This window comes from Centroberyx gerrardi, chromosome 1, assembly GCF_048128805.1.
Source record: "Centroberyx gerrardi isolate f3 chromosome 1, fCenGer3.hap1.cur.20231027, whole genome shotgun sequence".
NCBI lineage: Eukaryota > Metazoa > Chordata > Actinopteri > Beryciformes > Berycidae > Centroberyx > Centroberyx gerrardi.
Window position 1 is genome coordinate 34,312,997 of NC_135997.1, and position 144,179 is coordinate 34,457,175.

Sequence of the window (144,179 nt, forward strand, 5' to 3'; positions counted from 1 at the left end):
GTGGTTCTCAACGTGGGGTCCGGGGACCACCAGGGGTCCTCCACGGGTCCCCAGCAAACGGATGAATTATTAAACTTGACCACTGTTTCATTTATAAAAAGTTAACACAATTAGAGAACATAGAAGAATGACTATTTTGATCATAGTTTCACTTGTTAGATATGACATTGCCAAATTTGACACTTTGAAATATTACATACTATAGCATTTCCAAAATTGTCATGAACAGAAATGTTTTGCATCTCTGCCCATCACAGGAAGACGGCATTTCATCAACAAATTATGTCTAAAATATAATAGAATAAATAAATGAGTTCATGAAATAGATTGTGGAACTTAATGATGAACCCTTGGTATTCCTGTGTGTAAACAGCTGCAAATATGATGTAATTAATAAATGAAACGGTTGTAGTTTTGCTGATTATTTGATAGGGATAATTCAAATACGATGATAAGGAAAATTTGCATTTTTTGAATATATTACAGGATGAAGCAATACTCCATTTTGCAGTGGAGTTTTAGCTGTTTAGTGTGTTTAGATGGCTGGGTCAACCGTTTTGGCAGCTTGAACCTTAGTTTGGAGAAATGTGACAAAACCAATTGAGAAAAAACTGTATGGCCTTTCCTGCCAAGACGTTAAACAAATTGAATTTATTAAGGCGTCGACTAAGATGAACAGCTACGTGCTTGAATGAATACCTCTGCTTTATCCTTCAGGTGAAATGTTTAAGCCGTCTTACTCATAGCAGTCAAAAGAGGCTAAGAAATTCCATTTGATCAGGTACAAAGCTGCCAGATGATGATTGGTCCGACTGAGACTATTTGTATTGTTAGATATGATTTTGTCCAGAATTCCATGAATATCTCTATTGTAGGTAGAGAGATAACAGTGAAACTATGATCCAAACAGTCATTCTTCTACATTCTCTAATTGTGTTCACTAACAATTTATCAATTTGCTGGGGACCCCCTGGAACCCCCTCAAGAACCCCTGGTGATCCCCAGACCCCATGTTGAGAACCACTGTGATATAAGACCCAGAAAATCTCATTTTGTGAAGAAAGTCAATGTTTTTATTTAACACTGCCTACATCAAAGGTGGTAAAAATTACCTTTACTGTATCGTTGGCCTAGTTTGTTGCCTCATGTGAACATCAACATCGTATCAAGGCATGCCTTTGACCTCCAGTTGCCAGGTTGTTATCCTCGAAAACAATTTTCCCCGTCGAAAATCATTTCAGCTGAGGTTTGTGTATATATAAACCTACCAGTTTTGCTCGAAAACAGTTTCCCCATCTAAAAATTGTAATTTTAAAAGGGAATAATTTCAGACATTTTCTTTGCCCTTTGGCATATAGCATAGTGTATTAAGTGAATCCTCCTTTTGAGCTGCACTACATTTATCTGGCATTAAAACGAAGCCATGTACAAGCACAACAATGTTGTAAACAGTTGACGTGTGGTGGGTTGCTCTTTTGGATGAGGACGCCATGCTGTCAGAAACATTAAGATGTACACATGCAACAAGCTTCTCCAGCGGCAATCATGAATTAGTCTGGCATGAATACAGATAAGCATGGATAGAGGGGATGGCAGTCCTCACTGATGTATTTTGATGCTTGTGTGTGTGTGTGTGTGTGTGTGTGAGAGAGAGAGAGAGAGAGAGTCTATAATATCAGCTCTCCAAATTAGGAATCCCTATAAGTCAATAAGTAGCTGTGCACTTTCTATTGGGCCCTTCACACTGGGAGTTTCTAGTTCAGTTCATGAATAGAAAACAGCTCATTTATGATGTGGCTCTTTCTTCTAAATGGTCCTCAAATCCGTGAACAACATTTCACTTTTCTCCCCAGTGAATAAGAAATCTATTTCTCTCCCTCTTCCGCTTTATCTCGGCCTCTCTGCTTCTTCATCTCCCTCTCTCTCACACACACTCTCGTTCTCTGATCTACAAGTTGAAATGGAGTGTGTGTGTGTGTGTGTGTGTGTGTGTTGCCCCCTCTCTCCTCCTGCAACAAAGTGGTCTGACAGGCCGTGTCACATGGTGGACAAGTGGCTGATGGGAGCTCGTCGGCAGACGATAAAGCTTGTCAATCTCCCAGGCAACACTGCTAGCCATCTGCCGCCTGATGTGCTGTCTGCACACACACACACAAACACAGACACACACACACACACACACACACATAACCTCCCTTAACCCCATACCACCCCAACTTGTTTTTCTTAGCCTCCAGGCTTCCTCACGCAAGACGAGGAGGTTTTGCGAAACTTGTCTCCCCAAACACATACAGCTCACACGCTGGACCCAACATGTCCTCCTCCAGCCTCCTTTCCCACACTTAACTGATCTCTCTAACCTGGCAACCAGAAACTCACAGGCCCTCTGGACAGAGAAGTATGCGGCCTGGGAGGCCCGGTGATTGAATTTCAGAAATGGAATAAGGCAAGGGGGGAGAAAAATTCCAAGTATTCTGTGGTGGTGTTTCTGTCAGTTGCTTCAACCAATTTGTCCAACAACTTCGAGGCATGATGGTTTCCTCCACCGAAAAGGAATCTGGGAATTTGCTGGAAAGAAACAGGAATGGTTTCTTTACTAATAAAATTGGGAAATAATTATAGGGTCACACCTGATATATCAATATTGGCTTTTTATTAAATATCAGAATGTCAGTTCCTCCCTCACTGCAGCTACGTAAAAACTGTAAAAACCGGCAATTTCAATTTTTTATTTATTCATCCAATTAATTCATTCTTCATGTAAAGGCAGTAAGTCAGTTTCCCTAACATTAAAGAGTAACTAAACCCCTATTTTTCACCTAATGGTGAAAAGTAGAATACTGAACTGGCCATCTGCTATTGGCTAGTCTTTGTGCCAGGTGATGTCACCACCTGTTGTACTCTATAGAAGGTGGCATCACCTGGCGCAAAGACCAGCCAATAGCAGATGACCAGTTCAGTACCCTACTTTTCACCAATAGGTGTCAGGCTTTACACAGATTTGGGTTTGGGGTTTAGTTCCTCTTTAAATTTGTGATGGGTCTTCCTGCCTTAAAGAGCTGCTAACCCTACAAGAATTTCATTAGTCTGGGTTTCAATGGAGAGTTTTAGTGTCCCATGATGGTCTAAATGCTGTTTCAGAGGCGTTTCCACCCTGAAAAGAATACAATTATGGGTGCAAACACTAAATAATTGTAATTTTTTGGCATGAAAATTGAAACATTTTAAAATATTGAATATCGATACAAAATATTCTCTTGGCAGCTTCACTACAACAAGACTAGGTAAAAACCTAGTATATGGCTGGACCGTGTATGGGTGTGCAACGTGCCACGGCCGACCAATGGTGTAACTTCATCACTCAGACAGTCAGTCAGTCAGTGACAGACATTCGCGTTTATAGGGCTGGCCCCGCTGTTGCGGTCCAGCCAAAAATGTCATGTCACTCACCTGAGAAGGACGCTGTTGCCGTCAGTGTAGCTGTAAGGCCACTGTTTGAATTCAAGCGGGAGAGACGCAATCAACCACAGTCTCGTGATGCTAGATCCAAGTCAGCCACTCAAATCGCATATTTAGATAGATAGATAGATAGATACTTTATTTGTCCCCGTGGGGAAATTGGTTTGCAGCAGAATCACAAGGCATTTAGTTTGCTTTTGAAATCCTGGTGGAGTTTGAGCCAACCATAGCTGCTCTGCTCCCCCTCCACCCCCTACAAGACTGCTATGCTTACTGCTGCGGCTGCCACTTGCCACCAAACCAAGAGAAAGCTGTCTCTAGCGGCTCTGTGCACAAGAACTAAATATTCTAAAAGCCTTCATTTAAAGCACGATCTTAAATGTTGAGCATGTAACTGTTCAATGTAAGCTCTTGTAGCCTAAATAAAAGTTAAAATGGAAAAATATAGGGCTACACATCAGGGGCAATAACGGCAATATCATATAGATGTATAGATTGTGTTTGTTTTGACTTACCGCGGTCCAGGTCAAGCCAGCCGGTAAAAACTACACTGTAGACTGTTAATATACAGAATAATAGTCCATACATCCATACTGATCTCCGTTCCAGCGCGTCCCGTCTCCTCTCTCCGCCGCTGTCCTCTCCACCGCGCCCACGGCCCTCATTGATCCTCCCGATCCAAGCCCCGGTCGCTCTGGTACCCATCGGTGCTGAAAACGCCGTTCGGCATCGGGACCCCCGCCGAAATCTCGGCCGGATCACCGGGAACAAATGGGCGCCCAGCTATCGGCACTGGCCGGAACCGTGGCCCCGGGAAACTCCGGGAAGCGTCGGCAGTAAGCCCTCGGCACGCCGAAACCTCCATGCTTGTCTGTGTCTCTCTCTCCGCCAACAGAACAGAGGGCTGTCAGGTGGACTGAGCTCGCGCATATGCATCGAAATAAACAGCGATATGATATAACTGTATAGATTCTACTTTAGCTTCAGTTAGCTTCAGTTAGCTTCAGCTTACATGCATGATATTGGTCAGCCTGCTTACTGTGTGGGAGAAATGGGCTCCCGATCTCAGCGGAGAAACAAGATGGCGGAGAAAACGAAACTTACATTTCTGGCTCTGTGATCCTATGATGTGCCACGTGCCACGGCCGACCAATGGTGTAACTTCATCACTCAGTCACTCAGTCACTCAGTCACTCAGTCAGTCAGTCACTCAGTCAGTCAGTCAGTCAGTCAGTCAGTCAGTCAGTCAGTCACTCAGTCAGTCAGTCACTCAGTCAGTCAGTCACTCAGTCACTCAGTCAGTCAGTCACTCAGTCAGTCAGTCACTCAGTCAGTCAGTCAGTCAGTCAGTCAGTGAGTGACAGACATTCGCGTTTATAGGGCTGGCCCCGCTGTTGTGGTCCAGCCAAAAATATCAGTATCGGTCAAACCCTAATGAACAAGCAGACGTAGCAAATGTAGAAAGCTTCTTTCTGCCACTTGTTTAAAAAGTAACTGAACCCCAAACCCAAATCTGTGTAAAGCCTGACACCTAATGGTGAAAAGTAGGGTACTGAACTGGTCATCTGCTATTGGCTGGTCTTTGGGCCAGGTGATGTCACCTTCTATAGAGTACAATAGATGGTGACATCACCTGGCACAAAGACCAGCCAATAGCAGATGGCCAGTTCAGTATCCTACTTTTGGGTTTGGGGTTTAGTTCCTCTTCTTGTCTCTCTCTGAGAAGTTGGCATGCAGCAGGTTCTAGATGTGGATGGTGGTATAAGGATGGAGAAGGTGAGGAGGATATATCCTGGCTTGGGTCGGCCACCAAAAGTTTTGAGAAATGGGCTTGTGACCTGACGGTTGAGTTCGCTTGAATCCCCCAGTCAAGGCTCGGAAAATTTGGATTGGGGAAGTGAAGAAATGAACGCTCTTCCCTCCCTCAATAACTACCATCGAAATGCCTTTAGGCGATGGAGCTGCCAGCAGAAGCAGACTCGGGGCTGCTCCCAGGCCTAAATATGTGTATCTGTACGAGCGTTGCTGAAAAAGAGCAGCTTGTCTCAGTCAACCTTCCCTGCATAAATAAAGGTTAAAAAACTATCAGCCTTCTGCTTTCTGTTTCACTCTCTTCGCCCCCTTCTCTCTCGCTCTCTTACCTTCCTTCCTCTCTCGCTCAAAGGTGGCGGCGCGCCCATTAACATTTAACTATACGCTGTTAACGACGCTGTTCACCTATACGCTGATCCTCTGCTGGTTTGCTGGTCGTACCGGCAACCAGCTGATGTGCGCGGCCATAGACAACTAGAGGAACAGAAAAGGTAGGCTCCACACACACAAGCATACACACACACGCACACGCGCACACACCTCCTGATGAGTCTGGTCTCCCTGTTCGCAGACACCCAAGGCCGTTTAATATTCACAGAAGAAACCAACAAGGCAACAAGGACAGCGGTGAGTGCTGGAGAAGAGACTGAGGAAGACAATGCGAGGTACAGTAAGAGAGGGAGAGAAGGACGGTGAGAGACGGAGACAAAAGGGAGGCAGAAACACAGGAACAAAAGCTCGATAGAGGGTGGGGGGGGACAAAAGTGTGTTTTCTTGTCCTGGCATCTCCCACTGACAGCTGACTGTAGAGGAGTTTTGCGTGAGAGTGGAACAGTTTCTTGGCTCTGAGGGTAAACTACCCAGTCAACCTCTCCAGGGAGTGTGCCATGGAGCAGAAAGAGCTTCTCCAATTAGAGACCCTCCTACCTTCCAATCAACACACACACACACACACACACACACACACACACACACACACTAACCCAACCCCCCTACCCTTACCTGCTTCCTCATCCTGCTCTCCAGTTAGCTATTCCTCTCCCCCGGGGCCTTTTCTCTCTCTCCCATGCAGAGTCATCACAGCAGATCTTAGAAAATTGGAGGAAACATTCCTCCAAACTGCCATTGTCAAGAAGGAAGAGCTCCTGCCAAAATGGGTCGAAACGACTTAACAATTTCAACTGCGAATATCGCGGTTCGAAATTGGGGAAAAGATAAGTGCTGTTTTGTCCGTGTCCTTGTTTGCGTGAACTCGAAGCGCGGCGGCTTTGCGTTCCATTTCCTTTTCTTAAGACTATATATATTTTCCGTCTCCATCCTAAAGAGGTTTAAATGAACGATTTCAAAACTTTTTTTCTCCCCTCACCTTCCATCCCGAGCAAATTACTGTAAGCAGCTGCGGGGAGTGAGAAAACTATTTCCGTCTGCGCTTCGGGCTCTTTAATAGGAGCCGATATCAGCCGTCTTGTCAGCCTTTTTGTCATACCATTGTTTTCTTTGTCGCTCGGAGTAATGCACATCAAAATAAAGCCCTCCGAGCGTCGTGTCATTACTCTGCTTGTCACGCGCTCGTCACAATCCGTTTTTGTTTCCCGATGTCGCTCATTTGTGCTATCCAGTCGCTCTACAGAATTGGACACTTCAATCCATTAGGTTGTTTACAAGTACAAAGTTTCTATGTACTTTACTGAAAGCGGAGCCATAAATTGAATATATTTGTCTCCTTCAAACGGGAGAGGTGGCTGACAAAATTGTCAACAAAATCATTGCGAAAGGAGATCTTATAAGCATACGAATCGATGTTGCTTATTGACTCTTCAAAGGGGAGGGGACCTTGTTGTGACTCGGGTCGCATGCGTGTGGTGATAACAAGGCAGGGGAGCTGTCTGCCCGAACCGCATCGTTTGGATAGGTAAATGCTTGCCGTGTGTGTGTGTGTGTGTGTGTGTGTGTGTGTGCATGGCTGCTTCCCGGTTTGTTTCCAAGCCACCTACTCTTCCGTAAACACAGTCTAGTCAGCATAGTTTAGCAAAACACCGGTGTCCAATTCCCTCTTCTGCAGGTTCGGGGTGGCCGTTACACCGTTACACATCCCCCACCCCCATCTCCACCCCCTAATCTTTGTCTCCCTTCTATTCTCTCTCTCTCCCCTCATCTCCTCATCTCCTCCTCCCTCTCCGGCTCTCTCCAGAGGGCCACTGGTGACAGCTGTAAAACCTTGTATCAAGGCGTTGACCTACGGTGTGCTGCCCTCCTCCTCGTCCCTCCCTCCATCCCTCCGTGATTCTCCTATCCTACACTTTGCTGAAGTGTAGCCCCCGCCACCCCCCCCCCCCCCCCCCCTCCATACCCCCCCTCCCACCACTCGGCTCCAGTGGCCCGCTCTGCCACTGCGACGTAGCTATCTGCAGCTGATGCTGCGGAGCTGATAACAGTCTCTTTTATCTGTCGCTTAGCAGCACAAAGGGACCTGGGCATTGATCAAATGCCAGCAGACTGATGGCTGCTCAACAGGCTGCTTTTTTACGCCCGCGACACTGCCTAGGGGACGGAGAGAGAGAGAGAGAGGGAGAGAGGGAGGGAGGGAAGGAGGGAGCGCGGGGAGGGCAGAGGAGAGAGCATTCAACTTTTGTTGAAAATGCAATGCCTAAATTGACAGTCTCATTTCATGGTAATATATAGGAAATTATGCAAAAACCCTGCTGGTTTTGTGAGCCCTCTGCAATCTGAGCCGTTAACGATGTTAGATCGGCCGGGCTGGCCCAACGGTTAGAAGTGATGCCAGTAGCACCAGCGCCAGTAGCAAGGTGGAAGTTTGTTGTGCCACCCCAGGAATGTGGCTTTTTGTCAACCAAAAGTGTGCCACGAGCCCAGCTGTTTTGTAACAACCAAACAGCAAACTGTGACCCCATTCGCATCCCTAATATTAAAGGGAAAGTTCAGCTCGGACGTTCAGCTCAGTCCACGAAGAAACAAACAATTTCTCTCCACATTGCACAGCAGTAAGAAGAAGTAATAGTACTGTTTGAAAGGACTTGTATGACATTTTCAGAGAAATGGTTTCATTCCCCATTGACTCGCGCAAGCATTGCTATATGCTAAGTGGAGGCTGGTGCCCATTTCTGAGAAATACACACATCATTATGAAATGTGTTTGTGTCCCATGATGGTATAGGTCCAATGGGATAGGGTTCTTAAACCCTGAACCCTCCGAATCTTTCTTTTTGAACAACTCCTTGAAGTGAGTGATTTGATTTACATTCGATAAAAGAGTTTAACTTCTCATCTCCATTCCAGAACCTTCCTGGAGAGTTCGTCAAAAACATCAGTTCTTTTTTACTAAACCTTAAAGGTAAAGTCCACCCTAAAACACTGTTGTTTTAGGTTGGTTTTAACACTGTTAAAAAAAAAACAGCAATTGGCGATGCCCCTTGCATTCCTGGGTCCATTTTGTTGTTTGGTGGTGTATTTTTCTTGTTTCCATGAATAAACGTAGACAACGTGATGTCACGGCTAGACATTTCCAGCAGCTACAATGGAGTTTAATAAGATAAAATGTTTCAGCAATCCAAAACATCAGCGGTAAATGTTATTTTGCACCATCGTTCAACAATCATACAGGGAGAAGAGGCAGAGAGACCAATTTCTCCACCCACAGTAGCCTCAATAGAACAGAATGCAATGCAGCCACAAGACATGCTGAGTTTTGAGTAAGGAGCGAGACTCGCTTTTTTTGACTGGAATAATCTCGCTCTCTTGCTGTTACTATCACTATCGTTTTCTCCACCTACATGGAAAACCCACAGCTGAATGCAAGTTCACGTCCATTCTCTGGGGGTTGTCGAAAGGCATTCTGGGAAATGAAGAAAGTCACTAACTGAAGTAGATGAGGCAGGTTGAGGGGAAAGTAGGTACAACAAAAAGGTAAAGTACAACACTTCATCACAAAGTAACTCCTGGAATGCATTGAACATCACAGGTTGATGATATATAACAGTGTAAGAGTATCCAAGGGTAGAATTTTCCTTTAAGTCTTGATACCTTGGTGTCTCATTGATAAATTACCCTTATCTTACCTAAAGTAGCCCCTTCCATGACTGTAAAGGTCATTCCAGAGAGTTTCTGCTGCATCTTCTAGTGAGTATTCTGTGAATACAATCTAAAAATTACATTTGGTACATCACTCCCTTTGGGATTTACATGGAGTTGTGGACTTCTGTGAAGCCACCAGACACTTTCTGCAAAGAACGCCAGAGATGTGGAAGATCCCCGCTCTAGTCTCAGCTAAGAATAGACATACACAATGACATTTTAATTTTGCGCTGCTAACAAACCCCGTCTCCCTTCCCTTCACTTTTGTGCTAACTGCCAAACCCTCACCATTGCTGCTTTCAACATTAAATAGAGGGGCGTAGAACTGCCCAAATTGAGTGTGTCATTACTCTTTGACACCATTCTGACAAGAACCACCTATGGAGTGTTATTGTCAGTGTTTGATTATGATGGAATTTCACCCTGCTTGCCTGTTTGTTGGTCTGTCTTTATGTGTCTGTGACTGAGTATGACTGAGTATGATTTGACTCCATCTTTGTCACTCAGCGCTCATTGCTGTGGTGTTTCTGCACTGCACTTCCCAGAGATCACCTGTCAATCAAACAGTGTGTCCAGTACTGTGACGTCTTGTTCCTTGGATTTTCTGTTGATGCAGTTTGAGTTTCTCTTTTCTTTGTCTGTTCAGCCATGGTGGCTATCACTGCTCATGCCAACTACCCAGTTCTTCTTCTGTTTATTCGAAACAAACCGGAAACATAAACCAAGTTTTCGGTCCAACCCACTACAAACTGGAGGCTAAAATGCCCTGTACCTCAACTACTGTCTTGCAGACCAGCTACAGTATATAACCAAATGGATTTATCCAAACCATCAGGACAACCCCTGGATAGAAATATAACTGACTGACTGTAAAGAAATCTCTATCACTGACTTACCATTTCTCAGCAAGACCATAAAACACCCTAACTGCTTCAACAACACTAATCACCACAACTCTGACAGCTTGGTGGAAAATTAATAAGATCACAAATTACACTTTGACACCTTGTACGTACACCCCAAACCGGTTCAACCTGCGGTTTCTGATCATTTATTTTTGACACATGGAAACAAGAAGGTATCACAGCACATCTTTGAAAATAACACCCTCGTTAACTTTCAAGATTTGGTCCAGAAGTATGGCATTGGGAAAACCCACTACTCACAATACCTACACTTAAAATGTGCAAAAACCAGTATAATTGACAAGTCTGTTCAATCACCACCACTGATGGAAAACCTTAAAGGACCAATATGTAATATATTTACTGTACTAAATCATAAAATGACCATGATATGTCATCAGAGATTAAGGAAACATGCTAAGTTGAAATACTGGCTTCTCAGACAACAATGCTACAGCCAGTATGTTCTCCTTTGAAATTTCCGTTCCGGAGCGGAACGTCTGTTTGTGTTTTGGCCTCTGTGATCCCGCCCACTGCCCATTTCGACACCCCGGGTTGCCAGATATGAAACAAATTGGCTCGCAAACACAGCGTACTGCAGCCATGGAAGCAAGCAAACGAACCGGATCAAGTGAGATGGATTCTACCCGACCTAAAAAGCCTCGTCCTCTTTCGAAAAAGCTCCATGACCAGAGCCGTGGTAAAATACGGGTAAATATTGGAGATGCATTTGAAAGATGGAGACTGTGAACATATCTTATCCAACATTTACTATTCTGATGCTATGAGCTGCAGCTAATGGAAAATGCTACCGCTAACAAACTTGACTAAACACAAATCAAGTAACATAATCGGAGTATGGAGTTGTATTAAATGTGGCGATTACGGCCGAGCAAGCTGGCAGAAGGCAGGACACATGAACCGGACACAGGACGTCGGAACCAGACGCCAAATGTGGACTAAACGACGCGATTACAACCTGCACACACACTGGATATGAGGAACACCATGGTCTGCTGACAAATCTAAGTCACTATGATAGTTTCATTCCCTTCTGTACCCCCACTCTCTGTCGGCAGCCATAGGCGGTTTTACCATAAGGCATAGGTAGGCAATTGCTTGGGGCCTCGTCTGCCAAAGGGCCTCGTGAATTTTTTTTTTTTTATGAATTCCACCTGTTCTAAATGAATGCGCGTTCATGAGAATTGTGAATTTGCATAATTGACGCCCCAATAATGCCATATAAGGTTAGGGGTCCGGCCCATATGTCGGGAAGCTTCATTCATAAAAATGACACGGAAGACTAAGGAGAAGTCTACCAGCTCTGAGACCGAAGTCCTACTATCAGAAATAAGTCAACCAAAGCATATAATATTTAATATAATTCAATAGTGGAATCAAAGGCCCTGCTAAAGCCAAGGAATGAGAGAAAATAACTTGTGCTGTTAATGCAGTGTTGTCTGTTGTGCATTCCCTTACGAAAATCAACTATAGGCCTAGTATTCCCATACTACATTTTAGATGAATACTAAATAAATATCCCAACAAATCTATAATTCCCTATAGGAATATTATAGTGATAAGAAGACGAAAATACCATGATGTGGTCACTATAAACTCATTAGTGAGTATCACAGACACTCTAAGTCCCTATCGGAGTATTATAGGAATATTATAGGACTGTAGTGATTTGTCGCTTGACATGAAATTAGATGCAAAAAGCAAGGAGATCCATGACTGCAACAGGAGGGCCAGGAGAAATTCTCCGTTACAAAGACAGATGAAAGAATAGGCCTATACCTGCCATAATTGGCGATGTGGCTGTCAGGTGTTCAGCAGAGGATGTTGCCCTGGACAGCGACTTGCAAGCTGCTGCAGCATGTGATGATGTAGGCTTATGCATGACTCTAATGGTAAGACCTAAAGCCACTTCTCTTTTTAAAATTTAGATTCACTTGCACTTACCCACATTAACGTTATCAACTGGAGTAAAATAGCCTAAATCAGATTCATCTCCCTCTATAATGTATTTGTCCCAATACAATCTAACCTTGCCTTTGTCTGACCTGAGTGTTTATCAAATAACCTGCCAATTATTAGTGTTTTTTGTTTTGTCTTTGTATTGAGCTCATTTATAGGCTACTATGTTTGGATATTTATGAGATTGCTATTTTTCCTGTAACCATAACCACTGTAGTTAATCTCAACATGATTATGCATTACAGTGTCATTTATATATTCAAACTAAAAATTTCTTCAAAGTGACAGAGATACAATCTATTAGTCAACAACAAAGTTTTTTTTTTGCTTTGGAGAACGGCAGGTTGATTGTACGTGACTCGTACGACAGGTCTGGACCACTCGTACATTCTGTTCGTACCTAAGAGAAAATTCTAAATTGGTGAATGCGGCAAGTTCTCTTAAATCGCTCTTACGAGTGATTTAAGAACGAATCTGTTTGTACGAGTGGTTCTTGCATGAGGCTCATTGTTCGTAATATCTCACTATGACATTTTTCATAGCACCTCGGCCCAGTTATCAATTCTCATATGTACAAGAGCCAATGTATTGTTCCGTAGTATAGTATCCCTTTCTGCTTCCCTCATCTTGTTCTCCACACCTAGCAGTCGCGGTGCTGTGCATCAGATGAAGAGCTCTGAGTGTGTGTGTGTGTGTGTGTGTGTGTGTGTGTGTGTGTGTGTGTGTGACTGAAGGTCATTTGAAGTTCTTCAGTTAGAACAGTTAGAATTCTCATTTAGGTCTGTCCTTTAGTTCTGTGGCTTTGTTAACTGAAAAGAGCTGCCTCCAAATAGTTTTTGTTCACTAGCTATGATTGCGTTAAGCAAAATGGAGAAGGGTCTCACACATTGGTCTTTGCCTGGGGCCTCCAAATCACTAAAACCGCCACAATTTTCTAGGCTAGGTTACATACCGTACCTTAGTAGCTGTACAGGAGCCTGACCGGAGAAAAGGATCGTTCAAGCCGAACGATCCGCGGGGCTCCCGGGAGCTCCGGGTGTCGCGCTCCCCTCCCTCTCCCTCTTAGCTCTTTTAGCCTCGTCTGTTATAGGCTTCTTGTTTTGTTTTGGTGCAGAAGTTTCAGCAGTCAGAGTCCTGTCTTCCATGTTACCACTATCTACCAGACTGATTAGCTTCACACTCTTCAATCTATGAAAATGGAAACTGCGTCTGTTTTCTTTCTGTTTTCACCTGGCAACCCGCGTGAGCTTCGAGTCTGGGGAGGAGGGGGCGGGGGGAGACAACTCTCTCCAATATTTTGAATTTGGACTGCAGTACCCACTTTAAACACTGGGTGTCATTGTTACATATATAGGGTGACCAGATTTTCAAACCCCCAAACCGGGACCCTTAAGTGTACCGCACGTTCATGCATGCGCACATGTATGCGCTTATGCACGCACCATAGGTGTTTTCATCAGGATGGGGGACAATTATTTCAGTGCTTAGCACACCTAGTGACTGCACCTTTCAACACCATGGACAGCGCCTCAGCAAACAAAAAATTATGTTTTGTCTCCAAAAATCCACCAGAACATAGTTTATTTGAAAACTGTATAATAACACTAGTAAACACAAAACACAAGGATTGCACTGGTGTAATATAACATATTTATTGATTGTCAGATAACCTTTCAAAACTGCCAGTTTCAGATCACTGTCACCGGCGTTTGCCCCGCTGAAGTAGGTCGCAACGGTGCTACTACTAGCTTGTAGCCACCGCTTATGTTTGGCCGTCTTAATATGATCTTTTATGTCGGCATTTCCACCGTGCGCGACCGAAAATGTACTCTTGCAGTGTGTGCAGAACGCAGCATGTTTCGTTACTTCACGAAGAAAAGAGTAAGCCTTCTGGAGGTCTTTAGAAAAGACCGACTTTCTCTTCGGCATGACAGCTAACCGTTAGCGTACTGACAGATTCTGTCAGACAGAGCCACAAGCGTCATAGGCTAGCACAACAGCCTTGACAACGACACATTGATTGATTGACACACATACAGACAAATCAGTGTTGAATTCAGACGCGTGGTGCATTGTTAATGTTTTTTGATTGGGTTAGGTAATAATGAGCGGGACAGAACATGATAAACGTCTATGTAAGCGCTGAAAACAAGTATAATACTATTATTATTATTTTAATTGTGGTGAAAACCGGGACAATTTGGTAGTGAATGTTGAAAACCGGGACATTTTAGTGTTTTACAGATATTTGTCGGGACTCGGGACACCCATCTTGAAACCGGGACAATCCCGGACAAACCGGGACAATCCCGGACAAACCGGGACGTCTGGTCACCGTATACATATAGGTCCTTTAACAAAATAAGACATTCTAAGAAACCTCTCTCAAAACTATGCAAACTATAGACTCGACCATCTCCCTCCCAATTCAGACATGGAAACATGACTTTACAATAAGTACCAATCCCGACTTCTAGACCCAAATCTGCAGGGACACTTTTTCCATGACCAACAATACAGACGCACAGCTGGCTTCACCATTAATACTGTCTGAATAATGAAGCAAAAAAGGGAAGAAGAAAAATCACTATCACAATCACTATTGTATTATATCAATCAGTGATAGAGTAGCAAAGCAGCCATTTACTGTATTTACATGAAAGTGTTGTAGATTATTCCTTCAATAGGCACAGTACACAATGGTTTATTATCAATATATATATATATATATATATATATATATCAATATATACAGTATATTGATGTACCAATTTGACTACAAACCCCATCAATTCACATAGACCGCATGTGCACAGGCGCACATACATATTCACACATGCACACGCAGCACTGGTGAGCGGCAACATGTGATGACATGCTTTTCTGGTGCAGCTAACCAAAACTCCCCTAATCCATATATTCTTCAACATTACATTAAAGCTCTATGTGATGAGTTTTTTGTGGTAAACGTTCACTTTTAATTGCTATTTGCTGTTTGCCTTTCCAAGCTAAGGAAGTGATGCGTTTTATGTAACATCCGTCCTGTGTTAGTAGACGCTAATGCTAACTGTGCCGCGTTAGCATCGTAGCTATATATAAGTGTGCTAGTTTTTCTGAGTGGTATTCTACAATGGCAGACACAGCGTTTTAGCTAGCATCTTTCAGTGTTGTGAGTGTTTCTGTCTACAAACAGTTTTATTCCAAACAGCCAACCAGAGAATTTGAATGGACAGTACGGTCTTTCCCATTCAAATCAACGCTCCTGGATGGTCGGAGAGGCGGCCATTTTTATGTGTACCGTTCGATGATATAAAACCTCGTTGGTACCGTTGGGCTAGCTTCCGTATAAACAGACTTGCAAGCAAGGACCAAGCAGTGGAAAACTGGCATCTTGCTCTATCTCCGTCGCTTTGCTATCAGCAGGGAGCAACTCAAGGATTTTTGGATCGATTGGGTTTAATCGCTCTATATCACTGTTGGTAAGTCGTCACATTTTATTAATTTAACGATAGTCTTGTAACATTACAAAGCTAACCCACTCACGCTGTGTGGCAGCCAGTGTGACACACTTTACAGCCTTAATGCCCAAACTTCTTTTTGTCACCATAGTAACTAACCATAGACGCCATTTTATGATGTACTAGCCAAAATACCATAGAAAACAGTGGAAAGACTGTTCTATCCATTCAAATTCTGCGCAGCCAATAGTGCCATGAGTGTTTACTGTGTTTGTTGTGTGACATCGTTAAAAGTGCGACGGCAGTAAAATCGACAGAGTGCAGCTGCGGATTCTGACCAGAGTAGCCGCTGACATGCCAAGCTATCACATAGAGCTTTACGATAGCGCTAATCTATGTGAGCTATCATTTTCCTGTCACGCTCTGATCTGTAATGTGAGTATTGACACACGCACACACATGCAGAGACACACACACTATCAATACAGCCATTACATTCTATGGCTTTGAAGTATAGCGTGCTTATGTCTGCACAGTCACAAGGCAGCTGTCGCGTCTCTCGCTTTTTCATGTCCATATGCCAGAATTTATGATGTGACGGCGATGATAACGCACACAATTGTGCCAGCACGCACATATACACACCAACACACACTGCGAGCGCATGCACACATCTACAGTACGTCGCTGCAGGAGCTCGTCTTCGACATGAATCAAAACTTGCCAATACATGTTTAAGCTAGAGCCGGTAGGTTGAGGATAGATAATAAATGTTCCCATTGATCCGGCATTGTCTTGACACTCTCTTTTTTACCCCGAATGCTCTCTCTTTCTTTCTCTCTCTTTCGTTTCCCCATCTATCCATCTGTCTTTCGATTTTCTTCTCTTTCTCTTTCCTCAAAAGTGACAATGGCCCTCGTTTGTCATGCCATCCGCTGACACTGCCTGTAAATCCAAGCTCTGAGAAGATTGTGAGGAACTTGTCTTGGCTGATTTATGGAACCGTCCTACCCATTGATGCAAGTGCAAAATCCAATGTGAAAGGTAACCCGGTGACATTTGTCAGAGTCGGTATGTGGGCTCTCTCGGCTGTTTGCAGAGCTCATCGCTTGCCTAACACTCGAGGGCTGAGCCTTTGTTTTGTCATCGCGTTGCCACCGGGAGTGAACTTACCATATTCTATCCAACACAGTGTTGAATCAAAGACAATATGTGGTGTGTGGCAGTGTTTCTCAGCGTGGGGTCTGGGGACCACCAGGGGTCCTTGAGGGGGTTCCAGGGGGTCCCCAGCAAGTTGATGAATTGTTAAACTTCAGCATTATTTAATTTACAAGAAGTTAACACAATTAGAGAATGTAGAAGAATGACTGTTTTGATCATAGTTTCTCTGTTATCTCTCTACCTACAATACAGATAGTCATGGAATTCTGGATAAAATTATATCTAACAATAAAATTATTCTCAGATTTGGGTCTGAGAGACAAAATCTAATCAAATGGGGGTCCGTGGCTCTAATGTGGACTTAATTAAGGGTCCTTATGAAAAAGGTTGAGAAGCATTGGTGTATACTAACAGGAAAACACTTCCACATCTGTGCATAAATAAATAGAATACAGCTGTGTGCTCTGATTGACATTCAGTCAGAGGGCTACAGTCCTGTTGCATCAACAGGACATAACAGCAGTTATGCTGCTTGTTTGTGGCAAACAAATAAAACAATAATCCAGTCTATAATCACTTGTCCACCTGTCCAGCTGAGCGTACATTCAGACTAGACATAAGGTCAAACTTATTTGTATAAGCGAGTTCAAATTGACAAATTTGGCCGCATTTCACAATCCCACTGGATTGCACACAAACCAAATAAGTGAAGAAGTTCAATCACCTCCCTCTAGCTTTTTCTCTCTCCCTTTATGCGTTACTTTTTTGAAAGGAAATGCAAAAATAACATAAGGAGATGTGTACCCACTTGCCTCCCTGAGTATGCAGCTATCAATGCTAATTCCGGAGTATTGCAGCCACTTCAGCCCTCTGCTGCTCCCATGCCACAAGTGGCTCTTACGGGCTTTTTCATAGAAATTCAAGGAGGGTTTTCTGGCTTTTTGGCACCACACAGGTGCAGAAACAAAGAGCAATTATTCCAACCTCTTCACAAAAAGCCACATTGAGATGTGGGTTGTAGAAACAGGCTGTGCAATTTTCTGCCCCCCTAAATAAAGAATGCATATCAAGCCATCAGAGGGTAGAGCTTTGGAGAAGCAGAAGTTTAGGTTCAGGCAATGCATAATTGCCGGATACAATGCTCTTGAGCATCCATTTGTGGAATATATAACTCTATTGCCACAATAAATGTCATTTTGGATTGTACATTCAGTTCCCATCAAAGATATGAGATGGAGAGCGCATTTCAGGGTCTAATTTAATCACGCAGTTGCTCAAAAAAGTATTCAGCTCACTGTACTTTTGGACTTTCTAAGTTGGACGCTTCAGACATGATCACAGTGCAGAATAAATAGTTCACTGAAGATGAGCACTCAAATCCATCTCATGAGAATTCAGACAAAAAATAAATCATCACCCTCTTAGCACTATATTATGTAAAGATACATAGACTGAGCAGAAAAGACAGAAGTAGAACAATTTGGAAAAGAAAACATTATTCAAAGCCCCGAACTTCATTGTAATAGAAGAAAGTCGGAGTAACATACAATATGAAAGGTTTTGAGAGCATCTTGCTTCCTTGATGTGATGTATTTCCTGTTGAAACAGGATATTGGAGAGGGACATAACACAGGGAGGAATCATTCAAAAGTGTAAACCAATAGGAGATCAGTTAGGGAGAGAAAGGCAATTTTATTTGATGGGAAGGGCGGAGGGGCGGAACTGCTCAAAAATCTGTGATGTTTTTATTGGTTGGAATTTTTATGTCGCCTCCTGGTACACGATGAAGTCACTGCTAAAGATTTTCCATTTTCCAGTAAGTAAAACTAATGAGATTTTGATATAAAAATGCAATAAAATAAATTTGTTGTCTTTTTTTTTTGGCATAAATTGTCAAAGGTGTATGATACAAGTTAGAATGAGCTAAAAAGGTGAAAGTCATTTTTCATTTCAGTGTGACTTTAAGCCCAAATGAAGCAAGTGGGAGAGATTTTTTTTATTATAGTTTTTTACGATTGCTAGCAACCTTTTATCAGTTCAGTAGTCACATTTTCATAACTCTTAACACAGTTAGCACAACATCGGTCTGTTGCGGGCCATACCGTTAACACATTTCTTGTTCCTTTGACACAAAATGCATTCACTGAACACATTTTAAAAACTCTTGAATTTCTTTTACACACAAGCTCAACCAAGACCAAAACTATGGATTTTTACTGCCAAATTTACAAATGCTTTCACACTGTATGTCAGAACAGATAACCTCATGTTCTAAACCTAACTTATAGGCTAAAGTTGAAGTGAACAGCAGTTCACATTGTACATTGAAACACAAATATATGTCCTATATTTTTTTTTTATTGCTAGTGAGAAACAGCTGATTGAAGTTATGCAAATAGACCCATCACAGCTGAACACTGCCAGGGGTGGATAAGGCACGCCAAAAGATACTTCCCAAGGTGCATAGCCAGAGAAAATATAAGGAGTGATGTGGACGAGAACATGTGGCCAAATGCAGAAGACCGGGTAGATTAGAAAAGGACTGTGTATTTTTCTTTTTTTTTCTTCTGTGCCTTTTTCTGTTTGTATATTTTATTTTTACACCACTGTAACCAGCAGCTATATTACAGATTTTTGTTGATCTCTTGCAGTAATTTCCTATTGCAAATAAAGCCTTTACTGCAGCAATTCTGTCACTTATTCCTTTTTCATATACTGTACATTCTATAAAGTAAAGATGAGTCATTCACTTTTGATATAGAATGTTTGCAAAACATTTACTACACTCAACAAAAGAAAAATGTAGAGTGACTTCAAAAGAAACTGCAGTGCGAAAAACAATTGACTATCAATATACTGTCTATTGTATAAGGGTAGAACTGACACATGTAAAGTAATGCATTTTCTGTAATACCATCTGCTGTTAGTATTTTGTATGTCATTGTGCTGTGATTGACTAAATGTTCCTGTTGGAAGAAAACATGTGCTAGTGTTTTGAAAGAATTATTTGATTTTGAGACATGTTTGCAGTGTTTTGGTAGAGTTAGTGTATTTTGACAAAGTATTCTTGCATTTTGAAAATTAGTGTTGGTGTGTGGGTTTAGTTTACAATATGTGATTTTGAGCATAAAATTAACTGTTTTGCCAACTGTGTGTTGTAGGTGAGTTGGTGTGTGAAGAGTTTAGAAAAAGTATTATAAGTATTGAAAAACGCTTGCTAGCGATCGTAAAAAACTGTAATTAGACTTCTTTTTTTAATTGTAGACCTCAAAAAAGGTCTGTGAACTTTTACTGCTAGTCGACTGCGAAAAACAAAAGGCCTCAAACACAACTGGGCTCACAGCTGTGCAGTCGACTATTTCTGTGTCAAAAAAAAACAAAAAACAGAATTCTTCTCTTTCTGGACTTGTTGACAGCGGGATAACAAAATGAAAAAAAAAGTAAAACAAAAAATGACAGTGACACTTGTGGCGCTGCGCCATTGTACCAGCTGAATAACTAATCTGCATCCGCCCGCTGATTTCAACAAAACTGCATTGTAAACAGCCCCCCAAATAGGGTTGTGTGTGTGTGTGGGTGTGTGTGTGTGTGTGTGTGTGTGTGGAGGGTGCGTCTTGCCTTTGCAATCAGTCCCCAGCAGCACGTGGAGAGCTGCTGTAATTAAGGAGCAGCGTCCCCGCCACGAATCCCAATCCGTGGAACAGGATTTTAATTCCCACTAATTGAGGCCAACGCGGGGGAGGGAGGGGCGGAGGGGGGGGGGGGGGGGTATCGCCGGCTCCTGCGGGGCGGACCGACCGCCGAGTTTTCGTGATTAGCCAAGGCGTAGCGCGGCGACGTAGTGGCCAGGAAACGGAGCCCTCGCCCCGGCACAGCGAGACAAAACACCTGCCCACCTGTTTCTTTTTTCTTTTTTTTTTTAACTCACACCCTACGAGCTCTCCAGCGGGAAACCGGAGAAGCAAACTTAGCTCCGGCTAAGGAGGGTGGTGTGGGAGGGAGGGGGGGGGGGGGGGGGGAGGAGGGAAGAGGAGGAGGAGGAGGAGGAGGAGGTTTGATTGATTCGCTTCATTTGGATTCGTATCTATCGCGGTTGTGATTGCCGGTGACAGCAGGTTCACCCGAGAGAAGGAGGGAGCGCAAAAGAAACAGAGAGAGAGAGAGAGGGGGGGGGGGCTATATTTAGTGAACACTCCAGGCTGCTACAAGTGTTATATCTAATAAGAGGAGCCATTTGTAAAATATGATTTATTTATTGTGTTGATATTAGAGGTGTGTGTGTGTGAGAGAGAGAGAGAGAGAGAGAGAGAGAGAGAGAGAGAGAGAGAGAGAGAGAGTGTATGTGCGCAGGCTTTTTTGTTGCTATACTCGTCATATTTTCTGACTGGAGCTCCCTCTGAGTTTACCATAAACAAACTGGCGAGGGTAAGGTAAGGTAAGCCGTCAAATCCGCTGACTCCGGCTCCAGGTGACAGTTGTTTTGTATCTGTAATGGCGCCGTTCGCTGTGTCGGCTGCATGCGATGCCTCCCTCGCTTTCATGTGTGCACTTCACCACAGGCGCCGGGTAAAAAGGCACCGAGGAAGTGGCTGTAAGGCACATTGTCATTGAAATCTGTCATCGACTCTTCTCTCTCTCTCTCACTCTGTCTCTGTCTGTCTCTCTCTCTCTCTCTCTCACTATATATATATATCTTTCCATTTCAGAGCCGATCCTGACAGCCGCAGACGCTTCAGCGGTCGAGATCTACTTGCTATTGTCACTGTTCTCTTAGGGAAAAAGTTGTGAGCTATCCCCCACGCAACTTCGCCCCCCACACACACACACATGAACACACGCATGCAAACACACACACCATCCACACAAGCTCATACACACGTATAAACTGTAGTAAATAGCTTCTGCTCCCGCCGTTTGAAACGTCACGAGACGCCTCCGTCATCGCTTGCTCGCGAGTCTTTACTGTACGCCAGACAGCGTACAGACGGCCTGTTTTGGCACATTTTTTCAGCGTTTTCTGAAGCCGAAGTACTGTAGGTTCTGTTGTTGTGAAGGAGTTGTAAGGCACATCAGCCCCAAAACTTAGTATACATTCACAGAGAGCGCTACAGTTATTTTGGCGATGTGGAACTCGAGTGCGGTACGACACAGCAGCGGCTCGACGTAGTCTGAGCTTGTCTTGGTTTTGAGGATGGCATTGTAGCCAGACTTGGGTCACACTTTATTTGTATAGTCCAGTGTTGATACTCAAATTCCTATCAAGTGACTATAATGTGTTACTAAAGTCTACTGAGTTTCAAGTGATACTCATAATTGTGTGAAAAGTAGTCTAGGGTTAGGTTTAATCTTAGTGCGTCGGGTTGAGGGTTTGGACATTGGTCGAGGGCATCCATCACATCCACAGTCCAAGTTGTTCGGGTTGAGTTTAGGCATGAAGATCTCTTTGGTTAAGGTTAGGGTATGCCATGTGGTCGAGGTTATCCATCAGGCATGTCTTCACCATTGCTAGGGTTGGGTTTAGGCATTGGAATTCAAGATTCAACTTATTGGTCTCCGTAGAGAAATCCGTCCTGGACCACAGAGAATGCTGCTGTCATTCCACACTACACTAAGCCACATATAGACTCACACAGGCACGTGTATCACATACATCACACTAGGCCTCAACAGCCACATTGCACATCACTCAAACAAATAAAAAATACACCTACACATCAGTGCAAAGTTACAATTACAATTTCCCATTTGGCAGACGTTTTTATCCAAAGCGACGTACACATGAGATTTTAATACAACACAAGCAAGGATCTAGTCAGGAGAGAACGAGAGTAAGTGCCATAAAGCTAAGTTCTAGTCCGACAGGACATAGGTGCTACGAGGCAGTGCATAGAGGGCATAGAGGCAGATACAGATTTTTTTTTTTTTTTTTTTAGTAATTACACAGTCCATCAGGTGAGAAGGTGTTCGCTAAAGAGCTGGGTCTTTAGCCTTTTCTTAAAGACTGAGAGGGACTCTGCGGATCGAATGGAGTTTGGTAACTCGTTCCACCACCAAGGAACCACAGAAGAAGAGTCTGGCTAGAGACTTAGGGCCGACCATGTGCGTTCTAGGTAGCGCAACATGATTTAGTGAGATAACGAAGCACAAGACTCAGACTGTTGCCACTTGCCTGTGTTGTTGAGTCGAGTTAAATAAATGGAGACACCCTCCGAAGATATATATCCGTTTCAGTCTTTGTTTTTGTATAGCCTACGTGAATGTTCTTAAGAGGGAGAGAAATGAGACTTTTCAGTTGCCTCTCCTCTGTTAGGATCTCGACCAGACCTTAGATCGGGCCCAAAAAAACAAGCCCGACCCTACCTGAGCCCGTGCACGTTCTGTCTGAGCCCGGCACGGGCCGTCCCATTGGCTGCATTTATGGGCTCGAGCCCGGTTTAAAACCGAAATTTTCTTAGTAAATTGGCTGTTTATAAGTAAATTAATTCCGAGTTGTTTGAATGACAAAAATCTGTTCAGAATTACGTGCGGGATCTTACTGAATAGCCTACTTCCTCTCGCAAAGGACTTGCAAAGCGAGTGTGGTGCCGTAGGCAGCGAAAACCCGACACATTTCAAATCATAACCTTTGATTGACTGGTGATAAAAACATAATTGACACAAGGAATTAACAATCAGACTTTGCAGATTACAGAGAAATTTGAATGACAGAAATCTGTTCAGAATTACGCACAGGATCCATGGTTATCAACCTGCCTGCGTGCGCACGGCGCCAGAGGAGAGGAGGAGACGCTGTGCCGCCGCTGACTGAGATGTGAATATGTATCGATCACAGTGATTGATACATAAGGTTTAAGGTTACAGTGTTATAATACCTATAACATTCTGATTATCACACCAAATAGCTTACTCCCCACCCCAATTATAAAAAATAAAAAAAAGACGTTAGGCTATATCTCTGACCACGAGACCGTTATGTAAACAAACGCACATGGCTCATGTGTTTTGCGTCATCGATCGTTTTTTGCAATCGGCGACTATAAAGCATTATCGGAATTCTCCGATCTCATATTTATACTGAATATCGGCCGATTCCGATTGCTGGCCGATCGATCGCGGCATCCCTAGATGAAAGTCTTGCCGAGGTGAAGCCAGACATGGAAGCTCTTTATAGGTTATATATGCTGTTCGGGACTAACAGTACATACCGCAGGAGGTCAAGCAGTGGGGAGCGTTGCTAGCCGGTGGTGCGATGTACACTTGTTCTGTATGAGGATGTCGGGAGCTAAAGCATGTGTCTGAGAATAATAGATCTTCTGTAATGTTTCTGCTGTTGTGTCCTTGTTTGAAGTACTAGCATGGCTTTGATTTATCGAGGTTTCTAACCTTGGCCAATTACCTACAAATTCACTCCCTAGCTGTTTTTCCACAACGAAGGAGAACACTTCACGCCCCCCCACCTCCACCCCCCTTTAGAACAACACTTTGTTGCTTGGCTTGCACAAAAATAGTAGTTAATAGGTAATAGTTGTGACCTTGTTTCTGTTCGTCTGATGATGTTTCCCCCTGATTATTTGTAATTCAGCTTCGCCCTCAACATGCTTGAGAGCCCTCTGTTTACTTAGGAAATCACCGGTGGTCCAAAAATCAAGCCTGGCTTGTTTTTGCCTATTCATCTTTTTATCCACAAGGGGCAAAAATGAAGGATAGCCTCAGAGATTCGGTTGGCATTCCGACCAAAAGTCTGAAAAATTGATAGGTTCGGAATTTACATATCTGTTGTGCAATTGTATTCCCTGTGGCCGGCGTGAACGTGCGGGTTCATCAATAAAATATGAATGTCTGTGCAACAAATGCTGCAACGGCGTCTATCAAAATGAAGTTTGGCAATGTGCGTAGAGCAGTGTGCAGCGGTGTTTAACTTGGTGACAGAGGTCAGGAAAGTCAATGCCTCTTTTTTTTTTGGATACGAGAAAATCAAGAGGAAGCCATTTGCATACATCTACAATCTGAAGTGTGAGAGCCTATGATTTATTTTGCTGTTGTTGTTCTTTGTTTATGTTGTTGTTTGTAATTTGCATTTAAAATGTGGTTTAAAATGGGGGGAGAGAGAAAGAGAGAGAGAGACAAAGAAAACCATTGTGGATTCTTTATTGGGTAAGCATTGCCCTCTGGTGGCCGGAATAGGAACAGCCGTAATTAATAACCGGTGTGTTTTCCTCAGCAGTGTTGCATCCCCCACACACACATTGCTCCTCCATCCCCACAGAGTGTGTGACAGCTTAAAGCCGGTGCAGTCAAACCCACTGACTTCCACACAGTCGGACACAGTAGACTCTATTGCTTCGAACTAAGGCAGCCTGACCTCTGTGTGTGCATGTCCATAGGCATTTCTGCACGCATACGCCTATTGCATGCATATATATGTGTGTGTAAGTGAGAGACGCAGCTAGCAGCACAGTAGACGACCCTGCTGTTAGTGCTACAATGTAAAATAAATTGACCGCACACAAAGCAGCGCCTCTCCGGGGAGGAGGAGGAGGAGGAGGAAGAGGAAGAGGGGTTGGGAAATGGATGGGCTTTCCGCCTTTGCGTTGATTAATTCACAGGTGTCATGGGGGAAGGTCCTTCGACTCTCAAAGCAACACATTTGGATAATGTAAGAGTCGAACTCGATATGTAGCACGGCGGCCTTGGGCAGCCGAGCAAAGAGAGGGAGGAAGGAGGAGAAAGAGAGAGAGAGAGAGAGAGAGAGAGGTGGGAAGGGGGGGGGGGATGCCAAGCAAATACCAACAAATGGCACGACAGATAAAAAGAAATAGAAACCATGACATGAACACACACGTACATACTGTACACACACACGACAACATGAGTGTGTGTGTGTGTGTGTGTGTGTGTGTGTGGGTGGCTGGGGTGTGTGGATGTGAGAAACAGCAGAAGACAGAATGAGAGCACAACTGGATCAGAAAAGAGAAAGGACGAGAGAGAGAGAGAGAGAGAAGACAGACAGACAGAGGGGGGAGACAGAGGGGGGAGACGAGGAGGGGGGGGGGGGCAGAATCCTTTTGCTGCTACTTTGAAGCCGTTTCCTCAAGGTCGAAGGGGTAACAGGCAGGCGGATCGGGCTACAGCTGGTGCCTACGGGGCCCCGGGATCCTAATCAATTCCTACATTTCAAGGGAAAATGATGAGATGCCGGCCGCTCAAAGGAAGATAGATGAGAGCGAGTCGCGGCAAACACACAGATCAATAATATTCATAGCCTCGAGGAGAAAATGCGATAAATAAAAGGTTTTTACTCGGCGGATCTGAGCGGGGATGCTCGGGGAAGCAGGTGGTATGTCCACCTTTAAGCTCCTGAGAGAAAGAGAGAGAGAGAGAGAGAAAGAGAGAGAGACAGTACAAGGAAAGAGAGAGAAGAAAGAAATCCGCCACTGTGCAGAGGAGGGAGGAGAATGCCTAATACAATGCCAAGAGTCAAACCCTACAAACTTCTCAGTTTGAAAGAGCATGCGGGGGTTAATAGGAAGGAAGGAAGGAAGGAAGGAAGGAAGGAAAGAAAGGAGGGAGGGAAAAGTGGGCCCTTACAAAAAAGTCACATGTGAAAACCCACATGTGAATTCAAAACACATGAGCACATCCTACGTGAACATGTGACATTACCCACTGACATTTTCACCTGCGAACTGTCTCTTTACATGTGAAATGAAGTTTTTACATGTGAAACAGGTGAAAATGTGAAAAAAAAGTTCACGTGGAAAAATATTCTTCATCTAGAAATGTAATTTTTTTTTTTACATCTGAAGTAAAAACGTATGTGATGTCAAAATGCAGAAAAAACTGTTCACATGTGAAAACCAACATATGTGCTTTGAATTCACATGTGGGTTTTCACATGTGACTTTTTCGGTAAGGGCGATGAAGGCAAGTCAAGTAAGCAGGATGGTAGACGATGGTCGTGGGATGCTGGGAGGCGGGGAGGGAGTGAAAAAGTGAAAGTGATGGGAGTGGAAAGGTGAATGGGGTGAGCTGAGGATGCTGTAAAAAAAAAAAAAAACAGATGGAGGGGAGGCTGGGAACGCATAAGGAGAGGCGAGCCGGGGAGGTTTAGTTAGCCGTGAGTGAGATATCCAGGGGTCTTTACCGGGCTCTTAACTCATACGGCGTGACAGAAACACAAAGGCTCGACTCGACGCCGAGCTGTCAAGCCGTCTTTTGAGCCGTTAATCACGGAGATCTGCGAGCCGCGGATCTCTTCGCGTTTCCGCGAGACGCCCGGCAGCAACAAACGAGCCCCGCGCTGCCGCTCCCACGCAAATCGCGCACCTCTAAAGCCCCACCAATGCCGTGATCCACCTGCAATCGCCCTGCAGCAAATACCAGGCGCACTCCCCCTATGCTAGACTGTCACTGTGTGTGTGTGTGTGTGTGTGTGAGAGAGAGAGAGGGAGAGAATGCCAAGAAAAGGGTAAGAGTGTGTGTGTCTTTTTGTATGTGTGGGCACGCGCTCGGTGAACTCTGCCTGATACAGAGGTGCTGATGGGAGAGGTGGCGTTGAAATATGACAGCTCTCACTTGTTCTGAAGCCTGCCCCCGGAGTAAGCCCTGCGAGAAATGGAGAGATCACTCTCACTTTCTCTCCCTGCACACACACACACAAACACACGCACACACACACACTAGGATAGAACTCTGTTAAGATGTGATTAGGCTGACTGTCAGTTGTGAGGGGTCCTATCAAGGTTCACTGCACACAAAGCGCACACAAATGACCGTCTTGGTCGGACTGCCAGACAAGACGGCTTGTGGAGGAATGTCGAGGCTGGAAATAACAGCCGACTCTTGACTTAGAGCTGGGCCGACAACAACCGGTGCTTTGCCAACTGGAAAAAAAAAAAAAAACGAAAAAAAAACACAAGATGGACCTTGAGACCGTGTTGAAAACGGGAAAAGAAATACCTGAATCGATCAGCCTTGGCTGGGAAAGCATTAGGAGAGACAGGCCTATTTTGGAGTTGACAGACCGGGGCATCTATTTGGGCTCGGTGTGCAAAATGTGCACCCTGTTTTCCAAAAAAAAGGGTGAACTGTCTGCCCATCTGGAACTGAAAGGGAGTACATGGAGAAATAGAAATTCTCACATCAGCTCAGCAGTGAACCTGCTGCCCCACTGAGAGGTAGCCGTCACATGCTGGGATATAGGAGCATGCATATGTATACACTCTCTCTTTCTCACACACACACACACACACACACACTTTAAATGCATAAAATCAATCATTAAAGGCACACACACAGACACAAATTTGCAGACACCTACACACATGCATGCATCCAGAAAAGCACACACGCGAGCATACATCCATGCACCCACACGCATCCAAATGAACCCTGCAGACGCACACCTCGACAGCCCGTCTGGCGCTTAACGAACATGTTTATATGTGCGCGTTCGCCACGCAAGCATATTTGTGTGTATGTGCGTGGGCCCCCAGCTTGTGGTGTCTGGCTCGCAGCACGCCGGTAAACAGCGTGCAGCAGAGATGATGTGGGGACTTCGGGCTCCATGATTCACGCAGACGGGTTGATTAAAGAGCAATCGCAGCCCCCGCAGTGCGAGGAAGGGTGGCATAATCACCGTAGGAAAAACACTGTGTGGTAGCATAAATCTCAGCATGCTTCGAGTTATGAAACTTTTGAGGGGGCAAAAAGTCATCAAATATCAAAAGTTGCCAGATAGACTGACGGTGTACGAGCAGACTCCTGCTAAGTGGCCAGATAGAAACTGGCCACTGAGTTTCTATCTGGATATCTAATCGCCGTGTAAAAAGAAAGTGAAAGACAGTTAAGAAAGCACAGATGATATACACTGTGAACAAAAAGGGTACTAGCTAGTACCAGAAAAGCTTAAATGCAAATGGTTCTGCATAGGAGCTTTGTGGTGCTGTAACAAACCTTTTAAGAACGTATGAAATGTTACAAACACAGCGTTCCAGGATGGTCGGAGCTAGCGGCGGCCATTTTTATGTGTACCACTGGGCTAGCTAGCTTCCATAAAAACCGACTTACGGTAAGTTGCTGTGGTGAGAGGTTTTACAGCAAGGACTTAAGGACTTTCTCTGTTGCCTTGCTGCCATGATATGCTAATATGCTAATGTTGACTAGAAGAGCTAGCGAGAGATAATGCTACGTTAGCCTCGTTGCTAACGTTAGCTTTCAGTTGAGTTTTGACAGTTTGCTAAGCACTCCTGCAACAGACACATGCAGTTCTCTTTACTCTCTCACTTTACGGCCTTAATGCCCAGACTTGCGTTGTCACCATAGCAATTAACCCTTAAAATTCCATAGTCGCCATATTTTATGCTGTACTAGCCAAAATTACAATGGCAAACAGTGGAAGGACCGTTTATCTCTTCAAGTTCTGTGGTTACAAATCAGCAGTACTAATAAAACTTCTTTTTGAAGAAATTTTGAGTCATTGCAGCTCTATATACAGCCTCTATCCCAGCCAAAGAACTCTTTTTCTGTGCGTAAATAGAGATGGACATGGTTTGAAGTGAGGACGCTCGAGGGTGCAGCAGAACATGAGGGATAATCTCAAATTTTCTCTCAAAAAAGGATGATCAATTTGGAAAGGATACACTCATACTCCCACAGATAAACCGCCACTGGTCAAGTGTTTGTATCTCGGTGTCTGTGAGTCAAGTGAATGCCTTCATTTTAAGCAAGCCGTTCGTTGCTGCTCTGTGAGTCAGTGTTATTACATTGTTCGGGATTGTGGCGGCTGATCGACACCGAGCTGACTCACGACTTATCTCCTCTCAAGTCCGCCGGCCCTGAAATTGTGCCCAAAGCTCCCCGCCGCATCAGAACTCCATTTTGACCAGACTTTTTGTGGATAACACACCTACACTATTCTCTCTCAACAAGCTGAGGCCTCTCGGTATCTAGTCTGCACCCACACTAACCCTCCAATCATCCTCTTCGCTCCCTCTTCACCTGACTCTCCTCTCCCCCAGCCTGCAGACACCGCCGTTCGTTATTCAGGTCAGCCGCTGTGATCGATTGGAAGAAAGAGGTAGAGAGAATGCTGGGGAGAAAAGAAAGAAAGAAAGACTCATAGGTGATCGCGTTGGATCACCGTAATGATACTAGAGGAGAGTTAAAAAAAACGACCACTGACAACGTGAGTAAATAAAATGTTTTACGTACACGGATAGGCATGTTTTCGTAACGTTAACATGTATGGAATGCACAGGAATAATGTGTCCTCACATGATACAGCACCAGTAAACATAACAAGCGGAGAGAGTGTGAAGGGTAAGTACGTAAGACAGTTGACCATTGACCACTAATGTCTTATAACATGGATCCAAGGGTGACTGGCACAATCCTATGGTACATCCAAACATGGAAATAACATGTCACAGATCCACTGTACACCTGACAAAATGTAAAATCATATATTACGAACCATAATAACTTAAATAAAGGCTTTTGAAACCAGTCGCCTTTAAATATACAACATATGCGAGCTAAAAAAAAAAAAAAAAGCTATTGTCCTTGTCCTGTTCTCTTGATGGCTTGTAGGTTCAGAGGTTGTCGAAAGAAAAACAGTCAACGAAAATGGCAAATTTATATTTACACCGAGCGACGCTCCATTATCCGCACTCTTTCCAGTTCTGATGTGATCGATGACGCCGCTTTGGCAGTTGAGCGCGGGCGCCCACGTCGCCTTCTTTTAGCAGAAAGGAACGGCGAGAGTCCATTCTCTCTTCCATTTTCTTTGCGAAAATGCATTAAGTCAAGTACTCCAGGAAGAAAACATAGAGCGTTAAACACAGTTCCGTGTGTTCAGAGTAATTGCCCCCCCAAATGGCCTCCGCGGAGGTGCACTGGCAGTGTCAATTCCGTCGGGAGCCCGCGGCCACAGACTCAGAGGTAACGGAGCTCTACGGCTTCTTGCTGGAGCAGGACTTGCAGCACTGCTGACCGTAGAACTTGTGGTTGCAGACGCCGTGCTGGGGAACCAGGTGGCACCAGCTGAAATGGTCCACACACTGCTCATCTGGAAAGGACACGCAGAGGACACGGCACGTTTTTAGAATCAATCGAATATAGGCAACGGCGAACACGTCGTCGCCCGCAAACAATGCAGCCCCCCTCTGGGCCAATCAGCAACAAATATGTCACCTTGTTTTGGCCTGTAATTGCAGTAGCTTCCCCCAGACTAATCAGTGCACTATTGAAAATGTCAGAACACATAAGTGAGACGCATCGGTCTCCGGTCTCGTCAGAATCCGATCAGTGGTGCTTGAGATGTTGCGTGAGACCGACAAATGCCCAGCTGGGAAAAAGTGGATTCCAGCTGTGAACTGACAACTGACAGAGTTTTCTTCTAACTTTCCACACCATGTTCATCTTTCCATGTTGGTCATGCAGTGCAGTGAAGGAAATATTACTCTTTTACTATGGTGTGTTTAAAATGGCTACAAAAGGTTTTCATAATAACAGCATTTCTGTAATTTCCTATCAATCAGTGCCATTTTTAGGTGGAATTTGCCAAAAACTAGGGGAGAACAGGGTAAGTTGAGCCAAAAGAGCCTTTTTTGTGTTATACTTCTCAAACTGAGAAATTAGCATGTACAGAAAATGTTTTAATTCCCAAGGATTCCCAACAACCTTGAATTTACATAGCGATTATTGTTTGAAATAAGTACCCATTTATTTTGCCGTAGTACCACAAAATATAATACGTGGTTCATCTTATCCTGATGTCCTCACACCAAATAGAATCTCTGTGATCTCACTCAGTGTTTTGCATGAGCTTGGAAATGAGAATTCGCAGTAGGAACAGGCACAGTTGGTTTGGAAACGCTATTGCACCCACTTAATGAATTGTGGCTTTTTCCCCCCTCCTAGGAATTTACCTCTCTGTGTTGGTCCAGCACCGGGGACCTGGCCTGGCATCGGGCCTGGGCGTTGTGCCGGTCCTGGACCGGGGCCAGGGGCTGGAGCCGGGCAGAAGTGGGTGTTGCACGCCCTGGAGGTGACGGGCCTCTGGTGGGGCAGGCAACCAGCTGCTGGGCGACCCTGCCGGAGACACTGGATGGACCGAGTCTGGACCCCTCCGCCACAGGACACCGAGCACTGAGACAGAGGCAAGGAGAGAAATGGTTGAGAGTAACAAAAACAAGGGCGGAAAGAGAGAGAGAAGTGAGAAGGGGGCACAGAGATATAAATAGGAGAGGGAGATCAAACGGGGAAGAACGGGGAGGGAGAGAAACCATTATAAAAGGAACCGTAGAGGGAAGGGGAGGGATGGAGGAAAAAGTCTAAGCTGAAACAAAGAGCAGATGAAGAAAACACACATCCCATACAGCATGTCCTCGCCCTGCAGCGAGCTGTCAGGAGATATCTTCTCCAGTGGAACACGCAAGGATCACAAGCGTTAGATCAAGGAGAAAAAAGACGCCATGCTATAAGAGGTTGCCCTTAAGACTTCTTACATAATAGATGATATAGAGCGTGCACATAGCCTACACCACTTGCCTCAATAGGCACTGTAACAGAGAGTCAAGCTTTTGGATAGCATCTGAGGCCCGTTCCACATCCCCAGCCGGTGTGGGCTAAGAACTTCCACCACCTGCACTGTGTGAGGACAGCTTGCCTCTCAGTTTGTTGGGATACTCTCAACATATATATATATATATTGTAGCACAGGAGACATTCATGCCCGCAATGTCTTGTGAGTGATGGTGTGGACATTGTGTTGCCTTGCTTATACCAAGCCCTCCCAGAGATAAGGGCCTGGTAAACAAAAATCAATAAAGTGAGGGAAGGCCAGGTGAGAAACCTAATGCAATTCAACTAAGACAGTCCTTTTCAGTGGATTATTAAAGTAGATTGCCAGTGTGTGTGAAGGACACTGGCATTAGTAGAAGGAGCAAAAGACTCCTTTTCTACTTCTTCCAGTACCTCCTGGCCTCATTTCCTACAATTTAATTCTACATTCACACACTGTGGGCATTCATGCTCAATTCCAAACTCAATTGCTGCTCAGATCTGAATTTTTGGGATGACTGTTTATATTTATTGTAGAATGTAACCCATACCAATATGAACCGACAGCAATGTTGACAATATCGCCTGCAACAATAACAAGACGTCACATCCGTTGACGTTTTGAACACATTTCGGTTACAGTCTGGGCCTTCAAGTTTTGACTGAATTGAGGCATCTCCCCAAATACCAATCAAGTTCGCTTTGTCAATTGTCTGAGGCAAATGACTTCAGATTTACTTTTTGTCATGGCAATTATAACAAATTCTTTTTTGAGCATTTAAATACAAGTTGCATGCCTCAGGATCTGATTTTGTACCATATATCCATGTGGTCCAGGTCAGGTTTGAAAAAATGCGACTCTATGAAGCTTTTCGCTGTTTACACTGATTGAAAAACAACAGATCTGTAAGACATGAGGGAAAAACTCAAATTTGGGACACTTTCAGCCAGAGTGTGCACACAGCCTAAAAGTCCCCCTGTGCGGACAGCTTTTGGACCGCAGCGTTGAAGCAGGAGGAGCCTACCTGTTGCCAGGGAGAGGAGTACCAGCCCAGGACCACGGCGCTGGAGGTGGTCCTGCCAGGGACAACCCGGGGGGGCTCCGGGCACGGACCTCGGCTGCAGGCCTGCTGGAGATCCACCGAGGGCTTGGCCATGTTCCTGCACCTCCGTATGGGGAACTCCACATACCTAGGATGGGGGAAGAGTGCTCAAAATGGCTATTCCTACAGAGCTTACAATTGAAACATTGAATTTAAATTGCTGCTATGGTGACTCCAAATATTTTATACTATTTATTTTGTACTTTTTTGTTTTTTTTACTTGAATCGAAAGTTTCTGTGGTTTTTCATGTGGTGAGTACATTTCAAGATTTTATAGCCCCTGAAAGTCTTTCAGAATTGAGTGTATGATTCAGAAGTATATGGGTATTGATCTGAAAATCTAGCTGTAATTCTTTTACCCCCTGAAGAACTGACTCTTTGGAGATAATGCAGTTTTCAGCCAGCGCAAGCAGAATGTTATAATGGTTGATTATGGCAAATCAAGATGAATATTTCAAAGTTGACAGGATTTCAAAGTTGGCAATTTGTCTAAATGTCAGCCTCTGCACTCCACACAGTGTTGTAGAGGCAATACAGTGTGATCTTAAGTGTTTCTGTGGATCTATTACAGTGTGAGGGATGTTTTGGTGTGGAGCTCCAGGTACGTACCCTCCCTGTGAGTCTCGCTCCCCACAGCGAAGCTCTCTCTTCTGGATGCCCGAGCCGCAAGACCTGGAGCACTGGGACAGAGTGGAAGGCAGGAGGGCCGATTTTAGAAAATAAACTGTGTGTGTGTGTGTGTGTAATGTGTGAGTGTGAGTGTGTGTGTGTATGTGTAATGGGGAGTGTTCCCATAGCAGCAGACACCACAAGGCCACATATTGCCATAGTGGGTTGCGCACTCCACAAAAGTACCTTTCTATGGCTCTTTTTCAATATCCAAACAGCAGTGTATTTTGAGAAGTAATTATCTTCACTTTGTTGTACGTCTCTGGCCTTGTACTGTGAATTTCCCCTGAACTTAACCCTCAGTCTGACCCATTCTATTCCATATTTAATGACTTGCTGTGTGTTAGAGTGCAATGCCCTCTCCCACTCAAACTACTGTACTTACCATAACTAAGAATAAAGCCGGGCTGGTAATAAAGGCGTCTTAGTCATCAAGAACAAAAACTGGAAAAGTCAGATGGAAACCTAATTTAAACTGCAATACAAAATCCATGCCTGTGCCAGGAAGGTGCAAAAATATGCAGGTATATCAAAAGGGAAACAGCGCATTACATTAGTACCAAAGAAGCCCGGGAAAGTCTGTTAAACTAGGTCGCCCTTACTTTTATTCTGTGGAAAGAAGAAATTAAAGCTGCAGTAAGTGAAATTTTCTAACCACTAGAGGGTGACAAAAACAGCAACACCTTTGTAAATAAACTCACAACACAACTCACAACAATCTCCGGAGGCCAGCCAAGGGCAAACTTGCAAAGCACCATGTATAAAGGCTAATAGCTAAGCTAACCGTACCTACGGAGAAGTCTCGCCGGTTGCCAGTCTCGCTTTGTCAGGCCTTTCTCCTGCGGACGTTTACGTGTGCCACAAGCAATGGCAAGTGAAGAGGCAGGTAGCAAGTTTACTAGTTTACCAAGTTTACCCCCTTGCTTCATCGAGTCCGCCACTATGTGAGCATTTTCAGGAATGGGAGGGGGAGAGCGCCGCTTTTAAACAGCAAGGGAGGTGCCAAGCTAGTTTTTAAAGAAATTGAACCAGGGACCAGGAGGAGCTTCGTCCAGGAGCAGAATTTGACAACACAGGTAGAAAAGGGGTGAAAACAGCAACACAGCTGGCTGCTGTGTGGATATTGGTTTATATCATTATGTCTCAGTGAAATCTACACATAGCACACGTTAGTTTCAGGTTTGGTTATAAGGTCTGATATCGCGTATTGCAGGTTTAAAGTACCCGGAAAGAGTCTTAGCTAACTGCCTCCTTTCATCTGTTGCTAGCTAACAAAGCTAAACAAAGTGGCAAAAGTGGCAAAAGCTAAACAATGGTAAATAATGTGGTTCCATCTTTTTTGACCCATTTAATTCTCTGTGTACCCAAAATGAAGAAATGATTCGAGATCACTGTTGGAGTTGTAAATACGCTGAAAGCTTGGCTTAAGTGGGCCTCTAGCTAAAATAATATGCTATGTGAAGGATATATGCTATATGAAACACCCTTCAAGAATGGTATTAGTGCTTACGGTGACAGAACCAAAGACAAAACTATATAGTTATTTGTACCAAACAGGATTTGAGAAGACAGTGATGATTAATAGGCGACCCGTCATTCTAAATATTTGTGCACATTCCTAAAAAAATAGATGAAACCTTCCTGAGAATACGGATTACATCAAATGTATGTAACACCTCTACCTTCTTAGGATGCTGATTAGCTTCGGGGTGAGCCAGCACATCTTGGAAATTGTAAGCAAATCCTTGATGGAGTGTAATGTCTCACAGCATAACATATTGGCATGGAAACCTTAGCTGTAATCCCAGGGGGAAACGGGCAAGGTTGCTGAGCGCAGCCGGTAAAATAATGTGGAAACCTCAAAATCAGCAGAGTGACCTGTATCCTGTCTGCACGAGGTGGAGAAGGCAACTCCGGATGTCAACAGCCCACTTTTACCACCTTCACTAAGTTAAGATGGTCTGTAGGTACGTTTTAAATCCTTTTAATGCTTATTTCTGACCAGAGAAGGCTCTTCCCGACCTGAAAATGCATTGCTCTTTCAGAACATTAAAGGAAAACCCCTCCCTCAGATGCTCTTACACTGTTATATATCATTAATCTGTGATTTCAGTGCATTCCAGGAGTTATTTTGTGATGAAGTGTTGTAATTTACTACTTTGGTGTTCCCATTTTCCCTCAACCTGCCTCGTCTACTTCTACCTCATATAGTGATTTCCTAGAATGCCTTTCAACAACCCCCAGAGAAGGGGCATGAACGTGTTGCATTCAGCTGTGGGTTTTGCATGTATGTGGCGAGAGTGGAGAGTGGACAAATTGGTCTCTCTGCCTTTTCTATGATAGATTTCTACCTGAATGATTGTTGAACGTCTCTTGGTGCAAAATGGCGGTTCTAGAAAGAAGCCCTCGCTCTTTGATTCTGAGGGACTGACCAAAACCTGACGTTTCACCAATTTTTTAACAGCGTTCAAGTGTTCCAGGGTGGGTTTTTCCTTTACCAAAATGATTCAATTTAAAATAACAATACTCTTCTACTGCAACTACGTATTCAGTTTCATGTAACTTCCTTCGTACCTCTCCCCAGGGGGTGGAAACCCACTGCAGCCTCTCGTTCTTGGGGCAGCGGCGCAGAACGCAGGTCTCCTGGGCTTTGGGTCTGTGGTGCTGCTTGCACATGCTGTCGGGCACCACCACCGCCTTGGCCCCGGGGTCAGTGCTGCGGCAGAACACGCTCCGCTTCCTCAGCCCGCGGCCGCACGTCTTGGAGCACTGCGGAGACAACGACACGGAGGGTGAGGGGCAAGTTGAAGAAGTCTTAGTTAAGAGATAGTAATAAACAGATTAGGAGCAAAAGTTCTTTACACAATATTTCAAAGACACAGATGACCGCGTCCTCAGGAGGTTCAGGAGGTTACCGATTCAATAAGCAAAGCTTTCATGATGACGAATAGATTAAATAATACATGCATGCCCATATAACTTGGCTTAATTTTTTCTCGCCGTTGCTTTAACCTTCAGCTTTCAGTGCATTTCAGCACTAGGCCAAATTAAATGCAGTTAAATCCTTGGCATGGGCACTGTCAACGTGTTTGTAATTCACCACATGGCGGACAAGAAAACAGCAGGTCACTGCTTCGATGATAGCCCATTATATCCTAACATTAAATACAATAAACCAATAACCAGGAGATGGGTTCGACCCCGACCCCATCACAGCGTCAGCAGCAGAGAGTGCCGGCGTAAACTCCGCATGAACCGGCGAGAAATGGACAACAGAGAGTGGCACGGCTCCGCTGGGACCGGCGGCCGCAGCTTTATGCGACCGCATCGCATTAATTTATTAGATGAAAGACACATACGCATCTGTGCACAGCGATTTACATGCACGCCCAGACACACACGTACGCACACGCCCCGTCCCAGTTGTCCTTTGGTGACTGGACGGTCCGATTGATCTTTCCGGAGAGGGGCGGCCTTGTCTCTGCCTGACTGCCTATTGAACTCGGAGCGGCGTCTGAGCATGCAAACACCGCTGTCCTAAAGAATGACAGCTGAATGCCAGGATTGTGTGGTTTGATTGTGAAAGCTGACACACCATCAGATCTGCTGCCAGGCCACTAATACTGTGTAGAGCAAAACGAGAAAATAAAAGTACTCGTCTGTTATTTTGAACTGTTTTATCTGTGTGAAGCACTGTGGTTATAGAGAGACTGGCCAAAAACTAAATAAATTCATAATCTGTTAATAGCCATGGGATTACATGGACAAAGCAAATCGTAATCTATTTAATTGAAAAAATCTGTCACATTCTTTCCGTCCTTCTTCCTATCTTTTATTGTTTTTTATAAGACAAATACATATTGTGAATACTGTTGTGAGGACAGACACGTCCATATCATTTTCCATGAGGTAATTCATTCAAGATGGATCAAAATATGCCAAACAGCTAATAGAGAAAGGCTGATCCCAGACCAGACAGTAGCTATTTATTCATGTGGATGGTCTTGTAGTTTAAATGAATTCATGCTTAGGCTTTTTTTTGTCGTTGACTGTTTAGACAGATGAGACAGAGGTAACAGAGAAAATATATCTATTGTGATTGCAAGTAAGTGACAGTTATGAGGATGTATTGAGTGTCTTTATGAGTGTGTTTTTGTTTCCATTTTGGACAAGTATGGATTTTTTGCATTTTTTTTTCTCCATATGACCAACAGAGGGCAGCAAAGTGTTTGTTTTTGCTTTAGGAGACATTAGTCTGCTTGCAAGGGAAACTGTGTGTGTGTGTGTGTGTGTGTGTGTGTGTGTGTGTGTGTGTGTGCGTGTGCGTGTGTGCGTGTGTGCGTGTGTGTGTGTGTGTCTGCTTGCATGCAGGTGGATGCTTGTGTCTGTGTGTCTGCGTCTGTAGCCATATCTATTCCAGGCACGTATCTCTCTGTCTGTCTACATGCAGATCTGCACACAAGCGTAGTGTGTAAGGGTTCAGGATGTTAATCTCTTGCCTCTCAATCCAGTCAGGACTATTAACTTTTTATTATTCATTTCCAACATGTTTGATTTTGACAACTCTGTTTGATTTTGACAAGTCAAGGACATGTGCTTCAGTAGGGCGAGCTGGTCAGTGGCTCAAATCTGAGCACAGAGAGCTGAGACCGAGCAAAGGAAAACAAAGGCAAAGGAAAATAATACAGGAAATGTGGAAAACAAAAAATGCTCAACCTCCATGTTTGTTTTGCTTCTGTGTTGTAGGAGCACAAGAGCTTGTGTTTTCATGAGATTCTGAAGGGCTGCATTACCCAAATGTGAAATTATGTAGTGTGTGTTCCCTAAATCCAGCTGGTCGTCAAGTGTGTGTTCCCTAAATCCAACTTGTTGTCAAGTGTGTTCCCTAAATCCAACTTGTTGTCAAGTGTGTGTTCCCTAAATCCAACTTGTTGTCAAGTGTGTGTTCCCTAAATCCCCAAAAAGCAATTAAAACAAGTCCAAAGAGAACCCAAACGATCCTTTCACCCACCTGCGACCAGGATCCGGTGCTCCACTCGGGCGGGCAGGCCTGGATGTGGCAGGGCTGGAGCTGGGCCGGGGAGATGACGGGGCAGAGGGAGTGCGCCACCACCTCTTCCCGTTGGTAGGTCACCTTCCTCAGGCAGCGCAGGGTCCTGGTCTGCTGGCCGCCTCCGCACGACCGGCTGCAGGGACCCCAGTCTGCCGTCGCCCAGCTGTGGAGGGAAACAGAGGTGGGGGAGAAGATTGTTGAGTTATGAGTTATTGAAAATGAAAAGCCTGTATCGGTGAGATTTAACATACACATACATACACTTGACCTGTGGAGGAGGGGTCATGCATGCATATGTTTGCGCACAAACACACACACACACACTGACACACACACATCATACGGAGTAGCTATACTTATGTGTGCCAGCCTCTGTCATCAGGATACCAACCACATGACTGAGATCCTAATCAGGACCGCCAACCACAGGTCCAAACTCTAATCTGCTGCACTTATTTTGGGCCCAAACACACACACACACACACACAATTTCACCCTACATTACCAATGAGTACTATCATACCAAACAGTCTTGTTAATTATTATTCAGTGGTTAAAGGAACCAACTTATTTTACTTGTTTTTCTTACAGTCTGGAAACTGGGATGCATGACACCACAGATCATACATTGATATTACAGTATACTAACAATATTTTGGCACTTGGGCATCACATGTATTGGTAGATTATATTTATTCTGTACACATGCACACATGGCTGCATGAGCTACAGATACTTTGGACACACAGGCAGAAACAGATGCATGCTCACATATGTGTGTTTACACATCTACACACACACATACAAACCCACAAACCCACTAAACATATGTTCCTACGGCATCCCAGTCCCATCCATCTCTAGCAGCACTATATGTATCTGAATCTAAACATGAAAACTATACTGGATATACAGTACAACTCTCCTTAACAGCTTTCCCAGGTCTCTACTACAGAATACACTATGTAGGGCCAACCGCAACATACAACATACAATAAGGGTATAGACAGATGTGACCTGGCCTAAAATCCCTGTCTGCTCCACCCTCCTCTTTCCATCTCTCTTTTTTTTTTTTTTTAACCTTTATTTAACCAGATAAGTCAATTGAGAACCAATTCTCATTTACAATGACGACCTGGCTCACCTCTTTTCCCCTCTCCTCCTTTCTCTCCATTCCTCTTTCTTCGCTACTCATTTCCACTACTCTTCTCACCTGTCTTCTCTTCTTTCATTCAGTCTTTTTTATCCTGTTTTTTTTTCTTCCCTCTCCCGTCCTCTCCTTTGGTATCTGTGAAATCATACTTCGCCACTGATGAAAGCCTGCTGCTGCTTCTAAAATAGCTTCTGTCTTGGCACTGGGGCCAAAGAGGGAGATTACAGCAAATGAGTGGTCTGACAACCACAGGCTTAGTAGAGGGAGATGGAGAGATGGGCAGATGGCTCGGTCCAGTTCTGAGACTACGTGGTAGCGCCCCGACCATTCCTCCATGCCTCCGACCTGCTTCGGGGGAAGAAAAAATGCTTTCATTCCCTTTCAAACCCAGCAGACAAATGAGGCAGCAGGGCTAAACTGCAATTTGGAAATGGGAAAGATGTGACCCATTGGGCCCGAAAAGCACCGGTTTGGATTGTTGGCTTTGGGTTTGTTTGCTTTTTTTTTTGCTTTTTTCCCTGGCATATAAATAACAATATATCATTGGGGGAAAGAGGCTGAAGTGCCACTCCGCTTCGCTGCAAACCACCGTTGGCCTAGCTGTAATTTCTATCTCTGAAATCTTTCAATAACTTGCAATTTTAAGGCATAAGTACGGTGGCCCAGGAGTGCATAACATAACGACTTTTGTGAAGCAAAGAAAAAATGATAACACTACAGCATTAAGCCACAACATGAAAAATTAAGCCACAACACAATGGAAGTGACAGGCGGACTTGTTTGCCTTCAAAATAAAAGTGTTACAAAATACAAAAGTTTAAATGTGCAAAATTATAGATTTAAACCAATTTATTTGTATCTAACCATACCCAATAAGCGAGAACTACTATTTGATGTCATAACAATCATGAAAAATACCATAATATGCTTTAACTACTACTGCATATGAAATACCTTAGATAAATATTATGGTATTTTTCATCATTATTATTATTATTATTATTATTATTATATGAAACATTAATCTGAGTTCTCACTTTTTGGGTTTGATGATTAAATGCAAATAAATTGGTATTAATCTATGAACTATTAATCTATGAGTTAATGCTGTTGTGCTGTGAGTTAATGCTGTCGTTGCGTTGTGCACTCCTGGCCCGCCGTAATAAGAGAGGAAAACTGCAGGGGAAATTCTGAGAGGCTCACCCATGCCTGTTTTATCCCTCCTCACTGTATGGCCACAGACGAGTTACCACCACTGAACAAATATTGATTCTTAACCTAATAACGACTTTGGTTGAAGGGAACCTTATATTAAGTTCTTCACAGTTCTTTCTTTGCAGAATTACATACCAAAATTGCCTCCTCTGCCAAATAGGTTTAAAAGAAAAACTCCTAACTACTACTCTTAATACAGCTATCATGGATTCTTTCAACCCGTTTTTTTTTTTACATTTTTACATTTGTGTGGATTAATTGGAGATTTTCCCTCTATACTCACTCAAAAAAAGTCCCTTCTATCTCACTCCTTAACTTTTATTCTATTTCTTTCACTAGCACTTCACTATAGGTAAATATGTTAAGGGCACTAAGACCTTGACCTTTGCAATCCTTATTTTTGGTACACTCATTTTGCACTCATTGTAAATTGCTCTGGATAAGAGTGTAATCTAATTGTAAGTGTAACTACAGCTAAATCTGGTTCGGTTCTCGTGGCACACATGCATCCTTTGTCTTGTGGGGGGTCTCTGTTTTTCTCCAGGATTTCCCTGGCACGGTACCATGCGTCTCACTCCCGATTTGTCTGCATATGCCCCTACAGGACGCGCCCAGGGAAACCCCGAACCTGCGGTAAGTGACTCTGCAGATGGTCTCTGCCAAGAGGAAGAGCAAAACGACTTCAAACAGGAGAGACGGGGAGCCAGACGGACGCGTAGAGGGGGAGAGGAGACAGAAGGCGGGGATGGGGGCTGTGGCATGGAGAAAGCAAGACAAGACACAAAAATCTGTAAGATATGAGCATGTCTTTTACCTGCTGCATGCTGGCAGATTGAATTGGCTTCTTATAATTCTCCCAGCATCCCCTGATCACAGTCCATAGTCAAGGAACAATCCATAGTCAAGCATCCCCAGTTTTCCCTGACACACTTACAGGTGCGGTCATCTAAATCAAACAGGCTGATTCTTAACCCCACCGTGCATTTTATGCAACTTCACCTGCACCCTTAGTATTTATTATAAGGCTTAGCGCCCCAGCGGGACGGGGACTGAAGGTCTACAGCAAAAAGGGGGAGATGAGAATGGGGGTGAGGGGGTGGGGGGGATTTTTTCTGGGATTTTTTTCGGCTGTGCACGGCTAGACTGGCGCGGCCCCCATGGGAATCCCGCGGTCTCTGCACAATAAAACATGGACAGGCCTGTCAGCGCCCGCGATACACGCCGCAGAGATAAGCAGGCACTTTTACATCCCCACCCCCCCCTCCTGTCAGACATGCACATAGCCACACACTCTCTCTCGCTCTCTCACACACACACACACACACACACACACACAGGCGTGCGCAGGCAAACGCACACACATCCCACCTTGTAGTTTTCTTTTCTCCGTCGGGCTTTTGACTGCGTGCCCATCTGCTCCCTCGGCTCGACTCGGTTTCTTTTAGCGACGGCCATAAATCGACACGTACGCACAAGCGGCTACTGTATTTCAAGATCCCTGGGTGTCAAAAACGGCTCTATTTTTCCTGAATGGGACAACCGCGCTGATGTTAGTCACCTGGGCTTTATATCATTTCCTCTCTCGCACACAAAAGGGGGGAAGGTCACGACAGCAGCGGGGCTGTTTAATACCTTTCGCCTAGATAAGAGAAATGGTATGCCCGAGATTAGGGGCAGGAAATGCCCTCTCGGGTGGTGGGAAACTTAGGGAGAAACAGAGGCTGTATGTTGGAGGTGTAACCGATAGCTGTCTGGCTTGTTCAACCCCTGACACAGGAGAAAGTTCAGTCTGGACTTGTTGTGGCATGGTGGCTGGCGGCGGACGCAATGACGGCATCATCAGCACGGGACGCGAGCGGCTTGCATTTCAATTTTTACCCTTGTATTTTATCAGAAAGATGCGTCGTGTGTATGTATATATGTGTGTGTATGTGTGTGTATATGTGTGTGTGTGTGTGTGATCCCTCTGAACCCTGGGCCCGGTTCCCTGCCTGTCCTTTTGAACAGTGCTGTAAATCAACCTAGCTGTAGTTCCCTCAGCCAAAGGCCCACATAGGAGAGGGGCCATTTATTTAGAGCTGTTTCAACTTGCTCCTCCACTGCACTTTAGCCTGGTTTCCTCCTCTGCATCCTAACAGCGGTCCGTGAATGCACAGACTCCTTTATACTCCAAGTAGGCTTGGGCCGATATTCGGTATTATCGATTTTCCACGATAGCGAATATCGCTTTTTTAATTCAAGTGGGTTCCCTTTTCCACAATCAGACGTTTTTTCTGGAAATAGCAGGAATTAGCAAATTATACCAAATGGCCGTTGTTTCCTCCAATACTAACCCCCCCCCCATAGCCTTATCTTGCTTTCTTTCTTATTCATTTTCTCTCTCTCTCAGTTTCTAAAGAGGAAAGTGCATCCCAGATTAATTTGGAACATCTCTCTAACCAATCTCTTTATCTTTTCTACCCTTACCTAACAAAAACAACCAACCAAATTAGAGAGATTTGGTCTCAGCCTTATGTCTGGGGTTAGATTGGGGGATAAGAATTTTCTTTGAATATTTGCGTTAATACCTTCTTAAAACAAGCCTACATAACATGAAATTATATAAGAGATCAAGACATAAATGAAGCAATCTGTGCACGTATTCAAAATGTATACACAAAATGTATATGAGGTTTGCTCCAGGCTGCAGTGATTTTTGTCCCTCCTAATCCAGGCAGTAGCTGGGTTTCCATCCAAGTATTTTTTTTGGCAGATTGTAATGTATTGAATTAGAAAAGCTGAATGGAAACAGCAAAAATTTGATAAAATTTCCTCAATATCACAAAGAACCTTGAAGTGGCAAATGTTCTTGTCGATAAAGAAATTATGCAATAAATAACGATGGAAACACATTTGTTGAATAAATTATGACGTAGACTTGGCATGATCGATCGTGCATTTGGCCAACATCAGCTGACACTAAAGAAAAATAACTTGCCCAAAACTAATCAATGACTATCCATTTTATTTATGTGTTTTCTGACATACAGGAATTCGGATTTATTCGTTTCAACCTTGCTGATGGAAAGGCATCTATTTTGCATTTTATTTTTTGTGACATCACAAACGTTTGCTTAATATTCACTCAACAGTTGGATAGAAACATAGCTAGAATGACATCGTGGTGCATGTAAACCAGACATCCGGGGTTTGAATCCGGCCCGGGACCTTTGTCGCATGTCATCCCCCTCTCTTTCCCAGGCTGTCCTGTGTCTCTCTACTGTGTACTGTCTAATAAAGGCAAAATGCCCAAAAAGTAATCTCTTAAAAAAAACAAGGACACCGCAATGCAGTAAGTAAAGACTCAAAATGCAAAAAGAGAAAGAGATCGGGAGAGCTTTCATGTATTTTCTCAAGAAGGACACCGCAGAGAAGAAGGGAGAGAGGGAGAGAAAAGGGAGGGATGAAGAAGAAGAAGAAAGGGGGCGGGGGGGGGGGGGGTCAAAGAGAGAGAGGGAGGAAGAGGCAGACTGAGCAGAGTGGTGGCTGCCCACAGCAAATGGACCACAGGCAACCTCCAGACTGCTCAACCACAATCTGTGTGAGTGTAATGAAAACAACGCCTTAAGTCGCCGAAAATTTGGCAACATAAAGGCCCATGCCACATACCCCACTTCCAACCACACACACACACACACACACACACACACACACATAGCACTTACTATGCGGGGCAGGGTTGTGTGTTGCAGAGGTGAGAGCCCAGCGCTGGTCTGGTCTGGGGATTGCACATGGTGGAGTTGACCTGAACCTTCTGGTCCTGCAGACAGATCGCCTTGGTCGAGATACGGCCTGAGAGAGAGAGAGAGAGAGAGAGAGAGAGAGAGAGAAAGAGAGAGAATTTATACATTTCATATTCTGCATTTGCTGACATCTTGAATGACTGTTGTCTGAAAATGTGGCAAATTATTACTTTCAATTTGATTCCTCTCTCTGCTCAAGAGAGAGGAAAAGTCATTCTTATCAGCTGTAAGGGCTTGTATGCCCTACTCCTTTTCTCCTGACTTCACCTCCCACACACACACACACACACACACACACACACACTCTCAGTCCTAAGAGGGGCTATGGAGCAGCGCATGAATAAAACAGAGAGAGAAAGTGAGGGAAGAGGGAAAGCCAGAGAGAGAAAGATGGAGATCTCTGTGTTAACTCAGTGTGTCTGTCTGCCTGCTGGCTGTTGTAGCCTCCCGGGACAGGGAGAATGGAGCTACAAGGACCACTGACACACACATACACACACACACACACACACACACACACACACACACACACACACACACTGCCATCCATTGACAAGTGAACAGGGGAGTGCAGCGAGTCTTTTGGGACCAACAGAGTCTGAACTTCTCAGTTGACAAAGGTGCTTTTCATTAGCCTTAACACACTTCCTGGCCCCCACGCTAGCAGAAAGACACATACACACCCTACACACACATACACACCCAGACAAATACAGACACACACAAAGATAAACATACACACAGACAAATACAGACACACACACAGACAGAACACACACAGACGCATAAACCATCTTTCTCTATCACACACATGTAAATGCATACACACACATATGCAAATGCCTGTGAGCATGCGCACACACATACACACACACACAATTCTACCTTTGTTTTCTCTCTCATTCATACACATTTACACACAGATGCACAAACTATATGTCTCTTATTTCCTTATTCACACACATACACAACTCTATTTTCTCTCTCTCTCCCTCTCTCTCTCTCTCTCTCTCTCTCACACACACACACACACATATACACACACACACACAGGCGGTCTCACCTCCAGCACAGGGCGCAGAGCAGTCGGAGCGCACCACACCCCAGCTGTATTCAGGTTTCCTCTCGGTGCGAGGCAGAGTGTACTCCCACACCACGCCCGGGTTCTTCCCCTGCAGGAGGATCTGTCAGGCGGCAGCAGAGACGGACAGAGAGACGGAGAGGTGTCACTCACTATATTTACACCTCATCTATTTTCTAACCTTTGATTTATCCGGGGAAAGTCGACTGAGCACACACGTTCTTTTCCAGCAACGTCCTGCTTTCACATTCACAACGGTATTCACATACACCCATTATACCCATTATACCCATTATACTGGGAGTTGCCCACTGCAACCACAGTCTTCTGCTGTCGGCCACTGAGCAGCTCCACTGGAACAGATGGGGGCTGGTTAAGTGCCTTGCTCAAGAGCACATCAGTGCTAGCTGATACATGTCTTAGGCCTGTTACCTACTGTACATAAGCGACACATGCATGAACACAAAGGGCAACGCAAAAGGCGTTTCTGACATTCTTACATAGCAAAATGTAATGAAACCTAGTCCTAAACGAGCAACTACCAATGTAGAAGTAATTTCCTGTGTAAACAAATGAAAATGGCAGCGTCTCAGTCAGAAGAGACTGGCTGATCTGGCAGCACCATCTTCTTTTCAACTTGTTCTTTTGGCAGCAGTGGAGAATGTATAAAAGCCAGCCTAGTGCTTTGCTCCCTCTTGTGGATAAATGCAGTATTATCTTCGACAGGGCTGTAGGAAGCTGCTAGACGTGCATGTACTATGTAAGCAGACAGCTTGCGTAAGTCAAGAACTTGCGTTAGAGTATGCATACCTTGAGTGGAGTATGTAATGGACGCTACAAATGACGCAGACCCTTCTGGACCAATCAGTGTCATTTTGAAAATGCCACAACGCAGCGGTGAGATGCATCATTCCCTAACGTTTCAATCACTTTCCCCACCCACATTTTCTCTGACCTCTAGGCTACCACCGCCCCTCTGCGCTGTGTTAATCGCACTCATTTACTCTCATTCCAAAAGAAAAGCAGTAAACATGTCTTCCCCTACAAATGACGCAAACCCCTCTGGACCAATCAATCAGTGCAATTTTGAAAATGCCACGACGCAGCGGTGAGATGCATCATTCCCTAGTGGCATCTGATACTGATGAACAACAACAACAACAACAACGTGTCTGCATGCATTATTCATACAGTATGACCTACCCTGCATGGCAGAGTGTATTTAAACTCGGAACTCATGCAGTCTGAGTCCAGTGGCCGGTCACTGTGTATGACAGCGCTCCACAGCCTGGGACTAAAGGTAACACCGGTGACCACTTGGCAGCCTAATTCAGCCATTCAGGGCCCATCAAGCTGCTAGACCTGCTACCCACTAAGCAGAACGCTCCAGAAACATCAAGGAGCGCTTTGTTCCCTCTCTAGCCCAAACTGGCCCAAACACACACTTTTATGGGGCCACTTTATTTGGCCAGTACAGTCTATGTATGAGGGACACTTTCCACTTTCTTTTGACAAGTTGCTGCCTTTACCGCATCGTCTAAACTGTGCTGGTGAGGACGCATATTCTGGGTTACCTTCTCTGAAAGGGAGATTTATTTGGACGTTCAAGTCAAGCGGGGACCAACCAACGGATGAATGAATGCAGACATACACATTAAGGCTACAGGAGAACCATCAGGCTATCATTAAAGTATCCCTATGAGGATTTGCTTCCATAGAGAGGAATGTTGCTTGGGCCGCAATCACATGTTCAGCTGGCAGTGTGTGATTTTAAACCATTTCAAAACACTGTGTTGGATCGCATTCAGCATAGCTAATATTCATTGTGTCCTCCCTTCCTTAGTTCTGTTAGAATGAATGAATGAATTGAATGAATTATAACTAAATGCAGCTCAGCTGTAGTTCTGGTTGGGTGGGTATTAGTCCTTATTTGACAAATTGTATCAGGTTCAGCCGTCTCCATCCATTCCAAGGCCTGACAGACATATCAGTCTATCAATATCTGCAATAATGAGCTTTGACAGGTGTATTTTCTTTGGGGTATATCCTAATGTACAAAGGAATCTACCATCCACCATCCAGCTCAGAGAGCCAGGCGTCTCCTGGGTTCGATCCACATTCAACAGTCCTGGGGCGCCTCCACCGACTGGACCAGTCACCCCGCGCCGCATGTTAACTGTTCCATGTGTACGGTCGGCTCAGTGCCAGACAGGAGGGGAAAGGAGGGCTGTTTATCTGGAGAACAAGCGGGGGGGGGGGGGGGGGGGGGGGGGGCATCTAATGTCAGACACAACACACACACACAAACACGCATGCCTGCATAGATACATGCAGACTTACAAGCTTGTCTGCTTATGACTGTTGTCATTCGAAACTGAGCAAAAGCATGAGTTTGTTCAGATTTAGGGTTTGCATGCTGAAACGTGTTGTGCCTATTCTTCTGCATCGATGAAAGAATAAAAAAAATGTGAAAAGAAGTGAGTCTAAGTGCAGACTCTTTTTCTCCTTTGACTGGTTTTGTTCACACCGACACTACCTCATTACAGGGTCCCTAGCCAAAGTTTCAGATCATAACACACCGTCTCCTAACACATCTCCTTCCTTTTCCAACACGCAGCCACAAATCATCACGCCCAAACTGCCAGCACCCAGCCAAGCCCTGACCGTACGCTAGTCTAAGCTAAGTGGACGTCTTCACTCGCTGCCTAATCAACAAAAAACAAATATACCTCGACATCAAAGGCAAACACCCACGCAGTCTTCATAGAGAGCTACCAAGCTTCCTTTACCAAAATGTCTTTGGCCATTAGCCACAAGCCAAACCTCAGTTTAACATGCCACCAGACACACTGTCCCCTCTAAACCTGAGGAAGTCTGGGCTAAAATGACCAAAATATCTTTGTAGCCTTGGTTTCCACCGAATCGCATAAACACCAACGACACTTCAACACCCACACTTCCTTTGCTGATGCTACCTATCGCAACCAACCAAAACCCACTGCCATGAACCGGTTTCCACCAGTAACCACACCGGGCCTTCATGCTTATACAAGCAAACTGACCCTTACCAACACTCATATTCCTTCGCCAAGTAACCAGTAGTGACGTGAACCAGCAGCTACAAAAGCGTAGCTCAGCATGACACATTTTTTGCAGTCCCTTTAATAAGAGGATCTACCCATCCTTGAAGCCTTGAAGTTTACTAAATAAATGACTTCCCTTTCCTTAGCCATCCATGCTGTATAACACGCCCAACCAACCACTGTGTAATATAGTCTGCCAGGAGAGACACACTGACTTTCAAACATTAATTTCAGACATATCCAAAGTGTCCTCTCCTCTTGAGCTGTTCTGTCTGGGACAATTGCACCCAATGCTCACACCCCCAACTGCAGTATCTGAAATCATAGACAGAACCCACTGGCTATTAGCTACAACACTCACGCAAGTCCACTAAAGCCACAACAACCAGTTCCCTATAGTCACTACATGAGCCTGACCTGGACTGACAACATAAAGCTACTGTGAATTAGTGGTAGAGCGCAAGAGTAAACTCATTTTCACTCAATAACAAGCATTCATATCTGACAAGGTTGCTATAACCCATATGAAACAAGAGGCACTCGAGCAGCCTAATGTGCCACCATAATAACCATGATATATTAAACATAACTAGTTATGCTAATGATGTCATTAATTAAGCTGATTCATGCGTTAATTAGCAAATATTTCACACACACTGATACCACCACATCATGCATTTCCATGTACCATAACAACAAATGCACGTCACATACTCCTCAGAATGTGTTTAGAGATTTGTTTAAAAAATATATTTATTTGTTCAGGTGATATTTTGAATGGCCAAAATATATCTTATATGTTCTCAACAGGAAGGATGAGTAGATTGTATTTATTTTGACCAAAATATATTTTGAATGAATGTCATCTACTTGTACAAATTTACATGTAAATTTTTGGCCATTTTATGTGTATTTTGAAATCTAATTCCTAAATATTCTGAAGTCTGTGTGAAATGTATTTTTACCTCCACCAAGGAGGTTATGTATCCGCCGCTGTTAGTTTGTGGTTTTGCTGTTGTTTTGTTGTTGTTGTTGTCTATATGTCAGCAGGATATAAAAATGTATGAACAGATTTCAATGAAATTTGGTGGACAGATAGGCCTTGGGCCAAGGAACAACTGATTCAATTTTGGTGGTGATCTGGATCTGGGATTTCTGCCAATAGACTATTTTTTAGCCGTAACTATGAAACTAACGGGGACAGAGACTTGATTCCTAATCCTAAGGGTATATTTGCAGGGTCAAGAAATCAATTTAACTTAACATTTAAGTGATGATGATGTCTTTGGGTGTGTTAGCAAGTGCGTTCTAGTTTGCATTATGGGAAGGCAGGATTGGAAGTTAGCTGCAAATGTCTATTGATTGTCTTAAGGTTCACAGAAAAATCATGTCTGTAGAAATAAATACGTCCTTCAGAAAAGTATCACAATGAGGTGTCTCTCTCTTAAGTTTAAGTTGTGCGACTGATGTCAGGGAGTCCACATTGTCCCACAGTGCAACATCATACCGCAGGGTGTATTGGTTTTCACTGCCCCGCCACCACACCACTCATCGAGTCAAGATGAGATGATGATGAATTACAATGTGGCAGACGCAGATATCAATCTCTCTCGTGGACCCGCAAACGCTTTGCCCTGCACTGGCATGACCTCGCCACGCCGCACCACAAGAATGTCAATTCAGTGGGAATAATCCCTCCTTGGTTTCCAGCGAGACCTCCAGAGGCAGCCATATGTTATGTCTGCTCCCTCCTCCTCCTCCTCCTCCTCTTGTTAGCTCGTTCTCTCACTCCTTCCCTCTCCCCCTAACAGCTGAGCAGCGGAGCAGATGTGAACACCTTGTCACAGTTTGTGCTCACACTCCTCAACATTTGTTTTCCTTTGAGCGTTTCAAGCTGAGTAAGGGTCTGGGAGTGATCGATGCGTAGCAACCCCCCTTCTCTTTCTTTTCTTTTTTCTGTGACAGCGCCAGCTCGGTAGAATGTGTGTAACGCACGAGGATGTGTGAAAAACTCGAAAACTCTATTTCCTTTTATTCCCCCCCCTCTCGCCGTCTCTCGGCTCTTTTCATTTGCTGGGGAACGTTTTAAGTCTCCGCCGCGCCCTGACCTTAACTTCTCACATCCATAGAGTTCAATTGCAGAATTCCTAATCTTTTAATCTCTCCCTCTCTATCAACCTCTCTCTTTCTCTCTCTCCTTTTTTTGTAATTACAGGACATACTTAGAGAGATTATGGCCGTGTCATCTGCAGATCAGCGGCATGCCACCACTGAGCGCTCTGCCGGACAGACGCGGGACTGGGACTCGCAGGCAAGCCTGGAGGAACGCTGTCAGTTTTTGCGAGCTCCCTAAATGAAGATTGTGATGCTCTTAAAGCGAATGAAAGATTGCATTGCAGGTAAAGACCAGTGATGCCCCAAGAACTCCAAGAATTTCTTAGAGAATTTCTGCTCTAAGAATTGCTAAGTCTGTCTGTGGGGCCGAGAGTTCTTGAGAAGTTGCTGAGAAATAATCCATAAAGGGAATGTAAACTGTGCTGATCGGATGGTGTCGTGAATGGGGAACAGATTATGTTACCCTGCAAATTCAGGCAGCGGGGTAAATCTTGGGTCGTACCTGCAAAGTAAGGTTCCACCTTCTTCTGGGAGAGAAAGAACATTAGGTTTGGATCACCAAGCTGCTCTTCTGCAAGCATTCCACTTGTAGGAGGAAACAACAATGGGCTTCTAAAATAGTAACACAAACACACAGACATTTCCTGACTGCCAAACAAGTGACCAGCGAAGCATTTTGGAAATATCACAATGGTATTTCTCCTGGATTTACAGGCCAATCATTCCTGCTTTAACTGCAGTTCAATTGTAGCCCAAGGGGCCGAGAGGAGACTCGCTTTTACATGACTATCGCTTCACCCGTGGTGGAGGGGAAAAAACCCAAACGTCTAGCCTTCACCTGGTTTCCACTTCTGTTTCCACAGCTAGGGTTCATAGTTCAAGTGAAAAGAAATGCTTTCGCTGACAAGGCTAAGAGGGAAGCACATCCCACACATCCCACCTTTCATGGGAGGAATGACTCGGCCACATGTCGAGCATTCGTTTGGCTGATACGCCTCTCCGGCATGGCGTTCTGCCGCTTCGGGACGGGTAAAGACTCGCTCTCGCCTCAAAGCTCTGGCTGCTCACACACCGCCGATTACAAACGTGCTGAGGTGTTCATCGGCTCGTAAATCACCTCCCGTACGCGGAACATCTCACTCCAACAACTCACTGGTTCCGTACTTTTCATCCCTGCCTTTGAAGGGCAGTTGATTTAGGGATTTTGCTCGCTCTATTAGCCTAGAATCACATGGCTGCCACACAGCACTTTTGAGTTCAGCGGCTGCAGGGGCCACATCCACGGCCTTGAATGTGTGTGTGTTTGTGCGGACAGACACGTGACTGTGTATTTAAGAAGCTGTATGCTATATAAACAAGGAGGCAGGCCTCTGCCATGTGAGTCCTTCACTCTGACCTGAATGGTGAAAGTGGCACAAAGGCCCATTTAGACTAATTGAGCAACATCGCTCTCTCTTTCTTCTCTCTCTCTCTGACTCACTCTCTCTCTCTGACTCACTCTCTCTCTCTCTCTGGCTTTCTCTCTCTTTGTCGCCTCCCCGTTTTGATGTCCAACACCGCTCTCCCTGTCTTTCTATTGATGTTTAAACTGTTGGCCTGGATTGAGATAAGTCCTTGATATGCAGAATTTTTTTTTCTTTTCTTTACATTCTTTTATTCTCTCTCTCTCTCTCTCTCTCTCTCAACGTCCAGAACGGGCTGTTTGAACCCATTACAACCTCTCGTTTATTGAGATGAAAGCCCCCCCAAGAGCTCCCTGCAGCCACAACATCCCTGATGCAACTGATCACCCTGCACAATTAATCCCCAGATAACAGTAGCATTAGAGTCAGCTACACCCACCCCCCCACCCCCCCTCCCCCACAAACCCTGCCTACCCCCACCCATTTTCTATCTGGGCCTCATGTCCAGAAAGAAAAAAAAAGGCGCGGCGGCTCTGCCAGGGCCCCTGTCACTGTCAATTGCCGTAAACGGACGTCACCCGGCAGCGGCGGCTTACTTCAAACACCAGCGTCTCATTAGTCGGTCCCGCAGCGTACAGGATCTCCGGCTTGTTGAAGGAGCGCTGGTACTCGAACACGGCCCCGCCGAAGTGGAACTTCCCCGGCCAGTCCACCGTCCAGTCCCCGGTCAGGTAGTACTTCCTCTTCAGGGAGCGGACGGCCAGGTAGCTGGTGGACACCTCCATCTCCTGGACCCGGACGCTGCGCGCCCCCGAAGGCACCGTCACCATGGAGTAATACTCTGGGAAAGGAAGGCAAGGGAAGCAAGGGAGAGAAGGTAATTTATCCTGATGTAAATGCAGTAGATATGTGTGTATTTCTGTTTGGCGCATTGCTTTGTGGACGCACACAGGCACCAATTGACATCAGGGTACGTTCTGTTCAGGGTACTCCCCATGTCCCAACACACACTCCAGCTACCCACACACACACATACACAAACTTTGAGATACACACATCAGCATCCCTGTTTTACCTCATCCTGCACTCTGCTTTATATCTGGTCTATGTGCGTTACAGGACGGGGATGAAGTGGGATGATGCATTATGAGGTGGCATGAGATGTGTGTGTCTGTGTGTGTGCGCGTGCGTGCGTGTGTAAAAAGAGATAGATCTTATTTCTGTGTCCATGTTTGTCTGCTTAAGTCTCTCTTTGTCTTGCAAAAACACTCGCCACATGCTGTATAATATGCACAGACACACACACACACGTATACATGAAGGCAAACACAAGCCTACCGTTAGCCCTGTGTTGGAGTGTGTACTGGCCCTTGAAGAACTTGCAGGTGGAGTTGTCTCCCTTACAGACTCCGCAGGCATCCAGAGTGGCTTTGGAACCCAGAACCTGGTCGCAGCCCACCGCCTACACACACACACACACACACACACACACACACAAACACACAAAGTGATGTTAACATGTTAGCAAGAACGATTGCTTCCTCTTGGAGCAAGTCTTCTCCATTCACTTACCAGTCTACCATGGTAAGTGGACTGGTAACTCTAACTAACTAGCATGTAGCATAACTGCTAGCATTCCTACCGAAACTAGCAGTGCACTCAAGCTAATTCCAAGACATGCTGTTCATTTAAAAAAGAATACTTTAGTTTAACCATTTTTTTCAATGCTAGTACTCTGTTGCAGATGTACAAATGCATAAGTGCATACAAATTTGATGAACATTAAAAACTCATGTTGAATCAGCTGCTGCTGAATGAGCATTAAAAATAGGCAACTTGTTAGCTTACCTGACACACATCTTTAAAGCTGTACTAGGCAAGATTTTAATGCAAAAATACACCTGTCTTATCAGCCTAAATCACAAAGTGGGGCTGCAACAGAGAAAAGCGTCCCATCCTGTAGATTCTCCCTATTTGCCTAAATGAAATTCTGGTGTCAGGTATGGTCACTGGCAAGAAATTTTCTCAGTGAACAGGAAGCGATGAATCTACACTTTGGAGCAAAATACGAAACTTTATCGAAATTTAGGTCTAAGGAGTATACAGTTAACACTACACTACAGATTTCTGGGTAATGAAGTCCTTCAAACGTTCAAAAATTCAACCAGTTACCTCCTGCTGCTGGGGAGTGAAAGTGCAAAGTTGCAGCTTTAATACTGATACACTGTCAACGCACAAACGCACACAAACGCACACAAACGCACACATCCTCCATCACAGCAGCCGCTGTACCTCACACACTCCTTCGATGCAGACGTCTCCTTTGTGGTCGGAGCAGGAGGTGCCGTCTTTGACCTTGCTGGACATGGCGAAGAAGAAGTCAAAGTCCTCCGCAATGCAGTACAGCTTACAGATGTCTTCGTCTGCACAGAGAACATGCAAATACAGAATGACATCATCAGTAAAGAAGCTTAGGTCAATTAAATTTTCAAATTTAAGCGGAATTTAATTTGAACTTCAATGCTCAAATAAGGTTTCTCTATGACCTGTATAGTTTAATTTATAGTAGTGAACCCTCGCTATTGCTACCTGTTACACTGATGTACGGCTCCTGCTCTGCTGAGAATGAATTGAAAAAGATAGAAAAGGTAACTCTGAATGCACCCAGGGGGATTTTTCTGGGGATACGGGTGTATTTTGTAGTTCAGATCAGTTATCACAGACAAGTCTCTGCAGCCGTCTTTGATTAAAATAAACGACGGTGAAGGTGACTTGGCCCAAGGTCCCAAAAGGCAGTTCAGAATCTGTTCCTCTCTACATCACCTCCCATTCATCAACAGCTTAAACAGGCCTGGGACGACGGCCAAGCACACCGCTCTCCTTCATTGCTCTCTCTCTCTCTCTCTCTCTCTCTCTCACTCTCTCTCCCTCCCTCCCTGACACAGGTAAAAGCCGGCCTGCGGGCTTCCTTTTTAAATCTATCCCCACTGTGTCAGAGGGTGCAGGTGGCTACATGTCTCCCATACACATTACACTGACAGTTTACCCAAAGCTCTCTTCGCGAGGGGCAGAGTGATAGTTTCCTGCAGCCTTTTTGGCCCTCATCGTCGCAGCAGTAAACACAGGTTGGCATTACTGAAACACTTCATAAAAGAGATTTGGTTGAGTGCAGCGGGGCGGAGAAAACAAGAGATCAAGACAAGAAAAAGCTTGTCTTGGCCAATCTGCAATTCAGTGTTTATTTAGTGGCATTGTGTCCTTTTAACACTGATACTTCTTTTATTTTGTGTTATGTACCAAGTAGAAATCTGTTAGTGGATGCCTGCGTGATCCTCTCAAATTATGGCACACTCTAGAGATAGAAAAGCTCTTCACTCACAAACATTTCTTTCAGATTTCTTGAACTTATGCGGCCAGACATTTAGCTCTAATCATCTAGATTTGTTTAGGGTGATGTGACTTGAGGTAAACTACCACACTGAGGCCCAATTAATGCCTCCCACAATCATTTTCAGAAGGGAAATCTTGTGTCAGTGTTCTTCTCAACAACTTTCTGGTCTAAGGCAAATGTGATCTTTGGTTTGAATCTGTCCCGGGACCTTTGTCGCATGTCATCCCCCTCTCTTTCCTGTCTATCTCTACTTTGATCTCTCTAGTAAAGGCACAAATGCAAATATGTAGCTGGCAGTTCCATTTTGGGCTTATTTGGTTTCCAGAAATCCGGAAGAAAGCTTTTTTTTTCCCATGGTGCTGTGGTCATCAAAAGGCAAATTTAAGTCAGTCAGTGAGACACTGAGACACTTGAAACACTTGTACAATATCACAACAAAATCCTTTTCTACAAATCATGTCTGTTGTTTGTTGGCCAGTATCTAATATCTTCGCTGAGAATGTTCACACAACTCATTGACTGAACAGAATCTGTACTTGTTCCATCTCTAATCCCGCAGAGCCGTGGCGTGTGAACCCAGTTGGCCACCTACCGTCCACTTTGGTGTAGGGCTTCCACTTGTAGTACCAGCCCCTGAAGGGTTTGCTGTTGTACTCGCCGCACTGCTGGGCCCGGAAGTCCACAGCACCGGGGGGGCACGGCCGAGTATTGCACAACTGGTTGAGACGGCTGGAGCCCGGGCAAAATTTACCGTTGTTTTGCGGCCTGGAGGGAACACAGGAGACGGGGAAGGAGGAAGAAGAGGAGGGAAAAGGAAGAGAGGTTTACAGATCTGAAATATTCTGCGTTTCTTTTATTACACAGCACTGTTGCCGATTCATCAAAAAGCCAGTTCAGGTCGCTTCACTCTTTTATACCTGTGTGCTATCAAACTACATCACGGTTTATAGCACCACACCAAGTAGCCTACTGTATTCTCCATGATTATTGATACATCTGATTTGATACATCTGGTGGATCCGGTGTTGCACAATTCAAATTTAACCCTAATTTAGTAAACTAAGATCATTGATTTAAACCTAAATTAAAGGGATTTAAACCAAGAATATAGTGATTGGTTAAAGGAAAAAAATACATTCTGAAGTTAGAAGAAATAGCAGTAAATATTTTAAAAAAATAGTCCCAGGCTACTGAAATTTGAATTAAAAATCTGTTATTTTTTTATCGTTTGATCTTCTATGACAGCTTAATTACACTAGCAAATTAGTGTCGCCTTTGCCAAAAGATGTCATGACTCAGCAGTGCTGATCTTGGGTCAGTGGCCAGCATCACTTGTCTCTCATTCTCAAAAAGGAACTCTGATCATAACTCGGACTCTGCAGTGTGTGTGTGTGTGTGTGTGTGTGTGTGTGTGTGCTGCGCATTGAGAAGTTAGCATGCCAAAAAAAGTCAAGACTTCTTCAATCACGCAGGAATAGGAGAGAACATAAACATTTAATGGAGCTTTAATACACTATCAAAATGATAGAACAATCACCACCGGTTATAAAATAAAAAGACAAGCTGCAGTCTTTACATTACAATTTCATGTCAGACTTCCCAGGCCTTCTAAACTCATGCCAGGCATTCCAACACAACCACCAGCAGAGAAAATTGACTTCAGCTATTTACGATGATCAGCACCAAACACACACACAGACCGTGGAACCATGCTGATCAAATATGTCCCATAAAAACAGCTCATTGAGTGTTATAATGAATAGCGTCGCCAAAAAACTTGCCTAAGAAGAATCTAAGAAGAAGAATAAGCCTAGGACACAAAGCAACCAGAGGTAAATTTATTTTTGATTTTTCTTCACCAATACAACACTATTAAACATATCTGCATGAAATGAAATCAAACAAAAGCAAAAATGCATGTTTCTTCAATGCATCTCCTTCAGTCCCTGCGATATATTCATCCCATCCATTCAGACCTGGACTCAATCAAACAGTGAATGGATGGTAAGAATCCATTCAAGGTGTGTGTATGTGTGTGTGTGTAAATCTGCTCTCTGCAGATCCTGCTTCCCTTGGCAAGGTGGGGAGATTTGGGCCCAGGTTTCCGTAGGCCTGATCCTATTAGGACTTAGCAGCAGACAAACACAGCACATATGGTAGACTGCTTACGGCGGGCCGGCAGGGGACCGCGCTGTACACTGTGGCTGCGGTCGAGGCCTTCTGATCTGGGGCTACACTAGAGGATGGGACAGTGGCATTGTGCTAGATTAGAATGGAGCTGAATGCAGTTTATGGTCATTTGTTATGGAGGCTGGGAGAAGAGGCTGTACCTATGTTTCACAACCTCTCCTCTCCTCTCCTCTCTCTATTTCATCCAGTACGGTGACCTCAACTGTAAATCTATTTCCAAAACAAGACAGAAACCAGATCTTGATAAGTTGACGTTTGTGTTTCCATTCATCTCTCCCTCTCTCCCCCCCTTTCTCTCTCCCCCCCCCTTAACTCCAGTGTCCCGGGGGCCAGGTAAATCCGCCCGGCGACAGAAGCCGAGGCTGAACTCCCGTATAGGTCAGAGGTCACGGCGTCTAGCCAAGTCGTCTTCTTCTCCTCCTTCGGTCACCTGTTCTCTCCCTCGGCCTCTCTTCCTCCCCAACCTCCCACCCTGCATTTGTCACACAAACACACACACAAATATAGTCTGAAGCCTCACCCCAATAAAGCACATTTACAAGCCAAACACCAAACAAGGGGGTTATCTGATCACCCCCACCCCGACCCCCTCCTCAATTTGAGTGTGTGACAAAATGTCCTCTGTACAAAACCAGGTCAAGATCATGAACCTAATCTCCCAGGTCTTGTTGGGGAGGGGGGATTAGGTTGACTGTGTTTGATCTGGCAGGTGGTCCACGAGGAATGGAGGAGCGAGGAGGCAGGAGGGGGAAGGGTGGAGGGTGGAAGGGGGAAGGGGGGGAGCGGGATTCATTTCCCATCTTGGAGCAACTCCTTGGCAAGGGTTTAATAGACTGATCCCATAGAACTTTTTTTACGAGACTGAACGAAAGATGCACGATTGCCTCGTAAAAAAAAGGCAGATTGTGTCCGGCATCGAATGTACGATTTTGAGGACCGCTCCTGCTGAGTGAATATTTCATAGCCGGGCGGAAAATAACACAAGATTTGATCAGACCTTAAATATGGTCTAAAATTAGAAATATGATTTGATATGATACACGTGACTTGTACACGTTATCTATACTGCAAATTTGGAGGGATTCAATATGTTTCGATGTGCAAGTATCTGTTTGATCTGCCTTTGGGATTTGAAGAAGCGGACGCCCCCAAACTGTTTGGGGGTCAGGATGACGGAAGGGACAAGCAGTCATATTCAGGCTAATCCATGTTGTTCTGTTCAGATTAGGAGCAGAGAGGCACTGCCAAAATAATCGCCTAGATTATTGGGGAGGACTCACGCACACACACACACACACACACACACACACACACACACACACACACACACACTCCTATTCTCACGAGTCAGGAACTACAAATGTGACTCAGGGGTAACTAATTCACTTCCAGAGCTGAGAGTAAGTAGATGTGTGTGTGTGTGTGTGTGTGTGTGTGGGTGATGGGTGTGTGTGTGTGTGTGGGTGGGGGGTTGAGGACAGTGGTGATGGAGGTGAGGAGATGCCAAAATACATAAAACAGCCATCACAAAATTCCACTACAAAAAGAAAAAAAGACTTTCTACAGAAATCAAAATTATGAATCATACCAATATAAGTCTGACTTCACACCGGCGCTCGGACCTCAAATTGACGTTTCACTGACTCCTCTGCCCTTTCTCACTTTGTGTTCTTGTGTCCTCCATGATGCGTTTAACGTAATATCTAACGTCCAGAGCACGATTCCAAAACAAAAGAACGCAAGGATGGAAGACGGATAAAGATCCCAGGAGTTTACTTGTCAGCCGAGGATGCATCGCATGATGACTTGACCGACGAGAACGAATGGGAAGCCAAAAGATTCACTGTGAGAACGATGCATCACATCCAAATCAAGTCCAAGTCAAGTTTATGTCATTAATGTCAAGTCTCAAGTCTAAATGTAGAACAGCAAGTCAAGTCAGAACAAATCAAGAGTCCAGTATCATAAAGAAAACTAAATATCTAGGACTTTTCAATGCAATATGGTTTTAATAGGATAAAAACTTGGTAAGAGCATCATGAGTTTGATTTCTATAATCAGTTTCAACTTCAATAAATTCAATCATTCCATACAAATTCAGAAAACAGAATTTAAATTCAGTCGTCTGCTGGAACAAATCTCATCACTTTCAATCTAAGTCATTTACACTAACGCAAGATCTCAAGTCAAGACTTTAGAAACCTTTTCAAGTCATCAAAGTACAAGTCAGAGTCAAGTCCCAAGTCACCAGAGCCCAAGTCAAGTCAAGTCTCAAGTCTTCTCTTCATGCGTCAAGTCAAGTCCAAGTCATGTGACATGTCATTCTCCACCAGGACACCTTGGATCTGATATTTAACCCTTTGTCATCCTTCCCTTCCCCTCTCCTTCCCACTGACCATCAACCCAGTTCCAGTGGCTGCTGGTACGGAGGCCTCTTTAGTGCCAGAGGATGATAAATGAACATGACAGCTAACCTGGATTAGAGGGCTCCGTGGCCCTTTATCGCCCGCTCGTCACGGTGTATAATGTGTATCATATGAGGGCTTCTCTGCCTCTGTCTCTGCCTTTGATCCCTCGCAGGGATTAAGAGAAGAGTCGGCCGCGACGGACAGGATGGTACCACATCAGCTGCTCAGTTGAGTAAGCAATAAAGGACGATTCAGTGGAATTTTGTAATAGTGAACCTCCAATATCTGAACAGACTCAATTATAGAACATATATAATGAGAAAAAGATGTAAAATTAAGCAATTAAGCCATACAACTTGGGATAAAAGTCCCATGTAGTTGTTCTTAGATGTTTGCCGCCCTAGTGACCTAGAAAATGGCATTAAGGCAGCAAATCAGTGCTTAATTAGCACAGATTCTAATAGTGAGAGAGATGAGGAGTGAATGATTAAAGATTGATGATCAAAGACTGATGATCTTTAGTCATCATTCAGTCTCCTCTCTAAACTGTTCCATTTTTAGCCTTGCAAGCCAGACAGAAGTGTGCCCAAATTTAGATATTCAATGGGATGGACAAGCATCTAACATCGCTTTCTGCAAATGAATGAGTTTATCATTCACCCACTGAAATCTGCCTGTCTTTCATACATTAATAGCTATATTTCTAGCCATGTCACGTATGCTATAGTGGTTCTGTGTAGATTTCGAGGGATTTGTTGATCAGATGAGGAACGCTGCATGGGCTTCAAATGTGCTCATTGGAAATATGGTAAGTCCATATGTAGGGGAAAAAGAAGATAATAATAATAAGAATAGAAATGATAAGAATAATCAAGGCTTTTTAGCTTTATACAGAGGAGAGTGCCTTTGGAGTGGATTTTTACTTCTTTTTTCCTCTGAGTATCTTATTTATTTGAACAACCACGGAGGCATCATTAATGACAATATGAGATTTAAAGATGGAATCAGCTCATGTTGATATTCAAGCCACATAGTTACTGCTCAGCTAAAAGACACCAGTAATTGAGACAGTATCCCCAATAACCTGCTGTATAGCATGAACATCAAGCCCACACTTAAACACCCAGAAACACACAAAGTTGTGTGCATACATTGAAGACATGGCCACAGAAACTAGCCTGCATTGGATATGACATGCCACTATGATCTAACTTGCTATGACTAATTCCTAAATGATGGCAATCATTAATAGTACAGTGTACAATACAAACCAATCAGCGAATCCTCCAGATTCTGGCAATGAAGTTTGAGATCTGTCCACCAATCAAAGTGGTGCAGTGGCCTTGGATGTTATCCATTAGTCATGATCCTGCTGGAAGGCTCTGTGTGTGTGTGTGGGTGTGGGTGCGCACACATGTATGTGTGTGTCTGTGTTGCATTGGAAACGCATTTGTCGAATATCTGTCCATCACAACCCAGACATTTCATATGGGCTGTTGTTCCCATGTACAAGGCGTGATTGTATGTCCATTAGTTGGTGTATTAGAATAGTTTTTTTGTCTTCACAAGGCATTAAACATGGACGATATTAGCTGAAGAGAAAGAACAAAATGCCTACTAAATGATACTAATCAATTCTTACAAGACTTTTTCTCCATTTTTCAGCTGATGGAAGGGTACCTCTAATTCATAATTTATGTTTTTGCAAATCTCAAAAGTATGCTTGAAATCCGCTTGACAGTTGGATAGAAACGTAACTAGTGTCATACAGAAGAACATGAGAGGCGCTGTCTAGGAATTTGTTTTGGGTTTTGTTGGCAATGGCTCCCAAAAGGGAAAATAAAAAAGATTGCTAATTGGATTCGCCATCCCCATCGTCCGTGTTCCTGTGTTACACTTCTGAGAACATTGCTATAAAAATGTTCTTCAAGGATAAGACACCCATCATTCCAAGCAACACAAACATGAATAATACTTTAAAACTACAAAATCTATTCAAAACTCACAGTGAAGTTTACACAATTTCAATCAGGAAGGCTACCTAAATCTACCCACATCTCTCTAGTTGCATTCATGCTTTCTCTTTACCCAGTTAGAGTTGGTGAACACTTTCCTTCTTTTTTCCAGAGAACCAATCAGAGTTAGCCGTCACTTCCCTCTCCTTTTCAGAGAGCCAATCGTCGTGACGGGAGTATAAACACGTCACCTACTATGCTATTGTGCTACTCACAGAACTATGCTGCATGCTGCTGTCATTCCAGTCGCTGTGCTTAGCTCCGCCCCTCCTCCACCCCATCACCACCAATGTCCAGGCTCCAGAGGAACTCCCCAGGGCGGCGGGGCTTCCTAATTCCTACGTCCATCCCGGATGTACTCCTAAATCCACGAATGGGAGGAGTTCCTCCATGGCGCTTACGCCAAAGTTTCCATCATGTTTCGCTTCTGAATAAAGTTCTCATTTGAGCATTCAACATAGTCTGTCCTGATTGAAATATACTGTATATAGTAGTAGTAGTAATATATGTAGGGGACACATGGGCCCAAAAACATCTAACAAATCTCACAATTGCTATGGGGAATAATAAGTAGGGATTGAGCCTGTACGTCTGTGACACAACATTAAACAGAGAAAATCGTCTCACGTGCGCGTAATAACACGCACACGGCACTTCACAGACAGATATGCGCGGTGGGATCTGTGTCTGTGGAGTTACGGAGAATAATGTCGGTGTGAGTGAGCTGCAGCAGAGGACGCTTTCCTGACCGTCTTGGCAGCTTGCAGAGAAAAGAACATACTATTAGGAGGTTTGGCTTGTCTGGAGCACCGGGAGAGATAGTCTGTCTGTCTGGACTGTCAGCCTGACTGATGAGAGCGCTGTGTGTGTGTGTGTGTGTGTGTGCGTGTGTGTGTGTGTGTGTACTGACAGCTACCTGGCAGACGCCGCTTTCAGGTGCTCAGAGAGGAAGGATTTTGGGGACATGCAGCCTTCAAGAATTGCTTTCTGGAACCAAACTGCAGCAGCACATTTTCAATGCAGAAGCGCCCAATATGACAACATGAATCACACAAAGCTGAAAAGGAGAGTGTGTGCCTCTTTAATATAGTCTGTCTATGAGTGTTTGACTGTGTAAATATATGCAATAGCATTATGAAAAGAGGTGAGGGTGAGGAATGAGAAGGTCAAGGCGTTTGGCCCATAGAAGACTTGGGTGTGTGTGTGTGTGTGTGTGTGTGTGTGTGTCTGTGTGTGTGTGTTTACCTTGGGCTAGTGCAGGAGCGCTCCCTGTACATGACCCCGCCCCCGCAGGTCCTGGAGCAGTCGGACCACTGGGACCAGCCCGACCACTGGCCATGGACCGCCCTGGGACCGTGCTCCCCGTATTTAACACACTGACCCCGCCGACACCACTGAAACACAGAGAGAGAGAAGAGAGAGAGGAAAAGAAAAAAAGAAATGTGAAAAATGGCGCTCATATCAGTACTGGAGCGCTGGTGGCTGGGCGTCTTGCCTGAGGTTCCTGGTTTGGACAACTGCCCAGCGCCACACCTGGACAACCAGGCTCTCTAGCTGGAGCCAAAATACACACACACACACACACACACACACACGCACACACACAGACACACACACTGAGCACCACACCTGGGCCTACCCATGCCAAACCCTGCACTCACACACATCACCACCTCTCTCCCTCTCTAAATATCATCTTTCGCTATGTAAAGAAGTACAGCAGCGCTGCGTCCGCATGGGACACTTCACAACGCACAAAATGCTTCCGCAGGTGTGTATGTGCGTGTGTGTGTGTGTGTGTGTGTGTGTACGTGTCTGCATGTGTGTGTGATTGTCAGCAAGGTTGGAAATAACAAATTACAATTACACTACAACACTACTGCAATTAAAATATGACATTACTGTAATTGAGAAGCTTTTTCATGTAATTGTACTTTTTTGAGTATTTTTTTTTTTTGAAATGAGTAATTTTACTTCAGCCTGTTTTGACTGAAGTTCTTTTGTTATGCTACATTTTAAATCACATTCATTACAGATTATAGATTTGTAAACTCTCCATAAGTATTGCATCAGAAACTGGACAGTTGTAAACTGGCCAACTGTGGAGTCATTCACAGTGAACGGTCAGTCAACTGAGAAGGGAAGACTAATCTGGCTTTACTTTTTTTACTATTTTGTAAAGTTTTGCATTTTTACATTTTTTCCAATGAAAAGAATCTAGTTTGAACTCTGTCCTCTCAGTCATTTAGAAGTGCATGGAAAAGATCACATCTAAAGTAACTCTGACTACATTTAAATGAGCTACTTTTACTTTTACTTAGATAGATTTACGTAGATTTTTACATCAATAACTTAGTAAAACTTCAGCAAATTCTCTCTGTGTTTTTCCTCTTGCCTCTTTTGTCTGTTGTGCTTGTTCATATACAGTCCACATTACGCATCATTGTGCGATGTCCACACATGTAAATATATGAGAAATATAAATGAGAAAGTTACACATTCAGCCTCCTTAGTTCATCAGTGAGGAAAGTGCCAGTCAACTCACTACTGGTGTTCTTCATAAGAATAAGCAGACCATTCCTCACCATGTCAGGACCACAGCTGGTGCCTTCAGCAGCCGGCATGAACTTGGTCTCACAGCGGTGCCCCGTGCGGTGGCACCACAGCGACTTGCAGATGTCCTGTGAAACAAATCAAACGCACATAACACACACATGAAGGATGATATATCTATCAGATACGGTGTTTCCTATAGTCATCAATCTTCTTATGATCCTGGACATTAACATCACATCAGAGCTGGTGTTAATTCCTATTCAGGTCAATATATTGAGAACGATGGAATACCTATGACTTAAACTGTAAAGCAGTGGTTCTCAAAGTGGGGTCCAGGCACCCCCAGGGGTCCTTGAAGGGGTTCCAGTGGGTCCTCAGTGAATTGAGGGATCGTTTAATTTCACTATCATTGACTTCAAAAGAAATTATCCCATTTAGAGAACATTAATAATGGCTATTCTAATCATAGGTTTCAATCTCACCACTATACCTGATCTATTGGCAAACGACACAGAATAGAAGTCCATATGATGATTTTACTGAGTCGACACAGTTGAAAATAAATGGACCCCAATGCGGTATCCACATATCCCCAGATGATCGAAATGAATTGATTCCCGTTCCCAAACTGAATCGATTCCCAGAGGTCGAAATCTCGCTTCATGCTAAGCTACGCGCCCCTTTGGGCCTCTCCGCCGCCCCCGTCGTTCCCCTCCCTCCCCCTCCTTTCATCAAAAAAGCTCTGACCCTCCAGCACCTGCCCCTTGCCGGGACCACCATCGCGCTGGTCAACAGCCCCCACCGCCACGATAACCGGCAATAAGCCGCTCCACAAAGCCCGGGTGTCAAATCGAATCACTGCGCTCCCTTATTGAAACGGGCTATAATTGTATGTGCCATTTGTCCCCAACAATACAGAGACGGAGTGAGCGAGTGCACGGGGAGAACAGGGGTTTGGGAGACGGGCGGCGGAGTCTGGCAACCCGCCCGATTGCATCTGGCAAGGGGAGAGAGAAACCAGGGAGGAGGGAGAGTGAGAGAGACAGAACCCAAGTGTGTGTGTGTGTGTTTGAATCTGTGTCCCCATGCTAATCTGCCACCCTGACACCATGCAGGTGGTTCACAGCCACACCGGCATTCCGCGAATCAGTCTACATGAGCCCATCGGGGACAAAACATAAGAAAAAAACGTGTGAAATGAACCCCCAAATCCACTGTTAATCAGCGTCTAGGTTCATTTCCCAACCACAGACTTGCATAGAAGCCTAAGAAACATAGATGTACTATTTGATCTACTGTCAGGGAAACATAGGAAGGATTAAGGGAGGTGGTGAATAGCCCAGGCTATGCCATGTGTACTAATCCGTCATATAGACTATTTCCCAGCAAGCACCACCTCTTAGAGGAGAGCCCAGGCTAATCTACACAGGATTAACATGTGAATGTGCGTCTAAATGAATGCACCTATAATAAAGGCTTATACGAAGACCATTTAGCTTAAAAGGAGGGGGTTCATTCACTAGTTGGAATGCTTTTAATGGAGGGTTAAATGTGGGGGTTCGGGGCAGAGAATAGGTCGTCCTACAAAGATCATGCAAATTAATCAAGTGCAGGTTTAGCACTGCCTCGTTAGTGCTGTAAAACACACTGGCCCCTATATGACAAGGGTCGTCCTTCTCATTAAAGCTGCATCCAGTGGGTTTTGGTTCAGGCAAGGGAACGTACAAACACAGACATGTGCAGAATGTTGGGGTCCATGTAAAACCAGAAGCAAAATGAAGGCAAAACACAGTGCTTTGTTTTTCTTTTCACTGCAGCTTCCTTTTTTTTTTTCTTGGGCCTGGGCAACTATCAAATGACCCCATTTAAACCCATTCATTAAAATGTCACTATGAAGCACACTGCAAAAACTGACAGACTTGTTAAGTTATTGTATCTTGTATCCAGACTTATCAAGCTTATTTTAAGATTTTGTTTTATTCAAATCATCGTACTGCACTGGCAGATCATTTTACCGGTTTCAACAAATTAAGACTTTTTTTTCAGGAGAATGTAACTTGTTTCAGGACATTTACTTGGTAAAAGTGAAATTGTCTTGGAGAAAGCTTCTTGTTTCATGATTTTCTTCATTGTTTTATGATGATTTCTTGAAAGAAGTGGCATGTATCAAGTGAAATCTATTGAAACCAGCAAGATTATCTGCCAGTGCAGTGAGAGAATTTGACTAAAACTATAAAATACAAAATAAGCTGGATATGATGGAAACAAGATCACTGGACAGCTTGTCATTTTTTGCAGTGTAAATAAAACAAGGACAAACGTGAATATCTCACCTTGACGAAATCCAGGTTGCAGAGTTTGGCCTTGGAGCCGAACTGCCACTTGCACTGGGTGTCTGCGTCGTACAGCTGTCCCGGAAGCTGCTCCGGGTACTTATACTGTCCGAGCTGCTTGGGCTCGTCCACCAAGCAGGACGCCTGGGCCGTCCTGGCAAACACAACAAGCTGCCCTTATCAGTCAGGGAGACAGCAACGACTGAAACACAAGTTTAACTGTGTGTGTGTGTGTGTGTGTGTGTGTGTGTGTGTGTGTGTATGCGAGACCAACCCGAGGAAGCGGCTGAGGTACTGTCGGCTGCAGGTCGACCAGGAGAAGACCCCGTTGTTTCCGGCCAGAGTGGGTGACATGATGTTCCCCTCCGTCTTACGGCAAGGGTTCCCCTCCCCGTCATGGATCATCCCGAAACTGGAGAAAAGAGATGGAGATAGAAGAGAAAAAAAAGGAGATCAAGACATGGTTACTAATTGAAAATCTAATTTAGTCCACATTAGGGCCACAGACCCCCATTTGATGAGATATTTTCTCTTGGACCCAAATCTGAGAATATTTTTATTGTTAGATATGATTTTGTCCAGAATTCCATGACTATCTGTATTGTAGGTAGAGAGATAACAGAGAAACTATGATCAAAACAGTCATTCTTCTACATTCTCTAATTGTGTTAACTTCTTGTAAATGAAATAATGGTGAAGTTTAACAATTCATCAGTTTGCTGGGGACCCCCTGGAACCCCCTCGAGGACCCCTGGTGGTCCCCGGACCCCACTTTGAGAACCACTAGCATACAAGTAGTAGTAAGTAGTGTCAAACTGAGGTACGTTATATGAGGATAGGGGCTTTTAATGGAGAAAAAAACATGTATATAATGCTTTCCTGAAAATATAATTGATTTTTGTTGACACTATCGCTTGTTTCCCTTATGATAATCACTGTCTGGAGCTCAGCGTTTACCCACATTTGTATTTTACACTACATCACTGGACTGGATTACTATAGATCTCGATCATAAAAATAGATCTTTGTACAGGTTGTGGTGCATTGATTCCTCACAAAATCTAACTCTTGGTCTAAAAAGAGAACTAGCTTGCTGCTGCTAAAATCCCCTGCCCTCCCCTTTTCAAGACCGTGTCATGTGTTTAGCGATTACATCTTTCTCAATTTGTCAGTGATTAACAGTTTTTGGCCTGCAAGCAATTTTGAGTCTGCATTTTTCTGGGCATGCTTCCTATGCGGTTGGCTAAAGTCATTAAGATATTGCAGATTACGGATACTCTGACATGTTAGCAGCTGGGCGAATTAAGGAAAACAGGTTGTTCCCAGTTTGTGTTGAGAGCCTGCCAGGCAGACCGAAAAGCGTTACCGCAACATGAAAAATCTACAAATATCAAAAATGAACGGCCACCTATCTCAATGGAAACGTGTAAACACAAACACAGCGCCGTCTGGCCCATGGCGGTTTCCATTATTCTCTCATAAACTGTCACGGAGAGGATGAAGTAGTGCTCTAACGTAATGCTATTATTCCACAGTGTATTTGTTTCTTTAAATCAGTCCACATTTATTTCATTTGATATAGATTCATTATGCCCACACACAGCTCTAAGCCTATAAAATACAACTTGGAGGAATAAGGAGACTGGTGCAGCACAACAATGAAATGAAAAGTCCAACACTTTGTTTCATCTCTCATCAAGTCTATGGGCTATGGATCTATGGATGATTTATGAGAAGTGCTGCAGTACAGTTGGTGAAATAATACCAATGTACTGCAATTGCTGCTATTGTCAAGTTTGACAGGGAAAGCAGCTTTACTACTGTGCAGAGATGTGACCAAGTCAACTTTGCTCGAGTCCCAAGTCAGTCTCAATTCTTGAGGTACAAGTCTTAAGTCAAGTTCCAAGTCTAAACGTAGAACAGCAAGTCAAGTCAGAACAAATCAAGAGTCCAGTATCAATTTAGTATCTTAAAGAAAACCGAACATCTAGGACTTTTAAGAGCATCATGAGTTTGATTTCTATAATCAGTTTCAACTTCAATAAATTCAATCATTCCATACAAATTCAGAAAACAGAATTTAAATTCAGTCGTCTGCTGGAACAAATCTCATCACTTTCAATCTAAGTCATCTACACAAGCACAAGATCTCAAGTCAAGACTTTAGAAACCTTTTCAAGTCATCAAAGTACAAGTCAGAGTCAAGTCCCAAGTCACCAGAACCCAAGTCAAGTCAAGTCAAGTCTCACGTCTTCTCTTCATGCATCAAGTCAAGTCTCAAGCAATTCAACTACTGCAATCCCCGTCATGAAGCGGCCTGTCAAGTGTGAGTTGTTACACGCTTGTCCTGATACAGTTTTTGCGTGTAACATACTTGTGTCCAGACTCATGGGCGATGGTGAAAGCCAGTCCGAGTCCTGTGTCCTCGTTGATGGTGCAACTCCTGTACTTACTGCACATGCCGCTGATGGGGGCAAAGCCTGCACAGAGACAGAGAAGTGAGGTCAAGTAGAGGTAATGAGGTACAGAGAATAGGCTCTTAAACATGGCTGCTGTACTTCCGCAGGGCTAGCTCGGTTCTCACCATTGTGTTCACCGTTCACCGTTCTCATTCACCAGAAATGTTAAAAAGCCAACTTTCTGTCGCCCATAACTCTGTCTGTGATCACTTATTGTGTGTTTCAACATAATGTATAACACAATACAGGTGTTGTCACTGACATATCTTTCTGTTTCTGTTGTCGGACGACTGCAACACTATAAAAAAGTGATTTATCGAGGGTCACAAAATGGTAAGAGCCCAGAAATTAGCATTAGCATTTTGTGACCCTCGATCACAGTTACTTGCGCTGTTGTCTGACAACAGACACAGAAAGATATGTCAGTGTATTGTGTTACACATTATGTTGAAACACAGAATAACTTATCGCAGAGTTATGGGCCTATACGCTATACACGGGTATGCATTTCTGAAAATGTTAGCTAATCAGGACCAACTTCAGATGTGCAAAAGCCGCCCAGGGAGAGCGACTCAGGGTTATTACTGTAAATGCTGTATGTGATACTGTGTTACAAAGAGCATAATCACATCAAGGCCTCTCTCTCTCTCTGTATCTCTCCCTCTCTTTTTCTCCTCTCTCTCTCTCTCTTTCTCACTCTCTCTCTTCTGAGTCTGAGCACGTTCTTGTGTTTTGAAACCTCTGGAAGACTTGGCTGACGACAAATGCCTGTCACATGTGCATGTTCACACACACACACACACACACACACACACACACACGCGTGTACGCATGAGTGTGTGTCCATGTGTGCTTCAACTCTAAGAGGGGGGATTTCCCACCCGTCGCAATCTGCTACCTCAGAAGCCCCGGCCTACTTATTGCCGAGGTTGTTCCTAGACACTGATCTCCGGTCAGTTTAGTGCTCACGGTGGGGCTGATGGCATTAGCAGGGAGACAGCTGATCCTAAATGTGGGATTAGGAGCCTCCGCAGCCCGTTTTATCTGACAAGTGGATGAAAATGTCTGGTGGTCGCTGTCCTTCACATTTCTCATGCCAGCACTTTCCCCAGATGGGCCAAAGGAACAACAGCATCTACAGTGGATACATCAATATACTTTATATCTGATGACTGTGACCATGACAAAGGGAGTCGGCAGTTAAACATGTTAAACAACACTGACGAAATCTGGGTCAGAAATAACTGTGAACTCACTCACTGACATGGAAAACATTACCTAGGTAAACCAGGCCCTCCCTCCTTGCCCTCCTCCCTCATTACTAGGTCCATTACACCAAGGGTGGAAGTAAACAGTTACAATTACTCTCACTACCGCAATTGAGAAGCTTTTTCTTGTGATTGTACTTTTTGGAGTGTTTTTTTAAATCAGTAATTTTACTTTTACTTAAGTATGTTTTGACTTAAGTGTTGTACTTCATTTGCTATGCTACATTTTAAATCTCAGCCATTACAGAGTACAGATTTTGTAAACTCTCCATAAGCATTATATCAGAAACTGGACAGTTCCAGTCATTCACAGTGAACAGTCAGTCAGCTGAGAAGAGAAGAGTAATCTGGCTTTACTTTATTTTGTAAAGTTATTTGAAGTTTTTCCAAATAACAGAATATAGTTTGACGTCTGTCCTCTCGTCCTTTTACAATAGCATGGAAAAAAACCATATCTAATAATATTCTCTTTTGTAAAAAGTAGCTCGTTACCTTTTACTCTACGTACATTTTAACTGAGCTTAAATAGGTTTTTATACCAGTAATTTTACCTGTACTTAAGTAAAACTTTAGCAAAGTAGCAATACTTTTACTTATTTTGGTACTTTTTCCACCCCTGCACTACACTATATCTATCCGGAAGGCATATTACCTCAGACATGCATGGGGAAATGACAATGTGTAAATTAACAATTAAATTTGATTTGTGGTCAAATGGCAAATAATTGCCACTGTGCAGTAGGTATCCCTTCTGCTTGACTCAATCCAACTTCTTGCAACACCTACACATCTACTAGATCTACAAGTTGCTGTTGACAAAGTCTGATTTTCACCCACACCACCACTGTCACAACTGTTTACCTGCCTAAAAGTACAGTGTACACGCCATGTAAGGGTTCCAAGTTGTCCCCACTGCAGCCAGCTCCCAAATCTCACTATACCTCGGTGAGCATTTCTCATGAAACCCAATCGATCACACCGGAAGCTCGGTCGACGAAATGTCACACCACCCTCACCTGCCGCACCCCCGTTTGGCTGCACAGTAGGCAGCCTGGCATTTGGCTATTTGTCATTAGCCAAGCGCTGTCTTACCCAGCGTGTCACACGGCTCGTTCTTCCAGGAGCAGATGTCTAGTCCGGTGAGGAGAACGGCGTGGTCGTGCCGTTTGCCGCCCTTCCCCACCAGCCCCGACTGCCACTGACAGAAACTGTTGAGGGACTGGTCCGCATGGTGGTTAATGGTGAGGCCCAGCTGGGAGAGAGAGAGAGAGAGAGATCAGTCCGTCAGTGAACGAAAGAATCAATGAATGAAGGGACAAGTGAGCAAACAGGTGAGTGGATAAATGAATGAATGAATATATGGATGGCCTGTTGTAGAAGCATGTGTTGTAGCAACATCAGCCAATGCTAAATCTTTGTGGTGTAAAGTGGTGTAGGATCAGAGTCTGAATCCACTCACCGGGTCTTGCTCCAGGAGTAACAAGCTAACCACCACGATGTTGATGTCCGTGCCAATGGTGCCATCTTTGAAAAGACTGGATACCTGCAAAAGAGCAGAAAACAGTTTTTGGAAATTAGTCTATGTGTGCTGAATAGGGATGGGACGATATATCAAAATTCAATATATCCCGATACAAAAATGTGACAATACGTATCCTGGGGCAGAAAAAAGAATCGTGATATTAGCTCCATTTTATTCTGCTGTAGTAATCACAAATGAGACACTTGACCAACACAATTTCACAAGCTCTCCATCCAAATTCTATTATTTGCACATTTTAAATTGTTGTTTACATTCTAGCAAACCAATGGCATTGCTAGAAAGATTTGTGGCTCAGAAATAAACTTTTATTTATTACATCGTATCGTGGTTGTATCAAATTGTGAATCGTATCGTGAGATAAACATATCCTCCCGTCCCTAGTTCCGAATCTAATATTCTCTTCCCTTCCCTTCCCCTCTCCCAGCCGCACCATGTTCATGACGGTGAGGACGTAGGTGGTGACGTTGTCCCTGCCGTGCTTCTCCAGCATCTTCCTGTCCGCCACCACCAGGGTCTCCACGTTCAGCCCCCCCACCCTGTTGGAGTTGATGGGCGATCGCTTGACCCTTCCGGCCCCCTCCCCGCCGGGCGTCTCGAACTCGTCGGGCATGACGAAACGATCCTCGGCGGGAGGCTTGGGAGCGTCTACGGGGGGGGGAGAGAAAGAGGGAGGGAGAGAGAGAGAGAGAGAGCTTGGGAATGAGGGTCAAATGAATGGTCGGCCTTTTTCCTGGCCCGTGCCTGGTGATAAGAGTAGAGGCTGGGGCGCTGAAAGGCCAGGAAACTCACTCCCCACGCTGCTTCCTACCTCTCAACACTAGAAAGGGAAGATAACACTACAGTGGGTCTGCTTGAATAGCCTCAGCTGAGTGTAGGCCCACTACAACAGACACAGACACTGAGCATTTAACACAGAAATGGAACTTCATAGTGAACATGTGTGCATGTCAAGAGACTGCAGAGTTTTACTATCTGAAAGATAGTAAAAAAACAAACAAGACATTCATATTATTACACTAATAGTGTAATAGCAGTGCTATCAGTTTCGACCTTAGAAAAAGCATATCGGTCAAACCCAATACTATGTATATACAGTATAATAACAACATGTTGATCACAGAAATTAGTTTGTGTTGTCATAAAGCAGTGATGTTGATTGTAAGTTCAGTTCTTAAAGTGAAGAATGCATCGGCTAATGCAGTATAATGTACATAACAGGGATGTCAGTTTCGGTTAATTTTGCTTTCGATAGGCCGACACCCATTAACCGGTAACTAACCGGTTAATTTTTAAGAAAAAATGCAAAATTACGTGAAATACAAGAAAATGACGCTTTCCTTTTAGTCCGGCCCTCCATCATACTATAAAGCGAGGAATCTCTGTCTGTGAGTGAGTGAGTGAGTGTGTCCTTTGCATATCTCGAGAACCGTTTGTCCGATCGACTTCACACTTGGAGGGTGTATTGCTGGGGACCCAAGGACGTGCAGTGTCGGATTTGGTGCAATTTGGACACGCGACACGTTCAGTATTACTAAACTTTGAATAAACAAGCGGACAGCGCTCTGTGCAGCAGCGGGGCTCAAGCGGTACGGGCATGAGCGGTTCTCAAGAAAGCTGCAAGCAGCAATCGGCCTGTTCCGGACAGGCACGTTTTGAACGGGCACTGCAGTGCCCGTTCAAAACGTGCCATTCTGCATGTCAAAACGTGCCATTCTGCATGTCAAAACGTGCCGTTCTGCATGTCAAAACGTGCCGTTCTGCATGTCAAAACATGCCATTCTGCATGTCAAAACGTGCCATTCTGCATGTCCTTGGGTCCCCAGCAATACACCCGCCAAGTGTGAAGTAGATCGGACAAACGGTTCTCGAGATATGCGATTCCTTGCTTTAGTAGATGGATGAGCTTTGGCGCCGCATTTCGAAGCGCTGTCCATTTCTTTCAATCTGTAATTTGCATATAAATATCTGCACTTGTTATGCACGTAGCCCGTTTTAATATTAAGTGCTGACTCCGCCCACCCGGGCCAGTTTCGGCGTACACCGGTAGCAATTACAAGTGGACCCTATCCTACAGTCCCTGCTGTCAGCGGAGGGAGGGGGGCAGCGCTGTGTGTGGGAAGCGCTGTGATCATCAGACCTCTCTGGATGACAAGCAAGTAGAGAAAACCGGCATCAGCCGTATCAATTTATTGCCAAATGCTTTGGGATTCAACACATTAACATTGCTTCCCATGGTCAGAAAAAGTCGCCAGATTTGTCGCTAGTCGCTTTTGAGAAATAAAGTAGCCAGGGGGGTCTGAAAAGTCACTAAGTCTAGCGACAAAGTCGCCAAGTTGGCAACACTGGTGTATGCAAAGTAACCTATAGACCGACATGCGTAACCGGTCAAAAATATTTTCGGTGGTTAACCGATTAACAGTTAACCATTGACATCCCTAGTACATAATAATATATGCAGTATAAGGATAAGAAAGTTCCCTTACATACATTGCTTGCGGCGTCCACAGAAGTATTGCCTCTGCAGCTTCCCATGTTGGTAGTCATGGTGCTGCTGCTGGTGCTGCTGATGATGATCATCATGATGAAGGTACGGGTTGCCAGGTCTGGAAGAACTCTGGCTTGACGGGTTGCCAGATCCGCCGTGGACGATGTGTTCGGCTGAGCGTTTGTAGACTACATGCGGGTGGTGACCACCGGGGGCGCTGTAGTTGTGCTGGGCGGCCAGGTGCTGGGGCAGCGGGGTGATGAAGTACTCCTCCTCTGACACGCGAATCAGACCTGACTGGAGAGCAAAGATACAGCAGACATGAGCAAGGAGCACAGACTGCAGATTATTGATCAGACCTGACTGGGGAGCACAGACAGATCAGGAACAACAAGAGCAAATGTCTTTTTTTCTGAGACTGAGAAATAGGAAAGGCATGTTAATGAGTCTACTGTCCAAGGGATAGATTAAGATGAGAAGCAATGTAATCCTCAACCTGCAAAAATCCTCCCAGATAAATTAGCTGGCAGTAGGTAGAGTTGGGCAAATTCATTGGGGATCGGCAATGTACTGAATCCATCACCAGTGGAAATTCCCTTGCCGATTTTTGGTAAATTACATTTTATTTTAAAATGTAGCCTAGTGCAAGACACTCGTAGGAACATGAATAATGCTCAAATTGATGTATTCAGAACCTAAAAAAAGTCAACATTTCCAAGAACCTACTTGCTTTTGTCCCATTTGAGTGTGTTGTGCTGCTGCTTCCTATTGGGAATCAATGCACCGCCACCTAATACCGCTTCAGCACTTTTTCCATTAACTGCAAGGTCTTATACTAAAATTTATAAAAAATAAAATTTGTAAAAATGACCCTTGGGGGTGTGACCTCACTAACCGCTTCATCATCCTACTGCCCAATAATCTATCTGACATTTGTACTACAGCATTTTCTGCAGCATATTCTGTAGAACTAATTGGGCATTATTCTGTGTGTGTTCTGGCAGCTGAAAAGAAAAGCAAGATTCACATTTTTCCCAAACAAGAGACACTTGCCTAATGTCCTGCTATAGTTACCATGCTAGCCCTATGCTAACCCTAACCTATCACTAATTAAGCTAATTAATGCATTCATTAGCAAATATTTATATGTCAACATACAACATCTACATACAATACATACGTCTTCACAAAACACATGGGCGGTATTGATATGAACTCCATAACTCCATATAAGCATTATGGCGTTATCGTAGTTTGAAGTTTAGTTTTGAAGTTTCTTCTTGAGTTATTGTGTTCACAAGAATGTGTCTACAGACAGATAGACAGAGAGACAGAGAGAGAGACAGAGAGAGAGAGAGAGAGAGAGAGACAGACAGACAGAGGAGAGAGAGACAGACAGACAGACAGACAGAGGAGAGAGAGACAGACAGACAGACAGACAGACAGACAGACAGAGAAAGAGACAGACAGAGAGACAGAGAGAGAGAGAGACAGACAGACAGACAGACAGACAGACAGACAGACAGAGAAAGAGACAGACAGAGAGACAGAGAGAGAGAGAGACAGACAGACAGACAGACAGACAGACAGACAGAGAAAGAGACAGACAGAGAGACAGAGAGAGAGAGAGACAGACAGACAGACAGACAGACAGAGAAAGAGACAGACAGAGAGACAGAGAGAGAGAGAGAGAGACAGACAGACAGACAGACAGACAGACAGACAGACAGAGAAAGAGACAGACAGAGAGACAGAGAGAGAGAGAGACAGACAGACAGACAGACAGACAGACAGACAGAGAAAGAGACAGACAGAGAGACAGAGAGAGAGAGAGACAGACAGACAGACAGACAGACAGACAGACAGAGAAAGAGACAGACAGAGAGACAGAGAGAGAGACAGACAGACAGACAGACAGACAGACAGACAGACAGACAGAGAAAGAGACAGACAGAGGAGAGAGAGACAGACAGACAGACAGACAGACAGACAGACAGACAGACAGAGAAAGAGACAGACAGAGAGACAGAGAGAGAGACAGACAGACAGACATACAGACAGAGAAAGAGACAGACAGAGAGACAGAGAGAGAGACAGACAGACAGACAGACAGACAGACAGAGGAGAGAGAGACAGACAGACAGACAGAGAAAGAGACAGACAGAGAGACAGACAGACAGACAGAGGAGAGAGAGACAGACAGACAGACAGAGAAAGAGACAGACAGAGAGACAGAGAAAGAGACAGACAGACAGACAGACAGACAGACAGACAGACAGACAGAGAAAGAGACAGACAGAGGAGAGAGAGACAGACAGACAGACAGACAGACAGACAGACAGAGAAAGAGACAGACAGAGAAAGAGACAGACAGACAGACAGACAGACAGAGAAAGAGACAGACAGAGAAAGAGACAGACAGACAGACAGACAGACAGACAGACAGACAGACAGACAGACTCCACCCTGACAACATACATGTCCCACATACCATGTACCATGATGACAGGACATAAAACATCTGCAGCAGCGCACCATGCAGAAACATTAACCTTCTACTATGGCATTTGACGGCACAGATCTATCCAGCCTCCGCCAGCAGGCCTTGAGACGGCCACAGTGCTGCTGAGGCAGCTGCTCAGTCAGCCAGCGGTCCCTCCTACCTCACCAGAAGGTAACACAGAGTTCACCTCCAAACCCGCCCGGCTCAGCCCCACCTACACTTCCAACCCGAACCCTGTCGTAACACTAACAGATGTGCAGGAGTGTACAGCTGCTGAGGGGAGGCGATGCGGCGTTTTGTGGGGAGGCCAAATACCGTGAAATGACTGTTGTTTTTATGGCTGTCAGTCAGGGAGAGGAAAATTAATTATACCAAAGATTAAATTGTGCGTGTAATGAATGAATTAGTCAAATCCAGGTTAGGGACTCTTCCGCCGTCCATTATAACGTTGTGTTAATGTTTTGATTTCTAGTGTTAATGTAGGCCAAGTGTGCTGAAACAATTCAACTATGAATGAGGGTGTGAATCAGAGTTGGAACTCCATTGCTTTAAACCTCAAGCAGGACATGATACGCGTCTTTTCCTTTTCAATATCTCATTTCTGATGGGTTATATTATGCAGAAATGATTAAGTAAGATTCCTACTGTAAATTAATGGAAAGTCAAGCAGGGAAGAGGATTAGCTCAGCCAAACCTAAATGTTTTGGTACATCCTTTTCTCCCAGAAATGCAAAAAATGGCTCTAAAACCAGAAGTCAGAAGAAGAAAGCCCTTGCTTATTCACTACTTTATCTATTCCCATACTTTTCCCCCATACTTCCCATTCATACATTCTACTTAATGTGCTGAAACTGTCAGCTGCATATGTTTATATGACCCCAGTTGGCTATATTTTTGTTTCGATTCTATTTTATGTTTATATTCAGTTTTTTTTCCCCTGCTGTATTCTACAACTACTACCTATAATGATCCATGGGCATCATTAAAGTTGCACCTAATCTTATTTTCATTGGAACAGCAGACAAGCAGGTGAACAAACATATATGGACACATCCATTTCGCTAGACATTTCAACATCCAATTTGTCTTCACTGCAAACGGCAAACGTTGGGAAATCCGACTTTTGTTTGCAAGTTCCGATGAGTTTACGGTCGTTCTACTGAAAACACAGGAGGACATCCAGACCGTAACACCTCAGTCTTCTGGGTTCATGTTCGGAGTGGAGTGGCCTTAGCCGCCCTCTGAACTCACAGGCTGGACTACTGAACCTTAAACATTCCGTCTGGCCACGGAATGCCATCTAATTCACTCCACGACCCGCCGAATCTACACCAAATAGCTGTGCATTCAATCATACGCACACACAAACACACACGCACACATAGACATTCATCAAATTCATCCAAAACACACATATACACACGCATACACACTCAGACCCGATGACCCCTGGCCATTCTGTGTGTGTGTGTGTGTGTGTCATCTACTTCCCCAGCACCCTCCTACAATGTGTGTGTGTGTGTGTGTGTGTATGCGAGGACCCTGCCCCTGTTGAATCGACCCATTCCCCCCAGACTAGCAGGTGGCAAAGCAAACAGAGGCAGGACAATAGGGGAGCCATGGCGAGGCTCTTGTTGTCAAAACAGTGCCTGGATACATGGCAGGCTGCCACCATCAGCCAGTCAAACAGCCAGCCAGACGTACAAGCATCCATCCAGCCAGCCATCCAGCTGTTTGTTCATCCTTCCATCCATCCATCCATCCATCCATCCATTCATCCATGGTGGGATGAGAAGTCTTAAGGGAACGTTAATTGTCCGGCAACTAGGCTTGGGCCGATATTCAATATTATCGAATAACGCGATATTTGTGAATATCACGATATTTCCCGCAATATTGAATATCGCCCCTGTGTTGCTTAGACCACAATTGTGCAAGGTTTTAAACTTATAAACCTATAATGTACTAGTGGTAGGGCAGTAAAACAGAAATAATCATACTTGAAGTGAAAAATGTGTCTTTTTAATTCAAGTGGGCTCCCTTTTCCCCAATCAGCCCATTTTTCTGGAAATAGCAGGAATGAGCAAACTATACCAAAAGGCCAATGCTTGAATAGTAAGATAAAATTTCTAGGCTGATAATAATAATAATTATTATCATAGCCTAGAAATTTGAAAATAAAATACCCCCCCCAAAAAAACCTTGGCGATAATATCGTATATCGCGATATTTTGGCGGGACAGTATCGCGATATAACATTTTTGATATCGCCCAAGCCTACCTGCTTGATTATATCAGCTACATTTAATGGACAAAGTGGGGGTCAGTATGGCCTAGTGGCTACAGAGTTTGTCCCCCAACTGGAGAGCCAGGTTTCGATCCCCCATGCCTCCGTACCTGCCGCTGTATTCTTGAGCAAGATACTTCACCACTCACATCAAGTGCTTGAGTTAAGAGACTGAACGGGTCCTTGGCTTCCCAAAAGAGACTGGAATTCAAAACAGCACTGGGAGAGGTCAAAGGAGGCGTCTCCCGTCAACACACCGCTGTCGCCTCCTGTTTGCCCGTCTCTTCATCTGTCTTTCCGTCTGGCATCGAGCGACATATCGCCGGAACCTGAACCACAAAAGCGCCCGCCTCATCGAATATTCCTCTTTTAAAGAGGAAAAGCTTTTAATCTTTTATATATTATTAAACTTTTTCTCTCAAAGCGGGTCACAATAATTATCTTGCCGTGCTGGCAGATGATTTCACTTGTTTCGAGTTAACTTTTTTTCTTCTCTCAAGTAAATTCTGAGGACAATTACACTGACCTTGCTAAAAATAACATGGAAATTAACTTTTTAAACCTTAGAGGTAATATTAAATCGTGTTGAGATGGACTTTTTTGCAGTGTGTGTCCTCTAATTTGCAATCATATAAAGATCATAATTGGTGACTTACCCCCAAACCAACAACCAGCACATTCCCACAGTAAAATTCTGATAGCCAGCCCTGTGTCAAGTTAGTTCATTTACTTACAACTAACATCCTTTACGTCTCTCTCTCTCTCTCTCTCTCTCTCTCTCTTTCTCTCTCTCTCTCTCTCTCTCTCTTTCTCTCTCTGTCACGTGTAAACTCTTGTCAGCATGTATGTCTCAGTGAATCCTGAGGACAGAATAACTAGGAACACGATCAAACAGCATTAAGTGATTTCTTCAGATATGGTGTACAGCGCTGGGCCTGCATCCACAATGTGCTTCAGCTGGAGGGGAGTAGCGCTACTCACCTGGGTTCAATGTGATGTATTTCCTGTTGAAACAGGATATTGGGGCAGGACATAACGCCAGAGAGATCATTCAAAAGTGTAAATCAATGGGATATCAGTTAGGGAGAGAAAGGCAGTTTTATTTGATGGGAGGGGCGGGATTGTTCAAAAATCTGTGATGGTTTATTGGTTGGAATTTGTATGTACAAGATGAAAGTAATGAGATTTTGATATAAAAAAAGGTAGTGAGATTTTGGTCATTTTTGTGCCATAAAATAAATGATATGATAGTTAGAATGACCTAAAAATCACAGTACCGCCCACATTGCTTGATTGACAGGTGATCTCTGGGACGTGCAGTGCAGAAATGAGCGCTGAGCACCAAAGACGGAGACAATGTCCAAAAATCAAAGATCTTGCGGGTTACCACTTTAAAGTGAAGCTAAAATGCTATTCCCTGACTCGCATGTCATTTTTGAAGGGAGTTTGGCTGCCTGTCTAACTTTGATTACAACCCCTTAAAGAGGGCACTATAGTACTCATGAAAGGTGCCTGGGATAAAAGGGCACATGCATAAAAACTTGCTATATACGTGTAATGATGTGCAGTGTGAAAGGTAGATAGAGTTTCACAGAGAGTTTTAAAAGGCGCCCTCCTCAGAGACCACAGAAAAGCCAGCTGTCCCATTGATATGGCAGACCTCTAGTTAGCTCCTTGCATTAACACTTGTAAGACCTAGCTTGATTAAAGGCACGGACACTCTCTGCTAAACACCGGTTTACTTTCCTCCCACGTTTACATGCAGACGCACACACATTCTCTCCCTCTCACACGCAGCCAGACCATTTCTCTCTCTCTCTCATATACACACACAGTCAGATTACAGGTTGAGCCACGTCCAGTCAGCGATATTCCTATTTTCTACAAACACTAGCGTCAAAATACTCTCACAGAACTTTCCCTTTTCTTCGCGTAGAGCCACAACGGCAAACTTTTTGATGTGGCTACAAGCCTACAACGACTTCACTGCTCTCAACCAAGCGTGTCTGTCTCTTCGGCAAAGGAAACGATTTACGGGCGAGCGCAGGGAAAGGCGGCATCATTAGTTTGTCTCTGTATAAACCGTAGCCTCTTTTAAGGTTTCCTACCATGATATTATAAGGCAAATGAGTAAGTGCTTACATGCTGTTAAAGACTAGGGCCGAGCGGCGAGAAGCCCCAAGCCGATGATTACCGAGCTCTAAAGCACATCTGCGCTCCAGCTCAGCGGAGAGTCACGTGAACGCAGTGTGGGAAGAGGGGGAAAAAAAGAGAGAGAGACAGGAGCAGAGGCCTGTAGGCATCTGACTTCCTCAGAATGGGAAAGAAATGGGAAGAGAGGAGATGGTAATTTTGGATTTTGGATTAGAATAAAATGACAGTGCAGGACACAGTAGACCAGAGCCAACCAGCAATGACAGAGCACAACCTTGCTTCAGTTTTTCCACCCTCAACTTCAAATGACTGTTTTTTTTAACAGTATTTTACAGTGCACAATAATACTCATACAAGTATGGCAGGATAGGCCCTTTTCACAAACATGGCTGCCATACTTCCGCAGGGATAGCTCGATTCTCACCATTGCCGGCAATGTTAAAAAGCCAACTTTCTGTCACCCATAACTCTGTCTGTGATCACTTATTTTTGATTTATCGAGGGTCACAAAATGCTAACAGCACAGAAATTAGCGTTAGCCTTGGTTAGCCAGTTAGCATTTTGTGACCCTCGATCACAGTTACTTGCGCAGTCGTCTGACAACAGAAACAGAAAGATATGTCAGTGACAACACCTGTATTGTGTTATACATTATGTTGAAACACAAAATAAGTTATGGATGACAGAACGTTGGCTTTTTAACATTGCTGGCAATGGTGAGAAAAGATACCCTGCGGAAGTACAGCAGCCATGTTTGTGAAAAGGGACGATTGGTAAGAAAAAAAAGCCTGAAAAAAGGTTGAATGCTGGTCAACTCTTCTCTCTCACATGCCATTTACAACTACTCCATTAGTGATAGTTAGTGTCTAGATAATCCTCCTCATGTAATACTGATTAGGATCGCAGTGCTTCAATAGCCTGGGGTCTCGAAGTCTTTGTTTGGCCTCACTAATTGTCTTTGAACAACCTACTGACACCCTCTGAGCAAGTCTGGAGAACAAAGCAGAGGTGGGCACACACACACACACACACACACACACACACACACAAAGAGAGAAACTGATGGCGTTGGATGGTTCTTTTGTCAGCCAGAGCCTTTGGGCTTGGTACCACTCGTTATCCTGCGTAGTCACAGCGGGGAACAGGAGGACTACTCCCACACTAGCCCATACAAATGGAAATGTCTTCCTTCAATGTGCCGTTAATTGCACTCTAAGTGGGTTACAAGCGCATCCCTAACACTTTTATTGACTTGCACATACAATGCCAGTATGATGCAAAAGCTTTGGGAGCGTCGCGCAGATGAGCAGAGAGGTTCTAAACTCAAGTTTCCAGTCGGATCTGGGGTGTGTTGGTGGAGGTGACGGGGATGGGAAGTCAGCTATCTCTATCTGTCTGTCACGCCCTCCCTCCCCAGAGGAGCTGGATGAATGGGAGGGTGGAGGGTAGGAAATCATAAAAGATTCACGTTTGTTGGAAAAAAAAAAAAAACACTTTTCTATTCCAGTCATGATATAATGGCATATGCAAAACTAACTTACACTATTTCTCATTTTGTCCCAAAATTCCAGGACAGACAGTGCTTGAATAAAATCAGATATCAATGTATTTGCACATAATGCAAATGAATAATCACTTGCATGCATTCTGTATGTAATTAGATTTCTTAACATTTACTCGTTTTTCATTGTTTTTAAAACACTTCACAGCGTCAAACCTAGCTTGAAATGAACTGCTGCCCCGGCTAACAAAGAAAAAGTCTTCCTGTGGTTGTCAGATAATTGACAGGAAGCAGAGCGTAACATAATGCGCACAATGATGTAAAAACACTCAACTCCAGTACAAAATTTGACTAAAACCAAATGAAGGCTTCATGGTCACTGTGATGGATTATCTCACTCTGTGGAAGTCGTTTTTTATACTGTACAAGAACGACAGCAAAACAAGCCCTGATATCTCCAACTACGCTGACTGTGTGCAGACACCAGCGGGACGAGTGGAAAGAGGAGGGGAACCTAGACGACTGGCCCAAATTAAAAACAAAACACCACTATTACCCTTAAATAAACCATCGGTTACTATTCTTCCGCTCCGCAGTAGCAATTTTACTGTAAGCCAGGAGTGGTTTACTAAAGTGCCAGTGAATGTAGTGCAGCACTGACAATAGTAGGTCAGATAATGATGTATGGGCTCTGTTTGTAGAAGTTGCAGCAGCCACTTGAAGACTTCAACACCGGCCATTACTCTTGTGTGAGAAAGACCTTGCACAGACTACAAAGGACACACACACACACACACACACATACACAGACTCTCTGTTTCTGTCTCTCCCTTTCACACACACAACATCCCACACCCATGCTGAGAGCCTGACCCCCCTCTCCCGCTGGCATCTAACAGTGGGCACTACATCACTGTCAGTGTCCAGACCACCAGGGAACGGCTCCGGGCCACTCTCCTCTCGGAGCGCCAAGCGCCGCGCTCCTCTGTGGCCCGGCCCGGCGCTTGAGTTATGGCCAAGCCAGAGAGGCCCATTGTAGCGGGGAGACATTCCAATTTGTCGGCCTTTACAGCAAGCGGACAGGTACAAATGGCCCGAGCGCAGACTGGAAATCGGTCATTCAAGTGTCATTTTAACTCCCTGAGAGCATGGGAGGGGTGGGGGTGTGTGTGTGTGGGGGGATTTGGGCACACTGACACACATCACATGCCGTTTCCTTTCCCAGCCTTCCGGATGAGAAATCATATATTGTCTCAACTCCATGAGAATGTCTTATGGGATTGCGGCGTCCGCACATTTCAAAAACTTCACACAGAACGGTCGTGAAAATGTTCGCCTTACGGCCAAATATCCCAAACACATTATTTTCCAGATGCAGTTTACAGTTTCAACACCTCATATAGCTGTTTTGGAGAAAAAAAAACTTTTAAATCATCAATCAATTATTTCTGAGTTGTAAAAAAACAAACTGAGAACTGGCTATTCCAGACTATGCTTTTACTTTAACACCAGCGATCACTTCACAAGAGAAGATTTTTCATTTTTCACTTTTTCCAAAGAAGGGACAGACAGAAATCTTGTTTTGGAGCTGAACTCCTCATAAATTCTCAATGTTTACACGATGTTTTCTACAACCACAAGGCCTTCTAGAGGCTATACAGTGCATCCAATACCAACTCCGCAGCCCGGGAAAAGAGCGAATGTCTTTTTCACACCGTAGGAAGCCCTCTGATTGCCGCCTGGTCCAGACAGACAGAGGTGACAGGTTGTTCTCTTCCTCAGAAGAGGGTAACAACAGCTTCTTACAACGGTGTCTGATGGCTGCCATAACACGCGTCACAGTGTCAACGACTGCCATCAGACAGCAGGCTGGGTAAACACTGTCGCTCCGAGGTGCCTGAGAGCATGAAGGGGGCAGGGGGAGAGAAGAGGGGAGAGAGGGGAGGTGTGTATTCGCACTTTCTCTGGTGTTTTCCCTCTCACGCATGGGTGCACACAAACGCACACACATAAACATGCAAGCAGTGTTACCTGGAAGGTGCTGGGTCATTAGGTAGAGTCCCATTACACATCCAAACAGAGTCAATTTGCCTCCTGATTATTACGCCTTTGACAGAAAGCTATAAAACCTGTGGGAATGCAGTACTCTCAATAAAAGTGGCGGCATACTTAAAATGAAGCTGAACTGACCCGAAATCTAACCTCGAACATCACCAAATACAAATGTGTTTCATATTGGTTATATTGTTTACTGACACTCCACATTAGCGGGAGCGCATGAAGATTAAAGAGGCGTTTGCATGGAAATGTAAACAGAGGCAATCAACTGGAAAAGGGAAAGGAAAGGAAATGGAGACGTTTTCCCGCAAGGCAACAAAAAGACCCGATCAGGCACCGGTGGCAGGTGTGCAAAGAATTCGACTCGTTCGGCCAGCAAGTCTGCGCACTCCAATGCAGCCAATGCAGCGCTTGGTTTTCTCTGCAAACGTGGCCTTTTGTCTGGACGAACCTGCCAAATTGAATTTCCATTGCTGGCTTAACCCGCTCTGGAGGCACCTTACTCCTTCAAACAACAACAACACAGTTTCTCAGACATAAAAAATGCTCATCACTATCATCTCTCATAGTTCAAGCGTCATCGAGCCTGTACTTCCTCTATTCTTACTCATGATTGCGATGACACCATGCATTAAAAAGCCATCATCATCATTTTGCTTTGTGTATCGGCCTGTAGTGCTGAGGACTTGGAAAGTGCTGGAGCAAGAGGTAAACTGATCCCAAGAATTGCACCTAGTGGTCACTCAAATCCCAGAGAGGCCCAACCTGTCTCTGACCTGGCCTGGAGGGGCTTGGGAAAGGTCACAAATAAGTTCACGGTCAGCTTGGCCTCGACCCAGCACAGACAGCCAGACGGGGAGAATCCACCAATCAGAAGAGCTTCGTAACTGGATGATCACAAAAAAGAAATCCTCTTGTTCAGTGAGATGAGCCATGGAGTCATGAGTTAAGGTGTCATTCAGAGCAACCATACTAAGGAATGTCATGAAAGTTCCCACCAAATCACGACTGCCAGTCATACATCTGTCTCTGGTATACAGCAGCATGTCTTGGAAAACAAAATCAAAATTTGTAATATGGGCAACTGCAGTTTCCAAATAACAAAAGCATGCAGATTTTTCATCAGAGGGAAAGGTGTTTCAGATAGCTGGCTGCACAAGACATTTTGGAGCTATAAATCAAGCTGAACATCATAGCAAATCCATTAAATGCAACCATTAGCACCTTACACCCCTTCCCATATTTTGTATGTTTCAAGCGATGAATAAGAAATATGTACCTGTAGTGCAGCTAAAAAATATAAAATTTGCGATATCAGCAAAAAAAATCACAATATTCCCAATATTGTGCAACCTTAGATTACAGAAAATCCTGTGATGTATGAATAATTTTATTTTATTCAAAACAAATATATAATTTTGTTTGTTTGCTTATTTGTTTAGTCATTTAGTCATTCATTTAGAGAAAAACTGACAACACAGCATGGCCATTCTGATTACAGTCAGATGATATATGGTCTAACAAGTTGAATTTCCCTAGCAGGGAGCAGCCCAGGCTTGGTGGTGCAGGGGTTCAGATCTGGCCTCGTCACCCCAGAGAAAAGAATCCTCTCCTGGGGAGGGGGGCCGAGGGGACAGAGGGGCGCAGTAAATCACCTCTCCTCCCTGCATTCACACCAACGGCAGAGCAGCTCTGAACTTGCACTACACAGTGAGGACCTGCGAGAGACCGGCTTGACACCCCCAGCAGAGAGGATTGGGGTCAACCTCCGGACGAGGAAACCCCAAAAGAAGAAAGAAGAGCGAGAGAGGACCTCCTTCAGTCCTTACAAATCAGAGAGTATTACATCTGCAATGACGTCTTTTCAACTCTCAACTCTATCACGTGAAAACAGAAGCATTTTAAGGACGCACAGGGAGTAATTAAAAAACCAACAAATAACACCATGTTCAATTATTCAGGATTTACAGTAGAAAATCCCTCTCTGCCGGCCATCCATCCATCCGTCCTGCCCTGCCCTTAATACCGTCTCGCCCTCGTCTTGAATTAAACAGCTGAATCCCACTTCCATCTGCTTGCTCCAGGGACGGGGTGAACGTTTGACTGTAATTAAAAAAAAAACAACAACAACACAGAAGGCCTCGTTTGGACCAGCCGCTGGTGCTAACGCCTCTGGTGCTATTTACATGCGGGTTCAAGTCCTAAACCCCCCGTTTCCGACAGTTTCTTTTCACTTTTTTTTCCCTCCTTCCTGGTCCCCGTTGAAAGAAGACAATGACGCGAAGAGAGAGAGAGGGAGCTCTTACTTTGGACAGAAAGACGAGAGGGTAAGGAGTCTCTCTCTCTCTCTCCCTCTCTCTCTGTTTCTCCTCCAGAGCCCTTTGACAAAGACAGAGTCCATCTCTCCAAGTCTCTATAAAGAGACCATCCAGCCTCCCTGGGAGCTTCCACTCCAGACAATGAATTCACATTCTTCCTGCAAAACACTCTCTCTCCCTAACGCTATATGCGCCCTCTCTCCGGCCCAGCTCTCTTCCCATTCATTAATTCATCCTCTCTCCTTCTCTCTCTTGTGTCTTTTTTCCTGGACACCCCACCCCACCCCCCCGCCGCCCTCCCACTGCCAACCAATTTCTCCTTCTGTCTGTTGCTCTCTCTCTCTCTCTCTCTCTCTCTTCCGACATCCTTCCCTCTATCTGTCTTTCTACCCCCGCCGTTTCGTCTTTCTCTAACCCATCTATTTCTCCTTCTCTCGTCTTTCTGACATTCTTTACGTCTCTCTCTCGTTCTGTCGGTCTCCCAGGACTTCTCTTTCTCTCTCTCTCTCTCTCTCTCTCTCTCTCTCTCTCTCTCTCCACACCATAGGTCTATGGAGACTGCAGACTGTTGGGGATCAAGCAGGGATGAATGGCTCCTCATTTGTACTTAATCCAAAGCTTCTGGTCAGAGGACTAGATGAAAAGCAGGGGTTAACCGCCTCGTTGTTCCGAGCCGCACAGCAGTCTTTCACCAACCACACACACACATACACACACACCCATACACAGACTGACTGACGGACTAAGAGAAAGAGACAGAGAGAGGGGAGAAAGGCCCGGACCTCCCTTTCGGTGCACTTCTCATTCCGTCTTTTTATCCGTTAGCCTTTTATTGTTTTTAACAGCATCGCTTCCGTCATCCATCGTCCGCTTGACATCTAAAAAAACGTGAGTCCATTTAACGAGTGAATCTCCAACCAACGATGGCCCCGGGGTCGCTCTTGGGAGAAGAGGGGGGGGGGGGGGGGGGAAGAGGAGGCAAAAGCTGGGGAGGAGTAAAAAATAGATCAAAGCGTCTGCCTCGCAGTCCATTCAAATGCAATCGCGGCCCAATCACATTGTGTTCTCGCAGCGCTTTTAAGAGAACGGGTCAGTGGTGCTTTATTGTGAGTGGGAGCTAGCCTAATGAAAGGGACAATACAAAGATTAGCAGTGCCAGCCAGGCGGCTCAAACTTCACCCTGGCTTTAATTGCAGCGAACAAGAGGAGATGGAGAGGCAGGGCAAACAGAGGACAAAAGAGCAGGGCAAGCACGGAAGGAGGAGGTAGAAGGAGGTATGGAGGCCGGGCCGGGGCGGGTGATAAACGGGACGTATGGCTTTTATGGAGGTGTAGTGCGCTCCATCTGGCCTGGGGTGGTGTCGGATGTGTCGAAGAATGTGTGTTTGTTGGTGTGCAAAAGGGTCCGGGCACCCCATAAACCATAAATGCCAGCAGTGGATGTTGTAATTACAGAGTTCTCAAAGGTTGAGGACAAATATCTGTATCTCCAATGTAAGTAGCTACGGTGCAGTCCCAGGTAAAAAGTAGATAAGGTATTCCAAAAGTGACGCAAACACAGCCAGGGGGTCACACTGTTCAACAAAAGAGCACACTTCAGTCGAACTTTCGAACTTTCGCACACAATCCTGCATAGAAACTTGTGTATTCTCACTGTGGCTTCATACTGTTCGGTATTCTTGTTTATTTACACTCTGCTTCATGCGCATGGAGATTAAAGAGGTAACTGTAACCCAGGGAAACTGTACATAGTGGTGACCAAAGCTCAGAGAACAACAACAACAACAATGGTTGCGGTGAAAGAGTGACCAAGTTGGCTGAGGGAATCTGAGGATTTAGAAGATGTTCGATCGGTCATAATGGGACAGATCTCCTCTAACAAAGTCATCAAGTCGAGCTTGAGTTGACCACTTGATGTTAGCATGGAGATAGAAACAAAGGCAAAGAACCAGAAAAGGAAGTGGAGACGCTTTTCCACAAGGCAACACAACCAATCATGTGATATTTTAGACCGATAGCAGACAGTTACACACTGGCCCCTAGTGTGTAACTGTACTAGTTCAGCAAGCAAGCCTGATCACACTGTGGAGTCTGAAGCCAATGCAACGCTTAGGTGTTTTTCCGCAGACGTGTCCTCTTGGCCGTACAAAGCTGATGAAATTCGTTTCCACATCAAGTATACCAAGTCGTTTAATTTAGAGCCAGGACACATGACAAACACAAATAATACAGTCGACCAGTCTTCCTCAGGACTGTGCTGTCTGGTCAATACGCTGAGTGTGTTTGTCATGTGTGCTGGCTCTACAACAAACAGTTGTTGAACAGCATTATGGCCTTTCTTCATGTGCTTCACCAAAGGAGCTCTCCGCCTGTTATCCTTTCATTCAGTCTCTTTTCCCAGTCCTCCCACTGTTCAAAGAATTGCTTGACAAAGCGCTGGAAAGCGATGCTTACACTCATGGGCAATGATGTCATTTTAGAGTCCGTACATAATATGACCAGGAATTGACTTGTTCAGGCAAAGACGCATCAAAATAACTTACTTACGTTACTAGACAATTGACACTGTCTGGTGCAAGCATTCTCAGGATCTAAGAAAAACAGCATTGTTTTTAGTATTTTTGGGATTATCCAAAGGTTTTTGAGGTTTCATCAACCCAAGGGAGGTAGAATGTTCTCAACCCAGAGGAACTATGTAATAGTTCTAAATACTAGTATTTAAGGAGACGACCATGTAATCATCAAATTTTTTTCACATGACAACATCTTGCAGTGCCAACAAATCACAGTTTGAATTCACCAAACCCCAGGGAACCAAAGAGTTACTGGCGGAGACTTACCAGTCCAGCACACGTCGATATGGCCGCCGAGGAGGCCGACAAGTTCCGAATAAATCCCTGATACAGGCAGCTGTGAAAGCCTACGTCCTCCATCACAGTGGCGATGCCCTCAGACCCCAGCGACTGCACGGTGAACCCCGGGCCGACCACGGAGGACGGACGCAGGTCCAGGTGCATGTCCCGCCCAAAGGCCGAGAGCCGGTAGTGCAGGGACAGAGAGAGGGACCTCCTGCTGCGGTGGCCTTGTCCAGTCACATCGTGGGTCAGGTACCCCCCCTCAGCGTCCACCTCCACCGGCGTTACAAACACATAGTCTGGGGAGAGGAGGGACGGACAACCAGTCAAAGGAAGATGGATCCTGTTACACTGTTATACATCATCAGTCTGTGATGTTCAATGCATTCCAGGAACTATTTTGCGATGACGTATTGTAATCAACTTTTTCAGTGTACCCACTTTTCTTCAAACTGCCTTGTCTATGTCTACTTCAGTTAATGATTTCCTACATCTCCCAGAATGCCTTTCGACAAGCATGAACTTGTTTCTTTCAGATCTAGGTGCAGATGGAGAGAGCAATAACAATAGCAGAGCAGGAGAGGAGAGGAGAGGAAGAGCAGGAGAAGGACAGTTTACAGTTGAGAAAGTCAGAGTTACGCCCCTTAGGCCATGTTCACATTGTGGAGCGTTTTCTGCTTGAAATCCGCGCTCTGCCTTGCTCCAATTCTCCGCTCAAGTTGAGCTATTTTCAACTCTTCGAACGACCAACCGCAGCGGAAAAATCTGCGATCCGCCTCGCAACCAGCAGTGAGCGCGGAATCTGTGCCCTTCCATGGGAAATAATGGCGTTTTAGTGGAAAACACTCCGCAGTGTGAACATGGCCTTACTCAAAACAGAACATGTCTTGTGACTGCATTGCATTCTGGTCTATTTCCTGCTCCTGTGGGTGGAGAAATTGGTCTCTCTCCTCTTCTACGATGGATTTCTCCCTGTACGATTGTTGAACGTCTCTTGGTGCAAAATGGCGGCTCTAGAAAGAAGCCCTCGCTCTTTGATTCTGAGGGACTGACACCAAAGCCTGACGTTTACCGTTGATGTTTTAGATCGTTGACATATTTTCTGCAATAGAACTCCATTGTAGCTGCTGGAAATATCTGGACATGACATCACACCATCAAATGTACATCGCTAATAGCTGTTTTTTAACGGTGTTAAAGTGTTTTAGGGTGGATTTTTTCTTTAACACAGCGAATGGTATAACCTGACAAAACAATTATGTGGACTAGATGGATTCACATGTAGCCTTTCTGAAGCATAGGGGAAACAAAGACGTTGCCACCAACAGGCGCAGCTTGTGTACAGGTCAAAGGTTCATTGTTAATTTGTTGCTCAAAGCAGAGCAAGTCATATGGATCACAGATGGTCTTTAACATAAGTCATAACGTCAACATCATACTTGCATGCATGTCAGATATGGGTCAATGCTTCAGAACCAAAGGTTGTGAATATATGATGATGCAATTTCTTGCCCTTGTTACAGTGTTGCAGTCTAATAAAATGAAAACAGCGTTGATACAATAATTAATTCAATACATCAGAAAGAAGAGACGCCACGTAATAGGAACAGTACAAACTAGAAACAACTCCATAGCGTTTCCTTTTTTTTTTTTTCTGTTTCCTCTCCCCCTCGCAATTCAATATGTTTTGGCGTGAATGTTAGGTGATCAGTATTGCCAAAGCACCTAAATGCAATGTGTGTGTGTGTGTGTGTGTGTGTGTGCTGCACTACCTTGTTAGTAAAGCATCTTGCTTGTTGTACTATATATTCAGCACCCAGACCCTTCATTGCATGGTGACTATCAGTATTTCTATGTGTATGGGAGTAGTAGTTCTTCACAACATTTACAACTTTTCAACGTGGGGTCTGGGGACCACCAGAGGTCCTTGAGGGGGTTCCACGGGGTCCCCAGCAAATTGATGAATTGTTAAACTTCACCATTACTTCATTTACAAGAAGTTAACACAATTAGAGAATGTAGAAGAATGACTGTTTTGATCATAGTTTCACTGTTATCTCTCTACCTACAATACAGATAGTCATGGAATTCTGGACAAAATCTAACAATAAAAATATTCTCAGATTTGGGTCCGAGAGACAAAATCTCATCAAATGTGCTTCCGTGGCTCTAATGTGGACTAAATTAGGGGTTCTTGATATGAAAAAGGTTGAGAATCACTGTTCTATAGGATGAAGCAGCCAGAGGGGATCCTTCTGTGCGCACTGCTCTCATTGGATACAGATATGCGTCCATAGCCTATTACAGCAGTGTGTGCTCCAGTACAGGATAAAGACTCTGGTAGGGGTTCCCCAACTTTTTCACCTCATTAAAAATAGATAAACATTAGACCATGGAACCCCATTACAGAAGATTTTGAACCCCCTGTGAGAAGATTCCAGTTGTTAGATAGGAAGTGAAATTAAAGTGTTCCTCATTCTGCACTTTCAAGGGCACCTGGGCCCCACCTTGGGAACCCCTGCTCTATATCTCCTCTCTACGGCCATGGACTCGTACCAGCTGCAGGTAATGCTCATACATTTTTTAAAAAAAGACAAGCACTGGCCTTGAACGCCACTCACCGTGATTTAATCCGCGGGTGTTGCTGGAAGAATAGCTGGCCGAAACGGTGTGAGAGGAATGCGAGCAGTAAATATGCAGCGTCTGCAACAAAACAAAAAAAAGCACAAATAAATGGACAGGTAGCAACAGGTTGCAAGCACTGGAAGGAGTGGGAAACGAAAAAATGATGAATAGAGCTATACACTCTCAGAAAGGATGAGTCGTTTTAAACACTTGGGAAGACACATTTGTCTACTTTTCACCGCAATGTAGCCTATGCAAACAGCAATGCAAACATAGGTTGTTTGTAACAGCTGAAAAGTAACACATATGTTTTTCAGAAAGAAAACGACACATCTGTTTTAAGAGTGCATATACTTCTAATTAAATGCCACATGCCTTGATAATATTCCAGGACAAGAGGGTAGACAGCAGCTTGACTGACGTGCAGCCGACCAGCGGGATAGGTAAAGTCCATATCAGAAGAAAAAGGCAATCCATGATGATGGCATGCAGGCTTACACCTCCTCCGTTACCTCCAGAAACAGCGCACAAGTAGTAATAACCTGCGGCAGCGCATAATGCAATTTGCACGCATCGCTCATTTGTTCCGTTTCCACGTCTCCATTCAGGTGAAGTCGGCAGGTTGCAAGCTGCCGGCGGTGCGCACCGAGGCAAGGCGCACTCACGCGTCTGTGCAGAGCGGCAGGTTACACCGGCGCCGGGGATCACCGGGAGGAGCGCTGACTGAGCACTCCGCCCTGCTCGGTGCGAGTCGGGCTGCGGGATGAGGCACCAAGTCAGCGGCCGCCAGCCAATCAGCGCACTGCATCATTTACCACGCGCAGATAAACGAGAAGAAGAGGAGATTCTCCTCTCTTGGCAGCGGACAGACTGTTGCTGCCTTCAGGTGCCCCTCGTAAACTCCTATCTCCGAGTTTGGAAAAGTCGTGAATGTGACTTGCCGGTGCATTCACGTGCTCTTGCCAAAAAATATAACAAGCTGGTCACTGTAAAGAAAGGTTTTCGTGTGCAGTGGCAGAATGAAGAAAATTCATTTATTAAAAAAAAAAAGTTTAACAAACACCATAACAAGAGACATACAAAACCCATTATTTCCATAATGGTCATGCAATATGCACTTTGCATCCTTGACAGTAGCTCCCACCAAGAAGCCATTATGTCCAACAGTCAGAAACTACTATCACACCACAAATGTGCTCTACACTGACACTTTATGATCAAAGTAACAACTACTACCACTACAAAGTGCTTTACAAGATAGATGTAAATGAAAGCAATAAATAAATAATGTGAACAAGAAAAAACAGTGAATGCTGGGTGGGGTAGAGATACAGACCCTGGTTAGGCCATGGGGAGTGTTAGGAATAACACTATGCTACCAACCCAGTATACCAACATACTAACAAAACCAATATACCAGCAAAACATATTACAGTAATACAGCCCGTGGTACAAACAAGAGGGCAAATGCACAGGATAACTAAAACGACAATAAAACAAATACAGACCATAGTTCAAGTAAATGCAAGCATACAAATGTGTGTTTTGCATGCCACTTTCCATCCACCTTAAGTAATTTAAAGTAAAACGCACTAGCAGTTCAAAAAAAGCCGGACTAAAATGGAATTTATCACTATGCTGGGTCGTTTATATGCGCTCACCTCAAAATCTCCATATTTCGGACAGCACCTGAAGGCAACATTAGCGCTTTACTCAGCTCTTTCAACTGTAGCAGCGCTAAGTAGACCAGTCACAATAGAGGCACGTGATTTTAGTGCGAATGGTCACGCAATTAAATGTGGCGTGTTAAAGTAACAGGTTGCACACACTTGGGTGTAATCCTGATTGTTGTGAACAGGTGGTCCTTTCCATTCCTGTGGCTGGCCAACACCTGGATAGACTACTGGAATGCACAGACAGACAGACAGACAGGCAGACAGAGCACAACCCAAATGAAACATCACTATAATAATTCTATAATATTTCTATAGGTGCTGATAGTGTGTCTGTGGTACTTACTGTAATACTGAGGTTATAGTGACCGGATCACTTTTTATTGTATTTTTTCTAATCTTCTATATAGTATTACTGTAATAGTCCTATAATATTCCTACAGAGAGGTATAGGGAACCTTTGCTGTGATATTTTTTTTGTATCTTTCTAAAACGTATTATAGGATTGAATGTCCAGGGTGAACCCCATACATATACAGTATGTTGATCATATGATATTTATAAATGTAAGACTACAGCCCATTAAACTTTGAGATGAGATATTAAGTGAGATGAGATGAGTTGAGATGAGATGAATTTAGATTAGATTAGATAAATGAGATGAGATGATGTTGAGATGAGATTAGTTGAGATGAGATGAGATAACATGAGATGAGATGATGTTGAGTTGAGATGAGATGATGTTGATCTGAGATGAGATGATGTTAAACTGAGTTGAGTTGAGCTGAGCTGAGATTAGATGAGATGATGTTGAGTTGAGATGAGATGATGTTGAGTTGAGATGAGATGAGATGATGTTGAGATGAGATGATGTTGAGATGAGATGATGATGTTGAGTTGAGATGAGATGATGTTGAGATGAGATGAGATTACATGAGATGAGATGATGAGTTGAGATGAGATGATGTTAAACTGAGTTGAATTGAGTTGAGCTGAGCTGAGATTAGAAGAGATGATTTTGAGTTGAGATGCGATGAGATGAGATGATGTTGAGCTGAGATGAGATGATGTTGAGATGAGATGATGTTGAGATGAGATGAGATGATGTTGAGATGAGATGAGATGAGATGATGTTGAGATGAGATGAGATGATGTTGAGATGAGATGAGATGAGATGATGTTGAGATGAGATGAGATGATGTTGAGATGAGATGAGATGATGTTGAGATGAGATGATGTTGAGATGAGATGAGATGATGTTGAGCTGAGATGAGATGATGTTGAGATGAGATGAGATGATGTTGAGATGAGATGAGATGAGATGATGTTGAGATGAGATGAGATGATGTTGAGATGAGATGAGATGAGATGATGTTGAGATGAGATGAGATGATGTTGAGATGAGATGAGATGAGATGATGTTGAGATGAGATGAGATGAGATGATGTTGAGATGAGATGAGATGATGTTGAGATGAGATGAGATAACATGAGATTAGATGATGTTGAGTTGAGATGAGATGATGCTGATCTGAGATGAGATGATGTTAAACTCAGTTGAGTTGAGCTGAGCTGAGATTAGAAGAGATGATGTTGAGTTGAGATGAGACTTTAATGTTGCATGATCGCAGCAGCAGAATCAAAGTCAAAAATGAAACAAATCAAGAACAGACAGTGATAGATAGGAAAACACCAGAGAGTAGGATGAAGATAAATTAACTAAAGGTGATACAATAAATGAAGGTCAAGAGAACGAGCAAAGCATCTTGACTCCATGAATTTTATAGTCTACATAGATGTTTGTGGTTACCTGATTCATACCAGTATACAATCCAGTTTAAGGGCATATGTGCAGGGTGAAAGGCAACTGTGCAACTGTACTTATTTTGGTATTTTTTGGATGTTTAATTTTGATTCCTGTTATTAATAGAATGTTATGTTCCTGTTATGAATGAATGAAATCATGAAATGTCATTTAAATCCACAAACATTTGATCCACAGAGAAGGTCTATTCGATAACTCTGTAGAAACATAAAGCTGGCTGTAGTCATTTATTTTCCATTTGTGTATCACACTTACCAGTAGGTATTTCTTCTGTACACATAATTATTATATTTTATCACTCACAAAAACATAAAATCTTAAGCATCTCTGGACAAAATTAACCATGTCCACTTAAGGCAACTTAGCATTTTAATAGTACTTTACATCTCAGGCACAACACAACACTTTCCATGAAGTGAAGTCTGTGTTCCTCTGTGTATCCATTTTGGAAAACTCAGCATTTCATCAACCTGAAAGTTAGCAACTATCCTTTGCAAAGAATAATGAGTTGTTCAATATTGTGCTTTCAATCCTTTTTTCCAATGGAGGATGTCTTAATTTGGAATGAAACTCTTCAAGTAAATAATGGGACACCCGTTTGATGATTTTATAATGTTGACTAATTATACCATATGGTTGTCATTAAAATGTAAGTGCAATTGCGGTGGCTATGTACTCGGACTAAGTGTTACTGTAAGTGTCAGTGATTTGAGGTTGCTGGGAAATTTCCTGTACTGTACTTTGAAGGGTAATTTGCGCTGTCATCCGCACAGCGTGATACAGAGTTACTGAAGAGACACAACCGCAGTGTTTCCGCAGTATAGCAGCGAAGGTCCCCGAGTCGCCGAGTGAGACGCTCATGTTTGACACTCCGCTCGACTACCGGATCGCTCTCCTCTGGCCCACCTATTCGTTCCCATGTCTCGAGCCACACCGCAGTACACAACGCTGGGATTGGAAAGTGGAAAAAGTGCAGGCGGAGAGGCATTTTGCGGTTGCTGCCCTTTGTTTCTTTGCTACTTCTCCTGTTTTACCGCTCTGTTTCTTTCAGTCTCTCTGCCTCCCCCCTCTCTCTCTCCTTGTCTGACAATGTAGTTTGTATTGTTGGTGGTGGTTACAGATGTTTTGGCATCTGTGCAGCGCTGCACCCCAGTGCACCGCAGCTCGTTGCACCGTGCCACTGTGTCGACAGACGATGTGCTTATTTACAGCACGCTAAACCAACTGTCTAAAACCCTTAGCAGTGTCAATAGGTTCTCGCTCTCCCACTCTCTCTCTCTCACAATGTCTCCCCCCTGCACTGGGTCACCAGGGCCCGTCAGGCCAGTCTGTTGTTTGTTTCCAGAATGCATTACAACAGATCTGGTTGCAGCTGGAGATATAAGCAGTTGGGTTTTTTGGGCCGGGGATGGAAATAGATTCGAAGATTTGGAGACCGCACCAAGATGAGATCCATCCCATGAGCCTTGTGTCCCAGGAACACAAAGTCACGCACCTAAAGCGTACAGAATAGGACTCTTTGAACATGTGATGGCCTCTCATCTTGGAACCAATTGGTTGTATTACTGTTTTTCTCAGTCGCTTTGGTACATTTCTCAGATCAGAATTGAAATTCTCAAAACTACTTGTTCAACCTCCACATCATCTAGTCACTTGTGCACATCATAAAAGTAATTTCTCATTCTCTTGAACAAATTGCAAATGCTTTGGCACATTCATGCAAATGATTATGTACAGTTGTCTGCTGTTTCCTACATTATCAATTGCTTATGTCATGTTGATCAAAATGTATTATACTGGTTCTCTGTTGAATAGTCTTACCCCCCAAAACATCTAGGCATTAGTTCATTGCATAAGTCATTACATGCAAAATGGTTGAACCAATTGTCATAAGCTGTCAAGCATATTTTCTATACATTTCTATTAGACTTTTTTTGTAAATGTGTCCTGAATTGATGAATTGCTCTCAGGTGAATCTTGACTTTCACTAATGAAGGGGAATGTGTGAAGCGTTAGAGGTGCATCTCATGAACCTTCAATTGGCAAGCATATATAGATGTTTGCATTTCTCATTTTGTATTTTTTTCCTTTGTGCTATGCAGTGCTGTAAAACAGTCTTGTATTTTTCTTTTCTGTATCACAATGACATGGTCTGTCAACAAATTACAGTACAAACAGTAAAAGCGTAAATGTGAATCCTGTCCAATCTCTTGCAATCAATCTCCCACATACAGTAATGTGTAACTTTGTACTGTTGAAATTGATATATGCCATACAGAAAAAGTGCAGCCTTGTGCATTTTCAATCATTGTCATCAAAACCTTAGCCATAGTTTACATCAGAAAATACTTACAGAGTCACTGTTATATTGACAACATGACTAAGCATTTTGACTGTCTTGTTTGTAAAAAATGACACAAAGACTTGTCATTCTGATGGCACTGACATGTTCATTGACATAAATATTTACTTTTGAGAGATAGACTAAGGATTTTGAGCAAGTTACGGGCTTTTGCAGGTAATCCATTGTGTGGTGCTGTTTGTACGAATTGTTTCGAGAAATGCACTTACTGTTTTGCAAATGTTAAGGATGATTCGAGAAATGTACCAAAGCGACTGAGAAAAACTGTAATATAGCCACACATGCATATGTAAACCCATATGTAACATACAGAATGTAAGGATTGGAAATGCGTATTTGCAAGGTGGCCTTCAAAGGTAGTGGACCAATGTCTTAGGAGCATGTGCTGTGTTGTTTAGGGCAGTGGTTCTTTCAATGTGCTAACATCTAGTGAGTGAAATAATAGTGAAATTAAAGGTGCTACTTGTCGCATTTTTTAACATCAATCTATCATTGTCAAATTAATTGTGATACCTTGGTATAATTAGTGTAAACAAACGAGACCATGGTGGAGATGATTGGTAGCCTCTATCTCACACAGGTAGTATTGTTAGTGCTAGTGCTTCTCAAATTTAAGACTACATTTCCCATAAACCCTGTTTCTTCATGCCCCCCCCTCCCCCTCCCTGGCGTCTTTGTCTTTACTGAAGAGGATCAACATGTTGGAAGTGATTTTTCCATCGGTCCTTTCCCTCCTTCCACCATCTGCTGCCAGAAACTCTGAAAGCTTTAGCTCCGTTTGCTCTGGAAGAACAGAACCTCTTCCTGTTTTGTGCCGTAAAGCGATCCAGCAGATTTCCCTCCAAACTAGGTGGCACCCAATGTAAAATACAGTGTAGAGGCCGGTAGAGGCTGCCAATCTTCTCAGCGATTTGTTTACAGTAATTCTACTAATGTCTCCAAATGAGTGCGTTAATGATTTATTGATGTTAAAATGATACATGTAGCACCTTTAAACTGTTCAAGTTTGACCCGCTGGAGCCCTCTCAAGTCCCCGCACCCCACTTTGCGAACCCCCTGGTTTAGGGCATGGGCTGGGCTGGACCGGCCACGGTACGCTGGCATCACTCATCATCACTTCTCCATTTCTAAATATGCTGTGCCACAGAGTTACCCACAGGAGACCCCCTTCCCTTCGAGGCTGGGTGTAGAGCTGGCTGAGAAAACGGGTGCGCTCTGTTTCCAATCAGACGCACGGCCTATTTACCGAACAGTCAAACACTCCACGAAGCCCTAAGAGAAGCAAGCTGTTACCTCAGGAACATGTCAGGTTTTCCCCTGATTCCTACCCTTTTTTTAAACTTTTGTGTTTGTTTGTTTCGCCAGTCGTGTGGCACTGCTTTTTCCAACGCGGGTTCCAGAATATATAATACCAGTGCCAGTCAGACTCTCCTCTCCTCTCCTGTCCCGTCCTCTCAACCCTGTATCTGGTCTTCATTTCCAGACCTTGTAATTTCCCCGCTGCTTGTATCTGCGGGGATTTTTTTTTTTTTTGCCTGTTCTTCCAGGATTATTTCTGGCCGTGTCAGCGGTTGCCACAGTGGCAGCCACGTGTTTGCCTGTCACTCACGTCTTGTCCTTTTCGGCTCTGTGATCTTTCCCTCCGGTCACACAGAAATAGACCAACTGCAGGGTAAACCACTTCTAGGGCCTTGTTTGGTGCTTATGTACACCGATGGTTGCATTGTGTGTGTGTGTTTCGAGTGAATCACCTTGGAATTACAATATAAAATCCCATCATGACATTTTGGTTAAAGTGAGTTATTCATATTGCGCATTTCTATAAAAAGCATCTGTAAAAAGTCAGATTTTTGAAAATGTCTGGGTCAGAATGCAAATTTATATTACGTTTGCAATATGGGAAAACTCTAATGCTCAGTGTGTTAAAAGTCATATGATGGAGTCTCACAGTTCCAAGCTCCATGTGTGCATGTGCATGTGTGTGTGTGTGTGTGTGTGTCCAGTATTAGTCAATGTCATCGATAACCTCATCTTTTCTGAGTAGTTTTTCTGCAGGCAGGCCTTCTGGCATCTTCCTCCACCCCCCACCAGCATCAAAGACATGTAATGCTATAGTTTAGCTCGCAGATGGTCTATCTAGAATTCTTTACCAGCATCTGTGATATCCGTCATCTCCCAAGCTGGAGAGACGAGCGGCACCGTTTTGTCCATAACATCCCTACAGTTAATATCTTATGTACACACTTATGAATCGGTACTTGCACTTGTTTGTCTGTCTTTATGAGGAGGAAGACATTGGTCCTCCTGAATCACTGAATCTGCATGGGAACATAAAACAAGTCTTTTGTGTCAAAAATACACACCGCATTTGACCAGATTTGTGTTTGATCAGTATATTTTTAATCCATTTGTACCCAGGTTCATACATTTTTTTAATGTTACATATGTCAATGCACCAGAATGACGTGGAGCACTTGTTTCTTTTCTTGAAATGGCTTATATGGTTGTTTTCTTGCATGCCATTTGCATATATAAAACCTCAATAACATTAAAAAATAGATATTTACAGGAGGAAAATGACAGCTATAATGGGTGTGTGTGTGTGTTTATGTGTTTGTATGTGTATGTCTGCGCATGTACTGTATGTGTGTGGTGGGATTCCCCTACTTTCACTTTGAAGTCAAGGGGATTATTACATGAATGGGGAGATGTCATCAGTTGTCAGCCAGGTGCCAGGGGGAGAGGGGGAAGGGGGGAGACCATTTCCTATCCCATCAGCACCTGGGATTTCTGTCTTTGATGACGTCGAGCGGGCCCGTGCCAGTAGAGGTGCTAACTGCTTGGAGTGTGTGTGTTTGAAGTGTGTCTCAGTATTGGTTATGGGGCAGAACGGGGCTGTCTCCCCCTGTGGCTCCCGGCCAGAAATGAAACGTTCTCATATCCCTCTGCAGCAAATTCACAGTGAAATGTGTGTGAAGTATGTGTCACACACACTCAAACTCACACACACACCCACAGAAGCATGCATTGACACAAATATAGGCCTACACATGCGCACTTTTCCTTTGCCAATACATAGGATCTGGTGTAACTACCCCTTGTGCAGCAATACACATGCAGTGATTGCACTTAAAGTAACAATCTACAAAATGTTGTTATAAATAAATGTGTTTTGGTACTCGCTGTTGCTAATTGATACACAATAGTGATTCAATTCATATCCAGTTCATGAAAGCTTTTCCATTTGCTGTTCTAAACACCAGGTGTCTGGTATAGGTCTTTGCTGGGAAAAATCCTCTGGCACACAGGAAGTGATGCGTTTTATGTTTCCGGTTTGTTTGGAATAAACAGAAGAAGAACTGGGTAGTTAGCATGGACAGTGATAGCCACCATGGCTGAACAGACAAAGAAAAGAGAAACTCAAACTGCATCAACAGGAAATCCAAGCTCCGCCCACACTGTGTGATTGACAGGTGATCTCTGGGAAGTGCAGTGCAGAAACACCACAGCAATGAGTGCTTAGCAACAAAGAAGAAGAAGGAACTGGAGGAAGTACCTCATCACCTTTGACCTAACAATGGCTCTGCCGCCAACAGTATTGATCCAGACAGTTTCTATTACTCAGCTAATGAAGAATGTCAGTGGAGTTTCTGACACTCCCTTTTGGCTGTAACTACTTATTTATCTCATAAAGCACTTTGTAACACTGTTTTGACAAGTACTCTATAAATAAAGATGAATGTTAGCTATGGTAAATCAATGTGAAGGTATTTTAACGTATATGATTACTATTGACTGTTAACTGAAAAGTTCAAAGAATCATAAAAGTCCCTTTTGAATATTTTTTGAATACCCTAAGAAAAAGAGGTTGAACAGGCATTTCAAGACAAGTCTGTATGTGAAGCATCACCTGAAAATACACACATTTTGTCTTCATCACTTGTCTGAGACCTTAAAGCAGACAGTTATCCATATTAAGGAGATAAATCTATGTGGATTTAAGATTTAACATGGCATATAATTTAAAGCCAGCTCCTCATGTCCCATTCACCAAATCAATAGTTCTCTGCTTCACAGGTGGTGACCATGTCCTGTACATATGTAACTTTGTTGGAATGTACTGTGTTGTAATATACTGAGGGTGATCTTCATGTTTTAACTTCAACTTCAATGGGATGTTCACATGGTTCTCTATGGGTTCAAATTCTACCATCCTTGGGTTTATGAAACCTTTTCAAAACCAATTAAACAAACTCAAAAATGCATGGTGGTCAAGCTAAAAACAAGGCTATGTTTTTCACCAAACTACAGCGTTATGCAAAGTAGACTTGACCACAGGTATCTGTAAACTTTAGAGAAGAGTATACACTCCCGTTCTGCAGGTCATATTTGATCCCAGTGAGAAGAGCAGAGAGACTGGGTGGTCAGATGTGGGAAATCATCAAGGGCAAATTCCAAGAATTCCTGTACTCTCTACTCATTTCTGAAGTAAAACATAGATTTATTAAAGGGGCTTGTATGTAACAGTTGAGAATAATCACTTTATCTGAATCTTAAATTCAAGTGGCTTTGACAGATGATAGAGGGATGGAGCGCAAATCTGTACATTCAGTCAAGTAGATCTTGAACTTTCCACTTTAACTCCACCGCATTTCAAAGCAACTATCCTACTTTTTACTGCACTATGTTTATCTGACACCTGCAACTACAAGTTACTTTGAAGAGAAATGCTTTGCATACAAATTATCTGATCGGTTGATGAAAGTGAGTCACTTTCAAAGTTAAGGCTACAAAATTCCCTCCCTTCCCTCTGCTATTGCATAGCATTGTGATAGGCAGCGATTCCAGAAAAAGAGGTCCAAGGCACTCCATATTGCATTTAACAGCATTTAATTCACATGGGCAATTATTAATAACATGATAAAATTGACATACCGATGCATTTCAACTAAACTGAGCCTTCGTCAGAGTCAAATTTGCCATCAATTTGTTCGCTCAAAGAAGCAAGAAAAAAGAAATCATAAAAATTTAAGTTATAATATGGGTACCCATAAAGAAAAAAAGAGAAAAGAGGACAAACAGCGTTAATCGTGAGAATGGACATGTTGCACAAAAATATATTACAAATTTTTTGACATATCGGCATCCCTCACCAGACTCTGTAATACAGGCATGCATGGAATACAGTAATTCATAAATACCTTATGTTCACATATAAATATGAAGACAAAAACAGATCATGCATCATTACAATGATACATTGGGATATGTTCGGGTCGCATATTTGTGTTCCCTATCTCTGAATCTGCATTTTGTTCTTCCTGTCCACATTCACACTGCAGTCTGTACAGTGCTGCAGTTTGCAAAGGCATTGACTTTGTAGGGCTTGCTTGTGGAGACATCAGTGAATGACTTGTTCATTATTAGATTGGAATAATGACTGCAGTTTCCACAGTCTAGTCTATTCTTGAGTGTGGGTGCCTGAATAATGGAAAAAGATGGGGAGCAAGGTAGTGTCAGACATTGTTCGCAGTTCTTTTTTATGTCCTTGATCTGGTAGGCCAGTTTGCTATACTGTGTCACAAAGTAGACCTGCGTGGGTCTCAAGGGTCTGGTGTTCTTTTTGAGTAGGTCTTTAGTGATTTTGCGCTTTCGTAGGCACTGTTACGGGATAAGTTCGGCGATTTTGGACCTATATATAATTTGTCTCTTACATACCCGTAGCACTTGGACCCACAGAGAACATTGGCTCCCGAGTCAGCTGTCAGTTGAAACAGTGAGTTCTGTTGCTAGGCCTCTTGCTGCTAACAATGAGTCCAAATGGGGTATGTCCACAAATCGCCAAACTTATCCTTTAAGGACACTGTGTTTGGGTTCTTTTGTCATTTTTAGGTCAAGAAAGTTCATCTCTGTTTTAGTACCGATGTCAATCTTAAGTTCAGCCTTGAATTCACTAGTCCCAGTGGTAGTGCTAGTCTCTGTTGCAAAGACCCAGGCCCAGGCCCCTCTGCAGAGAGAAGACAAATATGCATACATGAGAGGTGATGTGAACTACTAAATAATGTAACTGGAATAAACTTGTGTAAGGAGGCAAGTTATTTTTCAAAACATGTTCATCAGCAGCCAAATTCAGGTCAGTCAGTCAAACCTCATATTGAGTGATGCTCACTCCAACAGTGTTCATATCACAATGTGTGTTTGTAACTGCGGTGGCTAAGGTATGCATAACACAAGATATTTTTGCTGGCGAATGTTTTACTTACAACTAGATTGAGCTTGCAAAGCAGTTTTGCCTGACAGATGTGGAATTTATTAAGTTTGGGCAATGCTAACAAAACATTTTGGCTAACAGGCTACTACTAGAGCATAGCTGTATAGTAGAGTGGATCTAGTCTGATTTTGACAATACATTAGTGAATGACGTGGTAATCCTGATTATTCCAGGACTGTAGTAACTTCAACTACAGCAACAGCTGAAGCTGCACACCTAGCTAGGCGCTGTGGGACTGGACAGCACTTGGACTTGTCTGTGTGTTTGTTTCTGTATAAACAAGCACAGCAATTCAGAGTGAGTCCTCTTTCTGTTTTGGTTGAGGCTCTATCTTTGTGCCGAAAGTCAATCCTGAACATTTTGTGCCAAAATTGACAATTTGATTTGACTGAAACACATAGAAGTAACCAATTTACACCTCAATGGTCTCATTTTTCGACAGCCATTATACTATACTGTCAAAATTAATTTGAGAATGATATATCGAGGTAAATAATCGACACGTAGGGGCTTTAAGTAAAGGATTTCTTTGCATCGGTGGCATTACATTGTCATATTACTGTAATATGCTGCATGTACTACTCAAAGCTTACACTCTGCCATCCCTGGATGAGAACTACAGCTTGACCTTGGCCAGTGGCTGAGCATAGGAAGTTTCCAACTGTTGTGACGGGGCTGGGCAGGGAGATGACTGGCCGATGTTTTAATACACTGTTTAATGCCCATTAGCTACGGTCTGGTGCCGCCCTGGGGTCTCATTGCATGTGGCAGGCTTCCCACACACACACATATACACACACTGCACTATCCATCTCCCCCCTTTACAGACCTGATCCTACATTTATGAAAAAAAAAACTCCCTGATTTCCATCAAAGAGATTCCTTCTTGTAGAACTGCTGTGACAAGGCAGTAGCCCAGTAAAGAACCCGAAAGTAAAAACACCACAACAAACACCAGACCTTCGTTTCATTTGCAGTGGAAAATTGCCCCTCTGCTGTCACAGTACCCAATGCAAGGCCCAAAACCGCACACACGCACACACACACACGAATGCACAGTGCGGTATGTCCAAAGTGTTGTTTTATTCATTTTTGCAGGATGGTCAACAACATCATGTTTACTTCAGTAGGCTCTGAAAGTCATACACGCACACACACCCACACACACACAGACAAAGACAGCACCGTCACTGTAAAGCAATGCTGCAGTCTAGGGGTTCGCTGCCTTGCTTAAGGGCTCATTGGCACGGCGTCATCTCATCTCCATCACAGTGACTCAGCGGCACTACGTGGCGTTTCACTCCAGCAGACGTATGGAGGCTCGTTAATGGCAGCACTTCAACTCTGCAGTGATTTAGGTTTCATTTCAAACTTGGCATGCTTTGAAAGGCAGCTCGAATCTCGCCGCTAACCATTTTCAGACCCATCCACCCAGGATTAAAACACATCTCTCTTTATACTTTATTTTCCTATAAACCATGCTTATAAACTATTCTCCTCTTACAACCTTGTTTTTATTGATATAGTATACAGTATATAGAGTATATATCAGATTCAAAAGGTCAGTGAGATTGTTCTCGGCCACAAAACCACTGACTCTGTTTGCCTCTGGATAGAAAAGCAACCCAAAAAATCCTATTTATAAGAGGATATGATGCATAGCATGTTAATCTTAAAATTTTGACCTTATTTGATGCAGTTAAATCTTGTTCATACAGATTTAGGATAAACTCAATGTTTCTTTGACATGAGGTATTAAGAGAAAATTGCAAAATAATTAATATAATAATAATTAAAATAATCAAAATTACTTCCACCATAAGGGCTGTAGTATAGATTTATACATACATTTTATTTTTGCACCCTCTAGATCACACACACACACACATACACACACCACTACTTACAAAAAGAGGGATTGGCAGAGGTAGCAGCTCTGTCAAGAGATGATTCAATAGTGTAATTGGCCAAGTATTGTATCAGTGATGAGGATCAAGGATGACGGTGAAGCTGAGGGGGATAAACTACGCCAATGAAAGAAAATCCAAGCAGCTGTCATCCCCTCCCCTCATCCACACTGCAATGAAAACAGGAAGCCCTTCATAAACGCTTATTGGACCAAAATATTTAAAGGAATCCTTTGATATATCTTAATGCCCCTCAAGGAGAGGGCAAACCTTGGCTGGAGAAAAGAGGAGGAGGAGGCAGATTTGGTGGAAGGAGCAGCAGCTGCGGTGTTAGCCCCACTTACACACCCAATGAGGAGAGTTTGTCCTAGAAAGAGGAAGTTGGCATGGGCAGAGATAGGCGATCCGCTCCAATTACCCATGAAACAATAAGAGTTTACAACCTGTGTGTGTGTGTGGTGTGTGTGTGTGTGCGTGCATCTTAAATGGTTATGTGTGTGTATGCGTTTGTATGTCTGTATGTGCTCGTACAACTTTGCTTGTGTCAGTGAATGCACGACTGTGTGTATCCTTGCTTGTGTGTGTGTGTGTGTGTGCATGCAGTTATCTGCGTGTGCACCTATCTTGTAAGCGGAGCAGCATTACCTCATTCCATTTCCCCCGGGGGCTGCAGGTAGAGAATAACAGAGGGCGTTTGTTTTGTGTCACACGGCGCCCTGGCGGCCTCAGATACCCGCTTAATGGCTCGAGTCAGACAAAGAGTTGCAGGCGTCAGGTGACAGGTGATAAAGAGAACTAATGTCTGGCAAAACCCCCCAGTCAGCATTATTCCATTCATATCTAGGCCTTTTCAGGACTCCTGGAGCAGGCTGCTTCGCTTTTATCCGCCTCTTGTTAATGGGTGGAGCAGCGGAGACGGCTGACACAGTAGAAGCCTTCAGGTTACAGTATGCCTGAACATCACAGCAGAACCAGGTCTCCACAGCTCAAAATGGACCCTTGAGTAACTTTCTTTCCCAGGAACAAAAATGACCCTTCACCTTTAAAGCTACAAAAGTGTCACCTTGACGCTGACGAAGACTAAGGGGGGGTCTCGTCCACCAATCAGACAACTCTTTTTTACAAGTTTTATCTACAAGCCACATCAGACTGCAGACCAGGATCTCCCTCACACACACAGACTCACACAAATTAAAATAATAAGATTTCTGGACCAGAAGACTGAGTTCTATATTGAATTGATGTTGGACAATTAGTCACATTAGATAATTAAATACATTTTGTATCATGTTACCAAAAGGATCAGGAATTGCTTTCTTCCTTTTCTTTTTAGTTCCGTAGGAAAACCCCACCGTTCTGGATAGAGCCATAAAAGTCATAAATCCATAAATTCTTTTCATTCTTGGTTTAGTCCTCTTCTCTACTTTGTATTTCTTAATGTCTCCAATGAGTTTTTAGAATAGTATGAATTATATACTAAATTGGTTAATCATATATGCTTAAGTGTTTTAATTATCCTCCCAGTAGTTGGACCCAGTTATTCTCCTGGGATCACGCTGCTACCTAAGGTCTGATTATATTTACCCATTCTTGGCCCCCACATCGATAATTATGTTCTATTTCATTGTTTCCCTATATCAACCACCAAAGTTACTATGTATTCGTGATTTAAATATTAAGATTATAAAGTATGTATCTAGGCTATTCTGTTAAAACAACTCAGTTCACAGCAAAGTTTGAACAGTGAAAGTTTTATTGTCTAATCATGTTTCATGTAATGGTTTTATGCAATCTATAAGTGTTTGTTTACAGGTTTCATAATGTTCACCGATTGACAACAGTAATTGGTTGAGTATGTAAAATCCAAACGCGTTATTCTAAATCTTTATCATTACCGAATCTTTATTCGGAAAAACTATAAAACTCTGAGTTCTTTGTCACCTTGTGCGCTTCATGCCCCGAGCTTCATGCTGGAAGCTACGATGCCGATCCAAACTTAGAGAAGCGCTTCACGCCCCGAGCTCTATGCCGGAGGCCACGAAGGCCGACACCAACTCCAAGACCAACGAGCCAAGACTTAGCACGAGCGGAGATTCAGATCTCGCTGCCTTGTAGCTACTCTAATAATGTACTCACTGTGATCCTGCCTTTTTACAAGTCGTTCATACTACGAAGTTGAGCCTCGCTTTTTAATAGATATCATCACCAGAACCGCGAAGACTGTTACAAAGTTATTTTAAGAATGAGTTGTTAATACGTTAATTAGTAAAAGTTAGAGAAGCCAGAAGCTCCAGTCAACTCTCTCAGCTGACCACCGACCAGCCTGCCGAAGCCTCCTGCTCCATCCCGCCTGGAGTCCGGTTGACAGCGGAAAGCCAGTCGCAGGACATCCACCTGAAAGAGCGTCTTTTTCAGAAGACCCGCTCCAACTCCATCGTTTGCCGTTGCCAGGCGACCCGACTATTGCCGAGCTTACCAGACTCGCTGATCTTCGGGAAACCGGCTTCGACACGGTCGAAACCTCCTGATGGACCCGGCAAGTAGGCTGAAACATTTTCCATGTCTTTCTGCTGAAAGTTGATGCAAAAGCTTTACTAAAATTATCACTTAATCCAATCAGGAAAGTTAGTATAGTCTGATTGATCCCTTAGAGCGACTCGCCTCGTTTCTCCGGTTTATTGATCTAAATTAACACTATTTACTGTTGCCAATAATTATCCCTTCATTCCAATATTCCTTTCCTTCTCATTTTATTTTCATGTCATTCTCATTTTATTTTATTTCATTCTCATTTCATTATTCAACCTATATTTTAGTGTTTTATTCTGGTTTATCATCTGTCCATTTGTCACATATTTCACAAGTTTCATGTATTACATGGTTTGTTTGTTTGTTTGTTTGTTTGTCTAGTAGGTAGTTAATAAATATATTCATTCACTATAAAGTTGGTTGTTCAAGTAAAGGTCTGTTTTTCCTTCATCTATGAAGGTGGTGCCCCTACGAGTGTAATTTGATATCTTGATCAAAGTTTCATATTTCCATACCTTTACTAAATTCTAAATTCGATATTTTCGACTCTATACGCTACACTTACAACGGTTCTGCTTGTGATAGATGTGAGGCTCAAATACTGAGCGTACAGAAGCTAACATCCACCACCAAACCAAGAGGAACTGAAATAGGACGTTAGGATGAATGACAGCATTAAAGGATAAGTTTGGCGATTTTGGACCTATATATAATTTGTCTCTTACATACCTGTAGTACTTGGACCCACAGAGAATATTGGCTCCTGAGTCAGCTGTCGGTTGAAACGGCGAGCTCTGTTGCTAGGCCTCTTGCTGCCATGAGTCCAAATGGGGTTTGTCAAAATATCTCAAAAAAGTCAGTCTGTCAAAACAATATGGCGACCAACTAACGTATTTGCAGATAGATAACTTGAGAGCCAATATTGTCTGTGGGTCCAAGTACTACAAATTATATATAGGTCCAAAATCGCAAGTCCTGCCCTCTCAGTGGGGCAAGTTCACGCTCCAACACTTGTCTTAATGAGCTGGTTGATGAACTCTGTAGGATAATCTAGCACGGCTAGTTTAATAAGTAGACAACCTAGCAAATTGGATAGCATCAGTCTAGCAGTATACAAGCCAGCTGTGTCGCTTCTCAGCCCTTGAGTCTCCTTCACATGGAGCCTTGTCTGCTGCATGTTTTTTTTTTTTTTTTTTAGCTTTGCTGTACTTCTTTATTACTGCTTTCCTACAGTGTTGTTGTTGCTATGACTTCCCTGCTCACCTTGGGGCCTCACCTTGATAGCCACAACCATTGAAAAGACAAATTCAGGCAAACAAACAGAGTCACAGACAGACACAGACTGATAATGTAGAATATATCCTATTTATTTGTTATTTTAATGTGAAAAAGTGGCATATTGCAGCTTTAAATTAACATGTGAGAAGTAGAGATTAGTAAATGGGAGTGGAAGAGGAGGGAGATTGGAGAGAGGGAGGCTGGAAGGAAGTGGTGAATGATTAGTGAAGTCATCATCTACAAGTCAGCAAGGCATGTAAGGAGTGATGACAAGTCCAGCTGAATCTGTGTCATCTGCACTGTGTCTTCTCTGGATGGTCTTACAGACAGTAAGTGTTTCATAACTGTGCAATAACAGCAACGACCCTGATTGGGACCCTTGGTGGAAACCCTGGTATGGTCTTTGAAATATAAAAGTACAGCTATCTGCATTTAATAAGGGCCTTTTGACTTGTGCTGTTAAAGTATAAAGGAGGAAAAGCAAAGCAGATGGATCCAGAGACAGTCTAGTGGGAACCACATTGCTGTCCAAGGATCAAGTCCAACTCTAAAGCCCCTGACACACCAAACCCACAGTCAGCCGTCGGCCAATGTCGGGCCGTCGGTAAGCGTCGGTGTCCCTAGTTTTTGCGGTGTGTCCCACACCGTCGGCACTAGTCGGACCCTGTCGGCGTCTTTTCGGCCGATTGAGCATGTCGAATCGCCGTCGGAGCCGTCGGTGAGAGAGATCACTCTGATTGGTAGTTCGTGTTTTGCCTCTGGATGATTGGACCGATAAATTCCTTCAACATGTGGAACTGAACAGGAAAGAGCCGAGCGAAATTTTTAAAATCGGAGGTTTCATTTATCTCCAGCTCTCGACACAGGTTCGGGAAAGCCCCTTGAGCCTGTCGCTGGAGTAACGTTATTCATGATTTCACCCATTTAGTGCGGTTTCTCCTTATTTTTCGCCTCCGCCTCTTCCTTTCTTCTTCCACAACCAAAGACCAAGGGCTGACAACGCCAGTGCCATTTGCAACTTCTTATCAGACATAAGGTATGGAGAGTTATTTCCCCTCACGCAGGCGCAGAACGTACGTGCTAGTTGGCCGTCGGCTGTAGTCTTTGCGGTGTGTTCAAGTGCAACTTTTTGGACCAGACGCAGGCGACGTGAGGCGACGCAACAGCCGGCCTTCGTCGCCGCTGGTTCTTTGACGTCGGTTTGGTGTGTCAGGGCCTTAAAGCCTAGGTCACACTACAAGAGTGACCCCTCGGGAAGCTGTTCACACTATGCAACAGGACAAAGATGGGCGTCACACACGTGAAGATGAGGATCACACAGTGCCTGACTTTGTAAAAAACATTTTCTCATTCGTCCAGAACACTTCACTGTAAATACAAGTACAAAATAGATGTTCTATTGTTTCTTTTGTCCCCACCCCCCACACACCTAGCCTTGACTCGGTATGGTTAAGTCAGGCTTAGAATTAGCATTAAAATTGTGACCTAGCCTTATGACCCAAATTAATATTTGTTCTGGGTCATCAGATTGTGATCAGAACATAAACACATAAAATCCAGGTGTAAATCCACCTTTGAAGATCCGCCCAGATTTGCAAGTACATGCAATGGAGCCCCAATCCACAAATAGACACTACATAACCAGAAATAAACTTAAGCGCACAGATCCAACCAGGTATCACACACAAATCAATCAGGGGGCAGTCAGCTTATATAGTAATGTATTTGTCAAAAATGGATTGTCGGTATACTGGTGTTTGGGGAGCAAGTGAGACAAGGTGTTCACTGTCAATTTTAAAAGTCATAAATATTACGAGAGGAAGAGATGTGCTGCCCATGGTAAATAGAGATCTGATTTCAATGTGTATACCAGAGACACACTTTAATGTCAGGTGTAATGCATATCTTGTCTCCCCTTCTCTCCCTTGTCTCCCTCTACCTTTCTACTGTCCCAATTAAACAACACTAAGTGAAGTGGACTGCCCACTCCAATAGAATAAAAGGATTTAAGCAGAGGAGTAAGAGATGGATCAGTGTCTCCTGCTCTCTCTCTGCTCTGGTTTCACCTCATATTGGTGAGAGTAGGCTAATGACAGCACTCAGTCACGTAGGTTGCTGCAGGTGCGTAGAGCCAGCACAGTTCGGTGCACTTCCCCTGATCTACCTCATATTGGTGAAGCATGGCAAAGCATCAAACATTTAAATCAACGGTAATGCTTTGATGAGAGTTATTAGATTGAGGCAGAATATTTGTTGGGGATTAACAAGATGATTTAGGATTCATTCCTTGAGAGAAAGTGAGAGGCGTTGCTTTGTTCAAGTTTGATGCATGTCTCAAAGGACAGGACAGAGAATGAGCCTAACTAGAACTAGAACTAGAACTAAACACACAAAAGCAGATTTTAGCAAGACATAACTATTCTGCATAGCCTAACCTACCTGGCACCACCACCCTTAGACCCTCAAAGCATACAAGGAAAAACTTCCAAGAAAACCTTATTGGGTTTTTAAGTCCATAAAGGAAAACAACGAAGCAGTCTTTCATCGTCAGGCATCCAAAATATGAAAGACATACACATACTGAGATCCAATACGACACATGAAAGCAGAGAGAGCGTGGAGTCCGGCGGTGGTGCAGGAGCAGCAGAGGAAGTGTCCCTCAGTGAGTCACTTCAGAGCTGATGGGATAATGAGGTCCGGCCGGGAGCCCCAGCCTGGCAGCTCTGTGTTCTCTGCCGTGCTACAAGCACAACGGGCAGCACTCATCTCTCTCCATCTGGGATGCAATGCGCACCCACCCCCAGCCCTCCCAACCCCCCCACCCCCCCCCCACCGCACCCCAAACCCATCTCAGTCGGCCCACTGCCTGTTTGCTGTCCATCAGTGCAACACCATTACTGGGATTACCCACCAAGTAGGGGAGAGTGGGGTAAATTGTCACGTGGGTAAGTTGTCTCAGTGGCTTTATTTCTGAAACGAAATATTTTAGAGCCAAAAGTCCAATTACAAACATTTTTACTTTCTTAATAAGAGGTCACCTATGTTGAATACAACAGTTTAAGTCAAAAAAACTCGAACATAAAAGCAATTTGTATACCTGAAAGTAAATAATGAAAATCTTAGTGTTTTTTTCTTATAAAGGAATCAAAATAATTATACATTGTGACACATAAAAGCAAGAGTCAGCTATAACCTGATAATAAATTAGATTTCGGGGCATGTTGTAATAACTATCCAAATCCGTTTTTTGATTAGAAATAGCTTATATTCATTCTTTTCAGATTTTTTTCTGAATAAATATGATTTTGGTACTTGTACCCACACACCTTTGGCTTGTGTAGCAAGTGGCTTAATCTAGCTAGAAAAGTATGTATCATATCTCAGTAGTAAGGCACTATTGAGAAATACACCAATGAATAAAAAGTGTGACAACATGCCCCGCTCTCCCCTACCCGGAGCTGTCCCATCAGTCCTAGTGTCCCCCTTACCCGCCCTCTACTCCAGGCCAAGTCAAGCCCAGAGCAGCACTCTCTTCCTGGGGGGACGTGACAGAGCTCAGGTCCGTAGCCGGACAACTGTCCGGTAAAGTAAAGTGGACCATGGAACTGATCCAGATTGACGTGGTTTCTCTGATATTTCATATATTATCGGGATATAGACCTCTACTGCTAGCACAAAGACCCATAAATAGTTTTCACGCCATATCTGATTTTTCTTGTGGAAAAACACCAACAACAGTGCCTTACTGTATCATCTGTGGCCATTGACACGTGCTGTGGAGCGTTTCAATTTTGAAACAAACATGCACTGTAGTCTGTTGTAGGGTCAGAAATGAACGGGGGCGAGGGAAAAGTGCATAAAATGCCTGTGAAATAAAAATAATTTGGAGTACATGACTTTTCCAGCCTGTTCGCATGTTATTCGTTGCGTTGTCACATTTAAAAGTGAATACCACTACTGTCCCTGTGGGCCACCGTAGATGATTCGTGGGAGTCTATGAACAGCCAATTCTTTCCAGTGTGTTCTGGGAGAGAAAAATGGAGCATTGTTTGATGAGAATATAAGCGGCAAATAAACCACTGCAAAAATAAACAAACTATGATAAAAAAAAACTCTACAATGGAGGAGTGGAAGATGGGTTGGGTTGGGGGCAGAGAAGGGTAAACCATCCTCTTCTGTAAGGCCTGCTGCCATGTTTCCAGCAATGGGAAAGAAGTTAAAACAAATCTTAGTGGCACAAACTGTGTTTATTTATATGAAATGCAGATGTATTATTTCATAGTTCAATAAAATTGCCCCCAAAAAGGGACAAAATGCCCATAAAAGTCATATATGGGGGGAAAGAAATGCCCTAGAAATATATGAAATACTGTAGTCAGTGTGATCGCTGCAGTCGTCAATGGAGCATATTCTACTGGATTATTTGGATTTCAAATGTTTGAAAGCCTGCATGGACACTGCAGAGGATTCATGCTCCACAAGGATGTTGCTGGACTGAACTCAACATTGACAGCATCGCGGTCCACGCCGAAAAAACAGAACGACGAAACAGTAAAGCCCCGCAATAACTGCTTTCCGAAATAGCCCATGAAGAGAAGCTGCGTGTCCTCGCCACATCAGAGGTGATGTCCGGTGCATCGGTGTCACCGTATCAGCCAGGAGGGAGAAGCAGTATAGGAGCGGCCCCAGCCGGCGGTCAGCACCCACAACCTCTCTCCTCCCCCAGAGAGCGGGCGGACGGACGGACGGAAACGAAGGACGGACGGACAACCCAAAATTACAGCTCAGCCAGCGTTTTCAGGATAAACATCTCTTGTAAAAATACACTAAGGAGGAGAAAAAAAAAAAAAAACGCCAGCAGGTTCACCAGGGCGCGACGGAGGGAAGGCACCGCGCTGTATTTAGAACATCTCTTTCCAACGTCTCATCCCCGGACTTCTGCAGGGACGGACGGATCACAATTTGTGGCTTCTCTCGACGGGCCGAGGGTGGAAGGGTTTTGCGCTTTTGATGTCGTTCTAAATGTGTATTGCTTGTTTGTAAAATGCACCGCAAACTGGAAGGAAGGGAGAAGCGGAGAGGATAAGTGACATGTGAGCCACAGGGATGTCATTTATTTGATGTTAAATGGTGTCTTGCTGGCAGGATGATAGGCTGAGCTCTGAGACTATAGTGCTGTATTAGGAAAGAAATATTTGTCACAGCCCTAGTTTAAAGCGGAGGGCATCTGTGAAGAGCTCAAATTTCCCGACTCTCTCATGAATACATTCCAAAGTTAAAAATGATACTTTATTCTATTTTTCATTTAGCATAGCACCACTCCGAAGTTTGGCAGAATTTGCGTAATCCAAGGAGTACCTACACAGAATTTAAGACAGAATTTACATGAAAAGCGATCACTTTCTGACAGCCAAAACCAAAAGTCACACTAGTTGAGGTGTGAAGTTGAGCGAACTCTCTCATCCCCTTCCTATTTGAACTTGTGGTTTTGGCCGTCCTGGCCCCACCGACGGCCCCGTTATGGGGGGGGGGAAGCTGGAAAGCCTCCCGGGACAATGAGCAAAAGACAAACCCCCTGACGCCCCGTCCTCCAAGGGCACAGCACTGGATTACCGCAGGCCGTGTTGACTTTTCTACCTCTTCTCTCCTCACTGGTGTGTGTGAGAGTGTGTGTGTGTGTGTGTGCGTAAGCCAATTTGCTTTTTCAATGAAAAAAAAAGAGAAGAAAGGACAGAGAGGGAGAAGAGGACAAAAGAAGGAGGGCCTCAATGATGAAGTGACCTGAAGAGAGGTGAGATCATCTCAAATGGGATTACACACACACACACACACAAACACACACAAACACACACACAGGGCCAACTTCATTATCCCAGACCCTACACAACCCACACACAATACAGAGCAGGATATTGCTGCACCATGCAGTCTTTTCAAGTCAAGCTGACTTAACAAAAGCTTAAGCTCAAGGGTTTTTTCGGGTCGGCGTGATTAGAAAGTTGCCTTGAAGCCACTGGAGGAGCGAAACCAATCAAAAGTAGGAAACACTCTCTCTCTAATTATCAGTTTTCCATTTCTAATTTCTTAAAAAGTGGAATAAAATAAGAGTTCGGTTCTCACAGGTGCTCAGAAGGTTCTTTGAAAAAAACACACGCACTCACACAAAGACACACATGCAGTTGTCTTCATGTAGCCTCTGGGCTTGGCGTAATGAATCAAGCAACAGATCAAAATAGACAGATCAGCACTAGGCAACAAGTGCTCTTCATCTCCACCTCCCTGGCGTAGGGAAACCCCCTCCTCCTCCTCCTCTCCCTCCTCCTCCTCTCCCTCCTCCCTTTGTCTTGCGCGGTGCGTCTATCCCGCGGGGCCGTAAATCGGAGGAGTTTGTTTTCGTGTCAGGCGGAGGGATGCTGTTATTCCGACGTACGCCCGAATAAAGCAATATCAAAACCGTCAATCACGGGAGTTTGTCACATGATAGCGTTGTTTCCCCCCGCGTCGCTCCACACAAACAACAGGGGTGTCTAAAAAACAAACGAACGCAATGCCCCGGGGAGGCTGGTTTGCTCAAATAGAGGAGTAACAGGCGAAGTTATGTCTTTTTATATCTCGCATTGCGCTGTGTAGATTTAGCCGATACTCCCTCCAGTGTGATTTAGGTCGTTTTATTGTGGATTGTGCCTCTCCTGGAAAGCACATCTGAAAGTCATGTCTCATTCTCAACTCTGCAGGCCAGAGAACAGCAAAAGTAGCAGATGACTCCTCAATTAAGATTCCACCACCAATTTGCTTTCTTGCCACTAAGTGACTACTACTTCTCCATGGGCATTTTGACAGTGTGAAGTACATGAACATAACAAAGTGACACATTTTCATTCAGATTTGAAGGGGATGAAGAGGATGTTCCATGAGTTATAAGATACAGCACATGAATATCAAAATAAAATGGAAAAAATACAAAGGTGAATGTGTCTCTCTCCACTTCTGTGGATATGAGCTTAAAATGAGGACTTTCAAGGGGGCCTCAGCCAATAAGATCCACCATTTGCTGGACGTGAGCCTTCCCCAAATCAATGCTTTTGATTGGTTTTGTGATGGTTGTGATGGTGGTTTTGTGCCCTAGGCATTTGCCTATTCAGTCCATAGGGAGAACCAGCTATGGACAGAACAGTTAAGGATTTAGGGTGTAATGCGGTGTGGGAAGCCTTCATTTCCCCAGTGGTTTGGGGCAAAAGTTTGCAACTGAGACTGATTCATACACACTACAGCCAAGTCAACCAAAGAAAACAGTAGTCTTCACTATCTGCTATGGTTGACCAATGAATAAAACTAAGTGTCAACATGACAGTGGCACATTATTCCTTTTCCCATATCAGCCGTATTGCCAGCACAAAAGTGTCAATCCATTTTTTTCTTGATTTTGGCAACACCTTTGGTCATTGCTTTGGTGTTTTGCACTCTGTAGGCACTGGTCCAACATACTGTAATAATATAGACATTCAATGTAGACTGCTGCTTCTTATATTTCTTCTACCTTCTTATATTTATTCCACTGTTGTTTCTGTAAACATAAAATGCATCACTTCCTGTGCAGCAGAGGAGTTCCCAGGAATGACGGACTCCCTCATCGGAGTTTAGAAAAGTAAATGTAAAAGCTTTCATGAACTGGCTATTGTATGGTATCATAGGAAAACAGACAGAAAGTTGTGGATTATTACTTTGATAAAACATGGCACCATTTTCTGATGTTGCACTACTCAAACCTATCTTTTGAAAACTGTGACATTTGACATTTGGCCGTAATACAAGTAATGCAGCAGTTTCTGACTGTCTGAATGTCATCGAGTTGAATTTACTTCTCCTCCCCCAGAGCCCAGTAATGAATGATGCAGCATCTGTCCAGGTCAGATGAAGAATAATAGCCATTGTTTGGTTTATTGGCTTCTCTTCTTCATCTTCTCTACAGTCAGCCACCATCATCAAAGCAGATCTGAGGAGGCGACACCGTGACGTAGTCTCTCTCTCTCTCTCTCTCTCTCTCTCTCTCTCTCTCTCTCTCTCTCTCTTTAGAAACAACTCTTGAGATTTGAATAGATGAAACTTTCACAATCCCCATGGGGGAATTTGGTCATTCCAGCAGAAAACAATAAGATACAGCAAATAAAAGAACAGCATATGAAGAAGAAAACAGCCAAGACAAAGGGAAATGAATGGAAAAAATACAAACAATGTGAAAATATATGAGCATATGAAAATATGTAGCATGAAAATAAATGGAAATAAAAAAGATACATGGAATATTTGTAACAAATGAGAAAATACGACAATATGAAAAAAGAGAGGTCTGCTGTATCATTATAATCCCCCCCCCCCTCTCTCTCTCTCTCTCTCGCTCTCTCAAATTCAAATTCAAAAATGATTTATTGGCATGAATGACAATAACAGTGTTGCCAAAGCAATGAGATTGAGCACAAAACAATGTTATATGAGCAACAACAACAATACAATTTTGATTAAAATAATTACACATCCAGTGGAGAGTGTGTTTATACAGAATCAAATAAATAAGAAAAAGCACAAGCAATATGTGAACAATTTATGAAATTAAAATCATGCAACTTAGAAATTAAATTGTGAATACCTTATGAATTAAACTTATCTAAATGCTCTCTCTCTCTCTCTCTCTCTGTCTCCTCTGCTCCACTTTGGCGCAATAACACACCAACAACTATAAATAATAATAACAACAACAACAACAACAAGGGCCGCCACTCAGATGAGCTCATCCTCGGCAAGCCCCGCCCCCTCTAGTAGTCCTGAGTGGCGGGGAGCTTCAGAGTGGTGACACGGCTCCTCCAGTCATCTGCTACAATAGAGGCCCCCGACTCATTCTGTCTTATCCCACGACCACTTTGAACTGCCGCCAGGGCCGCAGGACGCCGCTCATCATCATCAGCGTGCAAGTGTGTGTGTGTGTGTGTGTGTGTGTGTGCGTGTGCATACACTTCCAGCAGGGGAACGGGTCCCTTGTCTCTCGATTTTCCGCCCTGATTGGAGTGAATGAGTGGCCGTTCTGTTGCTCAGCTGAATCTCTCTCTCTCTCTCTCTCTCTCTCTCTCTCCCTCTCTCTCTCTCTCTCTCTCTATCTCGCTCCATCTCGGTCTCTGAGTTCACGGTGTGGAGACAATGTGACACACTCGCACGGCTCTAGACGTGACATCATCGCGGGCCTGATGTTTGTTTACATGCTCAGGAGTATGCAGCAGAATGGACTCACATCCTTTAAAAAAAAGTTAAATATATAGTCCCTATGATATAGTAGTAAATATATGGGAGATTGGATTGGCTGCCATGTCAACAGGCAAAGATACAACATGCACACACACACACACACGCACATTCACACTGTTATATTACCACCTGTAAGGGCCATCCATTTACTTGACATTGACATTCATTTCTTTGCCCCATATCCAAACTCTCTCAACCTTAACCCCATGGTAAATAAAGGACATTTTAATTTTTACATTTATATTTTCTATCCTGTACCCTAACATTGGGGAAGAGGCATAGACTGTAAACAAGACTAGGTCAAAACGTAGTATATGGCTGGACCGTGTATGGGTGTGCCACATGCCACGGCCGACCAATGGCCCGCATTGATCCTCCCGATCCAAGCCCCGGTAATATCATATAAATGTCTAGATTGTGTTTGTTTTGACTTACCATGGTCCAGGTCAAGCCAGCCGGTAAAAACTCTGTTAATATACAGAATAATAGTCCATACATCCATACTGATCTCCGTTCCAGCGCGTCCCGTCTCCTCTCTCCGCCGCTGTCCTCTCCACCGCGCCCACGGCCCGCATTGATCCTCCCGATCCAAGCCCCAGTCGCTCTGGTACCCATCGGTGCCGAAAACACCGTTCGCCGGACACCCGGTGGCGCATCGGCGTCGGGACCCCCGCCGAAATCTCGGCCGGATCACCGGGAACAAATCGGCGCCCAGCTATCAGCACTGGCCGGAACCGTGGCCCCGGGAAACTCCGGGAAGCGTCGGCAGTAACGCCGAAACCTCCATGCTTGTCTGTGTCTCTCTCTCCGCCAACAGAACAGAGGGCTGTCAGGTGGACTGAGCTCGCGCATATGCATCGAAATAAACAGCGATATGATATAACTGTATAGATTCTACTTTAGCTTCAGTTAGCTTCAGTTAGCTTCAGCTTACATGCATGATATTGGTCAGCCTGCTTACTGTGTGGGAGAAATGGGCTCCCGATCTCAGCGGAGAAACAAGATGGCGGAGAAAAAGAAACTTACATTTCTGGCTCTGTGATCCTATGATGTGCCACGTGCCACGGCCGACCAATGGTGTAACTTCATCACTCAGTCAGTCAGTCAGTCAGTCAGTCAGTCAGTCAGTCAGTCAGTCAGTCAGTGAGTGACAGACATTCGCGTTTATAGGGCTGGCCCCGCTGTTGTGGTCCAGCCAAAAAAAGATGGAGTAATGAGTGTGACGTCACCCATAGTTTTCTGAAGGGCTGTTTTGAAGCCAAAGGTTGGGGTCTACAATTGTCGCCATGTCTTTTTTGGAGCCGGAGCAGCCAGAGCGAAGCCGGGGGTTTCCCACAGCGCCGCAGCTCCGCCTGCTATTGGTCCGTGATCACCGACTTGTCGATCACTGGACAGGCGACCTGTCAATCACTCGGAAAACAACGCCTTTTTATAACCGTTATATCCCGTTAATGACGCAACACGTGGCCACATGTGAAAAACTTATTTGAGTTCTGAGTTTAAAGTCAGAGTTCTGAGAATAAAGTCAGAATTCTTTCTTTAAGAGTTGTCACTTCCAAGTCCCAAATCCCACTATGGCGCACACTCGCACAGCAAGTAGAAATATGAATTTACGATCACTTAAGAAGCTGTTTTCCTTGAGTTGAGAAAGCATCCCAGTCTGAAGTGTATACAGAGAGGATAAGAGAGATTCTGTGTGGAGGATGAAGACTTTCCCACCGCACAGGTAGCAAGCCTTGAGATCTGAGTGAACAAACACAGCCTTTAAATAGCAGCAGCATCCTTGTGCTTCTCATCAAACTATGAGGTGAGTGACAAAACTAACATTACCTACCACACTTTTTCTGTTTCTGTCGTATTTTCTGTTTTCCTACATTATTCTCATTCAGTTTCCCGTGTGTCAGCAGTGATGTTAGTCGCCTAATTTAACTTGGAAGCATATTACATGGAAGCAAGGGAAGTGTGCCTCCCTCACATAGCGGCCTCGTTGTGTCCGTGTCACTTCTAAGCTCAAGTTTCAAGCCGAACATGGGAGATTTACCTCGCTCACATACATTACACCTAAGAGGACGAGGAATTTTCTTTCAAATCGGCGCTCTGCCTTTCAAGCATGCCGCCCGCCTGCAGCAACCCTTATTAAATTACTATATGCACCGGGACAGGCTCAGTCTTGATGGGGAACACTTTATAGTTTGAGTGGCACAGACTTAACCATTTTTTGCACAGTTTTGTTTTCTCTGTAACCAGGGATTGAGTTTGAATCGAGCAGACTTCCACCCCGTATCTCGTCGAAATCCCTGTGAAAATTATGACTCAATCATCGCTCGGGGTAATGACTGTTTACACTCTGTTTTACAACGTGGTTTTTTAACGATCAATCTGTTCAGTGGGAGGGTTGTGGCCCGGACTCGTATCCCTCGCCCCGGGTCCTCCGCTAATTTCCCTCAGCAAAGAAAGGGAAGGATAATGAGCCCTTCCAAAGTCCTCGGCCTCAAAGTGCGGATTCTGTGTGTGTATTCTGTGTAGAAGTTCTGCTAGAGGTGGAGGGCCAGCAGTGAGGGGTTACATGGACTGAGGCGGCTCTGGCGAGCGTGATGTGTTCACATCCTCCCACACACCGCCGCCAAGCATCAAACCATGGAATTTTCATCTTCTCATACACACACACACACACACATTTGCAGGCATAGCTTTCCACCCACCACCCTGCCACTCACACCACACACACACACACACCACATATGCATGCTCACATATTAAAGAACCTACATTTAACATAATACATGCATACATACATCCATATGTACTGTACAAATATACTGTATATACATGCATGCATACCTACATATATACATACATTCATCCATCAATATACTGTATATACAGTATATATATATATATGTGTGTGTGTGTGTGTGTGTGTGTGTGTATGTATATATATATATATACATACACACATCCATCAATATATACATACATGCATTCCTACATGTATACATATACATACATACATACATATTTCTCTTCCTTTCTTCTTATTTGCTCTCAAAGGTGATGGAGGTTGATAATTCAGTTTCCTCCCAGGCAGCATGAATAAAGTAGAACAGTTCCTATTGTTTGGTGTGCAGGCTGCAGAGTTTTATGAATGAAGAACATGATCTTGGGAAACCATCAATTATTAATATAAAATTCTATGGCTGTCCCCTTTGATAAGAGAAATCCCCTCGTCTGCCCCAAGTCTCTCTGTTGTGTTTTACATAAACATGTTTCCCCCCCCCACACACACACACACACAGGGCTGCAGCTCTTTAACAGAAGTGTGTTTTGTGGGGCAAAGTTCAAATAGCAGCCCCTGCATGTATTGACAGAAATCCTGAACAGCAAGACTGCCTCTCTATCAGCTGAAACAGTTTCCAAAGCTGATTTAATATGGATTTTTATCATGCCATAATATCATATTGAGAACATTTTTTGCTTGTTTAGGTTGACCTTGATACCGGCTGCCTGCGCATCACCGCCTGGCGCATGCTACTTTCCGAGCTCATTTTCAATTCAAGAATGAAAATGTCATTCTTTCTAAATATTTCAGAGGAATGCTATGTATGTGCTAAATAATGAAACTTTTTCCCACAGTGTTTTAAAAAGAAATACTTCTCTTACATACAGTTCTTTTGATTAAAGTTGTGACAGTCCTCCATAGAGAGTGAGGTTAACATTGAGAACTCAACTGGACTGAACATGATAATGCATGATGACTTTTGTACTTTTGTCACATTCAAAAGCTGCATAATATTGGCAGCGTTTTGTAAATTAACAAAAGTGAACTGCACAGAACCAGTGTGTAATGAAGCTGTTATTAGAGCATGCATACAGCAGCTACGCATTTGATACATACTAATGCACCAATTAGCAGACAATCTTCAGACTGCACAGGGCAGTAAATTAAAGCACTTAAAACATTCAGGCATATTCTCTCTTTCCCCAGTATTCAGTACAGATTGACTGAAGCCAGGATTTACAGAACAAAATGTCACTTTCAGTTTGACTGTAGCCTCAGAAATCGACCTATTCCCACAAAATAAATAAAAAAATGTAAAAATAAATATGGTACTATAACATAAGAAGGTATACACAATCAAAGAAGAGTATTTGAAAGTCAATTGAATATACTTACCTGATACTATCATGCAGTAAACCTCATCTATCTAGTACTGAAAAAATGATTTGTCAACAGTCTTTGACCCAGGTCTAGGATGCAATCTGCAGTTTGCTTTAGCTCTCTGAATACCAGAACAAGGGAGTGTAACTTGGAGTATGGGTAATGTGCTCCCATAATGCTTTGCATGAGAGAGGACAGGGGGGAGAGAGGTCTCCGACAAACATTTACAGACTAGAGCAATCAATTCTTAGTCATTGCCCGTAATCCACCGCCCGTCATCCGTATGTCCTCAATAAAAGACTCAGTAGTCACACATAGTCACACACACACACACACACACTAGAGGGATTTGGCCTGTGACTAATAAAAGTCCAGATTAGAAAGCAGCAGTATCATGTGAAGCAGGAGTATCTGAAGACAAATTAAACAGGCATGATCCTCTAAGTCTGCTGAGGTCAGCCAACTGATGAACAGACAGAAAGAAATCAGTGTTTAGTCCCTCGCTTCCTCACTTTCTGTTTTTTTCCTTTGAAGAGAGAGAGAGCGGTTTAATATAGAAAAGGTCTTATCACTGTTACTGTAAGCAATAAATAAAATTCTATTTGTTCAACCGAAAATTGGTAACCTTATCATTTCTTAGTATGGATACAATCATTATGTATTGTAATGTTGGTTCCAAAATAATATGAGAGAGAGGGAAGAGAGAGGACAATACTAAAGAGACTGTAACTTAAGGGAAAATGTTGTACTTGTTTACTTTCCATAATGGAGCTAAACATATTTACATGTAATGCAACATATTCACATATAACTATAGTGAACATATTCACATATATCTAAACATATTCACATGGACCTAAACATATTCACATGTATATTAACATATTCACATGTATCTAAACATATTCACATGTATCTTAACATATTCACATGTATCTAAACATATTCACATGGACAGCAACAAATTCACATGTAACTATAGTAGACATATAAACATGTATCTAAACATATTCACATGTATCTAAACATATTCACATGTATCTTAACATATTCACATGTATCTAAACATATTCACATGTATCTTAACATATTCACATGTATCTAAACATATTCACATGTATCTTAACATATTCACATGTATCTAAACATATTCACACGTATCTTAACATATTCACATGTATCTAAACATATTCACACGTATCTTAACATATTCACACGTATCTAAACATATTCACACGTATCTTAACATATTCACACGTATCTAAACATATTCACACGTATCTTAACATATTCACATGTATCTAAACATATTCACACGTATCTTAACATATTCACATGTATCTAAACATATTCACACGTATCTTAACATATTCACATGTATCTAAACATATTCACATGGACAGCAACAAATTAACATGGACAGCAACAAATTCACATGTAACTATAGTAGACATATAAACATGTATCTTAACATATTCACATGTATATAAACATATTCACATGTATCTAAACATATTCACATGTATCTAAACATATTCACATGTATCTAAACATATTCACATGGACAGCAACAAATTCACATGTAACTATAGTAGACATATAAACATGTATCTAAACATATTCACATGTATATAAACATATTCACATGGACAGCAACATATTCACATGTAACTACAGTAGACATATAAACATGTATCTAAACATATTCACATGTATCTAAACATATTCACATGTATCTAAACATATTCACATGTAACTACAGTAGACATATAAACATGTATCTAAACATATTCACATGCATCTTAACATATTCACATGTAACTAAACATATTCATATGTAACTTAACACATTCATGTGGAACCAAACATATTCACATGGAGCTAAAATATTAATATGTAACTTCTATTCATACTACACATATTCATATGGAACTATACTAAACATATTCACATGGAACTATACATAACTAAACATGCATCTACACATATTTGCATGGAACGCAACATCTTCATATATAACTACAGCAGACATAGTCACATGTATCTAAACATATTCTCTAACCCTCTTAACATTTTCACATGTACTGTATGCACACAGATTCACATGGAACTGAACATATTTACATGTACATAAACATATTCTTATGGAACCTAACATATTCACATGTAACTAAACATGTTTGCCAGAAAGAACTTGAGTAGACCAGGGGGATCAGATCTGACAGACAGAGGTCTGTTTGGACTGTAGAGCTACACAGATTACATACAGGTAGACAGACTTTTTTTGTTATTATCTATGATTTATTGGAATATTTTTGTGAACATCTGGTTTATAATAACATATTCCTCATTGCCAACTGGTCCGGCACAATCTGTCTGTGGTCAAATTGTGTTTCATTTATTGCTGGCTATCCCCATCTTGTGGCATGCATTATTATTGCAAGGAGCTGAACCATAGATAGACAGATAAAGTACATTAATGTGATAATTTATCCTTGGAGGGAAATTTCCATTTCTTTTCTCTGGCATGGACCTTTGTTTGGAGAGTCTGTGTAGAGTTTGTAAAAATGATATAGTTTTCTGTTTTGCATGAAAACAATGAAAATGTAGTTTTTGCCAAATAATCAAAGGTTTAGATGGTTGTTTTGTTTTGAGAGCATGGACCTTAGTTTGAGGAAATGTGTCAAATCAACTTTATTTTTATTGCTTATTTTCTGTTCTATTTTTGTGCTCATATTCTTTTTTTCCCATGCTGTGCTGTTACTTTTGCTGCTGCTTGACCCAGTTTCATCACGGGTATCCATAAAGTTACATCTTATCTAATTGTATGCATCAATATAGACAGATGGAGACAGACGGTGAGGCAGAAAAACAGTTTAGAAGCTATAGACAGATGGATGAACAGATAGGCAGACAGGCGGTGATAAAGATGAGCTGGGGGAAAAAAAAAAGAGAAGTGAGGGTAAGAGAAGGATGAGGAGAGCAGGTATCAGCTGACGGTGTTGGTCAAGCAGCAACACGACAGCAGCATGGCAGCAGATGTGACGTTCTTTGAAGCGGCATTTCACCCCTCCTGGTGGGAGTTGTGGAAGACAAATAGCCCAGCAGACAGGCTGTCCTGCCCCGGGGCTAAACTGATTTATAGGGTAGGTTCACTGGATGGTCAGGGCAGAGGGGAAGAGGACGGTTCCTTGTTTTAGTACTGCACATACTGGTACACTGAACTGCAAAAAACCTCCATCAAGTCAAACAATCTTGCATTGAGTGTTAAAACAGGTGAAAACACCTGCTAATAGGGTGAGATTATTTCACTTCAGAACAGATCAGAATCACACTTTATTCGCCAATTTGGTTAATACGCATCAGTGTTCAACAGGACAGACAGAAGTCACATTAAAGTGCATTGTGCGATAAGAAGACATCTAAGTAATAAATATCCTAAAAACAAAAGTAAAAATGAAATAAGCTTAAAAAAACGACTATATAATATTTCACTTGTTTCCAATGCAGTCAGCTTGTTATAAGAATTTCCTTAAATGTCATTTGTATTCTGACATCGCATTATTTTTATGCTTCCTTTTACATAATTTTTTTTTAATCTTCTCTTGTACAGCACCTTGTAATGTTGGTTTTGAAAGGCGCCATAAACATAAAGTTTACTTACGTTCTTATTTACTTACATTGTCATTGACAGTTTTTACTTCAGATGTGAAAATTTCAATGCATAGGTGAAGGTGAATTTCTTTTCCCACCTGTTACATGAGGAAATTTGTTTCACATGTGAAAACTTCCACCATCCAAAAGTGGAAATGTCTTTTTCACATGGGAAATGGGAAATTGTACATGTTCACATAGGAAAGCCAACATGTGTCAGGTGGCAGGTGCTTTGAATATACAAAAGTTTTCACATGACTTTTTTGTAAGGATTCGAAGGCAATTCACTCCCTGAAATCATTACACTGAAAATGCTAGCGTTTCCTAGAAAAGGGGAATGTAAGAAAGTATCAGACAACCAACAAGTAGGGCTCATATTTCTTCAGCTGATAGAGCCTCAATATAAACAAAGCACGTTTATTCCAGGAGGGTGACTGACGTTTCGACTAAGCGCCTTCCTTAGAGTCAACAACAGGAACAAAGAAAAAGGGGAAGTATATATACCCACCCACACTGTGACAGCGTTAATCATTTTGAGGACAATACATATAATTAACCATCATTATAAAGACAATAGATATAATGGTCACATTTCACAAGTAATGAAAATAAACAAAATGTGCAACTCATTATTATTTACAAATGATTACATGTTCCAAAATATTGAATTCCACTTTAGTTTAACTGGGCTATACCTTGGCACAATAGGCCTATATGCAGTGGCCAGGTAAAATAATAATAATAATAGTAATATTACTGATGTGGTTGTCAATTTACTTCTTTTCTTTGATAAATTATTGCAAGAATAAAAACAAAACAAAAAAAACAAGTGTACAGGCCTGCACAGGCCCACGGAGCATGTGTTCAACTGAAACACTGCAGCACAGTCTAAATGACCTAATTCCACTAACGTTACTTAAATACCACAAGGTAATAACGTTACCTACCTTTAAAGTTTGTAGGGCAGCAAAGACGTGTTACTGTTTACAAATCCCGTTACAAACACAGGCGAGTTTGGAGCAAATTGTGGAATGTTAAGTTTCACTTTTGTTTTCAAACCGGAGACTCTGTGGATTGAGCTCATTGCTGCTGGTCTGCTGTCTGTACATCTCCACATGACAGACATGACGTGATGCACACATCAGGTGCATCAGAGATCGATTTAGATCAATTTCTATACACTGATCAACTTTTGACTTTGTGCCTCTGTATGGGAAACACTGCATCTCACAGTCAAAGACGCCCCCTAGAGGCCATCTCACAAAGCGCAGCATCTCACAAAGCAACAGATGTCTGACTGACTGCCTGCCTGACCTGAATTTGGCTCCCGATGCCCTTGCCTGCGCCGTGGGAAAAATGGGCAGCAGGTTTGCCCCGAGGTAAAGAGGCCACCTAATAAGCCGACAGTTGCTGGCAGGCGGGTGAATTCAAGCTGTGAGCTGGTGGCTGGAGGGTGATTAGTATGCCCACCGTCTCTGCCAAGGTGCTCTCAAGCAAGGCACTGAACCCTAGACTGCTCCAGGGGCGCTGCACTCTGATCATCCTGGAGAAATGTATATGTGATGGGACTTTGTGCGTATCTAGGAGGAATATGCAGAAAGATAAATTCATTTTGAGCAACACTTAACACTGAGGTACTCTTTTGTTGCGTTTTGTGTTGTGTCAGCGCAACAAAACGGCCTTTTGTGGGAGATTTTGTGGGAGAGGGGTGCTTGTCAAAAACAGTCAAATGTGCATAAAAATCCCACATAGTGAGGAAGACCACAAATCCCAAAGATGGACTACAACCACAATCTTCCTTTTTAATAAGTAATGCTCTAATGCGTTTGGTTGCATTCTGGTAAAATAGTATTTCAACATTAAAGTCCAGAGAAGTAGGTTCCTCCTTCGCTTCTCTTCTCCCATCATAAGATGTACTGTAGTGCAGTATCAGTATGAATCCCTGTGCATTACCCACATCCTCCCTGACTCCGAGAGGAGCAGACCGGGTTTCCATCCAGCCTTCTGTCTGGCTTGAATTCACTCCTGTCCCAAACTCCTTTTTCTTCTCTGTCAACCCCCTGCCAAGAGGGGTTTCCCTCTGACAGGGTCAGGGGCTGTGGTACTGCCCCCCCAGCCTCCTCACTGCTTTCCCAGAGTCTTCATCCTTCAGCCTCCACTGCTGCTGCGGAGATCCAAACACCACAGGAGGCTGGGCATGGATGTCACTCACATCCTCCTCCTCTTTTTTCCTGCTCCTACTCATTCAAACGCCCCATCAAGCCGCATCATCTTTCGGTTATTCGTCTGCCACCTCCTCTTCCATTTCCTCAGCTGATCTCCTCCGTCTCTTCCTCCACGTCCTCCTCCCCGTCTTCTTTCCCCACCTCCTCCTGTCCTCCTCTGTCCATGTGCAGAAGGCATTAACCCTCAGTTTCCACCTCCAGGGTCCAGCCCCCAGGCAGGGCAGAGGATTAAATTTCCCCAGGAAGGGTAGCGCTCGTCTGGGACGCGTCCAGACTGAAAGGTGCTGGGATGTTCGTATTAATCTCGCCTACATCTGCCTCCGCCTTCCCTGCAGACACAGGCGGACAGGGGAGACTGGGATCTGTTGGCCCTGTCGTTAATCTCATACACTCCCTCTCACATTCAGCCACCATTAGAAACACTGCAAAAAATGACAAGCTTGACAAGGAATTTGAGTTTGTATCCAGCTTATAACGCTTATCGCATGATATTTTTAGTCAAATTATCTTTCTGCATTGGCAGATAATTTTGCTGGTTTCAATGAATTCAACTGCTTTTTCACGATAATGTAACTTATTTCAAAACATTTGGGGCATGGGACAAGGGAAAATGTCTGATACAAGTCTTATTTCAAGATTTCATTCCTTATTTTGGTGAAATAAGGAATAACCAGGCGCATTACATTATACTGTATGTATGTAACTTGTTTTAAAATGATCAAATAAATCAAATCAAATCAAATCAAAAATGTAATGAAATTGACTGAAAATACCTTGGAATAAGGTTGATAAGTCTGCATACAGGATGAAATTACTTGCCAAGCTTGTCATTTTTTGCAGTGCATACATGCATGAAAATACATGTGCACACACAGAGAGAATATGATACAGTAAGTAATCAAATTGAGCGCGCACACCAATGTGGACACACACACAAACACACACACATTCTCATTCTCTCATTCCCACTGCTATTTTCCTACCAAAAATGTGCTTTTTTTTTTTACTGGGATCAGTGAGAGTCTAATCCAAGGAGACATGTCAAGTCCTGAGTCATCACCCATCAAAAATAAATGTCTGAAGCTCTTTCACTGCAAACAAAAAGGACGAACAGATATGTGTTTATCTCAGAAAAGCACCAACATCCTGTTCCTACAAGCATGTAGAACTGATTTCAACACAGAACGGCTAAATTAAACCGTAGATTTGTATTCAGGACAGCTTGGTCCTCTGATAGTGTGCAGGGGGATAATGTCATAAAACCTGTTGTATCTATAATATTTCAGTCAAGGACCTCCAAATAGATCATCATCAGACTGCAGACCCCCATCTTGTTGTTAGATCTGACTTAGAACAAAATTATGAAACTATTCCTCATATGTCTCATATGCTGGGGACCCCCTGAAGGTCCCTGGACCCTGCTTTGGGAACCGTTGTTTTCATTGTGGTCATCACTGCAGTCATCATCACCAGCATGGTCATCATCATTATCATTAAATGTTGTATCAATGTGTTCGATATTGTCATCATCACCATCGTCGCCTGTTGCTGCTGTTGCTGTCATCATCATCGTTGCTGTCCTCATCATAATTAACATTATTATAATCTAAGAGCAGCAGCATCATCATCATCATCAGCAGCAGCAGCACCACTGATAAGGAAATATGTAAAACCTTGTCACTGAGAGAATATCAGAGTCAAATGTAATAGACAGATAGTGTTTTTTGGGTCACAGGTTACAAAAGTATAGAAACGTGTTAAACAATTCAACAATGACTACATTTACATGAACATTAAGATTAAGACAGAATAAGAATAAGAAATTGCCATGTAAACAACATTTTCTGTTAACCTTAAACCTGCAATAAGCGGTATCAGACCTTATAACCAATCCTGAAACTAACGTGTGCTATGTGGAGATTTCACTGAGACATAATGATATAAACCAATATCCACACAGCAGCAGCTGTGTTGCTGTTTTCTCCTCTTTTCTAAAGCTTGTTGTCAAATTCCGCTCCTGAACGAAGCTCCTCCCGCTCCATTCAGTAGCTTTTCATTTAAAAAAAAAAAAACGAGCTTGTCTCCTCCTTCGCTGTTTAAAAGCAGCGCTCACCCCCTCCCATTCCTGAAAAAAAATCTCGTAATGGCGGAATCGATGAAGCGAGTGAGTAAACTTGTTAAATTAAATTAGTAAACCTGTTAAACTAGTAAACTTGCTACCTGCCTCTTCACTTGTCTTCATTGTGTAACCTTCAGCGGGAGAAAGTTAAGGCAAAGTGAGACTGGTAACCCGTGAGACTTCTCCATAGGAACGTTTAGCTTAGCTCTTATCCTTTAGCCACGTTATTGGCCACTGTGCTTTGCAATGTCTATCCTTGGCTGGCCTCTGTAGTGCAGTGGCTTTGCTGTGTGTTATTTACAAATGTGTTGACGTTTCCATCGCCCTCCAGTGGTCAGAACATTTTGCTTATTGCAGCTTTAACCTGAATTGCGTCATAGTCGGAGTAAGCATAATCGCATTAAGACGTGGAGTATTCTGATGTTAGTTGCATTATTGAAGGACATTTTAGACATGTATACACCTTAATCCAACTACAGTATGACTCTTTATCAGAGGACTTGCAGAGAAAAAAGATGACTGACACCAGGAAACCAGGTTGGAAGTCCCAACATTTTTGTGGTGAGGCTGAAGCTGTCACCATGCTCAGGATTTTGAGGGAAATGGATTTCATGAAGTTTTCAGTAAAGTCTTAAACTGTCTGTGTCTCCTGTGATTCTCCTTTGTCCTGTTAATCGGACTTTGCTCCGCAGCATGTAAACAGGAATATGAATGGAATTAATCAGAATATTGTCTTATTTAGAATAAGGCTGGATAATAACAGTCGGATTATTGCTGTCCATGTAAACATAGTCAGTGTAATTTTCACATCTTGAAAATCGCTTCCAAATACTTGCCTCACATATTGGAATCTGTGCTACATTGTCTCATACTCATACTATGCAAGGACATTGAGACAGTGTAGCCTAGAGTGATGAGCGATGTCAGATATATAGTGTGCGCCCAAGCTTTGGAATGGACCTTGGCTGTCAGGTGGCTTCTGCTGGAACTTGTAAAAGATGACACCATTAAATCAGCCCATTGTTATTCAGCATTGGCTCATGTAGGCATGAAAAGTCAGGCTTTTGTCTTATTAGCAACCCTGCTATTTCTCCCACCATGTTACCACAACATCAGAGTGTTCCCTCCGTGCCTGGGCTTGAGGTAACACAATAGCCAGCGGTAAATGCTGAAAATCATGCAGCACAATAAACCTTTGTGTGACTTCTCTGTTTGGGTGAAATTAGCTTAATGCTGTAATAACTGTTTTGAATTGATTTAATGGATTTATGTTAAAATCAGCCTTTAACTGCTTAGTCATGCACTTTTATTGCCCCGGTTATACATCAATTCAACCATTACAGACAAAAACAATATGGCTTATCAAGGTGTATGTGTGTGTGTGTGTGTGTGTGTTTACATGGGCTTGCTGCCATGTCTAATATGAGGTGTTGATAGATGTGTGTCACCTTGGCTCCCTTGCTGACAGATGCTGAGTTATGGGCCCACAGCAGGTGTGACGCAAACTAATTGTATTGGAAAACCACACAGCACCGCTGTCCTCCAGAAGAATCACCTGCCCTCTAACATGCTCATAATGTCATTTTTGGCTGATATTGCATAGTTATTGCATTTACAAGAACAATTTAGGCTTTCAGAGTACCTTACAGTGAGTCCAGAAGTAGAAAAAGCTTCAATTCATAGATCAGCAAAATGACAAGTGACCAATAGGGAGGTCAAAGGTCAGGGCTTTATACCAGTGGTTTTCAACGTGGGGTCCGGGGACCACCAGGGGTCCTTGAGGGGGTTCCAGGAGGTCCCCAGCAAACTGATGAATTATTAAACGTTACCATTATTTTATTTACAAGAAGTTAACACAGTTAGAGAATGTAGAAGAATGACTGTTTTGGTCATAGTTTCTCTGTTATCTCTCTACCTACAATACAGATAGTCATGGAATTCCACACAAAATCATATCTATATCTAACTTTATCCTGTGATCATGTAAGAGTGAAGTGCTAGGAAAAGAAATAGAAGAAGAGCTAAGGAGATAGAGAGAACAGATTTCTTAGAGAGTAAATAGAGTTATTAATTGCTGTTGTCACTGTCTTTGTCGCTGTCATAAAAGCCCGACCACCGCTGTAAGGTGTTCATCTCGCTTTCAGATGACTGACAAGGTATTTGTGATATACAGATGGAAAAAAACAAAAAACAGAAGCCAAACAGGCATTGCAGAGAGCAGCTGTGGATTGACTGTATGATATATTCCCCAGTGGTCGGCCGCTGGGAGACTAAACACATTATTATGAGGCGGGGGTTTTATCTCCAGGCCCGCAGTCACTCACATTCAAAACGCCAGATAGGGCCGGGCGTCCCACTGTATTACAGCAGGAGGTGTGATAGAGATGGAGACATGGGAGGAATCTCTGGTGTACGACAGTCAATCAGAGCACACCTTATACGTATGTCGGCTGTGATTATGTTTCCTAGCCATTATCTCCGTGTCGACAACGCGCTTGCGGAGGAACGGCTGATTTGCAACGCCGTGGGATCGTATGTGTTAAATCTGCGTGTCAGAGAGAGAGAGAATAGAGAAAGAAGGAAACGAGAGAGGCACGTAAAAGTTCCCACATCCACAGTTCATTTGTCTGTCACCATAATAGCTCAATCCTCCTGTTATCCCCTCTCTGCTCACACTTCTGTACATGTGTATGACCCCCCCGTAGACCCATTTATGTGAACATGAGCACATTTTTGCACACCCTGAATACATACTGTCATCTATCACACAGTGTCTTTTCTCATACTCTCCTATTCCTTTCACGTTTCTATATTTCTAAGAATTTTAATAATCCTCCACCTTTTCATAATACACACATGTTCTGCTGCTGTTGAAACTGCTGCTGCACACCCTATTGATGCTGGAATCCAGCCCTTTTTTTTTTTGTGTGCACATTTTCATTCATACATTTCTAGAATGGTGGAACTGCGGTGGAAATGTTCATATAACTCCCATTTGCGCTATATCACATACCTCTGGAATACATCCATGGACTTATCCAAATGCGAATCTGCATTTATTATTTGCATTTATTTGCACTGTCTCTATAGTTTTCTATTATGTACATTACCTTTATTTTATTGCCTCTTTTCTTTTATTACCGTCCTGTACTTGACAGGACGTTGTTCCACCAATTGCTGCTGTGGTACCTGAATTTCCCCAAGGGGATCAATAGAGTGCTATCTTATCTTATCTTGTTTATATCATAGTTTTCTGTGCTGGATCCTATTACTACTTGCTTCTCCAATGACCCTATTTCATTCCACAGGGATCATTCAAGTTTTATCTAATCTAATCTAATAAAAATCTCTCTCTCCTTAGCTCTTATCCTATTTCTTTCCTAGTACTTCACTATTACATGATCATTCTATGGTCACAGAAATATTGTAAGAACTCTAAGATCCTGACCTTTGCACTTGGTTGCTTGTAGTGTTGCTATTTAGCAGCTTTCCTCCCCTCCATTCAGTCCTGGCCAAATAAAGCCGTGCCTCTTGCCAGCTCTCCAACACCCCCACCTTTTTATTTTTCTCCCCTGCAAGATTATTATATGTGAGAAGTAACAAAGCAATATGATGGAGCTGAAACAACACCTATTGACTGAGAGGAACTCTGTTATTTATTGGCAGCATGATGAGAACCCTGTGTTTTGTTTTTTTTATATCTGAGGATTTATCCATCCATCAATATCTGTGAGATATTTGTAAAGTGTGCTGCAGCCACTTGTCCTCTTTTGATCCATTATCACCCGCACATCTCATCACCGATTTGAAAAGAGCAACTGCAGGTGGAGGATGAGATAAAAAACAATATAAAATGTTCCCCCGGGTATCCCGGTGGTTGAGCGGGTCACACACACACCAATTACACAAGAGGTGTCAGCTTTGAATCTGCATCATTTCCTTTGTCATGTTTCATCTTCCCTGTCACTCTTCACCGTAATTGAGCTAATGAAGCGGAAATGCCATAATAAGATCTTTAATAAAAACCCAGACTAGGCTGATCCCATTTCTTGAACTCTGCTGCCTCCTAGTGGATGGTTTGTGAACTTCTTCTAAGGCAAAACCCAGAGTGCAGTATGGGAATGCCAGCAGTACCCACCAAGGACCCACTTTTGTTAAAAAAAATGACATCTGAGTGTCATTCTTACACATTCTCTCATTGTACTTACTTCTATTATAGATAGAAATTAAACTATTCCTCATTCTTTCCTATGAACACATGGAATGATATAAAACATGGTACTCTACTTCTAAAATTCAAGGTGTACAACTCTACAACTGAACCTTGTATTAGGATAGCAAATTGACAAAAAGAAATACAAAAAAAGAAAAACTTTGGGGATCTCCTAATCAGAGCAGAGCCGAGCGGAGCCATTAATTTCTTTTCTCCGAGAACTCATCTCGTTGAAGGCGAGATTTATTCAACAAGACAGGCCCGATCCCCTCTTCACCAGCTTTGAAGTACACTGCGATTTGATTTGAATAATATCGAGTGCGAGGCAGAGCTCATTTATCTTCTCCTCTGGCTCTCGCCCACCTCTCCACCTCTCTCTCTGCCAGTCAGTTAGTCAGCGTTGCAGACGGCGCCCAAGCCTCCGCCGGCGAGATGCAGATTGATAAGGGGGTTCGGGCGACGTTAAGTGGGTGTAACTGGTAGGATCCGATACAACGCCAAGCGCACCCCTCGGGGCTGTGGCGGACACGCTCGAGAAAACAAACACGGCATTTCGGCGGCGGTTCCAGCCAAGGAACGAGAGCTACTCACTTTATGTGCTGTAATTATATAACTCTGTGTGCCACATCTACCCCATGACTGTAGCATAAGAAGGGGGGAATGTTCCCTGAAGCACATATTGCACACCACATTTACTTGCAGGTTCACGCATACATGCAAATTACAATGCTGATAGTAGAAGTGACAAAGAGGAAAATGTTTCGAGTTTCCGTGATAACTTTATTCTTTGAAGCTACAGTGTTGGAGTTAAAAATACTTCTTGCGGATGACGAGGGTAAACAACACACGCGCACAGTGACAAGGTTGGGCGGATTCATCACAGTGATGATATTCAGGTAGGCACACTCCGAGATAAACACTTTAAAATAAGTCAGAGTAAGTCTTTCATCATTTCTACCTCGGGATGACAGCGGAGTATTCCGTTGCCCACATTCACCAAAACACAGTGTTTCGTTTTGAAAGGTCCTATGTCCCAAGACTTCAAATGAGCAGTAGTCATTGTCATGCAGAGCCCCTATTATTCAAACCCAAACTCTACTGCGTAACTCATAACATTCAGAGAAACCGACACAATGGTTACGGCAAACAGTACCTATTGTCATGCTGTAGACTCTCCATGCAAAAGAGGCAAGAGGACACAGAGTTCCTCAACACAGTGCAACAAACACACAGCCCCCGCATGTATTTTGATGGGGATGGTACTATATAATTCAGTACAAAATCCAAATGTAATATTAATGTTGTGCAGTGGTTCTCAAACTTTTTACTGCTAAAGACTCACAGATAGTTTGGCTGAGGATCCCAGAACTGGGATGCATTTTGCTGAAGATCCGGACAGATGGACTCGGTTGGTTTCTGGAGATACGTTACAAATGTTAAAGGTCCCTTGGGGGTCCGAACGCACCAGTTTGAGAACCACTGCTCTCGTGATATGGCCTTATATCTGTATCTGCTATGTAACAGGTAGGTTATTGCTGGTGATTGGAGATATACAGTACAGCTTATAAGGTTACAAATGAGCCAGGTTATCAGGGTTGGGGTCAAGGTGGGAGCGAGATCTAGGTCTAGGAGGTCAAGACGGGTTCAACTCTCTCGTCCGAAACCTCGCTCTGTAATCAGGTATTGGTGCTAATGCGAAAGTCGCAGGGGAAATACAGTGAGGATTGTCCTACAGGGAGGGGACTGGAGAGGTTCAAGGTTATTTTGTGAGTACATCTAATGGAAAAATGATCGTCCTTGCCGGGGCGACTTCACGATTACATTTTTATGACAGGTTAGGGTCGGGGGTTGAAGGTGACTGGAGTTAGCGGGTCAAAGCGGTTTAAATCTAGCTAACGGAGCATGGGTCGTCCTTGCAGGGCTTCACATCCCCTTGCAGTAACTGGATCATGACGGCCTTGGTCAGGTAGCTGGAGGTGCCTCTCTGCCCCACTGGCGGGGTGTTGTAGAACGCCTCCATGTTATCCTGGGTCAAAAAATAGAGGATGGACAGATGGAGAGAGAGAGAGAGTGTATGTGAAGTGTCCTCAAGGATGTGAAAAGTGTTAATAAGTCATTAATAACGCTATTATCATATAACAGTATTAACAGAATTCTGCTGCTATGAGATCAGTTTTTTGAGAATTGGATACTGTAACAAAAAAATATCCTATCGTAGTTATATGACTTTCGCAATGCAATAGCACAGATGAAATCTCACAAAGATCTATTAAATTTGAAAATGGAAATGGAATCTCAAAGCTTGGTAGCACATTAATTGAGAAAGGAGATGAGATGGTTTTGCCGCAGGTTTTCATTATAGAAAAATAACATACACTCTCCAGCCAATCGGAATCAAGTCAGCATTCAGGCCATGTTAAAATGCCAGTTAACATTCGGGTCTAGGTGACACCTCCATACCTGTTTCTCTATGCCTTCCAAGTGACTGCGGTCCCTCTGGAAGTCGTTGAAAGCTTCCTTCACCAGACCATCCAGATCCACCTTCTCGCCGAACTCCAGCTCAGGATTTCTCTCCAGCACTATGGACACCACCATCAGCAGCTACTCACACAGGGAAGAGGGGACAAGGCTGTCGGTGACACATTTCAGGGGCAGTCCTGCAACTGCCTGACGTATTGCCATTTGAAAAAATTGCCAATTTGTCCTGATGGTGGTGCTATTCAGCATGACCAAATGTGGTCTGATGCACTTTGGGGCCCTTGCAAGAATGGTCTAGTATTAAGCATTTAGAAAATATGCCTCCCCTCCTGTTAGTGTGTCTTTGGCAACAAATTCTGTTGTGTGTCACAGCCAAATGGTTGATAGTGGTGCTATAGAGTGTGTCCAAGTATGGCCTGTCACACTGGGGTCCATCCCAAATATGTGCCTGAAGTTTGGTTGCTCTACCATTAAGGATTTCGAAATTTTGAGATCTGATCAACTTTGCGGGAGAAACAGTAAAAAAACAGGTTTTGCATAAAATTCAAAATGGCGTAAAAACTATTATGGCAGAAATAAAAACCAATATGAGCCAAGGAATCTGAGGGGAAAAAATGATTCCAGGCCTTACGGAGTTATTGGCCAAAATGTGAGGTGCAGATCATAAAATAATAACATCACTTTATTACACATTATTACAAGAAGGCACCACGAGATAAGAATCAAGGGTAAAATACTAGTAAAAAGTAATAGGATAAAAGACAAAACATAAAATTAAGTCTACAAAAAGTGAATGAATAGATGAAACTGCTAGATAGAAAGAAACTGATAGATGATTCTGCTAGCCTAAGCTCTTAGCCTGGTCACCTTAAGTCTTAAAACTAACTGCAAACGGGATCATAGGAGGTTAAAAGGTCTGTGATATAGCTTGGGTTCAGACTAAACCATGCTTTAAAAGTGACCAGTAAATTCTTCAAATCAATTACAAACTTAATAGGCAACCAGTGAAAAGAAGAACTTTTGACTGGTGACAGAATAAAGAGAATAATGCCAATGTTATGTCAAGTACAAATCCAGACCCACTCACTTTGATTTGAAAGTTTTTTGTTTTTTTTACTTTGATTCAATTTCTTTTCTCTCTGTACTCTATGGCGGTGTTGGTGAAGAGATGTATTACCTCCACAATGATCTGTCTGTACTCGGGCAGGACGATGTTCTTCAGGGTGTCCTCCACCAGCAGGGAGAAGTTCATCTCATACATGGTCATGTCAGACAGGGAAGGTTGCTACCAAAGCAAGAGAGGAAAAAACATTGATCCCTTTCCAACCCCCTCACTGTTAACACATTCTCTTACAGAAAGGCACCTGTTTCATATTTGACAGTCAATTATGTGTGTTTTTCAAGGGCGACAGCATAGAACTTTTATTTTGACAAATGGCGAGCTCTTCAATACGTGACCTCAAGTAATCACTTTCTGGTCTGTGGTGGCAGAATTGAATTGATACAGTTCGGAGATTTTAAGCCTTGAGCTGAGTACGGACCCTAAACAAGCAAAGTGAGTGCCAGGGTGGGCCAAGAGTGTGAGGGAGAGGCAGAGGCACTTTTCCAAATGGCTCCCTACCCACTACCACTTCACCGATTAGCATTTATCTTCTGGGTTTGATTTTCCAACCAAATAGCATGTGAATGCAATGCTGTTTGGCAGCCGACTTTGAAGTCCCGGATGTCAGAGCTTCCCACCAGCATGTGAACGCACCAGAAGATGTGTAGTCCTTTCAAATCAATGCGGGCATTAAACTAAATTACCACGCAACGATAAAGTAACTTTGACAAAAATAAACCCTGGCGGGATGTTCACTGTGAAGGATTACCTATCTTTCCAAGTTTTAAGTCTCTGCAAGTTGATTTTCATACTGTACTGAAATGAATGGAGCTGAATGGCTGCCTATTCATTAGTCAGTAAAGAAAATCAAGTGTGGTAAATTGTGATGAAGTTTGATGGCGCAGATGGAGTGATGTCTCTCATCAATGACTGACTGAATTTAAGTTTTAATGGTGATGAAATTCATGCCACAAAATTCACTTGTCCACAAAATTCATAATTCATAATTTCACATTACACATTGGGCTAACTTTAGCCATGGGCTAAGTGATTCGCACTTGATTATTGTTAGCCCCAGGTCTACTGTCTACGTAGCCTATTCAAGCATGTTACCAAGTTAGTAGCAAACAACGCCACAGTGTCACCTCTCTGGCTTTTTGCAAGACAAACTATGATGAAGCAAGAGCCTAACGAGAGCCTCCCAACGAAAAAATGTTGGTTTACCTCTTCGTTATCAAAAGTTTGACGATATTTTACCGTTATTTTGATTCTGTATAGAATGTAAACAGGAGCACACTGTGCTAACCCTGCTCTTGACCAGGGTTAGCTAGCTCCAGGCTAAAGTTGGGGTTAACCCACTTTGGAATGTTTGAAAAGTTTGCTAGTGTGAAAGCCTTCTTCTTCCATCTTAGCTTGACTCTAAAGCTGCTCTTAGCCCTGGGCTGAGCTTAATGTGAAAAGCCCTAAGGTAACAGTTGGCGCCCCATAGCTCTGTGACTATAAAGCTCACATATATGACTGCTTTTAAATAAATACTGTTACACTGGTCGCTATAAACCCTAGCTGCCAATACAGCCGCAGAACATACACAGTGCCGTCTTTAACAGGGGCGTTGGGTAGCCTAGACATACAGCAGTAGTGTCAGTGGAGGCAGGTACCTGTGGGAGGTGAGCCCCAGCCACCATAATACCATTGGGGGTTCTCTCCAGGATCTGCCAGACGCGATCGTAGAAACCCAGAGGGGTCCGGTTCAGTGAGCCGTCGATCTGACGCCTGTTCAACCAAGACCTGGGGAGAGACGAGGGCAATACCGTTGAATCAGGTCTTAGACAGGGGAAATATAGCTTAGATAGCCGTTGAGTGTGTCCTAGATTTTTCCTGGGAAAGAAGAACCCCCTCATAGGTGATTAGAACAGCAAATGTAAAAGCTTTCATGAACTGGCTATAGGTTGAATTACTATTGTATAGTGTCAATCAGTGATAGAGAGTAGCCAAATGGACGTTTATTTATATGAAAAAGTCACAGATTATTACTTGAATGTGTCAATGTGTAATAGATTAGATTACATGAAATTTTTATAATTTTTGTGGGGAAATTAGGTCATATCAGCAGCAGGAAATAAGATACAGACAATAAAAAGACGGTTAGCAATGAAGATAATAAAACAAATAATTACAGCAAAAAAGATTAGAGCAACCAAAAGCATTGAAAACAAATAAATCACTAATAATAAATCCAACAAATTTGTTTAACACGTTTTTTTTTCTCTCTATCATACTTAATACTGATACTGATAGTGTGTGTGTGTGTGTGTGTGTGTGTGTGAGAGAGAGTGTGCTTATGAAAGAAAAAGAGCACAGGAGATAACTTCCATGCTATTTGTGTAATTAAGAGTATGTATATGTATGTGATTTTTGTGTGTGTGTGTGTGTATGTGTGTGTGTGTGTGTGTGTGTGTGTGTTGCTAGAGTACCTGCCGGTGTGCTGTGGCTGCAGGACGTCCAGCAGCAGCTGTTTGACGTCGCCGGGGGAGAGCTGGTAGATGTCCTGGGGTGGCATGTCTCCTGCCCGGATCTTCAACTCATGTTTCATGGCCTGGACGATCCACCTGGAAATCCAAAGTACACACACTGCCCGTCAGAAGTTTGGACACACCACATTTTTCTTTATTTTTTTTACTATTTTCCACATTTTATAATATTTTAGATTATCAACAACCATGAGTCTACACTATCTAGAGTCGATACGAAGCTAGTCACCAAGACGCACAAGACAAATCACATCATCCAGAGTTGTGGCCAAGTCAACTGACTCGAGTCCCAAGTCAGTGTCAAGTCTTGAAGCACAAATCTCAAGTCAAGTCTCAAGTCTAAATGTAGAAGACCAAGTCATTTCCAAGTCAAGTCCATGTCATTAATGTCAAGTCTCAAGTCTAAATGTAGATTACCAAGTCAAGTCCAAGTCAAGTCCATGTCATTAATGTCAAGTCTCAAGTCTAAATGTAGAACAGCAAGTCAAGTCAGAACAAATCAAGAGTCCAGTATCAATTTAAT

General features: G+C 43.5%; 2 protein-coding genes across 3 annotated transcripts in view; both read right to left on the bottom strand.

Moving 5' to 3' along the window:
- Window positions 1-30,722: 30,722 nt before the first annotated feature.
- On the bottom strand, window positions 30,723-94,514 carry adamts18 (ADAM metallopeptidase with thrombospondin type 1 motif, 18). Its single transcript, XM_071896218.2, has 24 exons — window positions 94,413-94,514; window positions 94,034-94,115; window positions 91,398-91,711; window positions 75,739-76,033; window positions 73,682-73,896; window positions 73,168-73,251; window positions 72,801-72,960; window positions 70,356-70,461; window positions 68,256-68,393; window positions 67,982-68,135; window positions 65,678-65,773; window positions 64,338-64,486; window positions 57,072-57,244; window positions 55,381-55,511; window positions 54,427-54,550; window positions 53,685-53,929; window positions 46,470-46,590; window positions 45,329-45,455; window positions 39,215-39,419; window positions 36,778-36,972; window positions 34,144-34,214; window positions 33,457-33,622; window positions 31,867-32,017; window positions 30,723-30,935 (listed from the first exon to the last, which is right to left on the bottom strand). Exons 1-24 carry the CDS (start codon window positions 94,512-94,514, stop codon window positions 30,820-30,822), a joined length of 3,720 nt encoding a protein of 1,239 aa, XP_071752319.2. The 3' UTR covers window positions 30,723-30,819.
- Window positions 94,515-138,304: 43,790 nt separating this feature from the next.
- The window catches only part of phkb (phosphorylase kinase, beta), a 106,693-nt gene continuing 100,818 nt past the window's right edge, over window positions 138,305-144,179 (bottom strand). For both annotated transcript variants that reach the window (XM_071896212.2, XM_078288794.1), the window contains 5 exons: window positions 143,600-143,734; window positions 142,784-142,913; window positions 141,201-141,308; window positions 140,006-140,146; window positions 138,305-139,571 (listed from right to left, as the gene is read on the bottom strand). In XM_071896212.2, the coding sequence (XP_071752313.1) occupies window positions 139,434-139,571; window positions 140,006-140,146; window positions 141,201-141,308; window positions 142,784-142,913; window positions 143,600-143,734 (652 nt within the window). In that variant the 3' untranslated portion in view covers window positions 138,305-139,433. The remainder of the gene's footprint in view (window positions 139,572-140,005; window positions 140,147-141,200; window positions 141,309-142,783; window positions 142,914-143,599; window positions 143,735-144,179) is intronic.

Excerpts from the sequence above, each read along its gene's own strand:
- adamts18 (XM_071896218.2), bottom strand. The coding sequence starts at position 94,514 with ATGGATTGCCTTTTTCTTCTGATATGGACTTTACCTATCCCGCTGGTC. Across the intron at positions 73,252-73,681 it reads TCCTCACCGTCATGAACATG|GTATCCAGTCTTTTCAAAGA; the intron begins GTGCGGCTGGGA and ends GCTCTTTTGCAG. Across the intron at positions 34,215-36,777 it reads TTTCCACCCCCTGGGGAGAG|TGCTCCAGGTCTTGCGGCTC; the intron begins GTACGAAGGAAG and ends ACTCTGTCCCAG.